This window comes from Saccoglossus kowalevskii, chromosome 7, assembly GCF_978046115.1.
Source record: "Saccoglossus kowalevskii chromosome 7, keSacKowa6.1, whole genome shotgun sequence".
In the NCBI taxonomy this organism is placed as follows: domain Eukaryota; kingdom Metazoa; phylum Hemichordata; class Enteropneusta; family Harrimaniidae; genus Saccoglossus; species Saccoglossus kowalevskii.
In genome coordinates, this window is record NC_140647.1 from 25,838,791 (window position 1) to 25,982,969 (window position 144,179).

At 36.4% G+C, this 144,179-nt stretch overlaps 5 protein-coding genes and 2 long non-coding RNA genes across 8 annotated transcripts; 3 read left to right on the forward strand and 4 right to left on the reverse strand.

Moving 5' to 3' along the window:
* Positions 1-355: 355 nt before the first annotated feature.
* LOC146740885 (uncharacterized) lies at positions 356-5,661 on the reverse strand. Its single transcript, XM_085501880.1, has 3 exons — positions 5,406-5,661; positions 4,853-5,032; positions 356-3,402 (listed from the first exon to the last, which is right to left on the reverse strand). The coding sequence occupies exons 1-3, from the start codon at positions 5,659-5,661 to the stop codon at positions 1,784-1,786; spliced, it is 2,055 nt and encodes a 684-aa protein (XP_085358006.1). The 3' UTR covers positions 356-1,783.
* A 2-nt stretch (positions 5,662-5,663) lies between these two features.
* Positions 5,664-7,290, reverse strand: LOC102800733 (uncharacterized). Its single transcript, XR_013419043.2, has 3 exons — positions 7,021-7,290; positions 6,343-6,423; positions 5,664-5,720 (listed from the first exon to the last, which is right to left on the reverse strand). It is a non-coding gene; the product is annotated as an uncharacterized LOC102800733 (long non-coding RNA).
* Positions 7,291-11,644: 4,354 nt separating this feature from the next.
* On the reverse strand, positions 11,645-18,249 carry LOC146740886 (uncharacterized). The gene is made up of 2 exons (XR_014930005.1): positions 18,163-18,249; positions 11,645-11,791 (listed from the first exon to the last, which is right to left on the reverse strand). It is a non-coding gene; the product is annotated as an uncharacterized LOC146740886 (long non-coding RNA).
* Positions 18,250-18,278: 29 nt separating this feature from the next.
* Positions 18,279-30,206, forward strand: LOC102800505 (dnaJ homolog subfamily C member 1-like). Of its 2 annotated transcripts, none has more exons than XM_085501717.1 (9): positions 18,279-18,419; positions 21,179-21,280; positions 21,387-21,433; positions 21,850-22,021; positions 24,850-25,269; positions 26,931-27,050; positions 28,752-28,818; positions 29,314-29,672; positions 30,105-30,206. In XM_085501717.1, exons 1-9 carry the CDS (start codon positions 18,279-18,281, stop codon positions 30,174-30,176), a joined length of 1,500 nt encoding a protein of 499 aa, XP_085357843.1. In that variant the 3' UTR covers positions 30,177-30,206. The 2 variants fall into 2 exon arrangements, with proteins under 2 accessions (XP_085357843.1, XP_085357844.1); XM_085501718.1 differs by having other exon boundaries at positions 26,934-27,050.
* Positions 30,207-36,181: 5,975 nt separating this feature from the next.
* Positions 36,182-44,794, forward strand: LOC144344700 (E3 ubiquitin-protein ligase Midline-1-like). The gene is made up of 8 exons (XM_085501719.1): positions 36,182-36,426; positions 38,337-38,597; positions 41,029-41,124; positions 41,385-41,615; positions 41,757-41,779; positions 41,920-42,041; positions 42,698-42,806; positions 43,268-44,794. The coding sequence occupies exons 1-8, from the start codon at positions 36,259-36,261 to the stop codon at positions 43,869-43,871; spliced, it is 1,614 nt and encodes a 537-aa protein (XP_085357845.1). The 5' UTR covers positions 36,182-36,258; the 3' UTR covers positions 43,872-44,794.
* A 7,563-nt stretch (positions 44,795-52,357) lies between these two features.
* On the reverse strand, positions 52,358-93,405 carry LOC102810265 (protein AF-10-like). The gene is made up of 14 exons (XM_085501377.1): positions 93,140-93,405; positions 81,605-81,684; positions 80,068-80,122; positions 78,518-78,627; positions 77,756-77,859; positions 74,263-74,407; positions 70,186-71,539; positions 67,945-68,050; positions 66,962-67,053; positions 66,095-66,327; positions 61,815-62,392; positions 60,579-60,717; positions 53,719-53,919; positions 52,358-52,690 (listed from the first exon to the last, which is right to left on the reverse strand). Exons 1-14 carry the CDS (start codon positions 93,249-93,251, stop codon positions 52,637-52,639), a joined length of 3,363 nt encoding a protein of 1,120 aa, XP_085357503.1. The 5' UTR covers positions 93,252-93,405; the 3' UTR covers positions 52,358-52,636.
* A 16,947-nt stretch (positions 93,406-110,352) lies between these two features.
* On the forward strand, positions 110,353-113,915 carry LOC144343741 (uncharacterized). Its single transcript, XM_078006154.2, has 2 exons — positions 110,353-110,581; positions 110,921-113,915. Exon 2 carries the CDS (start codon positions 110,972-110,974, stop codon positions 113,360-113,362), a length of 2,391 nt encoding a protein of 796 aa, XP_077862280.2. The 5' UTR covers positions 110,353-110,581; positions 110,921-110,971; the 3' UTR covers positions 113,363-113,915.
* Positions 113,916-144,179: the final 30,264 nt, after the last annotated feature.

The window sequence follows — 144,179 nt, forward strand, 5'->3', positions numbered from 1 at the left end:
TATAAATAAACCAAAAAAATAAATACAGAGTTGGCATACAAAATTTAGGCTTGAGTTACCAGAAACACCCTATTTTTTGGTTTATATTTTTTGACATTATTTCCTTTTGTGCTAACTACATAGAAGGAAATAAATGAAATCAAACATTACTTTATTGGTAGAATGAGTATAATTAATTTGCATAGTAATAAATAATTTTTGGTTTATTTATATCAAAGTTATTGGAAACAAACAATTTTTCATTTGGCCTTGTTGTCTAGCAATGTTCTCATAAGATACCATTTTCCATGACAGTTCAGAAAATATTAATTATAGAAAATACTGAATACAGGATTCAAGTCAATAATAGTCCACATTTAAGATAGTAGTGAATGAAATGAGATAATGTTATATTTATTTATAAACTTCCAGTCATATGTAAGATACAAAAATGAAGCAGTTGTAAATTTCAGATGGTAACATGGTAAATGTCAATAAGTTTGATGTGCACTTTTTTTTGTCATTATTGTAACAGAATATCTTGGGGGTCACTATGCCAATTTCCTATTTAATTGACAGTTTTGGGGGCTTTGCCTTATTACTTAAGGCAATTCCCATTTGTATACAGTGTTGATGGTTATACTTTTGTTTATGCATTTTACTATTCTGATACGTTTTTTGGGGGGCTCATCATGTTTTCGCATTTCTCTGTTAGTTATTCGTTGCTTTAGTGCAGCTTAGGTGGGATTTGGTGAGCCCCCCCCCCCTATTGGCAATAAATATATTTTTTCATTGTACTACAGTGTCTGCGTCATAAATAAAACTATATAGAAGAGATTGTTAAATTTTACAATGTATCAAGCTTACAATATTTGAAAAATAATTGTTATATATTGGTATACAGATACATAAACTTTCTGTGACATGCAGAAGCGCAATAATCTATGTACCAAGTATAGACTGTAAGATTTAAGATTTAAACTTTCGAAAGGATGCATTGTCTCTGTAACAAACTAAATATAGTAATTATATAATCACATTATAAGTAAAGGTAACAAAGTTTTTTTGACATATAGAATGACCACCACTTGGCCAAATTCAAACCAAATACTAAAAAAACAATATACATGTACCTGTCTTAGTAAGCCCATGAGTGTTACTAATATTCCATATTTTAAACAGAATTAGTTTGTGCAAATACTGATCTGCACACAAAAAATTGGGGTATTTAGACCCGTTTTCAGATAAAATATGACCACCAATCTACCATTTTGAATCTAACTGGAAAAGTAAATGAGAGCACATGTATACTGGTTTTAATAACCAAGTTTGAAAATAAATTTATCCATGAACCTCGGGAAAAAAATGGACAAAACTTAATCCATAAGCCTTCATGCTCAAATTGTCAGGAAATTGATTAAACCAAAGATATACTGGCTTTGTATGCACCAGTAATCTAATTTAAATTAAATCATGAAACAATACAAAGTTTCACTGAAATCTATACAGGAATGTCTGAGAAATGATTATGACATGAAACAATAAGAGCAAATTGACCAGTGGGGTTGACTACATCAACCATTATGTCTTTTTTGTGTCATAAAATATGATCAAGCGTCACAAATACTTTATTGCGTACAAAGTAGACTAATTAACCATATTATCCAAATTAAATTTTGTTTAACTAATTTTTCAAGAAATCAATGAGTTTATGTATTTTCAGTATTTTTATGTATTATTGTCAAAAAGGTTTTAGTATGGCCAACCTTGAAACTAAAATTTCCTTTATTATGTGCCATTGCGTTCAGTGTTCTTCTTTCTCATCATCAACATTGAGTAACGATTTACAATATTCTTTGTCTTGAAATGCAATTAAACCTTCTGATTTCTCCCGAAGCAATTTGATTTCATCTGGTTTGTATTTCAATTTTAGAGTTTTCAAAGAGATACCTTCCAGGAGTTGTACTAGAGGTTTTTGTTCATTTAAGATAGCATAATACAGTGGACGATGACAGTCTTTATCACAAGCATTGGTATCACAGTTATGTTCGATTAATTTCTCAGCAACCTCTAATTTGCCATGTGTTGCCGCAAAGTGTAGAGGGGTCCAGTGATTCACATCAACGGCATGAATATCTGCATCCAATCGTATCAGCTCTGCTGTGATTTCAACATGGCCCGCTCTAGATGCAAGATGAAGTGGTACAATATCAGAAAAATTACTTCCTTTCAGCTGTTGAGAATCACATGTAATGCAATCTCTGACATCAACAGGTGGATCCTCCCCCCAACCGGATTTAACCATGATACCATAATCCCCAACATCCAAGGAGCTGCCCTGTGTGTTTTTCATAAAAAGAGGAAACTTTGACCTGTCAATGTGCACATAATGCCAAGCAGGTTGCCCACGATCTGTGCCTCGCACCAGGTACACGTAATCTGAAGTGCAAAGTTCTGCTTGGGAACTGACTAGTTTTTTGACTGCATTAGGTCCTAGGGTTTTATATATATGCTCTACCAGCATCACAAAAATCTTCAGGTTTCCTTTCAGTGCAGAATGATGCAATATACTGTAATTATTTTGATATGTTCTCATGACATCAGCTCCTTGAGACAGCAGCATACCCACACAATCAATTTCATTACAGGATACAGCATAATGCAGTGGCGTGACTCCTGTTTTAGATGTGCTATTGATATCAGCTTTGTTCTCAAGAAGAAACCTGATAATATCCGGGTTTGATCCGACAATAGCTCTATGCAGAGTTGTATGCTCATATTTAGTGTTCTTGACATTGATATCAGGAAAATGACCCTCGCTGACCAAATAGTGAACCATTACATAATGTCCCCATTCTGCAGCTCGATGCAAACACATACCGCCATGATCCCCACATCGTAGAGACACATTAGCTCCAAGTTCTATCAGAAGTTTAACAGCATCTAGTCTTCCTGCACCGCAAGCCATATATAGAGGCGTTATTTCCAACTGCTCAGCTATAGTATTCACATCAGCACCATTTTTATGCAATTCTCTGATTCTGACCAGGTCACCATTTCTAGCTGCTCGATGGATCTCGCTAAAACCACATTCTACTTTGTAAACGTCTTTCAACTCTTTGAGAAAGCTGACATGGTTTAATTTGCTTGCGATATCAGCTGCAGTCAGTTTATAATGAACACTTTCCCTGTCTGACACTTGTTTGTAAATGATTTGTGAAAAATCTGTAAATGCATACAGAAGAATACAGACAAATGATCTATTGTGAATTGCAGCATAGTGTAGTAAAGTCATACCATTATGCATGGTACGAAGATTAGCAGTTTTTGCTAAATTGGTGAGAATGTTTTCACTGACACCAGTTTTCAAACAATCAAACAATTTCTCTTCCACTGTACCAGAAACTATGTGTAAACATTCATCTGAAAAAGAAACAAACTTACAAGTTACCAAATATTCCATAAAAGTGTTCAACTTTTTCCTGATTTGATCCCAACTGTAGGTCACAGACTACAAGATATTTGTCACTCTTGGTTGAAGTACAGTACCCACCTATATTTTAATTATTTTGGGGGGATATGTCTACACATTTGTTTTTTTATTATAATTTTAAAAATATTCAATCAGTCTATTGAATCATGCTTGTGATAATTTACAAATTTATAGTTTGTGATTACATGTTGATTTAGAGAGATAACGAGTTCAACAATGAACATTAATAGACACTAAGCTATAGAATTTGATCACCGATTTCACTACATTTTGTCTTTGTGTATGACACATTGCTATTTAATGTTCATAGAAGCTGGTTTTGTCCTATATCTAAGAAGTAATATACATCTCAATACATCATACTTTTGACAATTTAGTAAAATATTCTGATGATAAATATATAATTATTCAGCCCCACATCTTATTCAATTCAAAAAATCCAGTCAACTGGTAAAATTGAAATCAATGATATAAAACTTAAATAATCTTATAGTTGCAGCATGAATCATAATTTACAAATTAATCTGTTCTTATTTCAGACTATTTTATTTGGGGAAATTATTTTCCCAAAGCATGCTTCTTACTGCCACTGCCATATTGTACTGAACAGCAAAATTTACATTGTTACAGGATTAGAACAAGTTGGATCCAATTAACCTACCTTAACTGGAGACATCAAACTAACAGTGAAAGATATAAATAGACTATCATTCATTTAATCCATAATTTCTATACAATAAATTGCAAACCTAACGAAACAAAATGTATGTACTGAAACAGTCTGAAATGTCAGAACACAGTCTGTGTCTCTTAAAAAAGGTTTCATGTAACTTAGCAGACAAGGTTGCTGTTTTAACAGTACAGCGGTGACAGTAAATGTCAAGTCATGTTGGTATGGTGAAAATTTATTTTAGTGACCTGGTAAACAGAAAATTATGATAGACTCGCATCGGATACATAATTTTATTTTTTTAGATATAAGGGTATTTACAATGTTCCTGATTAGAATATTAAAATGTATATCAAAAATGTAGGGAAATCAGTTGAGCCCAATTTTTCTTCGTTGTGCTTGTCACAATGTAATGCAATATTGGATTAAAATTCAACAAATTGTTTTGAAGTTATAAAGAAAAATAACTTTGGACAAAAAAGGCTAAAATTTAGTATTTTGTAAAGATTCCCAACATGTGAGCATGATATGCAAAATATACTACCACCAAACTTGAAGCGCATATAAACCAAAAAATTGCATTGACTGTATACTTAATCATTGAAATTACTTATTTTCACCATAGCATGAACCTATAATCAGGACCAAAATATTTTGTGAGACAGATTCTGACAATAAAAGAGGGGATACCATCTGGTGGCAGTTCTTACCAGCTGATTCACTGAGAACAAGTTGTGCCAACTCCTCGCCCAAATCACTGGTTTCTGTGGATACATCATCTAATGTAATAGTGTTACTGCTAACATTTACAGTGTCACCATCGCTCTCATCAATGTCTACAAAAAAAATGGTTGCATGTGAATAACATAAATAAATCACATAATGTATTACTGTATATTTCATATACAAGTCACATATCTTAGTAATGTGCCTGTATTTAATACTGCATAAATTTTGTTGATTTGTGCATGTACAAGTTTTCAAAGGTGGAAACTTTATTACTAATAATAGTATGGGTATAGCAATAACATATAGGCAGTGTATTCATCTATTCAGGACTTACTGAAGAAAAATACGCTAGTTTGATAAATTTCTCTTGTACAACACTGTCCTGCAGGACATACCCTTATTGGGTAATGCATTACTCTCTACAAAGTAAAAATCAGCAACTGGATGTCAACCAGACACAATGTGAGTAATGCACACCCAACAACAAGGGACATAGTGTAAAAATTAATATGTAACTGAATGCAACATGAATACCTGAAAATTTGTCATGACATTGAATGTCAAAGTCCATTTCATGTGGTATGACTTGAATACCATCATAGCTTATCATGCAATGCTTAGCCAGATGAGCAGGTAACGTTCCATTTTTACAGTCTTCTAAGAGTCGACTCGCAGCATGTATATCATCCACACTTATAGAGTAAATATCACATTGCACATCAATTACTTTATAAAAGTGCTCTTCTTTCTCGTCCACATAAATTGGTTTGTTTGCCTTCTTCCATCTCATAATTTCATGTCTGATGACCTTCTTGTCGTCAACGTTAGTATGATTTATTGTCAGTCTCACTGTATTATATGAAAAATACATATCGTATTGTGTGTCTAATATGATCAAAATGAATGGAAATGTTTAACTTCATTATTTCATTAAATTATTAGTTTAATTCTGAATACCGGGAGAGACAAACTGTAAACACACCATGTTCAATACAAGTCCAAAGTGTAAAATACATTGTTTGAACCCAAATTTCAGGTGTGCACTATGGTGGGATATAAATCATATTTTTGTATGAATCCCTTTTTGTTCAGTCTCAACAAAAATGATATTACTTGTCAAATATGAGTGCATACATTTCTGCAAGTTATCTGTTATTTCTTAACCTTTTCACCACCAGTTCCCCCTTTTCATCACAAATTCACAAAAAAGTCCTGTTTATAGTCTGCACTTTCCTTCAGAAAATTTAGACAAAAAGAGCCAAATTTTTTGAGTAAAAACTGAAATTTAACTCAAATTTTGTCAGTTGGCTCCAAAATTAGGGTTCATTTCCAGAAATTTTATAGAATATAAAAAAAATTTGCAGAAAAATTTGGTGGTGAAAAAGTTAAAAGGACATGATCACAGCATGAAATATCACTACATATGAAACCCAATTTAGAATATAAAAAAATATATATAATAATAAAATACCTGTGTTAGGAATTCTTTGTCTGTTGTATTTACAATCTTGGCTTGTCCACCTATTTTCTTGACTTTTATCATCCATTGACACTGGTGGAAAAAAAAGGTTTACAGTTTAGTCATTTTTAAATGTATCAGTGAAAAAAGCACACAACCAGCACCCATATTCTTGCTTATATTTGAAATTACAAATTTTCAGCAACTTCATGCGTCCACCTATTTCCTTGACTTTTCTAATTCATTGACACTGGCGGAAATAAGGTTTACAGGTTAGTCATTTTAAAAATGTTACAGTGAAAATTACACATGATAGATACTGGTACTCCTACTTATATTCGAAATTACAAATTTTCAAGAACTTTATGTGGTGAACCATAGACTCTATGGGCAAACTGAACTGAAAGGAGAGTTATTTTTTCTAACTAATAACTGACTCATGGGCACACTGTTAAACTGTATGATTGACTACACTGCAGTATTCTAGTGAACAGCCACGACTTCCCTGCCAGAAACAACGGAAAATACTGAGCGAGAAATTAGTATATGCACAAATAAATTTGTTTAATAAATTAATCTTTTATAAATTAAAGCAATAGTACGCAGAGATGGCTAATAAAAAAAACATTTAAATTACAATAACAGGTCGAAGGCCAACACAAAAATGTCGGTGCATGACGAAAAGTTTACCTTCAATGGGACCTGTTGCAGCCCGAGTTGCAATCTATGCACAGTATGCGGAATTAATAATAATACTTCCAGCTGGAAGTCTCGCACCATTTGACAAATAACCTTGAGTTCAGGCACACACATTGTCACCTCTCACACTGTTCCATTTGTGTGACTTCCTCGGGGAGTACATTGCATTGCAATAATTCATGTCACGCACGCAGTCGGGCATTCCCCAACCTCGCTTTCGTACGAAGTTGCCATCCACGTTCTTGCGCTCCCTGGAAATGACGTAAATAATCCATGGGTTGGTGCGAGTGCGCATGCGTACCGTTAGGGGGGGGGTCATCAGAATGACCTCAGAAGTTGTCATTAGAATCTCACGACAGCGTTTTTGGACGAAAAATCGGTTTTGCGTTGGTTATTTATTTTAGTCTGTTTCTGGCGCAACCTGAAAAGGGGAGTAAAGTTTCATATTTCCGGTTTCCGTCCGTGATATCTCTAACATTTTCTCAGAAATTCTACAGCAGATATCGATGAAACTTGGCAGGTTGATGAACGGGTCTCTGTTGAATACTAGTATGCACATAGCATACTTGGACAAAAAAAATATTATTTCAAAGCATCAATTCGGTTTTAGGAAAAACTGCAGGGCCACAGACAATCTCTTTATATTAAAAACAATTGTACAAAAATATCTCTATAATAATAGCCATTCAAAAGATATCACAACCCCAAGTCTAATAAAATCTATGCTTGCTTCATAGATTTTTAGAAAGGCGTTTGACAGTGTGTGGCATAATGGTCTCTATTTCAAACTTCATAAAAATGGCCCCATTGACAGTTTTATCAGAAAACAACGACTTATAAGTATTAAAACCGGGTAACAATCTCTGATACTAGTAACACATTATTAAACTCTGATAACACATTATTAAGAGAAGCCTACTACCTAAATAAGAATGTAAAAAGTAAATGGTTAACAAGTGATATGCAAGATATTGATGTTGTCACCATTGTAAACTCAAGTGAAATATAAGAAAAATTTGGACTTTATTCATAAAAAAATAAACAAATCATTTGAGAACCAATGGATTTTAGACATGCATAATGATATTAATAGAAAACAAACCTTAGCTAAAAACAAACTAAGAACATACAGACTTTTTAAACAAGATTTAAAAATTGAAAATAAAAAATTACCTAATTAATATGCAGAACCATGGTCTTAGAAGGTTAATTGCAAAATTCAGGACAAGCAACCATGACCTTAACATAGAGAAAGGCAGACATAATAATGTGCCACTGGATAAAAGCACATGTGATATGTGCAGCCAACATATAATTGAGGATGAGCAACATTTTGTAATGAAATGTCCAGCTTACAGTCATCATAGGGACAAATTATTTCTGACTGCACAAAATAAAGTTCCAAATTTTGATAAAGAAAATAGTCAGAATTTATTTTGATTATTATACTCTAGCACCAGCCTTAACTGCCTTCTTAAAAAACAGCTATGGAACAAAACAGCAACTATCAGTGTATTAGGCTACATTTTGTGTTCATTCTATATTCTGTATTCACCAGTGGCTGCAAATTGTCTTTATTGTTTATTCATATTTGTTTTTGATTTGTTTTATATTTTCAGAAAATTTTTTTTTTTCCTTTTTAGATTATAGTTATTTAATTTCTTTCTGTAAGACCCTTTTTATCCTTCTCTAAATATTTTATGCATCTGATAAAATATCCATAATTTTTTTCCAGATCTGAAAATCCTAAGTACCGTAGGTCTTTTTCACGATTTTCATCATAAATTACCTCTTGTTATTAAAGGTACATCAAGGTTTACTCAGATCTATGAATGCAGGTTTTTGAGCATGTATGAGACATACCAGTAGTTTGGTTGCACTTGTGTATTCTGAGATTTCGGACACGAGTCAATGGAAGTTTTCAGTTATCAGTACAATACTGCATCTTTATGAGGAGTTGTACCCACATAGAGTACATATTAATTCAATTGTTTGCAGATGTTCCATGTATTATTTTAACATGAGTATTTTATAATTAAATGACGGAGACTCCGACATTCATGTCTTATTTTTCAGTAAAACTGTCAAAATATTTTGAAAGTATAGGAATCGCCACTAGTGTCCATGTCAGTAAACTGTAGAGTATTTTCGTAATTGTCGATTGGAAAATATGTGTGCAAATTTTGTCTCCTCCCTTGTCATATATTATATATAGTGTAGGCTGATCAGCCGGAAACAAGTATTAGTGATTTTCGGGTGTCAGAGCTTTGATACTTCAATTTAATGAAATATGCTTGCTTGCTTGCTTTACATTACCAAACTGTATTAATTACATAATTTCCATTATTGTGAGCAAGGGTAAGGCCCTGTACCGGGACATAGTCACCCCGTCCCCTAGACGTTCATGTATTGACGCGAGTAAATCGTCAGGGCCCTGTGTTAGCCAGAGGTACATTTTTTCACTATGATAGTGGCAAGACATGTTTTATTGTTGTACTGTAAACCATGAACATTGACATTTGTCTGAAATACATGTTGTAAACTCTTTATGCTGTCGTCGCCCCCCTCCCCCCGTACATTTCTTGTATATTATCAAGTTTGCCCATTTTATTTTGAATAAAGGTAATACAAGTCGATTGATTGTTTTGTGAAGCTTGACGAAATATAATTTTGAAAATCATGTTATTTTTGGACAATTTCGATGTCATGGTGGAAAACGTCTTCCTACCTTATTATTGTTATTATAGGAGTGGTAGGCGAATATACCGGCAACTTAATAAGTATACCGACCCTATTATAGGTCCTTTTTATTATCCAAGAAACGTTCCAAGCGCATGTGGTGCAGTCGTAATGTTATTGGTCTGGAGCCTACTATCCCGAGCCCCGAACTGAAGAGTTTAGTTTAGAGAATTCAGTGCATGAATCTTGCCTAAATTAAAGTTCGGGGTATTATGTAACAACATTGTTTACACACGTTTGAAGCATATTTTTTTCAAATCCTTCATGCATTACCAGTACGTAATAACATCTTTTCTGTGCATGAATATTGCCTAAATTGGGGTTTTACATAATAACAGTGATTACACACGTTTGAAGTGTAATCTTTTCCAAATCTTTTGTGCATTACCAGTACGTAATAACATCTTTTCTGAATATAGCTTTATACGCATATAAACACGTACGCGTATAAAGACATATTTATCACTTACCAACTTTGGCGTGTTCAAATAACTTGTCTTTGCGGGTGTACTATGATAAACTGATCAAAGCCAGGAAACCTAGTACAAATACTACCAGTAACAATTTATTGCAAAATATGGTAATATATTGAGCATTTTGTGAAAAAAATGAGGAACAAGTAACATCAACACATTAAAAACAATGGGATAAAAGAACAGAGACTATAGGTATAGGGGACATGTAATTCCATCATATGAAGCCATAGTCAATATAATTTTTATCATTCAAATACAACAATCGTGGAAATCCAAGCAATGTTTTTATGGCAATAATTACCTTGCTATTTCTCTGTACGTAGCACTGCAGCCATTTAATATTTAAAAATGTTGGTTCGTATTACAAATAGAATCAGAATTATGCTAAATAACACCTCTGTATTAGTTTCATAAATGGCCATGTTCTTTTGTTTGTATTCAGATTCAAAAAAATGAATATCAATTGTATAAGTAAGTCACAAACATTATTCATTATGGAAACACGAGACAAAACACAAGTTCAAAATTATTGAATATATCATAATAACATTTCATTTGATAACGCTATAATTACGTTTTCAATCAGCATGCAGCAGCTGTGTACTGCTACGAGTAGACGATCTTGAAGTTGAGTGAACTTGAGAAATATCGTCGTCTGTGTGGGAATTCAACTCGCTTATCTTACCGTCAGAATCATGGTCTAACAGAGATACAACATAATCGTTGCTAAAAAAACACACCTTCCTGTCACTTGGTTCTAGCTCAGCCATTGTTTCAATCTATAAATATTTGCATATATTCTCCCATGCATATATTATATATATAAATTAGCAAGGTTGTCGGGTGAGTAACTATTTCTGCTGTTTATGTTTTATAAATCAAAGTATGCAAGTAAATATTATTACCAAAGTACCCCACACTATGTCTACCGGTAGTATGTATTCAGGAAATTTTGTGGCAACTCTTGTTGTGATTCTAGTTTCGATGTTCAGAATCATGATATACACTTTAACAGCAGATGGATTTTAATTATGCAAATGAGATCAGTCTTTGTTGTTGCTAGTACCTAAATATGGATAGGATGAAAACAAAAATCAACAGGTGGGTTGGGGCGGGCCAGGGGGAGATGATTGACAGCTTTGACCTTTCAGAAGATATGTAACCCGATATCCTCGTGATAGAAGCAATACACTACCGGTAATTGCTGCAATTTGTCCACATACATATGTAGGTTGATGCTAACACTCAGCAAATGTGCATGAATATTTGCATACATAATGAGCTCATTAACTATGCTAAGTATAGCAGCAGGACATGTTTGTGTTGGAAAAACAAGTAATGTCACATCACTTTACACTGCTATATCGAATAGTACCAAAGTCAATACAATACAAACAATGTCTTTTCATTGATTGATTTATTCCAAGCAATTACGTAAATAAAAATACACAAAAATAGCCAAATTTGAGACAGATCTATCCATTTCAACCATTCATTGTAACTTCTATACACACCAACAGAAGGCACTTCTTTGGACATCCAGAAACCTAGAAGCAAAAAAAGATGTTCTTTTTAAATCTGTAAAAAGTGAAAAAATGTCTACCTTCTCAATGTTTTTCCCCCTTTAAATAGAGAAAGGACTATCATTTTATCTGCAATATAACAGTGAATTCTATAAAAGTAACAAAGTGAACATTTCAAACTCCCTTGAAATATCACACTTAGAAAAATGATGTGTTTAGTAGTTAAGAGACTTGAACGTTGTTTCACCACCTTTAACATATTGCTACCAAACAAGGTATTTCAGTATACAATAGCTTAACAAATCTGAAACCCTCAAAAAAGCAAAATGCAGGTCATGTTCTTTTAGATCTTGTCTGTTAATATAATCAATGATAACAGACATTTATATGGCTGCACACCATATTATTTTGGGTGTTTTCGCTTGAAAAAGTCAAAATTTTTATGTGATTAATAAATTTAATCTAACTTTTTAGGCTAAATAAAACTACTAGTATTTCACATAAACTACTTTGTAATAGAGACTCAACATGGAAATTACAATTGTGTTTTTTTAATGGCAGTGAACAGTCAGACAAAACTCTTTCATTTCTTAAATAGCAACAGGGCCATTTTTTAAGGAGCCAAACACTTGTATATTCCCTTAAAACCAGCATTTTGTAAATCAATGTGGCTTTTCATACAAAGAAAAAATTGGGTTACTTTGAACCGTATCTGGCTTTGATACTAATCAAAAATAAATCATAAACTAGAATTACTGATTGTTAATTTTGAATTTTTTTTACTGAAAAATTTTAACTTACAAAAACTGTATTTGCTTTATTATTTTATTTATTTATTTGCACATCACCGATAGAATAGAAGCGCACATGATACCTGAATTGCATTGAAAGAATGCTAAATCATTAAATTATTATCACTTTGTACCACTTAACATTTCATGGCTTTACTCTTACAGGTGATTGTGGGAGACTATTTGGAGTTTTGTTACATATGAAGCTATTATTCAATATGGACTGCAAATGTTGTGATTAGATAAATTGGTTGACATGACATCACAAGACATTTTCAATGTTTAGTATATGGACAGATGAACACACAGAACCAAAGACTAAAGTCCCAGTTTCATTATATTTTTATAGTGAGCTTGTCATTCCCATCTGTAGCAATTCCGTCACACGACACAGCTATTTCACAGAATTGTACAATTATCCATAATAATCATACAATTCATACCCAAATAATAATAATAATACAGTCAAACCTGTCTATAAAGGACAGTCAGTGGACTGAGCCAAACTGTCAGGTGGTCTTTATATAGAGGTGGCTTAATTTATTCATTCAATCATGAATATTATTTAGGGCGAGGATTTTAAGGGAGATCATAAGCAAAACATAAAAACAAACCTACACATTGTACAATGAATAGGTCTTTTTTAATAAAAGTCACTCATTTTCATCTGGATAATTACACAGTTTTACTTTTTTACTACAAATTATATCATGTAAATTCACTGAAACCAAGTGATTCTGCCCATGGATTCATTGGTGTATTTAATGCATAAGAACGATTGTCAACGATCAGCTGCATTGGCGTTTCAGCTCGGTCTTTCACACTCTCGCCATGCAGTCTTATTCCCCAGTCTCTTACACATATTCCATCACAGGCGGTAATCAGTCCCATCGTTAGTATTGTCGATTGTACACTGTGACAAAATGCACAGGCAAAGTTGCCGTGTTTGAAAAAACAAACAAGCATTAAAAATGAAGAAGCATTGGTAATAAACAAAATTTACCAAACTCGTAACGATTGCTCCAACTATTGGTGTTGAATCAGGAAGTCAAACAAATCAGAAATGAAACACGATGATCGTACACGCAATTTTACAGTTATTTGTTGCAAGCACACGACGTGTCAAAACTGCCCAAAAGAAATGAATTTTCCAGATTGCGAATCATTGATATTACCTTTTATAAAAAAAAGAAAATAGAAAATATTTTTCGTTGAGATGACCCCTCAGTAACAATACATTTTGCCCATGCGCTAGCTTCATTAGCATAATTTATAACGATCAACTACAAACAACATGGCGGCCAAAATAGGTCGGATTTTGCAATCCCACGATAAAAACAAAATAAACTAATGTTTTATTATTTGGTAAATAATAAATTTAATAAAACTGGTTCATTTTTCTTTGTTTACGAGACGGGACGAATTTGCTCTTCATGTGCGAGACAGTCCACAGAAGTGCCGCTGGCCGGCTGGGGATCGATAGTATAGTACCGATTGGAAACAAGCTAGTTTTTCATATCAAACTCTGAATGAAACTGTTTTAATTTGTTGTTAAAATCTTTCCAGTCTCCAGACGTTACATTCAGATGATATTCAATTTTTTTTTTTTGACTTTTTCGCAACTTCACAAACCAAGTTGTGATGGACACCCCTGGCTATTAGCCCTAAAGATTGTGTACTCTGTAATCTGAACGTAACATGTGGCAACTTTCCTGTTAGCGATTCGCAAGTAGTCAAATGACGTCATCAGTGAACACTGATAATTGAACCCATTCATGCTAGTACGTCAATCCCATAGAAATGCTGCTATGAAAGACCTTGTTAACTGACTACTTAAAAGTTGAAACATGGCAAGGTGTTGTGTTATGAATGCCGTAACAATTCATTTTATGTTTCTCGAAATCCCAAATAAAAAATCACGTTGTTGGTTGCAAGAAATCGGCAGAAGAACTAATCTGAAAGTGAAGACAGTACAGCGTTCTGGCTATAGTGAACAGAGTGAATAAATATTGTACGAGTTAAAACTAAATGAGAAATATGCTAATATCACGCCAGGAAAAGCGGACGTTTGTCGTCTGCTTCACAGCCTGTTTTATACCCGACATTTAGGGCATTTCGCAGCACATACAAGTTGTTTTTATCGACAGAATTCATTTATAGATCTCAAATTTCATGTACAGAGTGTCAAAAGCCACACCTCTGCTCCCCTTTAATATTGCCCTAAATTTTGACTGACAGTGCATATCTACCCAGTCTTGTTTTTCAACATAACTCCTGTAGTTGGTTGTGGTTAAGAACAATCACTCTGTATCAACTACTTGAGAACCAAGAAGACTGATCAAAGGTTCTAAATTATTGACGTTGCGATAGCGGCCTCTTGTGACGATATCTCCGGATCCTGACTTTCGAAGCAAATGTATACATAGTTTTCGTTGTGCATATTTGATGCAAGTTTTCCGAATTTATTTTAGTCTGACCCTGGAATAGAGGCATGCATAAGTGAATATTAGGGCTTAATTTTGATTTCAGTGTTCTTCATATTTTCCATTTATTCTGAGCAAGTTCATGCACTTTAAAGTAGCAGTCACAACATTCTATATTAGAACATGAGATGTCATTTATATTGTTGGACATCAAATGCTTGTAATAAATCTATTTTTAAAACTCCTACTAATATGTAACACAATTTGGTTAGAACTGTGATATATATTTATCGTCGCATTTGTCTAACGCACTGAGTTTTGAAACTGGGTTTTTTACATGCAAGATCGTACTTTTGACTCGTATGTATACCGAGGCGCCGTATGTGATTGTAAAACGGAAACGTTTGTATTGCATGAACTGGAATTTAAGTGTTTGTATTTCGCAATATTTTATTGAATTTTTATTGAATTTATTTTGTGTTGTGATTCTGATTTATTACAGTTTTACATGAATTAGAATGAACAAAACGATTATTGGCAATCTGCCTGTGAACGATTTTGCTAATATATACATTTCGCCACACACTCATTGGATTTGTCAGTCATTTATGCATTCCTGTACACAATGTGTACCTTTGTTTTATAGTTCATCCATTTTTAGCGCGGAAGTTGCCAACAAATGTCGAAAAACTCGTGAATTTTATGGATTCGAATAAAATAAAGCTAGCGATTGGCAAGACTGGTTAATAATATATCCCCCGATGCTCTTCGATTTTTTTATTTCAAGGTGAGAAATGGATAGTTGAAGTTCCATCGATTTCAAGGCGACTATTCCACTGCGATAACTCTACGCACTGTTGTAGTTTCGAGAGGTAAAAAAATATATAATAAATAGTACTTGTTTCATTATTTGGTTTTACAGCCCGCAAATTACGGAACATGATCCCGGTGAATTGCTATGAATAAATGCTGATTGTGTTGAATGGCGGACGTCGGGACCGTTTGGAGAAACCAACGGGGATCGATATTCCAAACAAATTATTAGGACACGGTCGGTGGACCTTTCAAACAAATGAAATTATTAACGAAAGACGAGATTTTTCTAGATATATACGAACATATATATATACCAAATATATGCAAAATTGACAAATACACAAAGAGGTGTAATATTATGTTTTATTTTAGCCTTTATTTAATATTTTCTTTCACTCAGTACATGCGTGGGACTTCTATTTAGCTTCATGGTCCTTCGGCTTGTCTTCTCCTTGGGGGGAAACAACAATAATTCGAATTTACGGCATCAGTGGACCAAAGCCGTTAAGAACACCAGGAAATATTGGAATGGACCTTCTCCTCATAACGTTATCTGCTGTGCCAATTTTTACGCCCGAATCATTTATCAGTACAATTTCATTTGTTTCGATCTTGCAGTTGTAGGTATTCGCGTCCTACTGGAAATAGAACACGCGATCAATCGGACGCACACAAATTTACATTTTAGAGTGCAGATTTTCTAACATTATTGATACATTGTTCAGGTGGAGTTTAATAAAAATAACATTGTTAAGATTTTCGGTCACGATGTTCAAACTCTGTGCATGTGCCTTAACCGGGTGCCTGAATCGCCATGGTCATTTTGGGGAGGTACACGGTCACCCACATCGCGTACTTTTCTCGCAGGTTCAAACCTGTTTGGGCCACTTTGTCCCTGGCACTCTAAAACAAAATCGTGACATCTCTCGTTGTCATCATATTCCTCGATCTCATAACTCTCGTCAGACGATGATAAGATCGATTCTGTGTCACTTTCCGAGCACTGCATGCGTATAGCGGCCATTGTGAAATGATGACAAGTTCCCCCCGTGACGTCACAAATCACCCTTGCATGCTAATTAGGTTCTCTAGCTGAAGCCTCGTTCTGAGTCGGCCAAGAAATTGGACGTGGACGTTTCCTTATCCAGAACATTATTATTGAGCCGGGGTATTTGAAACTAAAAATTTGCATTCCAGCTCAGCAGCCAATCAGCGACGGCCTAACGTTTAGATGACAATTTTGGTTTCAAATACCCCGGCTTAGTGTTCTATGTTCTTCGCGTAATTAGGTGTTCGTATGCAAGGGATTTTTCCACGCAAAAACGACGAATTAGGCCGAATTTTGTTATCGGTTGGCTTAATATAACCCCAACGGACCGTATTTTTGTGAAAGATTGGTATTTTTGTCCTGATTTGTAGGAATCTGAAAAACGCGTTTCACAACTTGTCTCTTATTTAGTTTTCGCTGCATTCAAGATGGCGGCCCCCATATAGTAAATATCGTATTTATTTTATTATCACGTGTGCGCCAGCTGACTGTGGTTAGGATACATGTTCATGATGGATCAAAGATAGTCGACTGGCAGGCATCTTGTTTTTGTTTTTTTATGCGGTATCTTGGACGTACTCTGTCAGTTTTCATTCAAATTTGGCACATACATGTACTTTATACATGTTAGGATGCATATCCATGACAATTTGTTTCAAAATCTGGTCAAGGATGGCCGATTGACAGCCATCTGACTTTTTGGCCTTACTACTATATTTCCACAATTTATGTACCATTTTCATTCGTATTTGGCACATACATCATACATATCAGTGTGTTTCATAATCAGATCAAAGATGGCTGAATAACGGCTGTTTTTACTTTGGCCATATTACTATGACACGAAACACGTGTTTTGATGTAAATAAACAATCTGTTGTATACGCCACTTGGAACTCAAGTTTCAAGGACACACTCGTGACAACCCCTCCGCTTTAATATGACGAGCACAAAGAGAACTTAACGGGGACTGTGTCATTTTCAATGACTTGTTTTAGTTGAGTATATTACAATTTTGGATCAAGTTGGGGGCAAAATTGTCAAGTTCCAAATCTGGATGAATTTCATTTTTCGTATAAACGCAAACGAGGTCCCAGCTATAAAGTAACACATGTTCATAGGTTAGACCGCCGTCCCTCAACACCGTCCCTGTTGAGGGACGGTGGTTAGACCAAGGTATATTGATTTTTCACCCAAGATTTCACTTTTCCAAAACTTGCTATGTCATTTATTCAAGTATGGTGACTTTCAGGCGATATACCATAGCTTAATAGAACATTCTAAACGCTAGGGTCAAAATTACGAAGCAAAACTTACCGCAAGAACACAACTTCCGGAAAAACGGCTGCTTTTTTTCGGTCACTTTCTTGACCCGGAATAAAAAAGCGCCCCCAGTGTCAGCTGCGGTTACTGAGTCAGGCTCTGGTACTACAATGTTCACAACGATGCCAAAACTTGTGTTGTTTGTGCTTGTACTAGGAATGGCAGATGCATGGGATAGTGAAGAACTGGAGCTGTTTGATCTCGTAGAAGAAATTCAGAAAAATTTCTACGATATGCTGGGTCTTGATTCAGTAAGTAGCAGTACTTCTTAGTTTATTTCTCCCGTCACCATCGACGACACCCGCCGGTAGTAACCGCAGCTGAGACAGGGGGCATCGGTTTAACCTATGAACATTTGACATCGTCCGAATCACACGGTTTCGCTAAAGCCGGTCATTCATAACCGGCCCACGAACCGGTGCGTGATCGTGTTTTTGCTGGTTCCCGGCGTCCTTTGCAAATAGCAAGTCGGACACAGTATGGCAGGTAACTAGTAATCGCCATATTGTTCCACTGGACCGGGATTCCGGCCCAAAGTCACGTGACTGAGTGACATAATTCCAAAACATTCCAAGTTCCGTTCTGCATAAACGTGTCTCTAATACTACAATAAAGTCATGCTCATACATTCTGCCTGTTCAGATTTACATATTTCAGATGTTTCTGGCATTTCTTGCTGTTTCTGTGAAAATTTATAACAAAAGAAACAGTTTTATATTCGCCTAACTTTCGAGAGTGGAAGGAAACTCCTGCTCTCGGGCCACGAGCCTAAGAGCTGATGTCAGGTAACCAATTATCAAATAAAACAAGCAACGAGAAAGTGACAGGCCAATCAGAATGCCAGAACCATTACTATAGTTACCGGCCTCTTGTGGCTTGGTATGCCATGACACGTACGGTACTTGAGGCGAGAACCAGCCAAGATCGTGTTAGGAAAAGCCACACTCCAAACACTGGCGGCACCCTCTTTTCCGTTCCTTTGCTTTGGGTTTTCACCACTGCCACACCGTAATTTGCATATGTTCTATAGAATTCTCTTTGTGTCTCGCAGAAATTTTTTGAAATATTTTTTTTTTTTTCACTCATCATTTAAATCTCGCGATTTTGCAAGGCTAGTGTAAGTAGTTTTGATAAAATAAAACAGACTTTGACTTGCGAAAGCAGAAGGTTTTCTTTAGCCAAACATCACACATGTAAACATGTATGTACTTCCACTTTGAAAAATAAGTCTCATACAAAAGTTACATGTATACACAACTATAAACACTTTTTATTGCTTGATTTCATATTTATGAACATCACCATATTTATTTCGTGAAAAGTCATAAAGGTTATACGCTTAAAATCTTTGTTTGAAAAAAAATGTGGTGAATCACCCCATTTTAATGCAAATTACAGAACATATGCAAATTACGGTGTGGCAGTGGTGAAAACCCGAACAAGAGGAATGGAGGTGAGACTGACAAAACAATCAAAACTGATAACATATCGACTTGCTCGATCCGGTCTTTGTTGCAACACAGTACCTAGAGGGACTGTGGTTGCCTCAAACATTCCCCTCGGATACAGCACTAAGCGATTCTTTTGACGTTCATTTTTATATTCCACCATTTTAATTTTACCTGAATTGTACCAGCTAATATGATGTTTCTATCGTGAGTTCTGATTGAGTGATGCAAATGAGCCGAAGTGAATCTTATAATTGTTTGAGGGTGTGCAATATACAGTAAATCAGGGTGAAATCTGCCAAGGGTTAGTGTTGATGTTTCGGCCGAATAAATGGTCCTTGGCTGGCGAAGATGTACCGTCACCTGAATCGATTATTATTTTGAACATTCCGAACGTGGATGTCACAGTGCACCGACTCGCAACGTAACGTAAATGTTCCCCTGAAATAAAACTGCCATCATCTTAAAACTAACTCGTACCAGCCTCTGAAAAGTTGCACACTACATGTATTCTGTCTAAGCAAGAATAACGAGCATGCAAATTATCTTTGACTATAGCATAATATTTTAATATTTTTTGCGAGTATTTTACTCTGTGAAACACACACATACCTTAATTTCAGGCCATTTTCTCTGAAAAATCATCTTTGTCAACTGAAAATCCATGTTTCTCAGCTGTCTTAAATAGTTCTTCTAGCTGCTCTTGTTTCTACCCACCCACACTCACTCCGCTATCTTTAAAAAACTGTTTAAAATATGCCGCTGACTTCTTCCAGATTGCATGTCTACAGGTGCTCTTTTGACTTTTGTCAAAAGTTGTATTTGATGCAGTTTTGTAATGACTGGGAAGGATGGTTTTGATGCAGTTTCAGCTCAAAAAATGCCGTTTGTTGGCTATCTCGAATTAGATCCTGGAGAAAATGTGCATGCATACAATGTATGTATCCCATAAGGTTTGAAGAATGTGTTTGAACATGATAAACATGGTCTTTTCTGAGATATGGCTCGAAAACAGCATTACTCATAATAAAAATAAAATAGCCACCAATCAGCTATTTTGAATCTTATCTGCAAAACAAAGTGATGTGCATCAAAGTTCCATAATGCCAGATATATATACCAAACCCAAGATCCGAAGTGGCAGAAATTGTTTTTGATGAATTTTTAGCACTAAAATGGTGCATTTTGGCTATCTTTATCCGAATCATAACGTGATTGCATGAGTATACATGCATGAATCCTTAGATGTATTCATGTATATGTGATGGTTTAACATGCCTGTGATACAGGTGTGAAATTAAAGAGATTGGTCCATTTAACACTACATGTATGGTGAAATCAATTATATCCATGACAAACCCCCTCTTTTTATTTGTTCCTTGTAATCTACGTTGTATTTGATGAAGCTTTTCTACATGCAGCCATCCATAATTTCCTAAAACATCATGTCTGAATGTGTTACACAAATGTGTAAACATTTAGCAAATGTAATGTACATCTTTGCTTAACACAAATTGAAATAATGTATAATATCTTTTGTCTCATTTTATTCCCTGACACAGTCTGCTTCCCAATCTGATATAAAAAGAGCATACAGAAAATTGTCATTGCAGTTACATCCAGATAAAAATAAAGAAGAAGATGCTGAGGAGAAGTTCAGACAGGTTTGTTATTTTTTGTCTCCAATGTAAAGTGCCATAAATTATTAAATCTGCATGAAGTGTAGTTATCTGGTCGAGGTAATGATAAATAGTTTCTCCATCATTGCAGCTTGTTGCCGTGTCAGAAGTACTCAAAGATGAAACCCAACGAAAAAGGTAAAATTGTTTGTTTCATCTTTCTTATGATAAATCATTTACTCTCTGAGTTTAATACATGCAATGTCATACATTCTATTCCTGTGACTCTAAGCAATATCTATATTGGACAGAACTCACTGTTACTCCTCAGTTTGGGAAAAACAAACAAATCCCAAACCTGACTGCCAGAGCGCAGACTCATCCCTAATGATTCAATAAATGCCCACCAATTGTGAACATTGTTTGCCAGAACTCAGATGCAATTCTTACTGTTTTTGATGTATAATAATAAGTTATGTACTCAATAAAGTTTTATACATGTAAATTGTTTATATCTGTGAATTACTGGATTCAGAATTACATGATACAGTATATACCTTGAACTTGTCCCATGAGATGTCTGTTGTTACATCTGACTTTTATTCCACCTACAGATATGATGAAATCTTGGTGCATGGTCTACCTGACTGGAGACAGCCAGTGTTTTACTATAGACGAGTTCGTAAAATGGGTCTAGTTGAATTGATAGCATTTTTACTGGTGATTTTAACCATTGGGCAGTATTTAGTGGCCTGGTCTATATATTTGGAAAAGAAGCTTGTATTGGTACGTATCAATATTTGGCATTATTCAGTGCTGTGCATGTCTTAGTATTCAATATGGTTATTTGCATATAAAAATAGATATTCAAAATACATATTAAAACCTGTGTATTAAAAGTAAATGCTTGTTTCATATCCCTCATTCATTGATTTATTTTAATATACTGTAGAATACTTTATTTTCGCTAGGAATTTATTTTCGCTATTTTCACTGAAGGAATGATTCAGTGAAAATCAAATCCATTGAATATACCTTTTTAGTCCCCGTTCGGACGCAGTCCGAAAACGGGGACTTATGTTTTGCCCTGTGTGCGTCCGTGCGTCCGTGCGTCCGTGATCACCTGTATCTTGAACATGCATGGACCGATTAAGTTCAAACTTCACTCATACATCACACCTTATATGGGACATATGCACATGCATTTTTTTCATGATCCGATTAACGATAGCCGAATAGCGGCCATTTTAAGGCCGAAAATGCATCAAAATCGCACATTTTCACCATTCCGGACCCGGATCTCAGTTATGCATGGACGGATTTTGTTCAAATTTGGTACATACATTAAACATAATAGGACCTTGATGCACGTCATTTTTTTTTTTGGATCGGGTTCGAAATGGCCGACTGGCGGCCATTTTGTTTTAAAGAATTCAGTTCTGGATCCGTATCCGAGACATGTCTGGATTGATCAAGTTCAAACTTCACACACACAAGGTACATCATGTCACAAATATGTATGTGCATTTGTTTCATGATCTCATTAACGATAGCCGAATAGTGGCCATTTTAAGGCCGAAAATGCATCAAAATCGCACATTTTCACCATTCCGGACCCGGATCTCAGTTATGCATGGACGGATTTTGTTCAAATTTGGTACATACATTAAACATAATAGGACCTTGATGCACGTCATTTTTTTTTTTGGATCGGGTTCGAAATGGCCGACTGGCGGCCATTTTGTTTTAAAGAATTCAGTTCTGGATCCGTATCTGAGACATGCTTGGATTGATCGAGTTCAAACTTCACACACACAAGGTACATCATGTCACAAATATGTATGTGCATTTGTTTCATGATCTCATTAACGATAGCCAAATGGCGGTCGCTTTAAGGCCGAAAATGCATTGAAATCGCACATTTTCACCATTCCGGACCCGGATCTCAGTTATGCATGGACGGATTTCATTCAAATTTGGTACATACATTAAACATAATAGGACCTTGATGCACGTCATTTTTTTTTCGGATCAAGTTCGAAATAGCCGACTGGCGGCCATTTTGTTTTAAAGAATTCAGTTCAGGATCCGTATCCGAGACATGTCTGGATTGATCAAGTTCAAACTTCACACACACAAGGTACATCATGTCACAAATATGTATGTGCATTTGTTTCATGATCTCATTAACGATAGCCAAATGGGGGCCGCTTTAAGGCCGAAAATGCATTGAAATCGCACATTTTCACCATTCCGGACCCGTATCTCAGTTATGCATGGATGGATTTTGTTCAAATTTGGTACATACATTAAACATAATAGGACCTTGATGCACGTCTTTTTTTTTTCCGGATCAAATTCGAAATGGCCGACTGGCGGCCATTTTGTTAAAGAATTCAGTTCTGGATCCGTATCCAAGACATGTCTGGATTGATCAAGTTCAAACTTCACACACACATGGTACATCATGTCACAAATAGATATGTGCATTTGTTTCATGATCTGCTTAACAATAGCGGAATGATGGCCATTTTAAGGCCGAAAATGCATCAAAATCACATATTTTCACAATTCCAGAACCGGATCTCAGTCATGCATGGATGGATTTTGTTCAGATTTAGCACAATGTGTTGTACATATGCAGGTGCATTTCGGTCATGATCTGCTTTGAATGTATATGTCACTCAAATATGAACGGAACGGGGACGTGTCATTGACAATGACTTGTTTCCTATATTTTACATTCAACTTGTCAAAAATCAGTGAAAATAAATTCCATACAAAAAGCACCAAAAATGTCTTTTCAGCAAAAATCAATTCCAACTATTAAAAATAAAGTGTTTTACTGTATTTGTTTGTTTAAAAACCTTTTCAAACCAATTTAACATCTTCGCAAACTAACTTTTAGTATCTGGTTTTTAACACGTTTCCCTGTGTTCTCACTAAACAATCATAATGAAACAAATAGTTTCCATGACTAACAAATCTGTAGAAACGTGACATGCTTTAGTACATTGCCTTCTGAAGGCCTCCACTGGTAGCCAAAATGAATGGGATAAAACAATGTCAGCAGTGGATGGGTTTAATCAACTAAAAGGAGTAAGATTCACTCACAGGAATTTGATGATGAGCATAATAAAATGAGCAATAAGGTGAAAATACAGGTGCACACCACCACCTGCCACTAAGTATTGACAGCCAATCAAAAGGATCCTAGATTACACGATTCATCAATGAAATTTATCTGTTATCTTCAGATATCCCCGGGGTGGAGCTACGTCACAAGACGTTCCACGTTGCTATGATGCGCACCAATGTAACGCGTATTTCTATGGACTCTGCGCGCGCTGCTTAGGAACGTGGAAAGCCGAGCGAAGAGCCGGTGTAAATTTGAGAAAACAACAGAAACCCAACTTTGAAGTAATCCTGAACAATCAAATGTATATGCGTTATACACGCAGGGGTAATCTTGTTAGACTGTCTCAACAACCATCCTAAAGTTTTTGGCCTTTGTTTTCACTGTGATGGTTGCCATGCGGTGAATAAGTTTTTTCTGTGTGACTGTGTTCATGACATTGACCTCAAAATTCAAGTAATTTGTTTTTACTTTGTAGGAAGAGATCTTATCACGAAAAAGAAAACCCAAAAAGAAGAAAAAAGACTCCAAACACAGTGACAATGGTGATGATGACTACATGGATGAACAGATGAACGCGATTCCCAAACCTGAAATCAAAAACTTACTTCCTTTCCAAATTTATCGACTTATAATAGCAACTGCCAAGGCAACTCCAGAAAGCATCGTTTTCTTGAAAGATTACATCATTTCACTGAAAAACAGGAATCAAGATCAGATAGAAGAGGAAGATGATAAGTCAGAAGAAGATGAAAAAAGGAGAACGAAGAGAAATACAAAAATTCATTTTGAAAATGTAGAGTACAAAATGCTAGAGAATCTTGAACCAGTGTCATATACTGCCACTAAAAATACAGATGACGTTGAAGAAGTGAGCCATGAGAAACAGATATTAAAGGTGATTTACAAAATACTATTGTTGATGTCGTGCAAATGCTAATGTATAAATATATGAAGTATTTTTAGTACCACTGTTAACAAATATGATTGAGTACTAAATATATGTACCTGTCATTGTTCTCTCGCACTCATCAACATTTTGTGTGATGGACTAGATTGATTGCATTTATGCTTTTTGTGTAGGTAGCTTGCTAGAAGATTTGTTTATTTTATAACCATAATTATATCTGCAGTATCCTCTTTCGTTGAAACTTTTGTAATTTGGGGTTAAAAAAAAAATTTATACCATCACCTAAAACATCTCTGCTAAGAAGATGTAAAAGTTAAAGTTTCTGTGTTGGCAGGCTAACCTGTGAGGGCGCTGTTCATTAGGTAGTACGTGGTTCAGAACATCTTCTACATGTAGTCTGCGGTGTTCCTTCCCTCTAAGCGTTATTTGTACTATTTTTCCCTCAGTGTAATTTGCGATCACAGAAACTTTTCTTTTAATTTCACGTTAATTTGTATTCAAATACACTTGATTTAAACATGATTAGTATTTCTTGTAATTTCATGTGATCAGTGGAATTCTCACTGAATGTCACCATAATGCCCTTAACTCCCTCTTTTCTATCTTTTTAGTCCCCGTTCGGACGAATTCTGAAAACGGGGACTTATAATTCAGTCTCCGTCCGTGCGTCTGTATGTCCGTACGTCCGTCCAGAGTCATATTTCAGAATCCGTTGGACCGATTCCATTCATTCTTTGCATGTGCCTAGTACTTTATGTGGGACATATGCATATGCATTGGTTTAGTGATTCGATTATACATGTTAGGATACATGTCCATGACAATTTCTTTCGCAATTGGATAAAAGATGGCCGACTGGCAGGCATCTTGTTTTTTTTTTTTAAATGTGGTATCTTGGACATGCTTTGTCAGTTTTCATTCAAATTTGGCAAATACTTTATACATGTTAGGATACATGTCCATGACAATTTGTTTTTAAAAATCGGATCAACGATGGCCGATTGACAGCCATCTGACTTTTTTGGCCTTACTACTATATTTCCAAGATTTATGTACCATTTTCATTCGTATTTGGCACATAGATCATACGTGTCACTTTGTTTCATAATCTGATCAAAGATGGCCGAATAACGCCGGTTTTTATTTTTGGTTATATTACTATATCTCTCATGTCACCCATGTATCATTTTCATTGATACTTAGCATGTCATAAATGAATACATGTACATGTGTTGTCAATTCAATTTGCAATTTGATCAAATATGGCAGTCGTCTTGTTTGTTTAAAATGTGATAACTTGGACATGTTTTCACTTATGATCTATATTTTTCTTTGCTATGTCTTAAACCGGAGGGGTTGTCACGCAACACATGTTCGAATTTGATATAAATAAACAATCTGTTGTATACGCCACTTTGGACTCAAGTTTCAAGGACACGCTCGCAACAACCCCTCCACTTTAATATGACAAGCTCAAAGAGAACTTTCACAAATTTAACGGGGACTGTGTCATTTTCAATGACTTGTACTATATTTTATTTAATCCTATGCTATTTTATTTCATCACATTTTTGTTTTTCATTTACAGTGTATCTTAATTTTATAATGAAAATTATGCAGCATTTAGATTCATTATTCTACTGTTTCAGAAGGTTGAATGGTCTGATGATGACATTTCATTATTGGCTAAAACTATGGCAAAGTATCCAGGGGGCACTGTTGCTAGATGGGAGAAGATAGCCGAAGAAGTTGGAAGACCAGTTAATGAGGTAAACATGAAATAATTTATGTATTAATTAATTTATTAATTATTCCAACAACAGAGCAAAATGTGAAATTCTTTGCCTCTCTGCCTATCCTTAGGCATGAAGTTAAAGGGGAACCGCTCAATCCCAGGGATTGCACCAAAGAATCATGGGACACTATTGTTTATGTTGTTTACAATGTTAATCTATCTTTTGTTATCCATTGTTATTTTAATCCAGAAAGTAAATTTGTTGTGAGATTAGGCTTAACTGGAAGGTGCCCCTTTAAGCTTGAATATAATAAAATGTCTATTTCAATAGTCTCAGGAAACTAAAATTCAGCCTTCAATTACACATTTCAGTACAATATTATTTCTTATTCAGGGTCAAGGACTCAACTAGCTCAAATGATCTATTTCCATGACCCACACCAGAATCCTTTGCAGTAGTAAAAAGGAAAAATTAATTGTTATGTATATTTTAATTTTCTGGTGTAAATAAAAATACAAAAATTTAATTAGAATTGTTAGAATGTTTGTGAATGAATGAATTATTTAAGTTTATGTTGAAGGCTGGATGGAAGGTAGTTTTAAAGTGACTTACCGGTGGTCACTCATCATTTTAGAGTTTGTAGACAGTTAACATTTTGATATTTTCTCTATTATATATTTTTTTTAATGTAAAATATCTGTGATCATTTACCCCAACTACTGGATGTGTACAGAACGGTCTTGGTCGGTTTGATGAGTAAGTTATTTTGTTATGGAGTTATGGAACTCCATGTGTGTAGCTTGGCAGTAAATGACTAGTATTGTTTGCTCATGGGTATTAACATGCTGGACATTGTCTTCAATCTGAAATTGGGTCAGTTATTTATCTCTACTAAGTTAACCATTTACTCAGCATTGTATTATCCAGTTAAATGCAAATTTTGGATGAAATTCATAAAAAATTAATAATTTTTCCCGTTTTGCCCATGATAAAAATGTTAAAACATATAGAAAACCAAATATTTGGTCTTTGTATTGTTGTGTGAATTAATCTATCAACGAATCAAATCTTCAGAGACATCTCTCCCTGCACCACATTAGTTTATTGCTGAAAGGTCATGACCCTTGTAGATAACACATGGATCAATATAAACATGTTATTGCTAAAAAGGTGATCGATAACAATTGAGTTTAACCTCATGCAGATCAATACTGTTTGTTGTTTTTGAAGAGTTTTCCATTTTAAATAAACATAAAAATATGGTCATGAACCTTATTTTTAATTGAAGTATGCATTTATTATTCTCTGTTCGGGCAAAGTTAAAAAATGTGGAATTATATATTTACCTATTTACCTGAGTCTCTCTATTCATCTATCTGTCTGTGAGTGTATCACAGAATAAAGTTTAGGGAACGGTTATACTTTGGTTGTAGCTTAGACTGCAGGTAATTGTGTTTGACCACAAGCCTGGGTGATGCAGGGATAGTGGTGTTTGTAGCAAAATGTGCTAAATATTCAAAATAGAAGATTAATGAATAAATTCTGAAGGCGGGCATTAATACTGATATTCAGTGTCAGGAGTTGTCACATGGTACAAACTACCAGGGGTACCGGTATAAGTTTTTTCACCTTGACGAATCACTCAATATGTTTGTTTGTTCTTTCTTTCTTTGTAACATTTTTGGAACTTTCTTTTTTTTTGTTTTCCTACACACATTTGGTTTTGTTATTCAGGTATCAAAGAAAGCTAAAGAAATCAAATCATCAGCGTTTGCAATATGTGTTCAGGCAGGAACTCAAGGTGAGTTGTCTAGTCCAGGGTAGTTGGACACTGTGCTAACTAAAAATGCAAATGTATAATCGCTAACATTCTTTGATATTTTCTGAGTTTAAATTTCCATCAAATACCGGTATATGACAAAGAGCTAATAAAAAAAGGGGGAGAACATGTTTTCATCAAAACAATTAATGAATTTGTGATTACCCCTGACGTTGAACTGTACACTTGCAACCAGTTTGAATTGAAAAGTAATCAAAATACAGGTTCTAAAATTTGTTCAAATATCCCATGTTCCCATGGGAAATGTAAAAAAAAAAGTGAAATGTTGCTTCATGCATCCTGGAACCATCCTTTTTTTTTTTTATGTCAATAAACACTTGTACACGCACATTTCAGACACTTGGCTGTTTCATTACTCTAACAGTGTTTCAGTGAACCAGCTTGACCATTTCAGTGATAATAATGATTATCCCCAAGATACTTCTCGATGTTAAAATTTTTCTTGCTGCATTTTAGGCATAACTGGAGGAGTAAACACTCTAGTCACCAGCAAAACAGGAAAGCAGATTAAAGAAGATGAAATGACAACACGATTGGATGAACTGCAAATAAATCAACAGCCAGTGACCTCTGATCTTAAGTTAAAAGACAATGAAAATATAGGTCCCGTACAGAGAAAACACCGGAAAGTCCCCAAAAGAAATAAATCACATCAGAAGATGGAGGAAGACTGTAAGGCAGCATCAAAAGTTGAAGTCATCAAGACATGGGGACAAGATCATCAAAAAATGTTTGAGATGGCAATAGCAAAATTTGACAAAAACACTCCAGAGAGATGGGAAAAAATTGCTGCAGCTGTGCCAGGAAAAACAAAGGTAAAACATGAACATTTGAATTACATAATTTTCCTGCTCAAATTTTGGGTTGGAAAAATTTTGTACATTTTTATGTATTCTTTTAAATCTTTTTCATTGATGGACGGCATCTCTGATTGGCTACTGATATTGGTTGATATATATATATTTTTTAAAAAGTGAAAAAAAATCCTGTGTTTTTTATTTAGTGTGTGATGAACATATAAATGAAGGTTAAAATTAAAATGTACAAGCCTTGAGTCCATTATATATGTCTTCTAATGCAATTGTAATTCATTCATTGTGAGATGTTTAATTACAATTTGATTGCATTTCAGTAAAAGGCTTGAATATTTGTATATATGCTTTGACCTTTCACAACTGTCAATTGTTCATATTTTTATTTCCTGGTGAAATGTTATAAATTCATTTTTTATTTTTGTTAATTTTTAGGAGGAATGTGTTGCCAGATATAAAGAACTTGTAGAAATGATCAGAAAGAAGAAACAAAGTCAAGCCTCGTAAGACTTGCATATAGCCATCTTTGTACAACCCCCTTCTGAAGGCTCTCCCCCCAAGGGTGTATTAACTGCATGACTTTGCTGGCTTCCCGTCACTCTGTGATTCTGCCAATAGAGAATTTTAAAGGTTGGCAATTGTCAAGGCTGTGTGCATTTAAATTTTGTAAAAAGACAAAATGTAAGCAACGCACAAGACTAAGTATGGAACGCACACTGTCATGACGACCCTGACCTGACACTTTATCTTGGTGCTCAATGGAAGATGTTCAAATTTATGTTGGTATTTGTAAATGTTGATAATAACTTTAGAAAATATATAAATGCTTGTTTGTGCAGCATAGAGATACATCACTGAAATATGCATGCAAATTGATTTCGGGAAATTTATTTGTTTTTCAAGAAGTCATTTAATAGCATGCATCTTGGGATACATAACTACTTCCATCTATTCATTTCACGATCCGATTCAATATGTCTCAATGTCAGCCATTTCTGTCATAAAAATTCATCACAATCTATTATTTTTTCCATTCTGGAATTAAATCTTGGTCGTGAACAAGGACAGGACTTCCTTTAAGCTTAGTACAACCTTGATGCCAGGCATTTTGTTTTTTAGAATCAGATTCAAAATGGATTATATAAAATGTAGTCTGGAAAAAATGTGGGCAAACTTTTACCCAGGAATATGTCATAAATTGCACCTGGCTCGGCTAAAACTTAACCTTGAAAAATAGTGCTTGAATTTTATCCCCAAGCATGATTTGTTTAGTCCCTGTCGGACGATGTGTTGGGTTCTGTCCGTGCGTCCGTTTCTCAGAGATGCATGGACAGATTTTCTTCAAAGCTGGTACGTTTTATTTTTGATTTGGTTGACCTTTGACCAACTGGTGGCCATTTTTGTCTCGAAAAACACCAAAAATCAACATGTCAATCAACCGTTTCTCGGACTCGCTTGACCGATTTCATTCAAACTTGGCATTGACATCAATCATGGTGGGTTACTGATGTGATTCAATTCAAAATGGCGGACTGGTGGCCATTTTTTTTTTTTTCAGATTTGGGTTAAATTTTGTACAAACGCGAGATATAATGAATTAAATGTTGTTTTCTGTTATTTATTCGTTTTCATCAAAATTTAGCCAAATGGCGACCATTATTGTCAAAAACGAATAAAATCACAAAATTCAACATGTCATCAATCATTTCTTTGACATGCTTTGACCGATTTCGCTCAAACTTTGCATTGACATCAACCACAGTGGGTTACTGATGCACGTCATTGTTTTTTCCTGATTCGATTCAAAATGGCGGGCTGGTGGTCATTTTGTTTTTTACGAATGTTCTGCTCATTTTACAGGGATGATTGTACAGATTTGGGTTGAATTTTGTACAAAGGCAAGATATAAAGGGTTAAATGTTGTTAAATAAACATGCCGCTGTCATTTCATTCCCGATATTTGAGTTTTAAAAATAGTGTTTTTGATTTTTCTCAGGAACTAACGGTACATCAGATATCTGAACGTGGCAACTAAATTTTCTAAATACATAATGTCCCAGGGCAAAATATCAAACCCTCATCACAGATTTTTTTTTTCAAGTTTGCGTACCTGACTTTCATTTGAGTGGTCCACCTCAGGAAAGCTACTTCACAAAGTTTGTTAAAGTCAATAATGCAACAGATGCATGTTTTTCTTTTCTAGACTCGCTTCACTGTATTTATTTGCTCCATTTACACTGACTGGTAATGATGGACTTTATGAGTTTCTATCCATCAATATCTGTATAATCAAACTGTACAAATAATGCAAGCTTCATGTAATAATAAAAAGTAATAAGAAAATTTCTTATTTATAAATATTCCAACTATATTTATTGCCAAATATTATATTCATTTCTTTTAATTCTAAACACATTCGTGTAGATGTCATTTCGTATTTCAGTCGTATTTTATTCCTTGCTTTAGGGCTACTACTTTTTAATTCCATAAATAATCCACTTCCATGCCCACCCCCACCCCCTTAGTTCAGGTATTTTAATTCTCAGATGATCCATTCCAATCAAGGACCACATTAAAATTTAATTTTAAAGGCTGGTGGTTGTCGCGTTCAAATTTTGCAAAAACAATGTATGTTACATGCGTTTTATACATTGCTACGAGTCCCATATCAAACAGGACGCGGCGTGACGACCGCTGCCCTTTCAAGATTGTTTGCTATGTAAACGTGTAATCACGATTGTGGTGAGACTGTATATGAATCTTTTCAATATTTTGGTAGGATTTAGAAAGTTTTATTTATTATTCATGTATGTTGCTATGGTGCTAGAAACGTATCCCTTTTTGTTTTTGTCAGACATGATAGTTGTTTCAGTTTTTCTATTTTGCAAATTAAATATTCATGTTCCAGGTTTTTAATGTAATCACATAACAGAGATTTATAAGATATAAAGTGTATGTAACTTGATATGAGATGATGATATCATGGGAAGCAAACTCGCACGATTTACGAACGTTTGAAAGTAATCCCATTCTAACCAATATCATCACAAAATGCATTGGGTGCATGCCTTTATCTTATAATTTCTCAGTTATGCATGTTCCTTACCATAAAAAGCAGTCAGTTTTATTTTTTTGCATTGTTTCCTTCATTTGTTAGCCTGAATGAAAGTTGTCCGTCATAACTGTAATCTGATTACGATAAATATAAAATATAACCACATGAGAACTTTTTCATTACCATATGTGTTATTTTCTTTTTCACATTCTATTCAAATATATTGTATATTTCGTACAAATTATTATTTGAAAAGTGTTATTTTATAAAGTGTGACATTACGTAAATATCCCGTTTTAACAATCACACCCATGTGTGTAATGTGGTAAAAGTCGATAGTCTTCCATAGCAACAGATACAATGCATGCAGAATACATTGTTTATACAAAATTCTCACTGTGCAATGACCATCGGCCTTCAAGTACGAAGTGACCGAGCCCCGGTGTTCAGAACTTTTTGATAATGTCAATGAACGCACTAATCTAGAATGCAGACAATTTTGTTTATTTATTTATTTATTTATTTTATCTTTCTGAAGATGTGTGCAGATTACTCATGTGATGTACATCTTGTGAACATCTGTTTTTTTGTGTTATGGTATGCTTTACCGTGCTGACCTCATTGATTCACAGGACAGGCATACATATCATATACTGTGGAATACTTTATTTTCGCTGAAAAGGCTTTTTGGGCGTTTTGCTTGGAATTTATTTTCACTGATTTTTCATGAGTTTAATGTGAAATATAGGAAAAAAAAGTATATTCGCTGGATTTTATTTTCACGGAATCATCCCTTAAGCGAAAATAGCGAAAATAAATTCCAAGCGAAAATAAAGTATTCTACAGTAGTCCTTGTTTGTTTGTTTGGGATTTCTGCTTAAATAGCCAGCCATGCATTTGTGATTTTATGCATTTCACTACACAAATATGAGGGGTTGCTGTAACCTTGCATTATTTTGTAGTTGAACTTCAACAATATTGACCAAAATTTCAAAACCTGAAACCAATGTTATTTTTTTTTAAATGCTGAATTACTATAACAATTAGAAAAATCAAAATAGTGATATTAACAACTATTAGTATTCTAGCTCATTGTCATACACTGCCAGCTTCAATATATATATAAACATATTTTTAATAATATATACCTAACATTTCTATTTATGGAGGATGTATCTGCTCTATTAGAAGTTCATGTATACTTAAAATTTAGCATTATTAAGTAATTGCAATGTGAGTTTGATATCCCTGTAAATCAACCAATATATATTTGAGATGCTCACCTAATAGACTAAATACTGTATATCCTTTCAAATTTAATGATATGTTGAGTGTACGTGAAAGTACACCCTGTTCCTTATTTTCAAATTTGCTGACAGTAGTAAATCTTTAACTATACATGAATTAGTCACATGGCTTTTACAACAAATATTTATTCTATTTTTAAAATATCTAATTGTCTTGCCAAAACAATACATTAAACCAAACATATCTGAAAACTGATGGCAATTAAGTCTCTTGTTCTCACACAGCTTATGTAGAGAGGTTCAGTGCCTGTCTCACGATGTTATAATTTTAATTGGTCAACTCTCAGCCACAGAGTGACTAATGTGGGACACAGCACTTAAATCTTTCCTACTAAATGAAATTATATATATTTATTAGATATGAAATAAACTCTCCATTGTTTTGTTTATAATGTGTTTATTGTTGTTTTATATGCGTGCACTTTTGCTGCGTTTCTGATAATGATTTTTTCAGGCAACATTTCCCCCACATATTGGCCGACTTTCCAGGCTACTTTTCCCGACAGTCCATACATCTTTTCCTACAGTTCACACATCTTTCCAACAGTCCGTACATCTTTTCCCACAGTCCATACATCTTTTCCGACAGTCCATACATCTTTTCCGACAGTCCATACATCTTTTCCTACAGTCCACACATCTTTCCAACAGTCCGTACATCTTTTCCGACAGTCCGTTCATCTTTTCCGTCAGTCAAAAAATCTTTTCCGACAGTCCGTACATCTTTTCCGACAGACTGTACATCTTTTCCGACAGTCCATACATCTTTTCCGACAGTCCATACATCTTTTCCTACAGTTCACACATCTTTCCAACAGTCCATACATCTTTTCCGACAGTCCGTACATCTTTTCCGACAGTCCGTACATCTTTTCCAACAGTCCGTACATCTTTTCCGACAGTCCATACATCTTTTCCGACAGTCCATACATCTTTTCCTACAGTTCACACATCTTTCCAACAGTCCGTTCATCTTTTCCGACAGTCCGTACATCTTTTCCGACAGTCCGTACATCTTTCTGACAGTCCGTACATCTTTTCCGACAGTTCACACATCTTTCCAACAGTCCGTACATCTTTTCCGACAGTCCGTACATCTTTTCCGACAGTCCATACATCTTTTCCTACAGTTCACACATCTTTCCGACAGTCCGTACATCTTTTCCGACAGTCCGTACATCTTTTCCGACAGTCCGTACATCTTTTCCGACAGTCCGTACATCTTTTCCGACAGGCCATACATCTTTTCAGACAGTCCATGCATCTTTTTCGACAGTCTGTTCATCTTTTCTGACAGTTCATACAACTTTTCCAACTTTCCGTGCAACCTTTCCTTGACAAATTATCCGACTTTCACGGCAACTTTCTAGACTTTCTATTTTTACAGTCAACTTTCCCGACTTTCCTGACATCTTTTATTAGGCCTCCCAAACAACCTGCTACAATCCGTACATCTTACATTTACAGAGACGTTTCTGATATTCCATGCAACTATTCCGACTTTATCCAGACAATATTTCCGACATTTTTGGAATCTTTTTCTACTTTTCCATGCATCGCTTCCGACAATACAAACATCTCTTCCGATTTTCCCTAAATCGTTTTAAGTCACATTATCCGATATTCCAGACAACTCTCGACCTACCGGAAAATATGTTTCATTTCAACTTGTTCTACTGTCCTGGCAAGCTTTCTCGTTTTTTATGCATATAATCACTTTTTTATCACCTTCCGCTCTCCTGCAAATTTTACCGCTTACCTGGCAAATTTTCCATGACAACTTTCCCTTCAACTTTTACAACGCTTTTTGTCTTGCAACGATTCCGATATTCAAACATCTTTTCAAATATTTCCAAAATGTTTATATTCAAAACATCATTTAGAACCTTTCATGGAACTTTCCTTATTTTCATTGACTTTCCAGAAATTTGTTTCGACTTACTAGACAAATTTCTTTGTTGCTGTCATCAAATTCTCGACAGTCGCTGTAAACACGGTCCGGTTGTTAATGAATAACCCGAATTTCGTTCGAGATCGTTCGATAAATTGGCTGTAGATCCGTGACGCCAGGGCAATCAGAGAGCGCTGAGACCTTCAACCGACGAGTCAATACAAAACAATGCACTTGTTTTATCTCAACTGAGACGCAAGCACTCAACAGACGGTACGGTGTAGAATTCTCGCTTACGGATAAATTCTAGAGACATATATTCGAGATGTCTGCAACATGGATCTGTCTGACGCACTGACTTGTCCCGTATGTTTAGACGTATATGAGACGCCCTTGTTCTTACCGTGTTCCCATAATCTGTGCAGACGGTGCGTGGAACCGTTACTTATAAAGATACGTGGTAGAGATCGCTACCAATTTTCATGTCCGGAGTGCCGGCATAAGGTAGGTAATTTAATTCTTCATAGTTTTACGCTCTTTACTACGAATGAACCATGGAAAAAAAAACTAGTGTTTTTGTTTTTTTAGTTCCATAGTTGAACGTAGGTACAATATAGAATAGAATAGAGATCTGTGACCTACATTTGTTTGAACGTCACTGCTCGAGTATTTGTCATTGTGCAGACAAAGTTCTAGATTTCCCATAGGCATTATACACCTTGTGCTGGAGAGCGCTTTACATAAATAAATAACTTCTGTACTTAGAAATACATATAACATATGTATATGTTGAAGGTGTCATACAGAATAATTAATTGTATATGCACGTAGCCTTTACTGGTACTGGAACACAAAATGACAAAAAAAAAAAAAAAAAATACTGAACAACCATAACGCTCCATGTTATTGTCGGTATTGAATTAAATTTGGTCAATTGCCACGAATAATGAAAATAGCAAACATTAGGGCATTAGATGTGCTAGAACTCTTGGTTATAAATATAATTGTTATCAGGCAATCATGAGATTACGGAAAAGACAAATCACAATGACGTCACATATCAAGTCACATGACGTCGTACACCAACATTATCGTTCCAATATGCAAATAAACATATATTTATTATCGAATGATTTCGTACGTAGTCCAAACAAAATGAACGAGGTTCTCGTACAGAGGACGGTTATGTCGTTGTACTCAACAGAAAATAAAATCGTCTCTGAGCTGTGGAAAATGTTGATGTGTTTAATCGCCTTAATCACCACGATATATATATTTACATTTAGTAAAATGTCAAAGAACACAGCCATTGTTCCAGATATCGCCATACCGTTGTTAGATGGACCAATCAGATTAGTTTATTTACTCTATGTAGAAAGGTGACGACAAAACATCAACTATCTGAAGTACTTATTTCATAATTAATTTCCCCTTGAACGCCATATTTTTACCACTAACATTTTAAGGCACATTTTTACACGTTTTTATTTATTTTGTCTATCATTTCTTCGTTAATTTACAAAAATATTAAACGGACATAATGTGTTAATGAGCACAGGTCCGGATTTTTTAGTTGAGGTTTGGATAAACATTTGTGAAAACAATATGGGAACATTTATGCAGATTTATTTTGTGAAAGATGGCAAAAGATTACTTTAGCGTTCTCGGAGGGTTGAAATTATACAATCGATTATAATTGGCCAATAGTAATGTAAGCGGACAGTATAAAGAAGATGATTCGACCCCAACCATAGTCGACGTTATTATATATGCATTTACTTGTCAATACCCCCCCCCCCCCATACTAAATTTTCTAGTACGCACATTCTGGTCAATTATTGAAATATTTCTTTTAGATATCACATACGAAATTCAACAGCAAACGTCAATGTCAACACATTGTGGCTCAATAATGATATCCTATCTGAACTATAACAGCCTATCTCCAATAAATAAATAAATAAAGTTGCTCCGCTCGTGTTTAGTTGACTCCGTATTGCCGGTTCAAGTTGATTACACCGGCCAAGTGATGGACAGAGCGAGTAACCGCTAGGCGACAGAATCACAGGTCGTGATTCTCGGTAGTAATAAGGGCCAGGTGATGTTGTTACTGGTCGCAATTCAGTGCTGCAAACTTTAAAGCAGTTGGCCCGAAAATTTCGAGACGTGGCGTGAGACGTTCTTGGGTGTACTCGGAATACCTGGATTCCATGATACATTGCACTAATGTTCAGTTCACTTGATTGGTCAGCAAAATAATTATTGTATCAATAGTAAGGGATTCCATTGTGATTTTATTTAATAAACACAACGTAGTTGTTTACCAGTTTATCGCTTGTGCTTAATTGTTAAACAAAACAGCAGAACGATAACTTATTTAAAATTTGTGTCATGTCACTGTCATTGCGTTGTAGATGATATTAGCCAGTGTGGACCATTTGAAGTTAAATAGGACTCTACAAGGCATTATTGAACAATATCAGAACAAAGGACTTTGTATAGACATGGATAAGGAATCTAATGAAAGCAGTCTGTGTGACGAACATGGATACGAAAATATGAGGTTTGCCGAGTATTGTAAGGATTGCGAAGAACCCGTATGTTACAAGTGTATGGCATATACACATAAGGATCACAGTATTTGTGGTTTAGAGGAAACATGGAACACTAAGCAGGTATGTTGAATGTATGATTATTACGTCATTGTTTCCAGGTGTTATAAAATGTATGATGTAAAAAAACATATATCATGTTTGGAACATTAGTTTAATGTGTGATATGTGACGTCATTTTTTTCAACGTGCTGTAAAATGTATGACCTTTGCACATGATAAGGATCATATGTGGTTTCAGGAGAAGCGTTGGACATTAATTGAATGTGTGATTTGTGACGTGATTGCTTTAATGTGCTATAAAATGAATGACATATGCACATACTAAAGAACATAATATATGCGGTGTTAGAAGCATAGAACATGAGTTGAATGTGTGATTTGTGACGCCATTGCTTTCATGTGCTATAGAATGTATGGTCTATGCACATACTAAAGAACATAATATTTGTGGTGTTAGAAGCATATAACATTAGTTGAATGTGTGATTTGTGACGCCATTGCTTTCATGTGCTATAGAATGTATGGTCAATGCACATACTAAAGAACATAATATATTTGGTTTTAGAAGCATAGAACATTAGTTGAATGTGTGATTTGTGACGTCATTGCTTTCATGTGCTATAGAATGTATGGTCTATGCACATACTAAAGAACATAATATATGTAGTGTTAGAAGCATAGAACATTAGTTGAATGTCTGATTTGTGACGTCATTGCTTTCATGTGCTATAGAATGTATGGTCTATGCACATACTAAAGAACATAATATATGCGGTGTTAGAAGCATAGAACATTAGTTGAATGTCTGATTTGTGACGTCATTGCTTTCATGTGCTATAGAGTGTATGGTCTATGCACATACTAAAGAACATAATATATGTGCTGTTAGAAGCATAGAACATTAGTTGAATGTCTGATTTGTGACGTCATTGCTTTCACGTGCTATAGAATGTATGTCTATGCACATACTAAAGAACATAATATATGTGGTGTTAGAAACATAGAACATTAGTTGAATGTCTGATTTGTGACGCCATTGCTTTCATGTGCTATAGAATGTATGGTCTATGCACATACTAAAGAACATAATATATGTGGTGTTAGAAGCATAGAACATTAGTTGAATGTCTGATTTGTGACGTCATTGCTTTCATGTGCTATAGAATGTATGGTCTATGCACATACTAAAGAACATAATATATGCGGTGTTAGAAGCATAGAACAATAGTTGAATGTGTGATTTGTGACGTCATTGCTTCCATGTGCTATAGAATGTATGGTCTATGCACATACTAAAACACATAATATAAGCGGTGTTAGAAAGCATAGAACATTAGTTGAATGTCTGATTTGTGACGTCATTGCTTTCATGTGCTATAGAATGTATGGTCTATGCACATACTAAAACACATAATATAAGCGGTGTTAGAAGCATAGAACATTAGTTGAATGTCTGATTTGTGACGTCATTGCTTTCATGTGCTATAGAATGTATGGTCTATGCACATACTAAAACACATAATATAAGCGGTGTTAGAAGCATAGAACATTAGTTGAATGTCTGATTTGTGACGCCATTGCTTTCATGTGCTATAGAATGTATGTCTATGCACATACTAAAGAACATAATATATGTGGTGTTAGAAACATAGAACATTAGTTGAATGTCTGATTTGTGACGCCATTGCTTTCATGTGCTATAGAATGTATGGTCTATGCACATACTAAAGAACATAATATATGTGGTGTTAGAAGCATAGAACATTAGTTGAATGTCTGATTTGTGACGTTATTGCTTTCATGTGCTATAGAATGTATGGTCTATGCACATACTAAAGAACATAATATATGCGGTGTTAGAAGCATAGAACAATAGTTGAATGTGTGATTTGTGACGTCATTGCTTCCATGTGCTATAGAATGTATGATCTATGCACACACTAAAACACATAATATAAGCGGTGTTAGAAAGCATAGAACATTAGTTGAATGTCTGATTTGTGACGTCATTGCTTTCATGTGCTATAGAATGTATGGTCTATGCACATACTAAAACACATAATATAAGCGGTGTTAGAAGCATAGAACATTAGTTGAATGTCTGATTTGTGACGTCATTGCTTTCATGTGCTATAGAATGTATGGTCTATGCACATACTAAAGAACATAATATATGTGGTGTTAGAAGCATAGAACATTAGTTGAATGTCTGGTATGTGACGTCATTGCTTTCATGTGCTATATAATGTATGGTCTATGCACATACTAAAGAACATAATATATGCGGTGTTAGAAGCATAGAACATTAGTTGAATGCGTGATTTATGACGTCATTTTCTTATTTGTTCTTATAAGCGTCTAAACTATGCACATAAGAAACATAATGTATGTAGTTTTAGAAAAAAGAATGGGACATTAGTTGAATGTGTGATTATGACGTCAAAGTATTCTTTATGTTATAAAATAAAAAATGTACTTTTTTTCATATCAGACGTCTTTTCACGCTGACCTAAAAACCTTAGAGTTGGAAAATACGGGTATGGAGGTATTTATCTCTAAATTACGTCATATCTCGCAGGAAGTTAAGGTAAGATATCACATCTATATTGCATTGTGAACGAAGCACGTGATCAATTACTATGCTTACTGACAGCAATCGCGGTTGGACATGTCCAATCGTTGCAGTGATAATAATGATTTTCGGCATACAAATCAAATGGGTAATTAATTCACTACTGAATATATTCGCAATATGCCTCTCAATCCAAAGGAGTTGCAATCCCATTCGCACGTGGATTACTTTCGATGTTCACTGTGTGTATGACTCTTGCGACTCTCTACATGTAGAAAAAAGGAGACGAAATCAAACAAAGAATATCTGCTGAGTGCGACAAGTTGGTCCAAATAATCGAAGAAAAGAAAATATTAATGGTACATGAAATAGACGAAGAACAAGAGGCGAAATTGCTAAGTCTTAAAGAGCAGATCACGGATTGTGAAATGAAATTGAAACAATCAAAGAAGCATGTTGATTTCGCCAAGAGTTCACAGAGCGCTGATTTTGCTACCAAATTAAAGGTATTTCACATAGGTGTGATGCTGACTCTATACGTTGATATAAAGGAAGAAAACTTAGTGTACGAAAAATGAATCGATATATAACTTATGATCGTAAAACAATAATAGATTGCTTATTATTTTTTTATTCTCACGTCGAAGGCTGGACAAGTTATGACTGACAGGTAACTATGACAACTATTGTAGATTTACGTAATTACAAGTTGATACAATAAAATCCTTAAAATTACGACAATAGTATCAATTCATCACCGCAGATACGTCACCTCGTGGCTGAATATTTTTTGATAATTTTTTTCCTAAGAATAAGGAAAGACAAGAAAGAACACCTCACGCTGATGCCGGTGACGGTGGCTGACTTCTCGCCAATCATATTCGATACTTCGACGGAGAGGGCAGTATTATCTGATATGTACTTCATAAAAGGTACCGCAATGCAGAATTGTCACTTTGAGTTGTTTATTTCCGTTTACCATACTCATTAATGAGGAGTTTGAGTGTGGATCATACACTATCAATATACATTTGAATGTACGGTGGAATGTGACGTGGGCCTATATTTGATATATATTTGCTTGGCGACTACGTCAAGCAATCTGCAATGTTATCAAGGCTTGTTCGTAGGCAGTCGTGCAATAAAATTGACAAATTATTGTCCAAATGTACATCTATCACATCACTGTATGGCAAACATATAATTGTTTTGTGAAACGCCGCGAAATCCTGGAAAATTTGTAGTCATTGTGTGATCGTGTGCGTCATCAGGGGATCAACTTTAGTACGAAGAAGTTGCTGACATAATGGGCCAGAATGTCACGTGCACCAAACGGTCTACTGTAAAATGACTAATTTTCACTGGGTTTAAATTTCACTGATTTACCATTTGAGGCATATTCAGTGTGTTTTAAATTCACGGTTTCGTCATTTAGATAATGTGTTCTATGCTCAATTTTACATATACACTGGGTTTTACTTTAGCGCATTTTCCAGTCAGCGAAATAAGCAAAAACCCAGTGAATAATTAAATCTTTACAGTATTTGTTTGCTTAATTGTATTAAATATGTGCACTGTTGTTTTGCAGTAACAAACCCGGGGCCAAGTGATGAAGAAATATGTGAATTATTGAGGTCATATGAACACAAAAATTCATTCTTCCATTCTATATCAGGATCCTTGTCCAGTATCTTCAAATCTAAACACGAATCAGGTAATGTACACACTCAAGACAGAGGGCGTAATGCAGTGGAGGAGAATAGAGGGAAGGAATACTCAGATGTAAATTTATCTGATCAAAATGTATAGTTAGCTGGCGTGACGTTAAGGATATGTCTAGCAGTTCGCTTATGGCGAATAGAAGGTCGTCACATATATCAGTTGAATTACAATGCCCGCGGAGAACTTAAGAAACTACTTCATATCGCAGAGCAGAGCGCCACCAGTGGCATAATGGCATAATGCTTTGAGAACGAGCAGCAATACAAGCAGAAGTAATATAACTAGTACTGTTTTGCCGTTATGAAAATAAATTATTCATGGATCCCTCGAAGCAGTCACCTAATTTCCCATGATTTCCAGAGATGTATTGGTGATGTGTGTGCATAGCCCTCCCAGTTCAACCATTTTAACCACTGAAATGCCTAAAACAGCTAACTTACCGTAACTATGATATTTTTCCAATAGGCACAGAGTTCGAGTTCCATCCCCAAACTGCACACCGCAATCTAAAACTCGTCAATCAAGCACGTACTGTATGTTTTGATAGGAATGGGGCAGAGGAACGCTGCTTGGCAACCCCTTCATCGGAGCGATTCACGAGACATCCGGTCATTTTCGGCAACGTATCCATCAGCTATGGGAAACATTACTGGGAAGTATCGATTGCTCGGAGCCCGTTTTGCCGGATCGGTGTCTCCTACCCGTCATTACCGAGGGACAAGGGACTTGGTGATAACGAACTCTCCTGGTGCTTTGAGAAATACATGGAAACAAGAAACGTAGTCCACGGCTTACGAACCCGTGCTCTGGATATCCCCCCAGGGAACTTCGGCTTACTAGGAGTTTACCTCGACTACAACGCAGGGAAGTTAGCGTTCTTTAATGCGAATACAAAGAAACATCTCTACACATTTCACGATAAGTTTATACAGACGTTGTGTCCAACGTTTGAGGTAAACAAAGGCGAAGTTACTTTATCCACTGGGCTTGAAATACCTGAATTTGTCGCAAAGAATATGAAACTAATTGCCAGTTCTTAGATCGGTTTCTTGGAGAAAACGAAAGTACTGCCCAAATATTTACAAGTTTTAGTACTTGCTCTGACACAAGATTGAAATAAAACTAATTGTCATGGCTTTCACGACTAAATTAGTATTTGAGCGGGATTTGAGTATTATGATTATGTCTGCAGATACAAAAGTTTGTAATTCGATATAGCGCCACCAACGTCTTCAAACATTAATTCACAACGTATATTATTGTTGTTAATCCCGCTTTATTTTCATTGTATGAACAAAAAACAAAAACAAAAATACATTGTATAGATAGAGCACAAGTTATTTACTATTTACTTGAGATTGAATGGTTCATTACAATGATTGAGACAGCGAATGATATGGACATCAGTGTCTTCTAAGAAACGCAATACTGGTGGTGGTTCAAGGCTGGTTGCCATGCAACCATCGTAACCAAGGTTGAATATAAATACATGTAGTTTTTCTACAATCACAACCCACACACTTTACACTGATCAAATGTATTCCAGCTATCAAAGATGTAGTTTATTTTTTCATACACGGAATGCTTTTGATTTTTGCTTAAAGTAACCTTTCGTTCAAATATAAAACGTGAAATAACGTGAACACATTCCGTTTGATTGTTTGCTTGTAAACAATTATGTGCCAGTTGTCATTTACAATTTTGAAAGTCAGTATTTTCAATGCCAAGTTATGATGCACAGGGAAGTATATAGAGACATGGTATTATAGTACACAATATATGGTAATTGTTCCCCTAAGTTACTGATAAATTAATTTGACGTTTTGGGCAATGACCCTACTTCATTGCACAAATACATGCATATGAATAACTTTTATCAGACTACGTTCGTCGTATAGTTTATTATAAAAATATTGGACTATACACTATAGGGTTTTCAATTAAAGTTCAATAATGGTATATAGAGTTAATTGTGTTATTTAGACTTGCAATTACATCACCATGGGAACATTAAATCGCATGTCAGCCCCGTGAACTATTCTTACCCTCAGTGAAGGTAAAGGACAGGAGTGTTCTTAACACTACGATTACGAGTAGCGGTTTCCATGATGTAACTGACGTACTGCTTGAGTTGTGCTCTCCCTAACTTTCGAGTCTGCGAATGAACCCAACCTGCTATTGTATAAATAAATACTCACCAAAATAAATGAATGAATGAATACTAGTATACACTACAGACACTGCACAATTTCCCCTACATATTTATTTAATTGATTTTGGATCATGTGGAATTATTTTCTCATTAGCCACATGTCTTTATAAAAATATGCAGGTTTATTCAGATGGTAATGACGGTATATATATATAATTTTACTACAAAAAATGTGTGACTGGTGTTGTAAACACCATGAACGGTAGTACCGCCAGTGGCTGTGGTATAACCAGATTGTAGAGAGCAGACTATAAAGCGTATAGTGTGCTGATCTGAGCATTTCATTTAATAGGGCGTGTCTATATCGCGCGTTAAAATTTGCATATAACATTAGCGCGTAACAAAGTTGTAATAACAGAAAGAGTGGTAAAAGAAAAGTTATATAACAATTTATTATTTAATAATTTATTAAAATACATAAGTTTGTCCAACTCCCTGTGGTTCATCTAGAGTTTCCCTTAGTTGATGGTGATGAAACCAGTCTATGTGTATACCAAAATGCCAGCAGTAGTTGAACTACCACCACCTTACACATCCTAGAAAACCCCAGCAGTGCAGAGCAGAGACCACACGGAAGTATTTGAAACTGGTACCCTGTTCCTTTTACCCCAATCTTCAACATAGGTTGGCTTGCTGGGGGCATTGGTATGCGTCCTTGAGGTCCAGGTCGTGTTTGAAAAACTGTCCGACAACACGAGCAGTAACCATCTTGAAAGACTTCAGGTCGACTGAGTGATTCATGGATGACACATCTACTTCTTTGTGAAGAAACTAGGGGTTTCACTGGAACTACTAAACTTCAGTTTTTTCTCACTGAAACAGGTGTGTCAGCCATTTTGAACTTGACATGTTAACATGTAAAAACTCTTGCAAACTCTGTTGCCACACAGCTGCCCAACAGCTATAGCGATATACATATGAATGTGCTAACTAAACTAGCTAGCAACTCCCAAATTCCCAGCCTGTATCTTATGTCGGAAAAGTGGGAAACTGAAGATTTTACAGATATTAATCCTAATCCCCTGGTGGGTTATTTTTAATTCCGAGGGTCAACGGGCTGGCAGTAGTAAGACCTACTTTGTCTTAACTTATATCTTAAAATAAATATCTAACAGAAAGAAAATTGTGTTAAAGTTGTTTTCAGTATAAATTTGGTTAATTGCTGCAAATACATTTGTATATAGATTTACCTGTTCAGTTTTTCTCTGTTGTAGCCACCAGTATAGAGCGCCACCTAGTGGCAGCAGATTCTCAGTGTGCTTCAGTATTTTTGTTTTCCCAGCTGTCTTATATTTTTCAATCCTCCCACCACTTCCCCATTTCTTTGTATTTTTATTTTCCCACACCCCTTTTCTGAATTGTAACACTTTTAACAGATTTGTGAATTTAGTCAGTTTCAGTAATTACTTACTGCCCTGTTGTAGTCTGGGGTACTTTTAAGTCTATGTATGTTCAGGCCTAGTTTTGTATTAAAGTACCTCCTTTCTGCCAACAAAATTGTGTGTGTGTGATTCAGTTATCCATTTTTCTATCATATTGTAGCAATTAGTGTGATGCCATAAACGTCGGTCTGATACTAGTGATGCATTCAATAGAGGAAATACAGTACTTTGCTTTGATACTAGTGACGCATTTCAATAGAGGAAATAAAGTACTTTGATCTAATACTAGTGATGCGTTTAAAATACAGTACAGTACTTTGAAATACAGTACTTTGGTATAATACAAGTGATGCATTTGAATAGAGAAAATACAATACTTTGTTCTGACACTAGTGATGCATTTGAATAGAGGATATACAGTACTTTGATCTAATACTAGTGATGCATTTCAATAGAGGAAATACAGTACTTTGCTCTGATACTAGTGACGCATTTCAATAGAGGAAATACAGTACTTTGTTCCTATAGCAGTAATGCATTTCAATAGAGGAAAAACAGTACTTTGCCTTGATACTAGTGATGCATTTCAATAGGGGAAATACAGTACTTTGTTCTGATACTAGTGATGCATTTGAATAGAGGATATACAGTACTTTGATCTAATACTAGTGATGCATTTCAATAGAGGAAATACAGTACTTTGATCTAATACTAGTGATGCATTTCAGTAGAGGAAATACAGTACTTTGCTATAATACCAGTGATGCATTTCAATAGAGGAAATACAGTACTTTTCCCTGATACTAGTGACGCATTTCAATAGAGGAAATACAGTACTTTGTTCCAGTGATGCATTTCAATAGAGGAAATACAGTACTTTGCTCTGATACTAGTGATGCATTTCAATAGAAGAAATAGATTTCAATAGAAGAAATACAGTACTTTGTTTTGATGCTAGTGATGCATCTCAATAGAGGAAATACAGTACTTTGCTCTGATACCAGTGATGCATTTCAATTGAGGAATTACAGTACTTTGTTCTGATACTAGTGATGCATTTGAATAGAGGAAATACAGTACTTTGATCTAATACTAGTGATGCATTTCAATAGAGGAAATACAGTACTTTGTTCCTATAGCAGTAATGCATTTCAATAGAGGAAATACAGTACTTTGTTCTGATACTAGTGATGCATTTGAATAGAGGAAATACAGTACTTTCATCTAATACTAGTGATGCATTCAATAGAGGAAATACAGTACTTTGTTCCTATAGCAGTAATGCATTTCAATAGAGGAAATACAGTACTTTGCTCTGATACTAGTGATGCATTTCAAGAGAGGAAATACAATAATTTGTTCTGATACCAGTGGTACAAGTTAAATGAGATACCTTATTCTGATGTTGCTGGTGCATTTCAAAATATATATCTGTTTAATTCGTTTAAAAGATTCCTCTCATTAGTAAATAGCGCCCTCACTCCACAATATTTAGAATGAGTGGTTGGTCAAAAGTTTGATGAGTCAGGTGCATCTATTGGCTAAGCTTGTTGTACATAGATGCAAATGAGTATAGGAACCATTAATGCTGTAGGGTGTACTGGGAGGGGTGGAGGATTTCATGTTTGTAATGACTGGTTATAATGTGGTGTCTCGTTGTTTTCAAGATGCAGCCTGATATTTGTTGCTTTCTTGGTTGTTCAATTGTGGCTAAAATTTGTGTGGTGGGTGGAAGATGTGTTTATTGAGTCATTGTTTAGACACCCTGCAGCTTGAAATGGTATGGTCCAAATCCAAATTCGATATGGTGGTGTTGAATATCTGTGCGATATGGCAGTGTCATCTAAAAACCACGCATCAAAATGATTTCTGTTTATTTATTTACTGTTGTAGATCCTGAGAACTAGCCATTGAATATGATGTCGGGAATAAATGGTTATCTGAACAAGCTTTATTAATTATTGCTGGCAATATTCCAGTATGAATTGGGAGCAAACTGTGACACCAAATCTAGTCGTTGTATTGTTATGCTTCTAAAATATTTTTTTTTTAAATAAAATAAATTAAATAGAAATATTATGTGTATTTTTGTATGTGGAAACATGGCTTGCCCACTAAAAATATAAAGAAGTGTGGTCTGCAGTTCTTTAATTAATTTTTTTTTGTAAACAATAAAACACTCAGTGCAAGGCTAGTTCACCAACATGTCTATTCTCTTGCTTGAGTGTTAAAGTACATGGTTTAGTGACTACCTCTTATATTTTTAAATTTTAGAATGTTTTTTTATTTGGGAAGGTTCTTCTATAAAAATAGAACAGATATGGTAGTGAGGTATTAAAACAAGCAGTCTCTCGACTGAGATAGCTCCGCTGTTAGCAATGTCTATTTTAATTAAAGAACTTAAGAGATCATTAGAAAATAAACAAATCTGAGAGAGGTCTACCTGAGGTATCTATATGTATATTATCAAACAGCAATCGGACTTGCAGTTTTTAACAAGAAGTCGAAAATATCACTTTTCACCAAAACAAAAATATTCATCAAAATTAGAGAATTGAAGATATCATCACGAAATCTGAAAGAGGTCCACATGTAGTACCTATATGTATAATATCAAAGCAATCGTACATGGTGTTTTCAACAAGTCAAAAATATAACTTTTTACCAAAAATGACAAAAATATTCATCAACATTAGAGAATTAAAGATATCACGAAATGAGCAAATCTACGAGAGGTCTTCCCAAGATACATATACACCAAGTATCAAAGCAATAAGAATTGTAGTTTTCAAGAAGAAGTCGAAATAGCAAAAAGTTGACACGAACGATGGACAATCACTCATATGATAAGCTCCGCTCAAACAAAGTCAACAGCAGAGCTAAAAAAAAAAATGTCATAAACAACATTAAATTTAACTAAAAATGCATTTTATTATTGCTTTTTTGGTATAATTTATAACACCAAGATATGTGATTTTCAATACTTTATACATTTACAAGTCTGGAAGATTGCAAAGTGGAATGCGTACAAACACGATTAATTAGGTGCTGGGAAAAGAATGACAATCTGCATATCATTAAATAAGTTACAGTAGGTCATATGTCACAGGTCATCAAAAAGAGAATGTGAGCATCTGGGTGATGCAGCATTTTTTCACTCAGTGATTCTCTAAATAGGAACTTTCTTTTTCATGGAAGTATATTGGTGTAAACTAATACATTAACACTGATAATGGAGTGCTATAGAGATATAATTATGCCAATTGTACCTGTACGTTAAATTGGTTGCCAGCAGTTTGGTCACAGATGATCAGTTGGCAGCAGTGGATTGGCCGACATCAGTAAATCTGTAGATGTCAACGTCAATCATCAGCAAGCACAGCCTGATAATACCAGTCAATGGCAAACATGCCACTATCATACCGGTAGAGAGCAAACATGGTATGATCATACAGGTCAATAAAGAACATGGCATGGTCATACCAGTCAATAGCAAACATGGTATGATCATACCAGTCAATAGCAAACATGGCATGATCATACCAGTCAATAGTAAACATGGCATGATCATACCAGTCAATAGTAAACATGGCATGATCATACCAGTCAATAGCAAACATGGCATGATCATACCAGTCAATAGCAAACATGGCATGATCATACCAGTCAATAGTAAACATGGCATGATCATACCAGTCAATAGCAAACATGGCATGATCATACCAGTCAATAGCAAACATGGCATGATCATACCAGTCAATAGCAAACATGACATGATCATACCAGTCAATAGCAAACATGACATGATCATACCAGTCAATAGCAAACATGGCATGATCATACCAGTCAATAGTAAACATGGCATGATCATACCAGTCAATAGTAAACATGGCATGATCATACCAGTCAATAGCAAACATGGCATGATCATACCAGTCAATAGTAAACATGGCATGATCATACCAGTCAATAGCAAACATGGCATGATCATACCAGTCAATAGCAAACATGGCATGATCATACCAGTCAATAGCAAACATGACATGATCATACCAGTCAATAGCAAACATGACATGATCATACCAGTCAATAGCAAACATGGCATGATCATACCAGTCAATAGCAAACATGGTATGATCATACCAGTCAATAGTAAACATGGCATGATCATACCAGTCAATAGCAAACATGGCATGATCATACCAGTCAATAGCAAACATGGCATGATCATACCAGTCAATAGTAAACATGACATGATCATACCAGTCAATAGCAAACATGGCATGATCATACCAGTCAATAGCAAACATGGCATGATCATACCAGTCAATAGCAAACATGGCATGATCATACCAGTCAATAGCAAACATGACATGATCATACCAGTCAATAGCAAACATGACATGATCATACCAGTCAATAGCAAACATGGCATGATCATACCAGTCAATAGCAAACATGGTATGATCATACCAGTCAATAGTAAACATGGCATGATCATACCAGTCAATAGCAAACATGGCATGATCATACCAGTCAATAGCAAACATGGCATGATCATACCAGTCAATAGTAAACATGACATGATCATACCAGTCAATAGCAAACATGGCATGATCATACCAGTCAATAGCAAACATGGCATGATCATACCAGTCAATAGCAAACATGGCATGATCATACCAGTCAATAGCAAACATGGCATGATCATACCAGTCAATAGCAAACATGGCATGATCATACCAGTCAATAGCAAACATGGCATGATCATACCAGTCAATAGCAAACATGGCATGATCATACCAGTCAATAGCAAACATGGCATGATCATACCAGTCAATAGCAAACATGGCATGATCATACCAGTCAATAGCAAACATGGCATGATCATACCAGTCAATAGTAAACATGACATGATCATACCAGTCAATAGCAAACATGGCATGATCATACCAGTCAATAGCAAACATGGCATGATCATACCAGTCAATAGCAAACATGGCATGATCATACCAGTCAATAGCAAACATGGCATGATCATACCAGTCAATAGCAAACATGGCATGATCATACCAGTCAATAGCAAACATGGCATGATCATACCAGTCAATAGCAAACATGGCATGATCATACCAGTCAATAGCAAACATGGCATGATCATACCAGTCAATAGCAAACATGGCATGATCATACCAGTCAATAGCAAACATGGCATGATCATACCAGTCAATAGCAAACATGGCATGATCATATTGGCAGTATTGCATGATTATACAGGTAAATAGTAAACAGCCAAGGTTATACTGGTGCATCATAGTGTAACGAAGATCAAAACAAAATCTAGTCAAAGTATGGGCAAATTCATCATGGTCAAAGTTATAAACAATTTGATAGATTTTTTATCACTGAATTACAACATCTCAATAATTATATATGCAAGACCTACCCATATCAAACTTGGCCAAGACATTATCACACTTTAGAGAATATTAAAGTTTGAATGCTCTTTGTAAAGACAAGAAAAAAAATAAGCTTCCAACGGGGAGGAATTATTTGCAGGCATCCCTTTGTTTGGAGAAAAGAAATACTCACCTTTTCATACATGTATGTACAAATCAGTAATAATAATTCATGGCCTTTAGGAAGCCATATTTCATGCAACAGCTTAACCTCGATTTGAAACCCTCTTTTCCCCCAAAACTTTTTGCATTGTGACAAAAAAAATTATACATTTTTGAATAAAAAAACTGTTTTAAATATTATAAATAATAATTAAACATTTGTTATTCTGTTTCAGAAAAATCTACAAAATATTTATTTTAAAAAATAGTTTTGAAATCAAATTCAATACAAATGTTTGAAAAAATCCCCTTTGTTGAAAAAAAAAATATTGTATTTACAGAAAAAATACTCAAGTAAGAATAAGGATGCATTTACGATATTTACAAGTATTTTTTATAAGACAATAAAAATAGAGATATTGGATTAAAATTACAAAGTGCTGATACACAAACACTATTTCACACAAAAGAGACAAAATGTAGTAGTAATTACAAAATTGGAGACACCATTATCAAGTTTTACATGCAGTCTACCGGTTATATATCAAGGTACATTTCAAGAGTTCATGATGAATATTAATTTATTTTGTCATTTTAATAATCAATTGGTTTTCCCACTTATCATTTCAGGTTGTAGTAGAAAACTATTTTTAACTCTTGTCACCATGACTACCACTTCCTTTCTTAGCTCCGCCATGAGATACCTGAAAATTGAGAGGAGCACATTGCTTAATGTTTATGGCGAATCAAAGTTCAGCTATAATCTGCACATCAAATCTTAGCATATCCAACAGGTGAGCATCCTGCAATACACAAATGCACCAATGATGGAGAGGTCATTCATGGCTGTTACCGAAGATTACATGCGGTACTGTAAAATACCTTATTTTGGCTAATAAGTGAAAGTGATTCAGTGAAAATAGAAACCAGAGAATATACCTTTTTTCTTATATTTCATGTTTAGAGTTTTGTAAAAGGCTGCATCTGCACTCATTTTTAATGTTCACATTTTTCTTTAAATGGGGTAAACTTCTTTGAACTGAAAAATCCCTTCTTCGAGTGTAAGCTTTTGCACAAAACGCAACACATTTATTGTTGGCATTTTTAACTGTTATCTCTCATTTACAACAAGCAGAGAAAAAGTGTAGAATAATATGAGGTTATTACGAGGATACCGTATGCACGAAGACAATACAGCGGGAGTATCGACCGAAGCGCAGCGGAGGTTGATGTGGCGGCATACTGCCTGAGTGCATACTTTACGGTATCCTCGTAATAACCTTATAATTATACATCTTTTTCTCCCAATAATACATCATGGGAATGTTGAAAATCAGAACAGAATCAGCGAACTCCTTTGTGTTGAGTTCGGTCATGGCAGTCATGTTTGTTTTTGTTATGAGAAGACGCTTACATGTGTAATCATTCCATATTTGGAATTTGCATTTCCTAGTATAGTAGCATGAAAATACCTTGTAAAATACCGCAAAATTATAGCACGCTGTAACTTATAGTGTTACGGTGACAGATGTATAATAATAAAGGTTATCATTAGAATACCAGAAAAAGTATGGACTCAGGCAGTAAGGAATCGCATAGACCCTGATTGATACGATCACTGTACAGCCTTTGTGCAAAATTTGCGGTCTTCTCATGATAACTCAATATTAATTATCTCATGAATAAACAGCGGCTCTGATTCACACTTATAATCATCGTATTGAAAACCCACCTTACTGGAATCCCCATGTGTTGTACTGTGATCGCCGTTCATATGTAATGTGGGCATATTGTTACGTTGCGGCGGCGAACTCTGCAACTGTGACCCTGAAGCTGCACCTCCACCACCATGTTGTATGATTGCACCATGCGGCATACTTCCACCATGCGTTTGCTGATGCATTAATTGAAACACAAGCTGTTGGTGCTGCTCCTACAAGTAATGAACGCATAATAACATGACTCCCACAGACAGACAGACTAGCAACATTGATCTTTGAATATTTAATTGAAGCTCAACAAACTGTTGATCAATTATGCTATTTAGCAATGATGGTTTACTTTTACATAATTTTTGCTTATCTGTGCAAAGTTTAATTGTCCAGCTTAAGTAGTCAGCAAAAGTTCTTATGACAGTGAAAAATAACTATCAGTCTTGCAATATTGCAAAATTTTAAATCTTTAAAAATTAGGTTAAAATTTGAAATTTAATTTGTTAATACAATGTGGAGTGTAGAGTGGGTGGTAAGTGAATATATAGTGGGCAATCATATCTGGTCAGACCAAACGTTTTTGATAGGCGGTGAAGATATATAGTAATTATAAAGAGATACTGTCAGTATATGACCAGAAATGTTCTACAGTGTTTTACATAGATGAAATACCTTAAAACATGCTTTTTTTAGCTAGCATGTTATTTTAGCGAATTTAGCTAATCTGTAATTTTGCTAATTCAAGATGTCACTAATTTAATATAAAGTATATTCTCACAATGAGATTATTGGCACTTTAGCTAAATTAAGATTCAATTAATTCAAATTCTCTAAAATTGCATGTAGGTATTTAAACATGTTTTAATTTAGATTCACCACTTCACCCTTTATCATCAGTTCCACATGGCAGGACTTTCGCAAAACTTTCCCCATTCACCCATGGCTGGGTTTCCACAAATGGTTTCTCGTGGCTAGGCATCTGCAAACCCTTTGCTAGTTGCTCATGGCTAGGTTTTTGCAAACCCCTCACAAGTTGACTAAAGCAAGTCATTAATGGCAGGGCTTCCACAAACCCTTTGTAAGTCACCTATGGCTGGGCTTTCACAAACCCATGACTGGGCTTTCACGAACATTTTGCCAGTCACCTATGGCTGGGCTTACACAAACCCTTCGCCCGTCACCCATGGCTGGGCTTCCACAAACCCTTCACCCGTCACCCATGGCTGGGCTTCCACAAACCCTTCGCCAGTCACCCATGGTTGGGCTACCACAAACCTTTCGCCATTCACCCGTGTCGGGCTTCCACAAACCCTTTGCCAGTCACCCTTGCCTGGGCTACCACAAACTTTTTCGCCAGTCACCCATGGCTGGGCTTCCACAAACCCTTTACCAGTAACCCATGGCTGGGCTTCAAAGATCTCTTTGTCAGTCACCCATGGCTGGGCTTCCACAAACCTTTCGCCAGTCACCCATGGCTGGGCTACAACAAACCCTTTGCCAGTCACCCATGTTGGGGCTTCCACAAACCCTTTGCCAGTCACCCATGGCTGGGCTACCACAAACACCTCACCCGTCACCCATGGCTGGGCTTCCACAAACCCTTCACCAGCCACCCATGGCTGGGCTTCCACAAACCCTTCACCAGCCACCCATGGCTGGGCTTCCAAAAACCCTTTCGCCAGTCCCCATGGCTGGGCTTCCACAAACCCTTTACCAGTAACCCATGGCTGGGCTAACACACACCTTTCACCAGCCACCCATGACAGGGCTTCCAAAAACCCTTTGCCAGCCACCCATGTCGGGGCTTCCACAAACCCTTCGCCAGTCAACCATGGTTGGGCTACCACAAACCCTTTGCCAGTCACCCATGGCTGAGCTACCACAAACCCTTCGCCAGTCACCCATGGTTGGGCTACCACAAACCTTTCGCCATTCACCCGTGTCGGGCTTCCACAAACCCTTTGCCAGTCACCCTTGCCTGGGCTACCACAAACTTTTTCGCCAGTCACCCATGGCTGGGCTTCCACAAACCCTTCGCCAGCCACCAATGTCAGGGCTTCCAAAAATCCTTTGCCAGTCACCCATGGCTGGACTACCACAAACCCTTCGCCAGTCACCCATGGCTGGGCTAACACAAACTCTTCGACAGTTACCCATGGCTGGGCTTCCACAAACCCTTTGCTTGTCACCCATGGCTGGGCTTCCAAAAATCCTTTGCCAGTTACCCATGGCTGGGCTTCCCCAACCCCCTTGCCAGTCACCCATGGCTGAGCTACAACAAACCCTTTGCCAGTCACCCATGTTGGGGCTTCCACAAACCCTTTGCCAGTCACCCATGGCTGGGCTACCACAAACCCCTCGCCCGTCACCCATGGCTGGGCTTCCACAAACCCTTCACCAGTCACCCATGGCTGGGCTTCCAAAAACCCTTTCGCCAGTCCCCATGGCTGGGCTTCCACAAACCATTTACCAGTAACCCATGGCTGGGCTAACACACACCTTTCACCAGCCACCCATGGCAGGGCTTCCAAAAACCCTTTGCCAGCCACCCATGTCGGGGCTTCCAAAAACCCTTCGCCAGTCACCCAGGGCTTCCACAAACCCTTCGCCAGTCAACCATGGTTGGGCTACCACAAATCCTTCGCCAGTCACCCATGGCTGGGCTAACACAAACCCTTCACCAATCACCCATGGCTGAGCTACCACAAACCCTTTGCCAGTCAACCATGGTTGGGCTACCACAAATCCTTTGCCAGTCACCCATGGCTGGGCTAACACAAACCCTTCACCAATCACCCATGGCTGGGCTAACACACACCTTTCACCAGCCACCCATGGCAGGGCTTCCAAAAACCCTTTGCCAGCCACCCATGTCGGGGCTTCCAAAAACCCTTCGCCAGTCACCCAGGGCTTCCACAAACCCTTCGCCAGTCAACCATGATTGGGCTACCACAAATCCTTCGCCAGTCACCCATGGCTGGGCTAACACAAACCCTTCACCAATCACCCATGGCTGAGCTACCACAAACCCTTTGCCAGTCAACCATGGTTGGGCTACCACAAATCCTTTGCCAGTCACCCATGGCTGGGCTAACACAAACCCTTCACCAATCACCCATGGCTGGGCTACCACAAACCCTTCGCCAGCCACCAATGTCAGGGCTTCCAAAAATCCTTTGCCAGTTACCCATGGCTGGACTACCACAAACCCTTCACCAGTCACCCATGGCTGGGCTAACACAAACTCTTTGCCAGTTACCCATGGCTGGGCTTCCACAAACCCTTCGCCTGTCACCCATGGCTGGGCTTCCACAAACCCTTTGCCAGTCACCCATGGCTGGGCTTCCACAAACCCTTCGCTTGTCACCCATGACTGGGCTTCCACAAACTCTTTGCCAGTCACCCATGGCTGGGCTTCCACAAACCCTTCGCTTGTCACCCATGACTGGGCTTCCACAAACCCTTTACCAGTCACCCATGGCTGGGCTACCACAAACCCTTCGCCAGTCACCCATGGCTGGGTTTCCACAAACCTTTTACCAGTAACCCATGGCTGGGCTTTAAAGATCCCTTTGCCAGTCACCCATGGCTGGGCTAACACAAACCCTAAGTGTTCTCACCAGACTTGCGATATGAAATATTTGAAGGTTTTTACTCTGAGACAAATTGTTTCACAACAATGTAAGAAAACTGTCAATATTTATTAGTGGAGAATAAAAAACTTCATTTCTGTCTGTCTTTATTTCCACATAGATTGGTAATTGTCTCATATTTTTAAACTGATAGAACAATTCCACACAACGAATTTAATTTCTAGTGAGAACACTAAATCTGCTATAATTAATATTGGGATAGTTGTTGTTCTATGGTATGAAAGGAAATGGCAGTCTTATTTTGAAGCCTCCCTTAAAGATTGATTAAGATACTTAAATAATATGCACACCAAAGTACGAAAAATCAATTGTTAATATAAAGCTAATGTAAATTTTAAAACAAAACATTCATTATGCAGCATACGTTCAAATGTTGTGTACATTTCATGTATCAAACGCAATAAGGCGCATTAACTGCGTCACTTTAACATAAAACAAAATGTTAGTATCAGCTGTTTATAAAAGCGGTAACACGATGTAAGAAGTTCGCATCACTCCCTTACCTGGTGGTAATACTGAAGAAATGGTGGGGGATTAAAAAAGAAAAAAAAGAAAGAAAAACAAAAGAACAGAAAAGGGGAAATGTTAGGAGTCAAAATTAGAATAATGTTTGAAGCAATCAACAAAATAAATGTATATGAAACAGTTTACAAGCGTTTCTATTGGAGGTGTTACAACGAGCACAAACAGTTTTAGTAGTTAAACCTATTCCTAAATGTTGATATTTCATCTATTCGGAAAGCATGCATCATTAATTGAAACACACATGTGCCAGGGTTTGCATTCAACGACCTCTAGTATTGTCACACTTTAACCTTTTGACCTTTAACCCTTTGTCTCTTTAATCCTTTGAACACCAGTCACATTTTGTCACACTAAAAAAAAAAAATGCCTAGTTTTTTTTTTTTAGAAATTTTGATCAGGAACTGTAGATAACAGAGAATAGTGTCTATTTAGTCCAAAATAAACAGGAAAATTACAGGAAAATACAAAAACAGTGTATAATTTTTTGTAGCAACATTATGGTGTTCAAAGAAATAAACTCTACAAATATATCCCTGAATCCACGTTATTAAAGAAGGCATCTCAGTTTAGACATGTCTCATTTGTGATACAGAGCAACAGAATAATTTTTTCAAAACATCTGCACTTTTTAATTGGGACATAAAATTGCTGATGTAACTCATGATAGTTATCCATATACTATATTTGTCTATTACCATGCCCATCCAAACCCTACCCCCCTGGGAGTGTTTTCGGCAGGTGGCCAGAAACGCTTTCCATTTAATTATGAGTCAAGAAACAATCTAGTGCAGATCAAAGTTTTCAGAAAAGTGCCGTTTTCTAATTCAGAAGTAATTTTTGGAACATTGCAATCTTTCCTGGCACCTAAATTACAGTATATTTCGAAGTTCCCAACTTTCTAGTTGTTGTACCAATATGACAGAGAATTTCAACTGTACGTATTAACGGTTTTGTAAAGTATGGCAGGGTTTACTCGATATTCCAGGAACATCAGGTTCCAAAGGACGAACATTTCGTTTAAGTTCTACAAGTTTGCAGTTTGGGCATTACGGCATTTATGCATGCTTCTGGTGGAATTTACAAAGTTCCTACAAACTTTCTTCAAACTAAGATTATTCAAGATGTTGCGCCTTGATCATTCCAAAACAACCCCACTCACAGTGTGCCCGTACACGTTCAAACCTTAAAATGGTCACGCAAATGAGCAGCCATTAGAAATTCAAAAGTCAGGAATTGGTTAATAACGGACTATAACCTATAGGTTCAAAGGACACAGTTTCAGGTAAACCTGTATATAAAAACATAAAAAGGTGGATATTCTATTACGTTGAGAGTTGCAAAAAGACCGAAAACATTTGCCTACAATGGAAATAAGTTGAATTTTACTTACATTTCACAACAAGCCAACAAATTGATTTATTTGTACGCTAATTCTAATCACAACTAAGTAATACTGGTAATCAACGCTTGTAACAACTTGAAAACAAGTTATTCGTCTGTTAAATAACGCGACAGGATTACACTACTATACTAAAGCAATGCGTTCTTGTTTTGTTTTACTTAAGAATTATTCAACTATGCTTTTCATGGCCAACAAAATTAAAATCAATTATTACATTAAAATTATTTTGTGTTAGGCCAGACTTTTATTATCCCTTGTTTCGCAAACCCGCCGAATGAACAGAAGCCGAAAATGTAATAAAAATAAAATTTTATTTCAGCTTAATTTCTCACGCCCGCCGACTTGTAAGTGCAAAAATTGCTAAAAAAACTTATTTTTATCTTCATTTTTTTTTCGCCCACCACATAACAAACCCAAGTTGCATTTTCATGGGAGTATCATGATCAAAGTACCGAAGTCTTGCGCAGATGAGAAACAAGGTTATACATGGAATAAAATTTTATTTCATTTTTTTCTCTCCGATCAATGATCTCACTTACAGTTCTTTCGCCCTCCTCAAAAAAATTGCCTTATAAAAACTTGAGAAACAAAGAATAAAAAAAGTCTGGCCTTATCATGAATATATTTTTGATATCTTTACAATCGTAGGTGACCACACTGGTTGTAAAAACACTCCTAACACCACCGCAAAAATATGACCATTCCCCCAAAAGGTCGCCAAGGGCATTGCATCAGACAAATATGGTAAACTAATTTATTACTTGGGTATTCTATTAATAAACATGAATAAACAAGTTTTACAGAGTACCATAACTAAAACAAAAATGAGTGAGGCAGGACAACTTTAGAAATTATTATGAATAGCAAAGTATTGCGGTTTTGTGTGTGAATGTTTGTTTTGAGTCTGCGACTTATTTAGCAGTGAGTGAATGTGTGTGTGCGAGTTAGTGAATAGTGAGTGAGTAGTGAGTTAGTGAGCAGTGAGTTAGTGGCAAGTAAGTGCGAGTAAATAACAGCCGTAGTTTAATTTTTACTTTTTTATTTAAGTTAAGGGAAGAGGTTAGGTGGGTATAATGCATACTCCACTTAACCCAAAACCTGATGACAAAACCTATATTTCTTAAAAATTGCTTCTATAATAGATTTAAATTTACCATTAATAATACGCACACATACACACCAGTGAGTAAGAGTGATTAAAAGTAAAGCCATATGTAAGCAAGCCAGTGTATGAATGAAAACAGGTGTACACGTGATTGAGAGAGAGCTGATCAGCTTATCGTACCACTCAATATCTTACCGGTGTAAGCTGTTGTTGCTGTAAAAGAGAGTTTAGGTGCTGTTGTTGCATCATCATCTGTTGTCTCTGATGTTCTCTCATGTGATGTTGCTGTTCTTTGGTTGCTTGGCGGTCCCCATATGGATGAGACTCTGAAGGGCTGTAAAATATTAACCAAGGTTTTCGTTTTTTTAAATAGAATAAAAGAACTGTCTATATATACAACTTTCTAGTGCTGCTCGACCAATCAGAATCCTTAATTGCAGGACTTTATACACACATTAAATGTCCTGTTTTCAAGTTTGACTTTTCTCAAGCTAAATCTTTGTTCTAACATTTGTTTCAGAACTTTGATATAGATCACATGACATCAAAGATGAAACACTGTCTGAGTCATACTATGCTCAGCAGAAACCACAAAGGCTGGGTTGAACTCTGAGCTCACACAACGAAGGCTTAGACAGACATGCTGCACATAGAGCTATCTGAAACGCGATGTCATTTATTGTCTTTCTGGGTATATGATATTTGAATATTCATAACTATGCAGATCAGGGGGTCAACCTGATACAATTTCAAGAAGACGACGACGACAACATATTCAGAAAAGTTGTCACTCATATGTACATGTACACTGATTGCGTAATAATGCTTTCCATTTGAAAATAGCAACAAGGTTTCCATTCTCCATGATGAATTTCGAGCAGACTTGTTGACAGGAATCACTATAATTCCTTCTGGAATTAAAGTTCCCTATGACAAAATGTTGTGGCCTCATTATTTTATATTGGATCAGACTTCATATCCCAGGAAAGTCAAAATACACAAGCTTTATATCTTACACAACAATAAATAGTGCTCAATAATTTTAAGTATATTATGCAAGTTATTTTGTATACAGTGCTGTTGTTTATTTGGCTTCGTTGATAAATCACTTCATATTTTTTTCTATAATATGATGCAATTATTTTTTGTACTTGTTTAGCCTTGTAAAACAAAATCAAAAGCATGTGTTTTCATGCACATTTTATTAACTGGATTTCTTTTGAGAATTTAAATCACTGACTTCAAACATTGCGTAAAATACAAGACTACAAATTCATTTGTTTGGGGAAGATTGTAATATGTAAATTATAGGCAAATTAATATGCTGATTTATGTAAATTACGCCCCCCATGATGCATTTTTGATTGTGGATAACAACTTCCTCACCAAGAAGAAATATGCACTTCTCGTAAAGGAAATAGAAATACCCACCTTTCCTGTTGGTGAGTCGCCATTCTTCCTTCAGCAAACTGCTGGCCATGTATTGATGCAGCTGAAGGAACCCCTGGTTGTAAATTGGAAGGGTGTCCTATGGGAGGCTGCATAGAAGGATGTGAATGAGGTGGTCCTTGATGGCTCTTTTGGTGTTGCTGAGGAGAGACCTGAGATGGATGATGTCGTTGTTGTTGTTGCTGCTGCTGCTGCTGCTGTTGCTGCTGCTGCTGATGTTGCTGGTGATGATGTTGTTGTTGTTGTTGTTGCTGCTGCTGTTGCTGTTGTTGATGATGTTGCTGCTGCTGCTGCTGCTGCTGCTGCTGCTGAGATGGTGCAACTTGTTGGTGAGGATGAGGTTGTTGTTGATGGTGGTGAACTGGAAGAGTTGGTGGTTGATGGGAATGGTGATGAGGATATAAAGGAGAAGTTGGAATCTGTCCTGGTTGTAGCTGTGATGGCCCATGTACGGAAGGCGTCAGCTGCGATGCTGGACTGTTAGAATGCGCACTGCTTCCAGGACTTCTTGATTGGTTCAGTGCTGCGTTCAGAGAACTGGCAGGATTGGGATTTGGCTCCTATACAAGGTAAAAAGAATGAAATATACAATACACCGAAAACGAGACGTCATTTTAAAAACAGACTACCGCACACACACCCAAGACAACTGCACTATGGTCATTAGAAGCACATCTCCAATAGGGTAGACCCTGTTTTGATTGTGGAAGTATTTTAATAACACCAGGCTAATCTTGACATATAAATTATGTAAGGGCATTCACCTAAATTTCTATTGTCGGCAAAATTTATTTTTTAAAATCAGCCATTTTAGAGTATTAAAATTTACATTTGGGAATTATTATATTGTACTGTTTATCGATGAAGTTATTTATTGTATTAATTGTTAATCCTACTATGCATTGCTATTTGATTTCTGCTTTGAATGAGTGCTACAAACCTACAAAGTATGTAATATTTCATTGTTCGAAATTCACTCAGACCCAGTTGCAGCATGAATAAAAAAGTCATGCGTCCTAAAAATTTGAACAGAAGGAGCCTAATGGCTATACAGGAAACGACTCTTTTGACCAAAGACACATTTCCATTATTTAAGAAAGCACATATATATACAACTACAGTGTTCTCCACGAGGGGTTTTAGCAGGGCGCAGTGCCCTGCATAGGTAGTCATGCGCCCTGCATCGGTCAACAAGCGCCCTGCATTCACATTTCCCGCCCCGATCAAATACATTGTATTGTTAGTTGAGTATTCAGTGTTCTCCACGAGGAGTTTAAGAGGGGCGAAGCGCCCCTCTTTAATTTATTTGCGCCCCTCTTCAATTTGTAGCGCCCCTCTATTTATCTTCAGCACCCTCCTTTGTTTTCGGTGACAGGCTGTTTCACAGTCCCGGAAGATGTCCCGACGACGTTATTGAGAGACCTCTTATTAATTGACAGGCGATAAAACAAAGAACTAAGAGACAGATAGTGGCATAGGTGACAACTAGGGGTCTGGGGAAAAACTGGCTGAATAAATAAACAAAAAACAATGAATGGATGGGTGAGGCACGGTTACTAAAAAAGACGGTTAGGAAACGAACCATGTTCTTTTCATTGGATGCGTGTCGCGGGTAAACATTTGAAAGAAAAGACGTACTAATCTGTGATAAATCATTAACATAAAATGTAGACAGGAAATCACGCAAATATGACGTCATTTTTCCCAGAGTTCATTGCAATCAACAACTGCACGCCATTTTATTGTGTCTCTGTCGATACTTTCAGTAATACTAAAGTGTATGTTGTTCCAGTGAATCCTGACAAAACTGTCGCTCGGTTTAAACTCAATACAAATTTGCCTGTCTTGTTTGGCATTTTCTTTTCTAAAGAACAAGATCAGCAGAAAACTGAACTAAAAAAACCAACAAAACATGATCAGAAAAAGGACGTCAAAGAAACCATACAAGTGTTTATATTTCAGCCATGCGAAAGTTTTAATGAGGAGCCATGATACCACATTCATTTTGTTGGAAATAAACAAAAATATGCGATAATATAACTGAAATAACCCAAAATGCATGTAAGCAGACCAAATATGCAACAACAGGCAGTTCCAATGAAATTAAGAATGGTTAAAAAGGGTTTGAAAAACTGATTTGGCGAAGAGACTGCTAGAAAGTTGTATCAACAGTTCAATGTGTTCAAAAATTGTAGCGTGGACTAAAACTTTATTTAACGGCACGCTAAATATTGCAACATGAAAAATTACCAAAAAAATTAAACAAGGACAGACAAAAACAATTAAACAGGCGTTTTATGAAACTGGCGGGAAATATTGAATACATTTTCAACGATTTCTACGGCGTCTACAAAAAAAGTGTTACGACTTTTAACAAAATGGCTGATACAGTGACGCGAAAGCAAAACGATAAAATTTACTCTAAGCCCCCAAATCGCACACAACCTTCATAAGTACGCACAGTAGTATACTAAAAATTCATTTGGTAGTATTTTTTATAATATAATGTATTTTAAAATAGTGACTTAGGGGTTAGAAATTTCATTACTTTTTCTTCCGGGACCCAAGCTTACTTTCATGACAACAGTGAAAACGATAAATGACGATTCTCGATTCTGAATGTTATCACAGTCACAAAGAGTACTCATCCAAAATGTACGTGTAGTTCTTCGTAGAGTTTGTGCACTAAACAAGGATATTCTATCGAAAACGAGCTTAAAATTTCAAATTCGCGGAACATCAAGTGATCGACACAAAAATGAAACAAAATGGTGGGCCTTGAAATTTCGAGCAATAGACGGCGTACACAGAGCGACACGCATCCTTGAGGAATTAGGCAGATTCACACCTTTTAACAATAGCGTTTCCTAACCGTCTTTTTTAGTAACCGTGTGTGAAGTGATTGTCACAAGCATTGCGTTAATCATGCAATGGGATAGTCAAAACAAGTTTTCTCATCATTCCTGAATTAGCTTAGATACTTAAGAACAGGAGAACCAGCAACAATTTATTGGTCCAATTGCTTGTTACTTGCCTTTTATTGGCGAAAAGTAAAAAGAATCATCAAATAAATCACCAAAACAAAACGTATGGTAAACACTGAAACAACATAGATGTCACGGTATCTGATTTGACGTTTGTCCTCAGTACCCACAGTGCAATCAACATAATGATAATTTATTTACAGTCATCGGATTCGATTTTTTCTTTTTCTTTTAAATGGTAATTTTGTTATGTGAAAATATTCTTCTTCTTATTACTTGGGGTTTTCAACTATTACAATATCTCAGTGCATTTATAAAACCTATAAAAATGTAAATATTTGAAAGAAATTTAAAAGAAATAAATGAAAGGCTAATTTTTCACAACTTGTTCCATTACACTTTTACAAAGAATAAAATTGATATTCTTCATTTGTCAAAGTTGATATTTTTTTACACATCAAGTGGTTTAACTTATCAAAATAATTCAAGAACATTAATATAGTACATGTACACAGTATTTAATTGATGTAAATATAAAAGTGCTAAGAATTTCCTTTGAAATGTTTGATTAGTATGCTAATTATATGCAAATTAAATATGCTAATTATATGCAAATTGGCGCCCTCTTTAAATTTTATTTGTGGAGAACACTGCACTAAGAACTAATTGGAACCAATTAGAATTCTTCCACAGGTTTTTATGTAATTTTTAAGTATGATAATTTGTGAGTTTAAAATCTGTTTTAGCAACATAATTACAGAAATATTATAAAATAAAACAGGAAATCACTTTTATTATGATGTCAGAATATATCCTAAAATACTAACAACTTCATATTTTAGTTGACTTCCACAGCTGAAGTAAACATAAACAGTAAGTCATGAACACGGTTAGAAATGGTTACAAAATGTTCAGAACATTGAAGACAGATTGTAGATTTATTCAAAGCCTCTCAAATTAAGCTAAAGACATTCAGTGAGTTTGGATGCTTGATTTGTTCTGGAAGGTTACTGTAAAATACTTTATTTTAGCTGGAACTAATTTTCGCTGAATACGCTTTTTGGGTGTTTTGTCTACAGGATAAGAGCCCCTAGTACTCTCAGAATAAAATTTCTTATTTTATGATTTGATCTTATTCTGGGTTCAATATTTCACATATATGAACATGTGAATACAGCTTTGAAGAGAACGAAATTGGCTTAAGTTCTTTTTAATACATTTAAGACCTGTCAATTCTGGGATTAGAGAGGGGTTGTTTGGTTGAGACAGGTTTCTTACCTGAGCTTGCGGCGGGTCAGACGGAATCATGTTATTCAACCGTGGACTTCGACCAGCACCCTGTGGATTAGGGCCATTGTCAGTGGCAGTTGCACTTGAATTTGCTAGTGGTACAGATAGTCTTGCATTGACAGCCAGTAAATGATCTCGTCTGGCAACAAGGTTCTTAATGTGGTCTTCCAATCTTTGGTTTTCAGCCCGGAGTTGGTGTAAGCAAGATAGTAATGATGAAACTAAACACAAAATACGTACTGTATTAGAAATGCATCTAGTTATCATACACTGGATCATTCAAATATGACTTGTTATTACCACACACACACACACCTCTGTTATATTTGTGTAAACGCATGCACTAACAGAGCAGAGTGGTAAGGTACAATGTTAAACAAAAACAGCTTAAACATAAAGACCGCAACACTTCGTTTGGGTCCTACTAATTAACGCGCGGACATGCGTGGACTCTCCGAAACACGCACAGGAACAAATAGAGGGAAATAAGTAATGTGTGGGGCAGCATTTGTCGTTGTCATCCCTACGAATTGAATGGTATTGTCCTATTGTTGAACACCAACTAGCATTAGTAAACAAAATGGCAGAGTCCACTTGCCAAAATGCCCGGGCATCAATCATAAAAACTGTGGATAGCTGCTAGAATTCACGACTTTTCAAATTTTGAGCATAAATGAACACTATACAGTACCAGGATTGCTGTCGCTGCCCTGCGCGTTACTTATTCCACCCTGCTCATTCCTGTGTGTGTCCGGACAGTTCCACAGTGCATTAATTAGTAGGACTGCTTTGTACAGAAAACACTGTTAACAGTCTATTGGTAGAAATTTTGGTACACGTATCCAAAGTACTTACTGTCAAAATGTGCCCCTTGTTGCATGAGAAACTCTGATCCTTGTTCCCACTGTCTTTCTAAAAGTTCTTCCATGGTGGCCGGAAATGGAGGTCTATGATAAATGAAAAAAGACGCAATTAGTCATAAACTGGGACTAATAAGGAAAGAGTTCAATTTTTGCTCCTGGGAATATTCGCACTTTGATTTCACCACATGGTGATGTTCTTTTTCTTTCACAAAAATTAAGTTTTATTTTGTGAAGCAGAGGTCTAACATTTGATATTTACAATGTCTGCGAAATATTCTACATGTAGCCAAAATTAATGGGGAAAATGGCGCCGGTGATATGTTAAAGCAACAGGAAACTTGTTTTTTATGTTAGACGCATACAAAAAAAAAATACTGCCATCACAGGTCGGATGATTATTACTGTTCTATGTTGCATCACTTTATAGGATTCAACACATCACATGTAATGTATTTATTTTGTGAGGATGAGATGTATTTTTCATCCAGTTTATAAATTTATAGCATTACATATATTGAAATCAACACACAATGGCGATAAGAATGCCCACTAAGTCTATTCACTGTCTATTCTGAGAAGCGTGTACATATACACCTGTGATTTACATTTGATGACGAAATACACACAAATTTGTTTCTTTCTCTTTTTAAACTGTGTAAAGGAACATTTCCAGACACTGAAGTCACTGCTGTCTCTTCTGAATTTTTTTTACATATTTAGTGCCAATTGCAGGTGTGAGTGCATTCAATTCCCCAAAATCGATAATACAACATGTTTGGAAGGCGGGGCAGACTATACTCTGATTTTTACTGCTGAATAACCAGGTCACACAAAGAGCCAAACAAAACCCAGAATTACCCTGACATTAGGTCATCACTGAAATAAATTTTAGAGCTAAAATTTAAAAGATAAGAACTAAGTTAACATAATTTCAAGTCAAATGTAAAATGTTTCATTGGTTCAAATTAAACTTACATAAAACTTTGGTCCATATCGTTACTTTGGCTGTTACTAGATTGAGGTCTTTGCGGTCCAATTAACAGTCCATTAGATGAAGTGGCAGTCAAAGTCTCTCTGGTATCTGAAGGAAAATAAATAAATAAATGTATGTACATGCAGAGAGAGACGGAGAAAATCGTATTGGCAAAAGTACAGAACCTAGTCCAAACGAAACACTAGACTATCAAGATGGCAGTTCAGTTTACCTGATTCTGGTTGATTTTGTTAAATATGATTTACTGGTTATATAGTAAAATTTCTATTTGATTAAATATAGTATACCTAAAAAAAAGACAAAAGATTGGAGTTCTAAAATTAGATCTTAACCTGCTTTTTCATTCTGCTGCTATTGGGTGTAAACTGTAGGTAATTTTAATTTCATGTGCAGTTATTGCGACTCTATGCCTCTAAGAATTCAAGAGACGGTGCCAGATTGGCCAGAAGCTAAACAAAGTATATTATTTATTTATTATCGACATTTATTAATTTTTTTCAATCCACTGGTCTAATATATATACATATAGACTAGCATTAATATATACATTTTTAAGTTACAATGAGAATATCACAAAGTATGCACAAAGGCAAATACAATCCAGTTTTCTGATTGGTTAATAACTGATTTTACTTTTCAGGCCAATGGAGGTAGTTTTCGGTCAACTCACGCATAGAAAAAACATATCATCTAGTGTTTGTGTGAGCCAACAATGAAACCAATAAATTTGTTCTATCTCATTATAATCATGACAACAGAAAAATAATTATCATGCAAATTAGGTAATTAATATGCATGGTTCTACCAAAACCTAATAAAATCTGCGCATTGGCCCAGAGCATATATGCACCAAGTTTCATCAAAAATCAATGTATGGTTCTTGAGATATCAGTGGAACAGACGGACACACACACACACACACACACACACACACACACACACACACACACATACATACAGACATTCTAACTGCAAAGACTCCCATTGTGTGCTTCGCACAACAAGCAAGTTCAATATTTATGTGTGAAATGCAATATGCTCATGTTTGTTATTATTTGAAACTTTCTCCATACTTTTAATTACCAACAAAATTGAAGTAAATGAACAATACTGTAAAATACTTTATTTCAGCTAGAATTAATTTTCTCTGAAAAGGCTATTTGGGTCTTTTGTATGGAATTTATTTTCACTGATTTCTGATGAGTTGAATGTAAAATATAGGAAAAAAGGCATACAGATTTTATTTTCACTGAATCATTCCTTCAGCAAAAATAGCAAAAATTAATTACAAGTGAAAATAAAGTATTCTACAGTACCATGTGGAAATTCTATGTACCAACAATTTTTGTCGTTGGACTGTAAATTTTTCAACTGTTCATGACGCCTATTTTAGAATCAAATCAAGGTATTTTTTTACTAGTACATGATGCCTAATTTAAAATATTTACAATATTTTACTTGGATGAAAAGTAATTAAATTAAATTAAAAATACACCCAACACTTCTCAAACTAATAAATTTCAACTGAAATAAACATACAAGTAAAATGAAATCAAACATTGTTTCAACAATACATGTGATAGCAAAACTACATTGTTGATTGACAATCATGCAGAATGAGAACACAGAATAATGACGCAGCTAGGGAGCAGAATAATTATTTTGGCAAATGTGTCGGTGCATTCTGGTGGCACAGTAATAACCATATTATTTATTATACATGTTTTACACACATGTACTTGTACTGATAATTCATACAAGGTCAACATGAATAACACAGACAATTCCCGAGCTGAAAGTAGTATCAAACTAACATAAAACAATCAAATATATTCATTAATAATTGCTAACAATTGGAATATTGTATTTTATGTCCTTTCCATGATATTTTCATCGGTTGATTTTAAATCTTTACTTGTTTAAGGTTGATAAAACAGGCTGGTAATAGAAGCTATTAATAGCATGGTAACATATGCAATCCCTCCAATAGTAATATTTATTTTTTTATATAAATTTCACTTAAAACATTATTACTAGGACAATAAAATAAATAAATAATTAAGAATTAGCTTCATACAAAATTTTGGAGTGTGGAGAATATTTTGGAAGTGAAAACACAGCAGTTTTAACAATTTAGTTCCTAGCACAAAATTAAATGATTTTGTTTTAAAATTACGTGGAATGAAATGAACATGAAACGACACAATAAATAGACAACTTGCCTTGATTTGTTTGGTTATCAGAGATATTCTCTGGCTGTAATGCTGGCATGGTGGGGTTTGACGAGGTCAGCTGGCTCTCATAGGGCTGTTGCTGACTTAAGCTGCTAGCGAGACTCCCTGATAAGCTGTCGCTGGTCCGGAACAAACTAGATAATCCAAACGGGGAAGAGGAACTTTGGGAAAAGCTGAGATTAGGGGTGTTTGGAAGCGAATCCTGAGGTAACAGATTTGGGGGGAACTGCCCCGATTGATGACTACTACTGAGGTCAGTCATATCAGAGCTCATAGTGTTCAATGAAGTACTAGGCGATGATAGGCTTGATTTTCGGGATTTTTTGGTCGGAGATGGTTGCGAAGATTCTTGAATTAAATCCTTAACAGTTTTTGATGTTTTTGGTCGACCAGGATGTCCTGCTTTGTTTTTTTTCACACGGTGTCTTTTTTTATCGTGTTTGTCAGGTGACTTGACTATTGTAATCGGGGGAACTGTGGGTTCTTTATTTTTAGTTTGCCCATTGGCCAGTTCACCCCCGTGAGTACTTGAGGTATATTTCATCATAAACTCCTCATACGAAGTCTCATATGTTTTTGTTGGCGTCACAACTGTTGCTTCAGCTGGTACAGATTCGGGTGTTTCCATGGCAGCAAGAGGTGGCGTGGATGTAGCGGCCACAGGTGGCAAATCTCTCTGTTCTATGGTTTCCGTGGTAACACTAGGTAATCTCGACGGCGTCGGTTCTCGTGACGGTTCTTTTGAGGATTTGCTCTGCGATTTTGTCTTGGACTTTGTAGAAGAGCCGTCGTCACTTGGCGTGGCTCGATGTTCCAATGCATTAGCATTAATTTCAGATAGACCTAAACTAGGTAAATCAGGCTGACTGATATGGCTCATGGTAGAGCAAGGACTATCAGATCGTCCACTGGTGCTGGCAGTTTCAGAGGACACCAACCCCTTGCTAGATTTACGTCCTCTCTGTCCTGAATGTTTCTTTGATTTCTGCGGAGCCCCAGCAGACTCTGAAGGCATACCTTGCGGAGGCGTGTCATCCAGTGGCTTGTTAGATGTAAATTCAATTTCAGTGAAATTTGCACTAGTGAACTTTGCCGTGGTTTCTTCCATGCTTTTCAAAGAGCTTGTCGAGGAGTATGATGCAGTGTCACCTTCAAGTGAGTCAGTTTTTGTCTTCTCATACTCAGTATGAGTGGTGACAGTACTAGCTTCAGTAGTTGCACTATGCTTTCTTTTTTGCTTATACTTTTCTGGTTTCTTTTCCGCACATTTCTCTTTCTCTGGAGTTGTTGTGTAGTGATGCTTGAAGGCCGGAATTGCCTTTATGATTTCTTTTTCCTTTTTCTACAAAAAAAAAACAAAACACAAAATAAAATAACTGATAACATGGCACCAATATAATATTAACCTGATATAATTTCTGTTAATTAAAATTCAAGAAAAATTAAATTTCATAGCAGTGAATTTTTATTTATACCTTTATGACTCATTGCATCTAATCTCCCACTCGCTCCGTTTTATTCACCACTCATTTTCTGCTAGCTTTTTATGACCGTGGTTTGTAATCGAGTGGAAAATTTCTGGTTTGTTCCCAACCTTGCTTGCTTAACCTGTGTTTACACACGACTAAAACATGGTCTGAGGTTTACACTGATTTTCAGTTATGCCTTTTCTGAATTTGAGGAATGGTGAATAACATGCCTGAAGTTCCAGTTTGTTCTTTTTATTATTTCCTAATATTTATATGCACCCAATCTGCCAGACAGACCCCACAAATGTCTGGTTTGCAAAGTACATCAGTGGTAATGCTTGATTTCCCTTTTCTCACTGTTGACTAGTCACGATGTGTTCACAACTTGTATAATATTATTTTTTTTTATGGTGAATAAGAACATGACAAGTCATTGTCAATGACACGTCCCCGTTCCGTTCATATTTGAGTGACATATACATTCAAAGCAGATCATGACCGAAATGCACCTGCATACGTACAAAACATTGTGCTAAATCTGAAAAAAATCCATCCATGCATGACTGAGATCCGGTTCTGGAATTGTGAAAATACGTGATTTTGATGCATTTTCGGCCTTAAAATGGTCATCATTCCGCTATTGTTAAGCAGATCATGAAACAAATGCACATATCTATTTGTGACATGATGTACCATGTGTGTGTGAAGTTTGAACTTGATCAATCCAGACATGTCTTGGATACGGATCCAGAACTGAATTCTTTAACAAAATGGCCGCCAGTCGGCTATTTCGAACTTGATCCGAAAAAAAAAATGACGTGCATCAAGGTCCTATTATGTTTAATGTATGTACCAAATTTGAATGAAATTCGTCCATGCATAACTGAGATCCGGGTCCGGAATGGTGAAAATGTGCGATTTCAATGCATTTTCGGCCTTAAAGTGGCCGCAATTTGGCTATCGTTAATGAGATCATGAAACAAATGCACATACATATTTGTGACATGATGTACCTTGTGTGTGTGAAGTTTGAACTCGATCAATCCAAGCATGTCTCAGATACGGATCCAGAACTGAATTCTTTAAAACAAAATGGCCGCCAGTCGGCCATTTCGAACCCGATCCAAAAAAAAAAATGACGTGCATCAAGGTCCTATTATGTTTAATGTATGTACCAAATTTGAACAAAATCCGTCCATGCATAACTGAGATCCGGGTCCGGAATGGTGAAAATGTGCGATTTTGATGCATTTTCGGCCTTAAAATGGCCGCTATTCGGCTATCGTTAATCGGATCATGAAAAAAATGCATGTGCATATGTCCCATATAATGTGTGATGTATGAGTGAAGTTTGAACTTAATCGGTCCATGCATGTTCGAGATACAGGTGATCACGGACGCACGGACGGACGGACGCACACAGGGCAAAACATAAGTCCCCGTTTTTGGACTGCGTCCGAACGGGGACTAAAAATATTCCACAAACCAAAGCCTGACTTTATAATAATATTAACTTTGACCATACTGTCATTCAACAAGATAAACTGAGACAAAACAAACTAGAAGACGTGCACATTGGAAGCCGAAAATACAGTGTCACAGTGAAACTTGGTCGCCTTGAAATCAACGCATGGGTCAAATTCAATTTTACATTTCTTGCCTTCCAAAGAGATTATTAACCATTCTTACCAATCACTCTACATTTTTATTCAAACCTGTAAAGTTTTTCTACATTATTTGACAACTTCAGCGTTAAAATGGTTAAAAAATGGGTACTATGGATAATATGGCTAAATATGGCATTGTGACTCAAGTTATTGTCTATTCAGCTGACTTTCAGCCAATCACTGACGCTGTAACAAACCAAATTTGATGCACATCAAAAGGTTATCCAATCATGTGTGTCAATTCACATAGTAGTTAAGTTTTGGTACTTTAACAGGGTTTGAAGTTATTTCCTTGAGAGCAATAGCCTTGGTATATTTTAACAAGAACTAGCATAGGATTACCCCTAGTTGAGATATCTAATTATTATTAAAAAGTGACGACCCTGCATGTATTTGAAAATGCTCAACACACATGCACACAAAGTACTGTTGAATACTTTATTTTAGCTGGAATTAATGTTTGCTGAAAAAGACATTTTGATCGTTTTGTGTGAAGTTTATTTTCACTGATTTCTGACGAGTTGAATTTAATGTTTCTCTCATTTTGTCTACAGTCACACTTGTAACAGTCCCAGTCTTTAAAAAAGGAAAATATATTTTCATGATATATCATAAATAACGATATATTTGTATGTGTTGGATTGCAATGTACAATGTATCACTAGAAAATTAGGATTCATTGATTCAATTGGAAATTGATCACTACATACGAATAAGTAAAACTGCTTGATAATGCAGAGCATTCAAATATTAGAGCAGGAACCTACAATAAAGACAGTGAATCTGATCACACAACCAATATTTTCACTATCATGTTTTGAAATGTTCTGGATAACTGCACAAACGTTCATTTCAAGCACTGAAAATCATGTGATTTCTGGTTGCAACAGTAAGATTGTAATTGCAAGAAAATGTCACAGCTTACTCACCTGTATGTGCTTGTAAGTAGCGGTGTCTGTGTGTCTTTGAATGTTTCGTACTAATTTGTTATAATGATATTCACAGTAGCCGCAGTACTTTACGTTGTCACTGAATTGTCCTGCCTCCTCACAAAGCAATCCTTGCATCTGTGCACTGCAAGAAAAAAAAAAAGATAGATCAAATAGCAAGGAGACTTTGTTCAAAAAAGCAACAACAAAAACTGTGTAACATGTTGTTATGGAAAGAATTATACTTGATCTGACAGGACAACATTTTGGTGACAATATTTACACGTTTTTTTTGAAATTTTTTCCTGAAATCACAATTTGACACAAAATATTTAGACTTTCATAATTCCTTAATTGATTTGACAAATACAAACAAATTAAGAAGCCAGTCAGAAAGAGAGTAGTTGAAAAAAGATTTTTAGTAGTTGCTATGCTATGACGGTTCAATTCATTGATTTTGTAATAGATAGGGCTGAATTTAAGACCAGTATTTGGTAAGTCCTAAAAATGAAGCTGATTCACCTACAATAGTACCAGCGACATAAGAAATGTTGAACCAGTTTACTACTAACTTTATATATCATATGTACCAGCCTGCCATTTCAAAACTGACTGGTTTTTGCTAAAATTCCAATCACAAACCTAAATAAAAGCATCCCTTGCAAAATGTTATTTTTAAAATAAAGAGGATTACATTCCCGGGTACCTCGTGCCTTGATACCCCCCCCCCCCGGCAACATTTCCAAGAAATAAAGGTAACTGCTGTTCTCTTCTGAAATTTTTTTTTTCTGTATACATGTGCCAAACTGAATACCCTGTGTTTTAAAAGCAGAACAGACTTAAACTGATTTATACTGCCCAGTAATCAGTGGTCTCCAAGAATCGAACACAAAACCTTCTTGAAGTGAGGCGAAGACGGTAACCACTGTACCATCCAGTTTTGGTTTTAGTAGTTTTTAACCATTTTCACGATACTCAAGTTATGTGAAATGATTGCCTGTCATAAATACTCATTTATCATACTCATTTTTCAAACATTTCGCCTAAATTAGGATCTAATGTAGGTTTTTTGAAGTCACTGCATCACTCAAGAGTGCAATGTTTATCGTTTAAAGTGAATAGGTAAACTCTTGTTTCAACAATGAGCTGTTATCTTCATAAAACGTTTCTTCCACTTCCAGTTTATCTTTCAAAAACTACTAATATCTTGATTCATTGGAAAGTCATGCCAAAAGATCATACAACAACATTGGTAAATCCCCTCAGTGTTATGTTCACCATTCAGTGAAGTCACAGAACCCTCATTAACATATTTAAATGAGCTGTGGTAATTTGAACACATTGGGACAATCCAGTATTCTGATTGGTTAATAAATCAATTTGACCTATCAGGTCAAAGAACCCAGTTTCATGGTTCTGAGCAATAATTTATGCTAATTTATTCATAAACAAATCGTCGTGTGTACACGAGTGTCTTCATCGACTAGCATCGTCCAAATTAACTTGAGGATCAGCCGCTACGCATCCGGGTCACTAATCACTCATGGGTGTGTTTACTAAGTAGAACAGCATTCGACCCTGCATTTCACGTGAATATTGGTCTGTACGTTTTGGGGTAACGAAAGTATATTCTAAACAAAGTTTCAACAAGCAGCCTATAGGCTGAGATAGCTCCGCTGTTAGCAATGCACATTTCAATTAAAGAACTGAATGCATCATTAGAAAATGAACAATATGTATAGTATCAAAGCAATCGGACTTGCGGTTTTTAACAAGAAGTCGAAAATATCACTTTCTACCAAAAATGACAAAAATATTCACCAAAATTAGAGAATTGAAGATATCATCATGAAATGAACAAATCTGAGAAAGGTCTACATGTAGTATCTAAATATGTAATATCAAAGCAATTGAACTTTTGGTTTTTAATAACAAGAAGTCGAAAATAACATTTTTTACCAAAAACTACAAAAATATTCACCAAAATTAGAGAATTGAAGATATCATCACAAAATGAATAAATCTGAGAGAGGTCCACATATAGTACCTGTATATGTAATATCAAAGCAATCTGACTTGCGTTTTTTAACAAGAAGTCGAAAATATCACTTTTTACCAAAAATGACAAAAATATTCACCAAAATTAGAGAATTGAAGATATCACGAAATGAACAAATCTGAGAAAGGTCTACATGTAGTATCTATATATGTAATATCAAAGCAATTGAACTTTTGGTTTTTAACAAGAAGTCGAAAATATCACTTTTTACCAAAAATGACAAAAATATTCACCAAAATTAGAGAATTGAAGATATCAACATGAAATGAACAAACCTAAGAGAGGTCTACCCAAGGTACATATACACCAAGTATCAAAGCATTCAGGCTTGTAGTTTTCAAGAAGAAGTCGAAAAAGTAAAACATTGACACGGACGACGACGGACAATCACTCATATGATAAGCTCCGCTCGACAAAGTCGACAGCGGAGCTAAAAAAAAACTAACACAACCGCATTGTGTAGCAGCAAATGTTCATGGTTGCTCAATCCAGTCATGCTGCGTTTCATAATTGTTGATTATTACTCAGTAGTGATTGTAATAACGTACAAAAAAATAAATTCTTTGAATTGTTATGAAATGCAAATAAAATTCAACTTAGTTTCATCATAAGCAATTGATTCCGGTTGCATATAAACACTCGATGTAGGGTATCCGCCATGTTCTTTTGTCTTGCAGAGTTGACCTAATAGGTTAAATTGCTAATTAACCAATCAAAAACTTGATGATGCCAACGTGTTCAAATTACCTTAGCTCATTTAAATATGTTAATGTTATTGAAAGCAACATGGAAAAGATTTGCCGATGTTGTAGTATGTTTCTTTGGCTTGGATTTTGATGGAAAAACAGCATGATTTTTTTTTCAAATCAAAGAATAGTTTTCAAAAGATAAACTGAGCATTAAAAGAATAATTTAACATTATTTACAGTGATAACGACTCATTGTCGAAACAAGCTTACCCATTCATGCTAATCACAATAAACAAGTACTTGAATAACAACTTAAATAGACCATTTTAGGTGTCAGGAATGAAATGTTCGAAAAATGACGCCAAAATATTTAAAAAACAACTTTAAAAACTGACATTTCAAAAGTGGAGGTACATTATAATCGGATAAACGACTTGTAAAATGCTGTAAAATTGGAGGGGGGCTTATACTCGAGCAGAGGTTCATACTCGGACAACTACGGTAAGTTGAATTTTACTTGCATTTAAAACAATACAACAAATAATCATGTAATTTATTTTAGACCAAACTTTTCGTTACTAAGAAAATTAAAACCAATGCATATTACATTAAAATCAAAGTTTTTTTTGTTACCATAATTTTTTTGTTTGACTGATTTTTCAACAACTATTTTAGAATCAAGTTTCACTTATTCCTGATGCCGAATTCGGAGTATTTATGATACATCTATTTTCACAATACTCACCACGTTACATGAAATGATTGCCTACATCCATTTTTATTGCACGTCATACAAGCGCCAGTACGCGCCTTGCTTTCTCGATGCTGGTGCTCACAGATATAACACATCTGAAAACAGTTGAAATCAAATTATTATTTTCAAGAAATAGCATCATTCACAAAAAATCATTTAAATGATTGAGCATACAATAAATGCAATGTAAGATTGTAATAAGTTCACAGTGGGAGTGAGTATGGTAAATGTAAGATTGCAATAAGTTCACAGTGGGAGTGAGTATGGTAAATGTAAGATTGTAATGAGTTCACAGTGGGAGTGAGTATAGTAAATGTAAGATTGTAATGAGTTCACAGTGGGAGTGAGTATGGTAAATGTAAGATTGTAATAAGTTCACAGTGGGAGTGAGTATGGTAAATGTAAGATTGTAATGAGTTCACAGTGGGAGTGAGTATAGTAAATGTAAGATTGTAATATGTTCACAGTGGGAGTGAGTATGGTAAATGTAAGATTGTAATATGTTCACAGTGGGAGTATGGTAAATGTAAGATTGTAATAAGTTCACAGTGGGAGTGAGTATGGTTAATGTAAGATTGTAATATGTTCACAGTGGGAGTGAGTATGGTGAATGTAAGATTGTAATATGTTCACAGTGGGAGTGAGTATGGTAAATGTAAGATTGCAATAAGTTCACAGTGGGAGTGAGTATGGTAAATGTAAGATTGTAACAAGTTCATAGTGGGAGCAAGTACGGTAAACACAAGATCTTACCTTATTATATCTATCATGTGGCACCATAGATAACAATATTGGTTCCATTGTCGTCACGTTACCAAATCGAACTTCTGGAATATACAAAGCACAGACAACATGTGCCCAGCCTAGAAAACAAGATAACATTACATAGTACAATTATATAGGCTACATATTTAATGTATGCGGTTGAGGAATAGCATGTACCCAGATATAGTAAATTCAGGAAACATTCATATGAAAAAAAAATTGAATTACAAATAATTTTGAGTAACCATCGTCACTTCAAAAGAAAAAAAAATTCTAAATAGGAGATGAGGGCGCTATATAGGTTTGGAACATTACAAGATCAGGCACACTATATTTGAGGTAGCAAAACAATATGGATGAGAGTACTAATCTAAAAAATTGTTGTCTTGTAACCCTGTTCATAAAGCTTTACATGCGGTAATGATTTGCTCATGTCAGCGTCACTTGAAATAGCATACTAAATCCATTAACAACTCATTGTTATGGTAATTTTGTGTCCTCATAAGTCATTAGAAGTGATGACCTACTTTGTCAGACGTCTATATTCTGGCCCTGACACTACGACATCCAGTATTATCGCTATCATATTCGTCCTAGCATTTAATATGTCATTACAAGGTTGCGGCAAGGACGTTGGGCAAAAGTGTTAGATCAGCGATTCCATCTGCTTCAAAAAGATTTGTGGAATAATGTAGTAATTCCACTAAAAGACTGTAAAATAGTTGGGATATGACACAGCGCATTCCACACCGCGTACCAGACATCTCGCACCCGAATTTTATTTTAATATGGTATTCGTAGAGGATGGTTGAAACAAAATAACCAAATCCTCATTATTTTAGTGTAAAATGGTGCCAGTTTTGAAAAAATCTTTATAATATACAGAAATAAACTAAATTTTCCATGTACATAAAAAAAAAATGCTTGAGCCTATTTTCAAGTGTTCATACCCTGACATCGCGATACAAACACTGTATCAAAATCGGAGATATCTGTGAAAGTAGTTTTTAACAACGTAGCTGCAGTACTTGCAACGGAATATCATCAATTTCTGGATTTTACAGCAAATATTTATATTAAGCCTAGGTTAGTGGATTCTGATTGTTTTGACTGAAATGTAATTAATTACTTATTATAGCCAAGAAAAAAAAAAATATTTAAGTACATTTTGTATTATTTTTTTTCTAGCATTTTACTATTAAACCCAAACTCTTTTGCCCACTTCCTTTGGTTGCAAACCTTGATATATTAATACTTTCTTTAAGTATTGAACAAATTAAAACTGAAGACATGACATGATTTTTCCAAACTAAATGTATATTAATTATTCACTAGGTGCTCCAAAGATGTTAATATGTAAAATAACAACAAAACTATAGAATCGTTTTTATTGCCAACTTTGTGAACTTAAAACCCAATTAATATGCTCAAAACATCAAAATAGTGAAATTGAATGGCAGTGAAAATGAATAGTTTTACAGTACCAGTGTAGTTCAAGATATGAAGGGCAATCATTTTATGACTCTAATATAATTTACCTCCATTGTCCGTCCTCTTTAATGCTCCTTCACGATGAGGACACAGCTCACACCTCTGTAAGATAACAAGTCTAAGAACTTAATATTTGTCAAATAGAGCATGAAGTGAATATTATAACATGTAGTACTGCTCATGTGGCATTGTACAACAAAACACCTGACTCCTATCAATAGAATAGTCTGCTGTATTCTTTCTATTAATAGTACATTGCGCTTACATAAACAGAGGCATGAGTGTGGTCATAGCAAGTCATGTTTTAATGATTCACCATACAAATGCATTACAAACGTGTTATCTTTGAGGATGCATTACCAATAGAGCAAATAGGGTAATCATAATAATTTTCAATACAATGAGGTAAGTATTAATAGCAATATACCTATGCATTTTCATTGTAAAATTATCATATTTACTACCGTACTCATCCGACTCGGTGCCCATGCTAGAATGTTCACATTCGGCTAAATCCCCATCCCTTCCAAAATTAGACTGTCTAGTCATAAAACCTGGTCTTTGAGCATTGTTTGACTTCGCTGAATACAGCATGGATATCGCCCGCAGTTAATATTGTACGAATGCGTAGACCACAGTAACTATACAATGACAATTACCCGATCTTTAAAACAAGCAGCCTGTCGGCTGAGATAGCTCCACTGTTAGCAATGCACAAGTTTAATCAAAGAACTGAAGATATCATTAGAAAATGAACAATATGTATAGTATTAAAGCGATCAGACTTGCTGTTTTCAACAAGAATTTGAAAACATCACTTTTTACCAAAATGACAAAAATATTCATCAAAATTAGATAATTGAATATATCATCACGAAATGAAAAAATCTGAGAGAGGTCCACCTGTAGTACATGTACCTATATGTATAAGATCAAACCAATCAGACTTGTAGTTCAACAAGAAGTGGAAAATATAACTTTTTACCAAAAATTACAAAAATATTTATTAAAATTGAAGATATCATTACGAAAAGAACAAATATAAGAGAGGTCTACCCAAGGTACATATACACCAAGTATCAAAGCATTCAGGATTGTAGTTTTCAAGAAGAAGTTGAAAAAGTAAAAAGTTGACACGGATGACGACGACGGACAATCACTCATACATGTATGATAAGCTCCACTCGAAAACTATACTAAACTGTTTTTGTGTCAGAATTATGTCAGTACAACACTGCATTCTGATTGGTTTAATAGCAGATAAGGATGAATCTAATCTCTTGGTCATCCATTTTCAAAAAAATGACCTTAAGCAGAGAGGAAAAACGCAATGGCCTTTGATATCATCGTGAAGTTCAAGTGAAGGATCTACTAGTATGCCAACAGTAACAGCTGTCTTGAGTGCTTTTGTTCTTGCTTTCATCTTGATTATATTTAATTAAAAGTTGTGATTAAAACATAATTAGTATCATAATTATCTAACAGTACAAATCATGAAGAATTATGGGCAATTTGTTTGCATCACAACATTGCTAATAACGGCTATAACCAATCGGATCTAGATGTAAATAACATATTACTCACCACTCGGGCGGCTCTTTCTTGCGATTCACATTTCCTACAAAACCAGGGTCCAGTGGGGACTGTCACGATACCATAACATGCTACAAATATAATGAGATACAAGTGTTTGTCTAGTTGCTTGTATTACACCATTGATTCAGTATATTGCGAACAGTGGACTTGACTTCAACGTCTCTTCCATAGTTACATAATACACAGCAGAATAAATTTATTTGATGTCTGAATGTAGTTTTGGAACACATGTATTAACAATTCGCCTGCTGAATACCTTTCACGGATAGACTAGATAAATAGGTCAAGCAGCCTTTGATTGATATAGCTCTGTAGTATTGTTAGATACTGCACATTACCTCCACAAACAAGGACTATGGATACTGGTAGTCCAGGTATGAAGACCACGATTTTACTGTTAAGTATTATAGATTGATTATAACATTCTATTTGAGGGGGGGAGGGTTACATTTTCAACAGGTAACTATTCACTACCCCAGGCGCTGGAGGTTGTAATGTTCCGCCTGCCCGGTAGGATAAAGCTACACAAACAACACTCCAGTCTGACTGCTATTCCACCCACTCACTAATTAAACTTTGAACGTTAGTCAATCACACTCTACTCTTGATGTAGCTGTTAATAAACAACTGAATATATTATAAACTAACCATATATGGGAGATGGCGGGTAAAATCATGTTGGTGTTTTTATCCCAGTTTCTCCAGCGCTGTCGTCGATCGTAAGTAGTTGAGTCCATTTGAGAGTTATTTTTGTCGGCGATTGTGTCGCACGGTTTTCTACAACAATCTGGATTTAGTTCATCGACAAACTTGTTCAAAGTTTCTCTTGTCAGACTAGAGTTATTTTATGGACCAGCGTAATTAATCGCGTGCATTGGATATTATTTTGCTTTTATCATTATTAATTTGCTCTTCACAAAATCACGGTTTCGGCGGACTGTCAGCGATTTTGTCAAAGGAAATTGATAAGATGTTGCAAAACAAATCGCGCCTCTTCTCTGCTATGGCGACACCGGAAAAAACGTTCTCCTCTTGCTCCATGTTCGCTGAAACACCAAAGAAAGTCTTAAAATTTGCGGTCAATGATCACTGCTGACTTTGCTCATGCACTCTAAGGTCGCATGGCCAGTTAAAATCTTGCATTTAATTAATTAAATGTTCACGTTTTGAACAGTTATACACAACAGTCTAAACAGAGACACACGCCGACACCGAGAACTGAAATGACGCCAGTCAGGTGATTTTGTTTACGACATTTGCTATAAATAGAGTACCGTAGGTGTTTGATTGACACTCGTGTCACCCAATCAGTGCTACATCTATTTTATGAATGGCGCACTCAGTTCCGATAGCAGTCAGACTGGAGTGTTGTTTGTGTACCGGTAGCATTATCCTACCGGGTGGGCGGAACATTACAAACTCCAGCGCCTGGGGTAACTGGTCACTAGCCGAGGTTGTACAAGGTTATACAGTGACCAAGAAGGAAAATTTGTATTCGCTTATACACTGTCTCAACATTTTTCAGAAGAAGTCACAAATATCATTGTTTTCTAAAAATAACAAATATTGTTACGAAACAAACAAATCCTAGAGGACCACTCAAGTTACATATATATAGAAAGCATCAAAGCAATGGGACTTGCAGTTTTCAAAAAAAAATCAAAAATGTAAAAAGTCGATGCAGACACAGGGAAAACGGACAATCAGTAATATTAGCCACATTCAACTTTATCAACAGTGGCGCTAAAAAAAAAAAACGCCAACAGCGGGCAATGTCATTGTATATGAACTAATTTTGGGTTTTGTATTTTTCTAAAATAGAACTGTTGTTTTTAATTAAAAGATAACTGCCACATCGCAGGAAAAATGACACAACCTTTGGTCACCATGTGTTTGAATTCAGTGGCATACTTGAGAATCAGCCTAGACATGTTTGTTCAATAGTTACATGTAACAAGATAATATGGAAGACCAAATAAGTTGCCAGTCAGCCTACCAGTTTGTATTTGTCCCAAAATGTGTCAGAAATTACACAGGAGACATTAAAACTAAATAATGAGCACTAGTAACATAACATATACGATCTTCATACATATACTAATTTACGTTTGAACTGACCAAGGCATCACGTTCTAGCTGACCTTACTTTACTGATATATTTATTTTAATATTTAATTTTTTCTATTTAGAAGGATGATAATGGATACAGTGCACGCAATTTACAACAAAAATGAAAACCAGTCATGCCTAGAAAATCCAATAATTGGGAAGGTTTCAAATAATGGCTAAAAGGGATTTATTGACCAAAATAAAGCTGAATTGGTCATCATGGTTTATTTGATTGAAATTGTGAATATTTTTCTTCCTTCCATAAATAGAATGTTTCTTATGCTGGGCATTATAAAAAGATAATCTGTTTGACATAATTTTCTGAAACCAAACGGTTCATTTGTGAAAATGTTTATGATAAGCTGCCAGCGTATTATTTAAAATACTAATGAATCACTTTTCTTGAGATGACGTGGTTCGATATCGAACAAGATTTATGAATTTGAACCATTAAATCTGTGTTTCATATTCACTCCTCTATTGCTCACCAAAATTATCACTCTTCAAATCCATACATGTAGATCCCAATCTCACTCATGTTACTGTGTTGAATTTTTAGTTACCAGGTCATTGCCAATAAACAAAGCCTGGGTCCTGGAAATCAATGAGTTTCATATACTAGGACTCCAGGATAAATTGAAAAACAATGACACCTAGTGTTGAATAAATTTACAAAAAACCATGAAAGGTTTTGTATTTTCATTTAAAAAAATAAACAAGCAGCATGTCAGCTGAGATAGCTCCGCTGTTAGCAATGGACATTTCAATTAAAGAATTGAAGATATCATTAGACAAGAGTTGGCAGAGCCATCTCGATGCTGGGAAAATAAGAGTTTTAAAGGTGTGTTTTGGAGCAATGGATTGGCGAACAGACAGAAAAGCAATTTCAAAGACTTTGACTTTGTTTTAATGAAAACTTGAAGTATAGATGAGGGTACGTATTATTTATTTATTTTGAAAACTCAATTTTTAACTGAAAGAATTAAACTAAATTAAATAATCATGTAATGACTACTGTTCAACTCCAGACTAGTCATTTAATTGTACTTAGCGTATGTTGCTATGACAATCAACCAATTCAAGAAAAAACAGTCGACAATGAATATATAAAATGCATGGTCACAGCCAAATCGCTGTTTAATTGAAATAAAAAAAACTAAAAAAAAACACATAGAACTCTAAGACAGAAAGAGAAACACGAGCGATGTAGTAACAGGCATTACAGCAACCATGTTTGTTTCACCTCAATCAATACAGTATTACCCACGATGCACTATTCCCATAAGCGTGGGTATGTGGAAATTCGTAGTCACACATACTGCGGTCAAGAACAAGGTAAGAAATTACGTGACGAAACCATCCCGATTTGCCGTCGACAAACTACACCGCTATAGGAAATTGGCAATAGGAAATTCGAAGGAAGCTAACACAGTTGATGTATAACAGAGGAAGTAAATGAAAATCACTTTTCAGTCCTCGTTGAGGCACAAACGTATTTAAATGAGAGACGATGGCAACTTCACGTTGTGGCAGATTTAATACACACTACGACAGTTCGACTAAAGTTTACAAACACCACGGTCAGTCACACAAAGTCCCCCAAATTCAAAAGGGATTTTTAAATGCACCGGGGAACACGAGACGAACAATTGTGCATACTTAGATGACGACTCCATACTAAACGCAGCGTGAAAATGACAATTTAAACTTTCCGGGGCAGATTGACATAATACTACAGTTCAATAACATGGCCAGTCACATAAAATCCATCAAAAGGGAGCTGCAAGTCGTATAATGCCAAAACAGTACCATGATTTCACAACATTCGAAATACGTTCGCTTTTATTGATGTCTACTGTTCAACAGTTTAATGTCTTCCCGTTTGCAAGAACACAAAGCCTAAACTATCAGAAATTCGTAACACATAATTTGAGTAATGGTATAACAAAATAACTCATCATTTGTAAATTCAATCCACCGAAAAAGTATAAAGAACATTTTTATAAACAATTTTTAAGTATATAAATAACACTTTGAAAAAAAACAAGATTTATAAACATAAATCTATTTAAATACATTCTCACTACAAATTACACAATACTTATTATCTAATGGAGTTTCTTCACAGCACAAACTATTGGAATCATTCACACGTGTGAGTACTTCGGTGACACATTTTATAGCTACACCCAAAATAGTCCATCCTTTATTACGTAACTGTGACCACATGACATCATTCTGTTAACATCCACACATTTTCATAAAATCTCCATGCACTTTTTGACCTTTCATAAGTAAAATACACTACAATTTACTCCAGAAAAACAATTTTCTTGGTACACTCCTACATTCTTGCATACTACTGAGGGATTCAGACACATTCCAAGCTGAACAATTTTCTTGGACTAACAACAAAGCTGGTAAATCCTTTCCCAGCAAAAATGAACAATATGTATAGTACCAAAGCAATCACACTTGCTGTTTTTTAACAAAAATTCGAAGAAAAATCACTTTTTACCAAAATGACAAAAATATCCATCAAAATTAGATACCGGGTAATTAAGATATCATCACGAAATGAACAAATCTGAGAAGGGTCCACATGTAGTACCTATATATACAATACCGAAGCAATTGGACTTGCGGTTTTCAACAAGAAGTCGAAAATATCATTTTTCACTAAAAATAACAAAAATATTCATCAAAATTAGAAAATTAAATATTCATCATCAAATGAACAAATTTGAGAAGACCATCTGTAGTACCCATATATATATATATATACATGTAATATCAGAGCAATCAATTTTTAACAAGAAGTCCAAATGAATAATATCAAAGCAATCAGACTTGTGGTTTTTAACAAGAAGTTGAAAATATAACTTTTTACCAAAAATGACAAAGAAATATTCTTCAAAATTAGAAAATTGAAGATCACAAAATGAAAATCTGAGAGATGTCCACATATAGTACCTATATATGTAATATCAAAGCAATTGGACTTGCAGTTTATAACAAGAAGAGGAAAATATCATTTTTTACCAACGGACGACAAAAAAAGGCATTTGCAGTGTTTCAGGTGTTTTGAAAAGACAAAGGTCAAAAACCCACCAATCAAAACAAAATGCACCTTGCCTTGTGCAGACAACTTGTTGGTAATGCATTGTATGACATTAAATGCTCAAATAAATATATACAGGTAAGTCTTTCAAGACGAAAAAACAACAGTGTTTTATTTTTTCTTAAATGGGCATTCCATCAAATGAAGAAAAAATATATGTGGTACTGATAACCATACTCTATCTAAAATTTATTGCTTATTCTGAACGTTTTCCAGCCAAACATAAAACAAGCAGCCTCTCGGCTGAGATAGCTCCGCTGTTAGCAATGCACTTTTCAATTAAAGAACAGAAGATATCATTAGAAAATGAACAATATGCATAGTATCAATGCTATGGGACTTGCTGTTTTTAACAAGAATTCAAAAATATCATTTTTCACCATAAATGATTGTGGTTTTCAACAAGAAGAAAATATCACTTTTTACCAAAAATGACAAAAATATTCACCAAAATTACTGTAGATAATTAAAGATATTACAAAATGAACAAATCTGTGAGAGGTCCACATGTAGTACCTATATATGTAATAATATCAAAGCAATTGGACTTGCGGTTTTTAACAAGAAGTCAAAAATATCACTTTTTACCAAAAATGACAAAAATATTCACCAAAATTAGAGAATTAAAGATATCATTACAAAATGAACAAATCAGAGAGAGGTCCACATGTAGTACATATATATGTAATATCAAAGCAATTGGACTTGCGGTTTTTAACAAGAAGTCAAAAATATCACTTTTTACCAAAAATGACAAAAATATTCACCAAAATTAGAGAATTAAAGATATCATTACAAAATGAACAAATCAGAGAGAGGTCCACATGTAGTACATATATATGTAATATCAAAGCAATTGGACTTGTGGTTTTTAACAAGAAGCCAAAAATATCACTTTTTACTAAAAATGACAACAAGCAGCCTCTCGGCTGAGATAGCTTCGCTGTTTGCAATGCACATTTCAATTATAGAACAGAAGATATCATTAGAAAATGAACAATATGCATAGTATCAATGCAATGGGACTTGCTGTTTTCAACAAAAATTCAAAAATATCATTTTTCACCATAAATGATTGTGATTTTTAACAAGAAAATATCACTTTTTACCAAAAATGACAAAAATATTCACCAAAATTACTGTAGATAATTAAAGATATTACAAAATGAACAAATCTGAGAGAGGTCCACATGTAGTACCTATATATGTAATAATATCAAAGCAATTGGACTTGCGGTTTTTAACAAGAAGTCAAAAATATCACTTTTTACCAAAAATGACAAAAATATTCACCAAAATTAGAGAATTAAAGATATCATTACAAAATGAACAAATCAGAGAGAGGTCCACATGTAGTACCTATATATGTAATATCAAAGCAATTGGACTTGCGGTTTTTAACAAAAGTTGAAAATATCACTTTTTACCAAAAATTACAAAAATATTCACCCAAATTAGAGAATTGAAGATATCATTACAAAATGAACAAATCTGAGAGAGGTTCACATGTAGTACCTATATATGTAATATCAAAGCAATTGGACTAGCGGTTTTTAACAAGAAGTCGAAAATATCACTTTTTACCAAAAATGACAAAAATATTCACCAAAATTAGAGAATTAAAGATATCATTACAAAATGAACAAATCTGAGAGAGGTCCACATGTAGTACCTATATATGTAATATCAAAGCAATTGGACTTGCGGTTTTTAACAAGAAGTCAAAAATATCACTTTTTACCAAAAATGACAAAAATATTCACCAAAATTAGAGAATTAAAGATATCATTACAAAATGAACAAATCAGAGAGAGGTCCACATGTAGTACATATATATGTAATATCAAAGCAATTGGACTTGCGGTTTTTAACAAGAAGTCAAAAATATCACTTTTTACCAAAAATGACAAAAATATTCACCAAAATTAGAGAATTAAAGATATCATTACAAAATGAACAAATCAGAGAGAGGTCCACATGTAGTACATATATATGTAATATCAAAGCAATTGGACTTGTGGTTTTTAACAAGAAGCCAAAAATATCACTTTTTACTAAAAATGACAACAAGCAGCCTCTCGGCTGAGATAGCTTCGCTGTTTGCAATGCACATTTCAATTATAGAACAGAAGATATCATTAGAAAATGAACAATATGCATAGTATCAATGCAATGGGACTTGCTGTTTTCAACAAAAATTCAAAAATATCATTTTTCACCATAAATGATTGTGATTTTTAACAAGAAAATATCACTTTTTACCAAAAATGACAAAAATATTCACCAAAATTACTGTAGATAATTAAAGATATTACAAAATGAACAAATCTGAGAGAGGTCCACATGTAGTACCTATATATGTAATAATATCAAAGCAATTGGACTTGCGGTTTTTAACAAGAAGTCAAAAATATCACTTTTTACCAAAAATGACAAAAATATTCACCAAAATTAGAGAATTAAAGATATCATTACAAAATGAACAAATCAGAGAGAGGTCCACATGTAGTACCTATATATGTAATATCAAAGCAATTGGACTTGCGGTTTTTAACAAAAGTTGAAAATATCACTTTTTACCAAAAATTACAAAAATATTCACCCAAATTAGAGAATTGAAGATATCATTACAAAATGAACAAATCTGAGAGAGGTTCACATGTAGTACCTATATATGTAATATCAAAGCAATTGGACTAGCGGTTTTTAACAAGAAGTCGAAAATATCACTTTTTACCAAAAATGACAAAAATATTCACCAAAATTAGAGAATTAAAGATATCATTACAAAATGAACAAATCTGAGAGAGGTCCACATGTAGTACCTATATATGTAATATCAAAGCAATTGGACTTGCGGTTTTTAACAAGAAGTCAAAAATATCACTGTTTACTAAAAATGACAAAAATATTCACCAAAATTAGAGAATTGAAGATATGATCATGAAATGAACAAATCTGAGAGAGGTCTACCCAAGGTACATACACACTAAGTATCAAAGCATTCAGGCTCGTACTTTTCAAGAAGAAGTCGAACAAGTAAAACATTGACACGGACGCCGGACAATCACTCATATGATAAGCTCCGCTCGACAAAGTCGACAGCGGAGCTTAAAATGGTGCAAAATCAGACAAAATTTCAATGACAAGTGAATGAAACTGAATATATTATTCATGAAATAAACATTATTTGACACAATCCCACAACCATCAGAGAATGTCGAGAGTAGTGCATCTCTTTTTTTTACCGATCATAAGATAATTACACATTTATTCATTTATCATCTAAACACATTATAACCATATATGATCGTTCATTTTGAATACACGTATCATTAATGATGACTAATTTACATACGAATAAATTATGCTCATTATTAAAGAAACATTTATCACAAACAATAACTTCAATCATTTTTGTAGAAAACTCTTTAAAAGGTCCGGGGAAAACTATTGTGTTCAATGTTCGTGTGAACATGCCTGGATTACCTACATGTGGGTGGATGTAACAATTGCACATTTTGTCTTCACTGGGAAAGGTGGTGACTTTTAATTTACATAACTGGCACAAAAATAGCATTTTCATGTAACAAACATAACATTTGAGGTGAAAATTGTGTAGCATTGACAATTTTCTGGGGTTCACGAAACAGCGTGTCAGAAACTTTCGCGAAATTTATCCTTAATCAATGCTATACAATTATTGAAAGGATCAAACGCCACCATTGCCGATTGGATATCAACAATGAAAAACAAGTGTGGTACGAGTTCCACATTAATATTATGTTGCACTTGAATGCATCTTTTCTAGTGTGATAATTACTACATACTTTTTGTTTCTTGACAACTTAATTAAATAAATGATTTCAGCTTGAAACTTGAATGAACATCAGTACTGTAAAATCTGTATTAGAAGCTGCGGCTTCTATTAAAATGGTACAATACAACACAGGGGTGCGGTTTCTATTAGAGCATCTACACATATGAGAAATGGTGAATGGTGTGGGCTGTGGCTTCTATTAGGGATGCGGCTTCTAATACAGATTTTACGGTACTAACACAAACCTACAATCTGGCTTTAGTCAGTTTTTATACAACTCTGAAACTTGATGTTTTTGCAGTACTGTTGAAACAAATGAAATATCAACTCAATTAATGTCCTGGGCTTCATTTATAACCCTAGAAAATTACGACACAAATCTTTTGATTTGGAATGACTTGTGATTTTATTGTGAAATTTCAAACTCATTTGCCAGATTTTGAAAGTTTCCTATAAACAATGTAAAATATACTTAGTACCTATATTCAACAGGAAGGCATAAAACTTTGAATGAATTCTACTACAGTCAAGCTACTATAAAACACAAGGGAGGAAACAATCACGTTTTATTGAACATCAAAATGACTTACACTATGAAATGAAAATGACACAATTTCTATTGTAAGGTATCACAGCACTTCAAAGCAAAATTAATAGTTCCTTTCATCTTTATTTGATTGACATCTTTAATCAGGATTATGATCTGATCAACACTCAGTAGTGGGTTTTGTGAGAACTTAAATTATGAAGGTTGATTTTGCTAAAAATTATGGCAAATGATCATTTACAACTTCTGTGTTATCTGTATTCAGTAGTTATCAGAGTAGCAGGACCTGAGAATACCTTTGCAGTTTTATGGCTTTCTCGTTACAGAAAAAAATTATTTGCATAGTCAGAATAATTAATACATATAATATGTATAATCGACATGGATTTTCTTAAGACTATATTATATGCCTGATCCAGTATTGTGATGTGGTTGTGGTGATGGCGGGGTTTTGTGGAAAGGAAAGCAGGGCAAAATCTACTCTATGTAATAAGACATTGTATGACACAGTTACTGTTGACTCAACCCAAAATGCCATGTTATCGAGTGTCCATGCTTTTATTTTATATCAGGCCTAGACAAAATATTTATGTCAATTTCAGACTATAAAAATAATGTATGCATATAGTATAATATCATACTTTTGTTTTCTTCAACTATCTGAAACCTCATTTTAAGTAAAACCACGCAATGTAAAACGTTCTTTGTTGCCATTTCGTAATTTATCTCTCATTAAATTGTTACTACAAACAAAGAAAAGATGTATAATATTTAAGCTTGTCCCAAGAATACTGCAAAGTATACACTCTGGAAGTATGGAAACACACAGACATCTACCATGCATTGGCCAATACAATTACTGTACTGTCTTTGTGCATATATATATTTTGTGGTATTCTTGTAATAATCTCATATGATTAACATAATAAGGATATGCAACTCTTATACATATGTACGGTATTATGCAATCTCAAAGGAAGTGAAGTCTAACGCTCAGTGGACATTTAAAAGGGACCCAACTCTGTGTGCAACGAACGTTCAAACGTATTTCTAACCAATAGTGTCACAGAACGCAGTGTATGTTTATAAATGTTTGATGCTTAAATTGTAACAAGAAAAACGTAAGTATTATACACTTTGTGATTAACAGGAAACTAGCAAAAACTATCCAAGAGGAATACAAACCACTTATTTCACCGACTCAATAATTTGCGATAGAATTTCTAGAAATGTTGCATTTGTCCAGGCATTTTGTAATTATCTCCCTATTCATGTCACTTCTTCAATTTGCGCAAATTTGCACATATCACATCCTTTAATACACCTATCTTATAAATCTCTAATTGTACAAATTACTGTTATTTTATCTAAATGATACAAAAGTCTATGTGTTTGTAGAGGGACTATGGCTTAGTGGTTTGTGTTACTTGTACAGATACAAACACCTGACAGTTAACGCCTTGGAAATAAACATAAGTGATATGTAAACATACAGTAGCCCACGTGAGTCCGGTGAAGATCATGATAGTACACAGGGCAACCTCGCCAACAAAAGACATATATCGAACTAATTCGGATAATTGATGTATGATCAAATGTTAATCAAATTATTGTGTATTATCAATTATTATTTTAATATTGTGAATGAACGTTTCGGTGTAATGAGTCGATCGCCTTCAGCAGTTATGACGTTTTGACATACATATACTCGGTTAAAGTTACAAGGCGCCCTTTTAAAAAACACCAACACGCGAATCGCCGTTTAGTGCCTTGCCGAAATACAGAAAGGTCGATTATATCGTCAAATTGGGATATCGAATATACAAACAGTAATTTATCACGAATAGAACGACAATCAGACTGCCGTCGACAGGGGACGACCGACGGTTTTGTAATCGACCAGACACACACCACTCACTACTGTACCTTGATGGACAGCAACATTACAACCATGGCCATCGCAATAAACTAGCGGGTTTTCTGTCCATCCACGCTCGTCAGAACACACGCAACAACCGCCTATCATCTCTTTGGCCATTATGTTCAATTCGTGTGAATCACCGATCGCCCAGGATCCTGCAGGAAAAGCACATTTTGCCGCTGAAATTGACAAATGAATTCAAGTAAATTTAAACTGGTTCCCTTTTTTTGTCTCAAACACAAGGTCATTGAGCATGCGCCGTTCGTGTCGAACAATGGGATTGTGGGATTGATTAGAGTTACTTACCACAAAACCCACACTCACACTCTTTCTTTCTTTCTTTCTTTCTTTCTTTCTTTCTTTCTTTCTTTCTTTCTTTCTTTCTTTCTTTCTTTCTTTCTTTCTTTCTTTCTTTCTTTCTTTCTTTCTTTCTTTCTTTCTTTCTTTCTTTCTTTCTTTCTCTCTCTCTCTATTTATTTATTTATTTATTTATTTATTTATTTATTTATTTATTTATTTATTTATTTATTTATTTATTTATTTATTTATTTATTTATTTATTTATTTATTTATTTATTTACAGTTGAACAGACAGACTGAGCATGTTTTGGACTAACTGTGAGAACACAGCATATACCGTTTAGTACGTTCAGTACTATATAGGAATGCAATCGAGAAGTGCGGGAAATGCGGGCTAAAATGACTTGTCATGCAGACACTAAATGAAAGCCCCATGGCTTTATGTACACTCTGTCGAGTATTTTGAGTACGTTTGAAATTAGACCTATATAGTAAATGGTACACTCGTAGCCGAACATTTTATGTGAACTGTTTGCGCCCAGGATGTCAATATTTGTCGGAAAAAAAACAAAGTTTTGTTACCCGTTAATTAATTCTCTAAAAAAATGTATTTTTGAAGGATACACTTATATCGCTGTATGTAGTGAGTTCCTTTCTTATGTGACCTTTCTTACGAAATGTTCTATAGTGTTTTAAAGACACCATAGAGGTAAAAACTAATTTAAATTAAAACAAATCGCCCTCTTCATGAGAAAAAAAGAATTTCTTCTAATAATCCTACTTTATTTTATTGAAGAAAAAAAAACACATTAGTTTACTTACATACAAATGTCGTGTTCACCTTCACACCGACGTAGGAGAAAAAAAACAAAAAAAAAATACAAACACGAAACGACATGGTACATATTGTAAACGGTAGTAAGTAGCAGTTCTTGTCATTTAATTAATATAACCCGACGTTTTGAATGTTTCATATCTCATTGGAAGTCTTAGCAGTGTCAGCACGGCATAACTATTGCGCAATATTTTCACAGGCATAAAAATAGAATTGAACACGTTAATGTCGGCATAGAATGTAACGTGAATTGGATAAAAACAAAAAAAAAATAAAAAAAATAATAGAATTATAATGAGCAACGTTTATCGGTTCATATACTGACAATGGATAGAGGTAACATCTAGGTATCTTAATTATTTATAATTTTATGTTTATGTTTTTACGTTTAAACTCAATTGTTATACGTATCTTAAAAATTTAACATCCTAGTCACACCAGTTTTAAACTTAGATTGAAACTTTGCAGTACCTAATAAAATAACTCACGTTTGAAGAAGATCGTTTGAATCAGTGTATACGCAGGAAAAAAACAAATTTAAGCACTATTTTCAACAATATAATATGATCAAACTTGGTCAAAACAATCTTCCTCAAACACCTTTTCACAATCTTCGAGAGATAAGGTAAAACTTTCTAAAAAAAACAACTGTTCATTTACTGCTACACGTTTCATTCAAGTTATCAAATAGTAAAATATATCTGTCCCACATTAGTAGTGATGTGAAATATAAGTGAGTTATAGTAATAAAGTGATCTGATATTTTCATAGCATTATGAATTAGAAGAAGAAATACTGAACGTAGATCGTTTTGTTAGTGGTCCAAATCAACTAAGTGGTTAGTCATTATGACAAAATAATTCAGGAACATTAATGTAGTACTTGTACACAGTTTTTTAGGTTGATGTAAATATAAATGTGCTAAGAATTTTCTTTGAAATGTGGTATTGTTATGCTAATTATATGCAAATTAGATATGATAATTATATGCAAATTAGTGCCCTTCTTTAAGTTATATTTGTGGAGAACACTGGTCATAACAAAACTCAAATAGTTTCACCGGTAACAACGTCACTGCTATAGATTGCACGTTATAACATTTTTATCTAAAATTTAATTATTCCTGGAATATGTCTTCTATTTCGTTGTACTAATTTGGACTTTTCCGTTACGACATAACAGTATCAATCCGTTCATGAGAAATGTTAGTTTCAACGTGAACAAACTTGGAAACAATGCGATTTTTTTTTGCTTTTTATTTTGTCACCTACCATCAGATGGGCGCAGTCTACGATGACGAGCGCCATCATTCAGAGATCATTGTTCAGCCAGGACAGGCTTGATTTACGTCCATATTATACAATTATAACCCAGATGTTTCGGTGCACTGTCATTATTTTTAGCATTTAAAAAAAAGTCGAATATTAAAGTGCACATAAGTGCGTAAACTGAGTACAACTCTGAAATTCGAACGCTGTTTGATCCCATCCACTGAAAAATCGCACACCTAGAAATAAAGCGCCCTCATTATTTGACCAACTAATCTCACCAATTTTAATGTACGGGGCAGAAATCTGGGCTTGTGATTTATTAAAAGATGACAATGATCTTGAATACACCTGTAATCAATTTTATCGTTTCATACTTGGTGTAAGTAAAACTACATCAGTAATCGGTATTAAAGGAGAACTTGGCAGAACACCAATAAAAATAAAGGCGTCAACATTGGCAACTAAATATTGGTTCAGGCTAAATACCCTACCTGATAACCATATACTTAAATGTGCTCTCGATGAAGCAGTTAAGAATAATTCTAGTTGGATAAAACATATTGAAAATATAATGGGCCACAATGACTTTGAAACAATAAAATTAAACCATAAAGTAAATAACATTGATCAAATCTCAAATGTTGTTAAAATAAAACTCACAAAAGATTATGAAAAATTATGGAAAGAAAGCTTAAATTCTCCTCACAGTAAAAATGGTAAACATGGCAATAAAATGAGAACATATAAATTGTTTAAATCGTTTTTGAAAATAGAAACTTACCTGACCGAAATAACAAACTTCAGCCTTCGGAGAATTGTGAGTAAATTTAGGCTTAGTGATCATGATTTAGAAATTGAAAGAGGCAGACAACAACGACCAAAAATTCCTGTGGATGAGCGATTTTGTAAAAAATGTAATACAAATTCAGTTGAGGACGAACAACATTTTATCCTAGATTGTGAATTTCTCAATAAAGAAAGAGGGGAGCTGTTTCAGGAAATAGGAATTAAAAATAAACTAAAGAAAACAGATAATTTCATTAAAATAATGACGTGCTTCATACCCCTGGCAAAGTTTCTAAATAAGGCAAAACAGAAATCAGGTATATGATAGCTATCACCTCTACATTGGGAGAATCCTGTAACTATCCTTAATTTGTTTTTCCTATTAAGCTTTTAACATCTTTTATTTTTAATTTTATCTTATAGTCTAGCTACTGTATTTTTTCTTATGATTTGTATTTTATTTACCATACTGCGCCCTCTGATGGCATAGTAGTGTAATAAAGTTATTATTGTTAAAATGTTAGTCTTACTCACACCACTGGTAGTCCGTTCAATGACACAGTGGCGTCTTTTTGTACCCTGCTATCTTATAAACTTTTCAATATGCAAATAAAAAAACAACTGATATATTGAATGAGTTAGATTCCTAATGAAAATCGCTACACTGAGCTGATCAGGACCCATCCCGATTCCTAACAAGTACTTCACGTTTTTCCGATCCATGGGGGCCTTGGGTGTACAATCACGGTCTCTGGAGGACATCCTAGCGCTTCCCAAATATGCCTTTATAAAATAACCAGGGTCAATGGTCAATAGTCAAGGCCAATTTTTAATGATTAGCAATGAGTATTTAATGAGCCCTTGAACTTGTGCGTTTTACTGCCGTTTTACTACCTTCACACTGTGACTGACCTTCTGTCCGTGGGTATGAGAATTTCAGCCCACTGACTAAATCATTCTATTTTCGTTACTGAGAGTTTAAAATAAACACTTTTTTTTTCATAATGTCACACGACTTTTAGTATTTGACATTGTTTTAGCAATGGGAGCCTGGTATTTATTCGAGTGCGTTTCATTGTATCGTTGTATTAACTTTTGCGTCGGACTCGTCATTGATTACCGTCGAATATAGAATTTCAATTATGGAAGTTCGGTGACCTTACTTACTTCCGCGTTCAATTTACGTTTCAACTTTCTCTACCAATCGACCCCCTCCCCTCCAAAAAAACGAGCTAGCCTTTCGGAGAGTCGTGGGGACTCTGGTTGTTGCTATTAAAACGTTGACATTTTGTTTGGCAATGTTGTTTATGACAATTTAAAGGGCGATGATCGTCGCGCCACGCATGCGCGATTTATGGGTCTCATATTAACAAAGATGGCGACTTTGACTGTAGCGCAGACCAACGGGTACACGCTGAGACGTTGCCAAGCTTTAATTAGGTAATTGGGAGCTCTCGAAGTAGTCACCGGCGGAATTAGTGAGTGCAAGTCCCACCCAGGTCAAAACCCGTACTCGTGATTTCATTAGAAGAACGCATTGGATTGTAACACACATCATTACACGTCATGACCATGTCAGCAAATCAGATTCGCGCATTACAGACCTGCTGACCTACTAGTATTCGTATGTCCATCTCCATCCGGGTACCTTCCTCCTGAATTTACCTGATAACTTGTCAAGGGAACACATACGCGGCAATATTCATGAACTGATTAGTTTGCGTTCACTATTTGACTATCTTATTGGAGAGAAAACTAAGATTTCGCGTGATTTATAGTCGCGCTTTTCCAGCTTGTCGTGCGTTTCGCCAGCGCGCTTAGCTCGGCGCTTTGGGACATTCGATTTGCGATTGCGTAGTTCGTCTACCTAAAAAATGTGAGAGTCGAGGACTTTGCCTTGTGACGCCATGGTTTTGATTTATTTTGTTACGTAGTTTGTGTGTTTTGACAGTATATCGACATATTATGTACATTGAGAATGGTGGCGTAAACCTATACTGAAGCAGTTTGCATCTCCGGTCGGTGAAGCTCGTTTCAGTATTCTAATGCGAACTGAACATAGTGTAGCGCATAGCTGCACCCATGATGGCGCCGGATGCTTTAGCTTTATCAAAACAACCACGACAGAAAAAGGCATCCATGATAAAACGCTTTCAACTTGTATATTTGTGTTCATACATGCATTCAGCTCTACGAGCGTGACCAGGAAGATTGTCATGATTGTGTGCCACAATTTCTGTTTCTGATTAGCTCGGTATAATAATACAAAAGTCCACCTCAACCGCGGTCTGGGTTGGCAATGAGTTTTTCGAGTCGCTAAAACTGTACACCACCTCTGTTGGTGTGAACATTTGTGTAAAGTCGCACATACGCGACACGGCGACCAACGCCCTCCAATCTTCCATTGTTGTTAAGTGTATGGTAATCGATCTCTTAAAAATTGCAAGTTTGTTACATTTTTCTTGTTCACAGTTGTGCTTGAAAAAGTTTATATTTAAAGGGGCACTTCCAGTTAAGCCTAATCTCACAACAGATTTACTTTCTGAATTAAAATTACAATGGATAACAAAAGATAGATTAATTTTGTAAACAACATAAACAATAGTGTCCCGTGATTCTTTGGTGCAATCCCTGGGATTTAACACACACCAAAAACGACACGAGTGGCTTTAAGTTATTGCCACCGTAAACATCGCAATTAGAATCACGTGATATAACAAACTTATAAAGGAAACCGGGCATCTAAAGTTCCCGGAAATTTTATTATACTATTATACATTTGCAGCTATTAGTGATACATAAATTATTTACATTCGATAATTTGTTTATGACGAGGTGCACCTGACTAGTATGTTTATAATTGCAACACATACAAATCATGACTCAGAAAAACGTAAAAATATAGCGCTAGGCATTACTATTATTTTCCTTCAAACGCAATATTTAACGAAATATTGAAATTGATTTTTCTATCATATTCATGATGCACATGTTCGTATTTAAAGTGAACAACTAGTCGCGCTCGATACGGGTCCCGTGTGACATATACAACACGTGTATTTTTTTAGACGAAATTCGAACGCGTTGCCCGGCGCTTATAAGACGCAGGGTTACAAGTGAAGTGACGAATAACATATTGCTATTTTTACGTCTGTATCCGTATGAATCTAGTAGAAGAGAGTTCAAATTAACACATAAAATTGTATCACAGAAGCAGCACGGCATGCCAGTCACGTGATTAACTTATTTGCACCATACTCACTAAATATGAAGCATAAACATTGTTTCTGTATGTGACACATAACTTGAACATCGTATCACATGCCATAGCAACGGTCGTCACGACCACAGCATCACGATGACGATATGAAATAGAGCAGCAGCCCAGCGCCAACATCCATGTTTATTTCTGAATACAGTCACGTGGTGTTTGGGTATGCTACGTCTATCGATATGCCAGTTCCTGAATTATTCGATTTGTTACAACAAAAATAACTGCACTTTGTGTTTAAAAAAATAACGAGAGTGCAGGAGGAGTATTGTAGAGTTAAGATAAATGAGACAGGTTTAGAACTGGGTGACACGGCACGAACGTCGTAAATTCACGTTGAATAGCGAGGGTGGTACGTGTAGATAATGATGGTTTTACCTATCTTTTAACGATCGCTATGTTATCATTAATTTACCGTGATTAAATACAACAGTGATCGACGACGGGGCACGTGAGTATAATCATTCTCCATACGCAAAAGATGAACACTTATATAGTCGAGTAAAACTGGTCGGAGAGAAACGGGACGGGCCACAACACATAGAAACGATTAGAGTACTAGGTTACAAAGTTATTTAGAAAATCAATTTGTTTATATATTTCACGGTAAATTGTATTTGTCGAAAAAAGGAAATAATGACATTATAGATATGGTGTAACTCTAAATACAGCTACTCCATTACGATTAACTACAATCATGTAAAGCCAGTATTTGTCTTAATACAATTTCTAGCGTGCTGTCGGCGAATTAGCATCATAAAAACGAAGTCTTGATACATAACCGTTCCGTGTTTTTTTTATGGTTCTGAGGTCGAGAATTCACTTCGAACTTAGTTTTAAGATGGACGCTGGTGATGATTTACAGTCGCACTGCGAAAAAAAGATTCCAGAGATCGGATCCTATACGCCAGGACAAGTACGACAGATTTACGCGTTACGCTGATATCGAACAATGAAATGCAGACTAGGTCGTCGGGATTGGTTCGGACAGCTGTGATAGGACAAAGAATATTAGCGTATTTGGTACTATACTCATTTCTGAATTAGCGGCCGGAAGACAGTAAAAATTTCGCTGAATGCCCGTACAAAATAATAAACCAACTTTTTGCATTGCATTTACGATTTACGGTGATCACATCTCTTATTGCTAACCGTAACTCATACCACGTAATATGTGATGCGGACAAGCGATGGAAATTAACAATATAATTTTCTTAAGATATAGCAAATTTCAGGAGATATTTGAAGTTACGAGTTTTCCTCATCATTCTTTGGCAATCCCGCGACTATCTGTCACGCGCAGCTTCTCGGTTTCAAGTGACGATGTACCGTGTCACTTAGATAATAAGGAATATGCATTTTTCATGTAGTTGGATGGATGGAATTCAAAAAGCTACAAAATGCAAAACCTACCCGAGCCATTTAGTTCTTACAGATACAATTGTGTAGTATATTGAGTGAATAACTCGTGAAAATGAACTGCGTTCAGATAATGATAGTAATTGCGATTAATACATGTCCAGTGTTTATTTTTCTAGAAGAAATTAAAAGTAGAATTTATCAACAACAATGACGAAAAATTATTAGAGAATTATTTTTAAAACCAATGATCTTTATCATAGTATACCCAAAGTGTCCCCAAATGTACCCATAATGGGTATCCATTGGGAACTAAGACAATTTATTTGTTAAATTATGTACTAGTATTTGATCTGAGGATGGTTGCCGTCATGCAATATCCACACGATGTGATGTGACGACCACCACTTTTTATCAATTTATTAGAAGGTAACTTATCATCAAATGATGATCAAATAGACAGGTGAACACTGAATGGTACCGTAAATGCAGTGGAATCCGAACTAAAAACAGTAATCAAACTCAAATTATATACTATTATATACTGTCATCGAAACACCACAAGTTACAGCGTGCCGTAATTTTGCGATATTTTACGGGGTATTTTCATCCTACCATATTAGAAAATGCGAATTCAAAATATGGAACGATTACGCGCGTAAAACATGGCTGCCACCAAGGTTTGACATGACCCCCATTCAATGAAGTTCGCTCAATCTGTTCTAAACTTTTTGTATTTCGGCATTCCCTATATGTATCCTTGGGGGAAAAGATGTATAATAATAAGGTTATTACGAGGATACCGACAATATACACTAAAACAGTACGCGGTCGCATCGACCTCCGCTGCGCGTTGGTCAGTGTCTTCGTAATAACCTCATAGTACACTGAAATAAAATTAGTGTATGTGCACAAGATAAAAACAAAAATCTAAACACTATATACTTCGAAATGACCGTAGAAATATGGTATGAATAAATTAAACATGACATGCGTGTACAATTAAACACATTTCGAATATGCAACCACTTTTTAAACAGAATTGAAACAAGTAGATGTACTAAACCCATAACGCTAACTGATAAACTGGTTTGTGAATTATAATGAAGATGAATTTCGCTTCTATATATACTGTTCCATTTGCAACTACGGTTATAACAAGAATATCAACATGTATATCTGATTTTATGATAAAAATTAATTTATTTTGGAAATAAAAAAAACAATACAATTAGTGAAAACGCAAAAAAAAAAATGGCATTCCCACAAGGCAGCATCCAAATGTTGCACACAATAGCACGTGTGAACTTTATCTTCAATATTTTCCACGCACCCTACAATAACCCATCCACACCACTAAATTCATCTTAGCATTGCGGCATTTTGCGATTACCGCAAACACTGCGCTCAGTATAGTAAAACTGGAAGGTTCCATTTCTATAAAGGGGTGTTATCATCTGAGAGAACCCTTTATGTGCCAGCGAATGGACTGCCGTGGGTGCAAATCACCCCCCTCCCCCAATAATTTACCAACGTACTGCCGTATGATTAGTTCATTAGTTCGTGTATATCGAAAAGATACCATCAGCATATAAGTAGTCTATTTGATACTATATTAGGAGTAGCTTAAATGATATCATACCATGCGAATAAAAAAAAGAAGAAGATATCATTAAAACGAGTAGTCTAAATGATAAACTAAACTTTGCTATATCGGTAACCTGCATATCATTACCAGAATCCATACATGAGCACGTACTTCGAATAGTCTCAATACAACGAGGTAGGTAAGAGTACCTTTACCTGGATCACCTAAATGGAACCCTTATACGGGGCAAGTAAATTAAATGAGATCACCTCACTGGTTACAAGTAAAACCTCATTAGGCAAGTAAGACATGACAGTGAGTAATTGATTCACGTAATGTATACGTTTACAGGCATGGAAACCCGATTCCAGTTGATACCCAAGGACAAACGGACTTTTATCCAGCATTTATGAACAAGAACGTCTCAGACCCACCCTGCATTGCTGTATTTTTAAATATACATGCCGTGTCGTTGTCTCTTTATGGGAATACACTTTCTAAGAATGCACAACACGTTTGACAATTATAAACAGATATTTTGATTTAAGGCATCTAGTTATATTTTTTGCTTTGAAATGTACCTGTGGCTACATGCATTAGTTTTGTAAAATGATAACGTTTTTTACTGACAGTAAAACCACCAGAGATGTATGAAGCTTACTTAAACGCATGAGAAAAAAAAAATCCCCCCAGTGTGTGTTTTCAGAAATACTATAATATCATAACATATAAAAAAGGGAGATGGTGATGATGATATGTATGGTGTATCGTGATATGCGGCGATACACACGTCATGGTGCAAAGGGAACACCGTGTTCAATTTGTGTTACATAGCAACAGTGTTAGTTTTCTTGAGATCGCGCGAGACCTGGAAAAAAATCGCAGATTATGGTTGACGTGGGTATAACTCGTTGCACAGTAAATATGCGGGCTTCTGTTTAAGTGCGTAGTATTGAGTATTGAGATTATAGTAATGTTCAACCCAAATTGGAGTGAAACGACAAAAGCCCCCGCTACAATGTGAAAAAAAAACTGAATGGCTTTTGGAAAGAGTAATTAAGTCGTTCACCCCAAAATGAAGAGTAAGCTTATTTAGAGCGCGAAGACAATATATTCCAGCCTATGGATTGGGGGTTGTTCAAAAAAGGCGTCCGGCTCGGGGCTGTACAGTGTTCCCATTGCTATGTGTCAATACGACAGTTGTGAGCTGCAGCTACGTCACGGTATGAAGCCGTCATATCTATTACGTTCAATCAACCCCACAGACGAGGTTGCAGAGAACACGAGCAGGTCAGAGCGACACATCAGTAATTCGTATCAACAGAACTGTTGCTTCAATGCAATGCAGAGAGTGTGTTAGGGCGCAATGGCATCGTCCTATGTCTGTTTGTGTCAGTGTATAGGAGTTCCCGGCATAAAACGATCTGGACTCAATATTTATTTAACAAGTACCCCCGTTATATCACCATGGTAACACTGTAACCCTAATCATTTGGCCAAGTCATCCGGTTGACGTGAATAATGCGATTTGGGAATCTGTTGAATGCTTCGTTTTCTCTACCCCCATCTTTGATGTTCCCGACAAAATGAAACCTCGCGGTTTAAAAATTATTTTCAGAGATGCATTTTAATCAACGTCTCTACACAGTCAACTTGCTTATTGGATTTCTTCGGCGTGAGTTAAATACGACAGAGGTAGCATGAGGTACTTGGAACAGCTTTATGTAAAATATGCTTTAGGGAATATATATATAGGACAGTCAAGATGGCGCTGTTATTAATCGTGCGTTACGTTGCAATTAGTATTCCTTTGCAATTGGTGACGTCATACATCGAATCACTAAAATAACACAGACACCAAGACTGTCAGAAACTTTGCAATGGTGACAGTGACCGGCAGGGGCGTGGTGGTTGTCAACAAACAATTCGCCACATTTTAATCGCGCAAAGTACTGTTTCACCCGTTGCGTCTTCTTGAACGCCGATGGGGGAAATATGGTTGAAGTATTGAGCCGAAACAGAGAATTGGAGAAATAATAAAGAGTAAAATACCTAACACCACGAAGTTTGCTATCGTCTAGTCTTTTCGCTTCACATAGTTATATACTAAATACGCCCAACACCTCCCGTAATTATCGAATATGCACTAATTATGCGCCCTGGTCTTGTTGGCGGAGCGGTGCTTTACATCACTCAGCCATCCCCGAAATGACACTGACGGAGGTGAAAACGAATTCAGGACCAGATTTCCATCGATCAGCGCCTGATGGTTTCACTATGGGTTGCGATATTTAGCGACAACATTGCCTTATTATGATCAACTAGGCGGTGCGCTTTCATCTGACACGCCGAGAATAAATTGTGGAACTATGGAAAAGGGAAAGCGACCTATTAATAATATAAGCTTTGTTGAAAACCTCTTTCGGTCGGCCTAAAGATCGAATCGTGCCCAACACATACTACTGCAGACGTAGAAGTGTTCATTCTTCGTCACAGCTTAACAATTTGACAAATCTCTCTTTGCAATTTCAGCTTTTACTATGGACTAAGGCAGTAATACAGGTAAAAAACAAGTAAACAAATGTATGTAAGTTGGTATAAATTCTCGATTCGCGACTGGCCCCGTTAGAACTAGAACTAGAATCAATACATACATGTATATGTGGAATTCGATAATGTTTCTTATTATTTCGCGGTCGGGGTCAACTTTGAACTCATTTGGCCCTGATGTCTTTCAGATAATCCAGTGAAGGATATCGACCCTCACTTATATCAAGTTGAAAGTCCACATTACTGACACAACCACCAACTTCGTGCAGCCCATTCTATTCTGTCCTACGGTCATCGGTGCGGTTTTATACCTCCGCCGTCGCGTGTTAGTTGGCAGTACGGAGAACCCGCGGACGTAGATTGAGCTTAAAACTATTTTATATAGCAATGATAGAAAACGTTATTTGTTTCATATAATGATTCGAGTATAATCCCACGACATCAGTCGCGTGAATTGTTTTGTAAAATACGATATTAATTGTTTTCCGCTTTTTTGTTTATAATAGACAGGGGACAGGGATTATGTACTACTTTCAGCCTGCGACGTCAATTCTAACTCACTGACTGCGGGCCCAAACGACGTGGTGAGAATGAAACTAGGTGGATTTCTTCTGTGGGGCGGGGATTCCACTGGCTTCGATCGTGCCTTCGTCCTTCAAGTATACATCACGCGTTTAGAGAGCTGGGTTTCTTTTATCAAGTGATCCCCACCCCGTCTCTACATGGTGTATAAACACTAAAAGAAATGCAGAAAAACACTCGCACTATCATGAAGATGGGCGATAGAATCACATTTCTCATTTTTTTCGTGTATAATATACTACACACCGCTTATTTCCGCTCCAAATTAGCGTTTTGAATCGAACCGTATTCCAGACTGTACAAATACAGTTTATTTCAAGAAGAAACAACGCAACAATACCAAAAGCGGTTGGTCATGTTCGACGTCGTCGTTATTTGTCATATATCATATATGTTTTACAAAATGATATTTATAACATTTACATATAGACAAATAATAATAATATTTCTATGTAAGCATTGACGTACTAGACTAAATGTTTTGAGACAAAAACGACTCTGATAAGAGAAATAACGAAGCATAAGACATTTACTTTTATAATTTGATTTTATACATGTACCTGATTTGTTTGATTGTTCACTTGATTTAAATTGAAACTAAAATATTTTTTGAACAAGTTAAGCTATTTAATCTTCTTTGAAATTTTTAAAAATTGTTTCTTTCTCGTCTCAGTGTATAATCCCTTGCTGTGAAAAAAACATTACGTCTTCTTGTTTGTGTACAGTACAGCCAATATGCCAATACATGAACACCTGTTCTCAACAAACTTCTATCCCAGTTCAACCGTTCCACATGGCATATTCCATGGAGCTAAATACTGAATCAGAAATGGGCCCGAAACATGACCTGTCGAATTGCACTGTTCATCCTCTCTTTAAGTTCGCATAGTTCAGTTATAGAAGCGGTTGATTTTCAAAACGTTAGTACTCATGAAATATTAACACCATATTTTCAGAAATACTAGTACTACTGCTGCCTACAGCATACTTCATTTTTGGGACACGTGGGTAAATTGACATTCCAAACACAACCAATTATTTCCAGAAAAGCAGTACGAATGCCGGAACGTATTTAGCCGTGTATTCAACTCAATAAAAAGCAAACCCATGGTGCGAGAATTGCATTGAGGCTACAGTTTGGGATCGATGCTGTTATTTATAAATATTATATGTTTGCTAGTAATATTCTTCAAAACCAGTTTAGCGACGCGATTGAAGTACATGTATACGTCTTTAGCGATGTTGAACTTCGAAACATTGTCGACCCCAAAATACATTTTCCAAAACGTGAGAAATGCCACACTGTGCGTGCACTGTTGACAGCGTTAATATGGCAGGAATATCTCACCTTCATATTATGTTTTAGGAAGGTGTCAACTTCCGATTCCGCATTTAGTCGCGATGGACCGTGGTTATTAGTTTCTAATGGTGTTTACTTGTAATTGCATGTAGACTCATCTACAGAATTAGACAACGGAGAACGTGTTTTATTCATTGTTTTATTCATATCCACGGGTCTATACCTACCCTTACGAGTCGAGTATTCATTAAGAGCTTCACTTTAGTTTTAATTGTTTTCTAATTATTCGCACATGTGCAAGTATTTTTTTTTTTCATTGGAAATCCCGCATTTTGTGGTCTTCGTGGAATTGCTTTCTCGGCCATGGACTAGAAGCCCTACAGCGGTATCGCTAAGTGTGCATATGTGCATGTTCAGAACATGGAAATATATTATGAGTTCATTTTACATCAGCATTGAACCAGCCCGCGGTTGCATTTGACGCCGTTTTTAAACGCGGTCAAAAAACGTGACACGCCACGGAGGATGTCCGCCATATTGCAATAAGCCATGTCCGTTTCATTTCTGCCCATGCAGTCAACGTGCATACGTCACTATTCGAGAATGATTTTATACATGGTGGTTCCATTTTTCAAAACGTACGGATCAAGGAAAACCGTAATGCTACATGGTATCTACATGAATATGTATTGAATGCACGCGTTTTCCTTTCTTTGTTTCTTTTTTTTTTCAATCCGAATATGGCCTCGTGTCTCTGTAAACTTAATTACATCATTGGAGTTACGCCGTACTAGACGCATACCACGAATTATGAAACGCCGAGTGCTAGTGTTGTCGCTTCCCGGTCAATGTGCTGCTAGTGTACAGGTCGAATATTCACAGCTCAATCGGCATAGTGTTACCTAGTGTTGAATGTTTCCCTTGAACCACGATATGCCCGTGGTGGTCAGGAGAGACCACGAGTGAAATAGAAATCCGAAACGTCACCTAAAATGTGTGTGTGTGTGTGTGTGTGTCTTTTAATTTCATACTGGGTATTTTAAGTACGGCGCACAATGCTGTTGTACACTTATAGTCCATTCACACAGTCTACCAAAACATGCCAAAGATTAAAAACAGTGTTATGTATCTGTCGGTATGCCGGTCTTTGTCGCCAATTTTCCTCATTATTTTCCTTTTATACGTCGACACGCAAATGGGCAATAAATCTTCTGAAACTAAAATATTTCTGATCGGGCGCTTTGGAATATTTTGAACTTTGAATGCAGTAGAACACACTTTTGTTTGACCACGCTGTATAATATAACAACTACATCAATTAATTAAGCTATTTTAAGAGCAAATCTTCGAAAACCAGAAAAAGTGAACATGTGCCATTAAAAAATGTACTGGGTGTAAGTCGGTTAAAAAAACTTGGGATATGACGAATTCTTCGCCTGGTACTAATCCGAATAAACTGCGAGGTTCCATTTTGAAATTCATCTACAAAACAATACAGCTAAATAAAAATAAATGTCGTTGATGTGACTCCTTTTCGGGCTCGGCGATGAACATTACTGATACATCAACAGACGTTGAATACCAATATAAGTATTTATATTCTGACGTATTTACGGAAGATGACACTAACCAGTCCATAACATTCACACTAAATCGAATAATTGAAAAACAGAAACTGAATATACCAGTTACATAGACGAGTGAGTATATTGCAATTAATAAAATCATTATAGTTTCCTTAATATTAATATTGAGTCAAAAGCTTTAGACTATAAATGCAGCCGTTTCTATGCCTTGCGTATACAAATCAGGACAAAAAAAAACCTATCGTGTCATTCCCGACATCACCATCTAAGCTAAAATTGGGGACTCGATATGGTGGTTGTGTTTTTTACGAAAACGTGGGACAACATGAGAGTGTTGAGATCTTTTAGAAACACGGGTGACTGGTGAAGGCGACAACGCTTTTGCGTGAAACGTGAGCTGGACTGCCTTTCGTGTGCAGCGTGTCTGCAAACCACCGAGTACAGATAACACACTCGTCATGTTAGTGGCAGCCATCTTGAATTATCTCGGCGAATTATTGAACGCACGATCTCACGGGCGCGTTGTCCTACCATCTATCGTTTACATGTTCTGTTTTTATGTTGGTGATGTGTTGACCTCATTAATCAAGCCCATTGCACCAACTCATTAAAACCTTTACACCAAGCTCAAAGCCCGCACATTTAATATATTCGCAGCTTTGTTTTGTAAATGACGCCGATTTTTGCTCAAGTTTAAGCTCGATGTACACACTGCAACTTGCAGGCACGTTCGATGTTTTCTAAACTCGTAGAGCCTTATTTTGAAGAGAAATCGTATCCATGTTTAGCGGTAATCTTATTTAGTTTTACTTTTTTGAAAAAAAATGAACGAAGGTGACCGCGTGTGCTCGACGGAGATCGACACCAGGAACATCGCATTCGCCTGCACACGCCGCGACAGTCATGATTTTCTGCTAGACCGTCGGCATAAGAATTGCTTGTAGCACCGCGATTCACCAAAGCGAAAAAAAAAAAAAAAAATATAAAAAAAAAAAAAAAAAATTCTGATTTCTGATTCACTCTTAATAACACTTCGCTAATAATTCTTTTGAGTTGATACGAAACGCTAAGCTGTTGCTCTGCATCGTGTTCAAACTAGGGTTGATCACGGTTAGTAATCGCCCACACCATGAACCATGCAAACACGGATCAGACACCAAGTTTTCTTCTATTGTTTTGTATTTATACGATCTTATAGTATTTTTGCCAGTGAAATATAGATGACACACAGCTATGAGAGTTGCGTTACTGTGATAGACGACCCATAAAACGCTTGTACAGGGGTTTCTCCGTGGCGTCGGACGAATACCGTGATGATTACTGAATTTTGACAAAAAAAGAAGAGAAACACTTTCGACCAGTAAAGTAATGTAGCTGATGACATACACTGAATCAAATTAAAACGTAATCAGAACTAAATAAATGAATAACTAAATAATACTGCTTGATTTTTTTATTATCTTATAAAAAAACGAACGATGGGAATAGAATTAGTAGAAATGACAAACTTGTATGCACCATGTCTAATTTGTCATTGCTTGTTAACGATACGACGGAATCGGGATTGCATAACTTCTCATACGTGATTATAATTAATTAATCTATTTTAGAAGAAACACTCTAATCGTCGGTTGCAGACTAGTACAAATCCAAACGTCAAACTTCCATCAAACCGGCTCATTAATTAGAGGTCGAATGCGCGCGAAAATTTTCCACCAATCAGCGTGCGTATTCGAAGGGTAAAATATATCCCTTTATTGTCACACTCCCAACGCATAGCTACCTGCCCCATTTGAAAACTGGGTTGTGCAAGACGCACTTCGACACTGAGCGAATACTCCACCAACGATTTGATTCTCTCTCAATTCAGGGAGGTTTTGTATCCACAAAGGGTCGCCGGAAGAAAGTTAGCGATGAGTTGGTTAGTGACACGTACATGGTGACTGTTTTTGCCGGTAATACGTGGGGACTTGACGCGAGCTCCATCATTGAATCGCAACGTTGATAGGACATTCAATGGTTTGTTTCTCTCATTTAAACTTCTTCGTACGTTTTGTGAATTCTGAGATAATGTATTGCCGACTACAGTCGATTGTATTCGAATGTCAGTAACAAGACCAACACTGCTTTAAACTTGTAATATACTGTAAAAAAAAATACACTTATTAAAAATAAAATATAATCTCGGTATATAATTTGTAAGAAACACCACGTTAAAATACACGTGTACACAATACTATATAAACACTATTAGCGACCATAAACTTCTATATACCGTAATTCATGTAAAACAACATTAGCTTGAACACAAGCATTTTTTAATAAATGTATTTTTTTCCCCACTTTTATATATTTCAGGAAGCTCACTCAACCGAATTTCCATATTATTCCTGGCATCGAAAACCGAACATGTTCCAGGTCGAACGGACTGCGGCGAAACAGTCAACGGAACTCGAAGATGGTAGCGTTGGCTACCAAGAGATTGGAGGCGTTAGTCTGGGTTATATAGTTAGACACGGTGAACCTATGGTTGCATTGGCTGAAGTTTTTACCCACCTCTTAGACGACATACACGATATCCCCCGAACGACAGTTCATAAGCGTATTTCCCATTTAAATATTCAGAAATACCTTAGCACGGTGGACGAATTACGTAAACTGAAGGCCCTTGACGCTTTACCAAGCCACACGGCCATGTGTACTCTAATACGACGACGAGACGCCGAGCGCCTTTATCTTTCTTGTAGGAACGAACCCACCCTAAGGAGTAAAAAGAAAAAAAACAGCAGTATGGCAAAAATTAAGCCCAAAAGAACAACATTAACGCATTCCCTGTGCAGTCAAAATTTGCAGTATGTACTGGACATACACAAGTCATCCTGGGCGAGGAATTCGCTATCTTATTGTGATTCTAAAGCTAGTGGTGAAACGAGTTCGAGCTGTCGAGTTCAGAATTCTTGGGTGATCAAACCGTCTAAATTAACCGCTTTCTCTAGCTTGTCAGGCCCGGCCTTCCCTACAAACGGACATCACCAAGAAGCCCCGTCATTCGAGAGATTGAGAAACGGTGGAAACGAGTTTCCTGCGCCTATGTTCGGCACCGAAATGGTAAGCTCTGAGAGCGAGAAACAAGTTACTACCGTACACAATAGTGTGACGGCCATTACAGGCACTGAGCCTAATAGCATGGAGTTGACAAACAACGGTGCTAGTGTGAGATCTGTAGCCACGAATACACTGTCTAACATGGCAACAAAGACGGTTGCAACGTCGCTCGGCAGCCAGCCACTAAACCCCAAATTCGTGTTTTTTAAAAGTGGTGCAAAATCTACGAAGACGGAAGAGGTTAGGTTTGTAAACGGATTTCAGTACGGCAACGGAATACAACTGAAAAACAGGGATGACATCGGGAGCGAGGAGAGTGACTCTGATATATCGACTTTAGAAATAGACTCGAACATTTCAAGTATTTCTACTCTGGCGAGTTCCAATAGTGACTCAAGTTCATATTGTAGTTTATATTGCAGCGACTCGTCGCCAGAATCGTCCGATACTGATTCAGAGACGTCGTGTTCATCGTCGTGTAGTGATTCGGACACAAGCGTGAAACTAAGCAGATACCGCACGCTGTCTCCACCACAACAGTTCTTACAAAAGGGGAATTCAAAGGTCACAAATTACGACACCAGTAATTCAAGCCTGCTCGACACGCAGCAAAAATCTGCGGTTTTATTCAAAATCCCAGAGAGGGATAAAAACTGTATAAAGAATAAAGTCAAGTCGAATCATTGTTTGAATATCGGCATAAACCAAGGGCTCGGGAAACGCTCGCCAAAATCTGCAATTTCACCTACAACAAATTCATTAATTTTGAAGAAGCGAGAACAAAAGTGGACAGTGGAGACGTGTAGCGTAGCCAAGACAGAAGCTTTAACAGAAATTTGCACCGCTCCGCTGAAAAACACGTCTAGCAATCTAACATCGCATATAGATTTGAGCCCCAGACGTCGAAAGAGAATTAGCGGCGAAAAGACGAAAGCAGAACGATTAAAGCTTTCTCAGTCGAAACTAAATAAACAATCTGAGCCAACACAGAATGTCTGCTGCGAGCGCGATACATCAAATGTGAATACCAGGAAACGTAAAAAAATCAAGAAGAAAGGGGCGACAAAGTTTAACGGTGAAATATCGTCAACAGCTAGCTTAAAACATTGTAAAAAGGAAATCCCCCCAAGAAAAAAAAAGAAACTTGGCATAGTGCCAAGCTCGAAGCAGACATCGGTGCAGGTCTTCTCCGGGAAAAGCAGGAAGAAAAAAAAGTGTAATGCCGATGAGAGAAGAGATACGTTATCAGAACGACAGTTTGAAGACACTTCTGACTTCAATGATAATGTCATTAAGCATGGACGTAAGGATAAAGGTACATATGCTAAGGAAGATGGGCGTCACAAAATCAAAATATCAAGCAAAAAGCAATTTGTAAGAAGAGAACCGACAAGGAAAGACAAAACGACAATTCGTGGAGATTATGATCCCGCAGACGTTTGTACGCCGAAAAAAAGGAAAGTGACCTCGATGACCCCGGGCAGAAATCCTTTTAAATTTTTAGTCAATTTCCCTGTGGTTCCGTCGTTAGTTGTCAGAAACGGGGACTTACACCCGGCAGTGACGATGAAAGTGGATTCTAAGCATCCCCCATCCAAAGGACACCCAATTTGGAAATGGAGGCTAGGAGGGGTGCCTTTACCACGCCCAGCGACACCACATGGGAAGTGTGTGGGACGCCATGTCCTGGACTAGCCCGGCGACCGGAGACTAATCGAATACATGTATTGAATATTGTACCTGCGTAATTACCTCGAACTTGAGACAGAATATAGTTACGTCATTACAGTATTCCTTTTGGTGAAATGACACAAACACTTGCAATATCAGCTTTGTTGCATGTAATTTACTCCACGATTTATGTCGAAAAAGAATGTATATATCATTTGAACTTGAATGAACTATTCTGATATTTTCGTATTTTGTGCAGTGAGTGTGGGTCATCGCATAATGGGTCATTGTCGCGGTAACTGGTGCTAGACAGAAGAATAAATTAGGGATACCATCATGATAGTGCAATCGTCATGTGAAATCAAAATGGGATATGGAATCTGCTATATTTATGTATAATAATCCGTTCTGTGAATGTGAATCAGTTCTGTTTGCCAAGCGTGACCGAAGCTTAAGCTTTTATGTATTTTTATTCTAGAAAAGTGTACACATTTGATTGTAGAATCTTGCTATGACGTTGGGAAATGTATTTATTTGTGTCTTTGTCTATGGGACATTAAAATAATGACTTGACGTATCTTTGGTACGGTTATTTCAATACTACGGACAGAGACTGAGTCCGCAGTGTGCGCGGGCGAATAATGACGTTTGTTCAAAAATCGCTAAATGATAATGAAGACAAAAAACATATCGAGGCTAAGCTGCAGTCGGAAAAATGTCATAATAACAATAACAACAACGACAAAAACATATACAACGTCAGATACACTTGACGATCACATTGTTTTCGTATATCGCCAATAAGCGAGTACCGACAATATACAAATTATTAAATTCGTTATAATACCGTAAAAATCCGAGTCATAAAAATGCAAAAAACAAACGACGCAATGTGTATTATGAAGAAATATATGCTCTGAAACGGCACGAAAACAACCGTTTTCTTGAGTCGGCATGGCAAACAATAGCACAGCAAATCAAAGACACGTGTGTGAGTATTTGTGGGTGTATTCCATCACGGTGATCGGACAGTTCAACATCATCGTTGGGAATGTGTTACTAGAGAGAAAGACAGAGAGAAAAATAACAGGGTTGGGTGCGGTGAAAGAAAGAGAGAGAGAGGGAATATATAGAGAGAAAGAGCGGCCATCACAGTATCTGTAACACCGCTTAAACGTGAGGGGAATTGCAAACGAGTACTACTGCAACTCACTATCGTGTTTTACACTGTGAACTATATAGACAACAGTTCATCGGCATTCTTTCTTTAGCAATTACCTAGAAATGTAAACAGTGTCGGAAGACAGTCTCACTGTGCTTGGCAGAGAACATACTAGTATTCAGTCGAAATGGAATACCGGCAAATGTTTCATCAGTGCTTTGATTTAGATTATTTCACAATTGGTGCGGTGTGAGGTTGACTAGAAAGCAATTTAACCACACTGTGTTACAAAAATCATCCGGAAATGCTCGTAAAAGAAATGGCGAGTGTGTGTAAGTTTATACTAGAGCGGGAATGAGTATCCCTGTAGTACAGTATGTTGAGATTCAGGAGATACAAAGACCATGTGATAGAACCAAGCGTGTTTTCGTGTAGTATATTGCGTTGACAAAATGGAGGCATTATAAACGACACGAATAGTTCGAGGCTGTTGGATAACAGTCTGACCCGAGTACAGAACCACAGACGACAACAGCTCAGTCGATGGTTAAAATCGGAAAATAACACAAACATAGGGGAAATGAGAAGAATATATCACGACCAGTGCAGTAAAGCATCCACGAGTCTTGTATAACTCACACCGACGACTTGAAATGGGCTATACGAATAAGACCGGGATTTAAATGCATTGGCAGGGGTCGTACATGGCTTCATTTGTTCTTACAACGCGCGCGCAAACCTAGCCGACCTAAAATGACGTTACGTTACATTCACAGGAACTAAATAATAGTGAAACACGTAATGTGATAACGATATCGCAAGGACATGCTAAAATAGTGACTTTATACCAACTAGCTACATGTAGGGTCAAACAAGGTCGCGTACGTCAAACAAAAATGTGCTTCTCTTTTGAAAATAATTCAACATACGAAATCGCACCCACCAAGCAAGTTTTGTTGTCGTCGTATGTATATGTCCACATATTTTCGTACTTACCGTTCAAACATTATAATCTTGTACTCACCAAAAATGGTTCACATTTTCATGAAAACAAATGCTATCCAAGTTAATAAATATCATTGAATGTATCGGAATAATAACTACCCAAATGTTGTATTTTACGATATATGTTCATATTCGGAATTGCGATAGTTACACAACAACTTCAATCCCCGATGACAGTCCATGGCATTACGGGCTCGATGAGCTTTCGTCTCAATTGAATGAAAGTAAGATAAAAACAACTTCGCGTCGGAATATAAGCAAAAACGATAACACGCGAGTGACGCGAAATAATGCTGATATCAAAAACTTTACCTGTTATGCTATGATGCGCCGTATGGCGACAGAGGCTCACTTTGTTGCTAGTATAGTAAATAAAATAGTATATGTCAATAATTATTTCTGTTTTCCGCACTTGCTGACACCCGTATATTTCCACGTATTGAAGAATAGTCACGTAAATATTGACTTGAAACGCGCATGCATGCGTCAATTTCCTTCATTTTGTTCTTGTTAAATAGTTGTTGAATTGAATTGTGTTTACGCCTCCGTGCGAGTATATTCCCGAACTAACTCCAAAGTACAACAACAAGATATGAAATATGTTTAAAAACTAATTCATAAAAAATACTAGCCATATCAGTGTGCTAAATCATTATGTCGAAATTATAAAATCGCGCGAGAATCGGCGGTGTCAGATTTATATCATATATATGTATTTGATGTTTCGTTTCAAGTGTATGTTACGTGCACCGACGTCACTGAACACAACACGTTCAGTTCCGATTATTGTTGGCCGGACACGATGACTGGGAACTGGGTACGTACTGTAAAAAATGTTGAAATAGACACATGCAATGACTCAATGTATGAATTAACAGAATCTTAATTCAGTTAAAGTGTCAACAATCTCATTGAAAGAATATACTTTCTGTTAAATTAGCGACATTTTGAATTAGCGAAATTACAGATTAGCTAAATTGGCATGTTAGCTAAAAAGACACAGTACTATCAAAGACACAAAGTTCCACAGTACCATCCAACACTGAGCAGCGGAGATTGAAATGACAAGTCTATCTTACTGGATACTAGTACATCGTTACGATATCAGGTAGGTACGTATTCGCATCCGAACATGCAACTTTTTTTGTAATATTTTATCAAATGCCCACCGTGTATCTATATAAGACACCACGCGTTCAAAGTGTACACTTATTAATCACCTCGATACCGTTAATGATCCCTTAAGAAGAATGGAAGCTAGTAGCATACAAAATACTTTTCAACTAGATTTCAAACCGTTTAGTTTATAACAAAATCTAATTTTACCATGTTCTGCAAAATCATCAATGATTAGAAAAAAACAACAGTTTTCAAAAATATATTTGAGCAATCTTTGATTTGAGTAATGAACAGTTAGCGATACAACTCAACTAAGCAATGGCACAACTCAATTTCCACACATACGAAAACTTGCACTTATTCCGACAATTACTAGTTATGTTTTACCATGTTTAGTCATTTCAGGCTGGGAATCGGTTAGGTGCCAAACGTCAATCTTACGGAAAACATATAAGCAAGTCGTCAGAAATACCACACTGGAAATATCATAAAAACGTGGCAAAAACGTCGCCACTTAGTGTTAATACTGCTAATGGCGTTAAGCAGTAGGTTTTAAAGGGTTCAACACATGGCGCCGACAAACCACTATTTTGCATTCTACTGGATTCATAAATATGAAAAGTATAATGAATATATTTCAACGGCTTTGATCATTTTAGATATATTCAACGTAAAGTAGGGCGGACTGAATACTTATGGTATTTACCGACACGCTGACGGGTTAGGTTTGGACAAATCTCCAATTCTTTGATAAAGCTTGTCGTTTTTCAGGAATTTGTATTGTCTGCGCGAAAGAGATTGTGGTTATAATTGATGTATACAATCAGGTTGTTTTCCTCTGTTTATCTAAAGCACAAATTAATTGTTCGGATTCGTCATGTCCCTTTCACAACAACGTGGATTCGACGATCATGATTGGTGTCAATGAACTCTGGCACACAAGGGTCTTTACGCACGACCACTCTGTTCACAACATATAGTTTATAGACCAAACGTGCCGTGTTTCGTCTCTAGACATTTTATTCTAGTGACATGTTTGTCGATATTATGCTAGCTTATCGGTTTCAGGGTCTACCAGCGGTAATGCCCGGACTTTACAGCGCGGCACTAAAGGGGTTACCGTGGTACTCGCCATACAACAAGGTTGTTGTTATCGCTCGATCTGTGGGTTCGTTTGCTGTAGTGTTCTTATGCAAAGGTCATACATTGGCGGGCACATTTCTTGTGAAGCCCGTCTCCAACAGTTCAAGATAGTTTTCTGTGTTGTCCAGATGAAATTACAAGCCGACAGTATTGCTAAACCGAGGGATAAAGGCATACGAGCCGGTATTTGCTAGAAATTGGGAACATTGAGCTGTTTTCGCCTTGGGGCAGAGGTCAGTATACAGCACTGCTTCGACTGACAAATAAACAACTCGTAAAGTGGCCTGGATATTGATAATGGCGATCTGTTAAAATCTGTGCGATCTATGTTAAAAGCACATTCATCGGTCATGAATATACTGTAATCAATTCTCTTTATATGTACTAAATTTATACACGTATTTTTCACTGTTTGTATTTTTATTATTATTACACCCAGGTATTTACTGGTGTTGTGTATGTAACAGTGACCTATATTTTTTTACCGCAACCGCTATATAGAGTGTCTCTTTCTGTCGTTGTGTCAAAACAAAGTCAAAACTTCTGGCTAAAATAGCCGATAAGCAAGTAAGAGTGTGGAAACTTTTATAAACGTTGCTGCTATTTATGTGGGCCCATTTATGGGGGTACTAGTCCCGGTCACTCGCCTCTCTATTGCCGCGCATTGGTCTAAAATGACCAGGATATCGCAAATTATGGTCGATTTCTCGGAGACTAGTAGGAAAGGGTATGCGGTGAACGCAATGGCCTGTAACAATACTGAATTTCCATCATGAGATAGTTTAGTAGTTACCTCTCCGAATAAACAAATAGCTCCCCAAGTTAAAACCTCGTTGCCTTCCGGAGACCCATTCACGCCGGCCCCATGCCGTCGTTGTGCTCTAAAACAACAGTTCCTCGATTAGAAATTATATTCACATTCACATTGGGTTTCTCTGCTATATTCACAGTCAGGTAATTTGTTGTGTAAAATGGGAAATAGAACATACATGACATAGGACGCATGGCTTAAATTACGCACCAATCCGAAGCCTGCAGCATTTTAGTATAGCACGGATTATTACAAGATGGCGGACGGCGTTCTACTAGTACCAATACTATTCTCGAAAACAGCGCTTCTGAAATTCATATCCATTCGTCTCCAATCTGAAATATTGTTTTGAAATTAGACATTGTGCTATAATGAAGCAGGGTCATATTTTTACGTACTGCTTCTGCGCCCAACTCGTCTGTTTCAAACCAGACAACATACTCTCGTCGACCCGTTCCACAATCACCCACTAATTAACACACGCTTTGACAATAGGGTGTGAAGTGGTCAGCATCATTGCTTTCTAGAGACTAGGTAATTACTCGATATCAGCCAGTAGAAAACGTTAAACTTTGGACGTAGCATGTTGTCAATTCATCATTTTTTAGTCGTGTGTTCAAATCTATAAACACGACTTTTGTATCGCTGGTACGTGTAGACGACGTGTATGGTGATGCATTGTCAAGTTAACACTGCAATGCCGGCAGTGTCAGCATTCTCTGATTCCGTTCCACAATGTTCAGCTCCGACATGACATTCCCGCTGTTACGTTTTTTTCTTTCTACCATTACCAAGAAAACCAATGTTTTCGTGAGCGCTGACAACTAGCATCGACATACCATTTTGATGTACCATAATACGACAGTAAATACTAAGTATACGTTTTGTTTTGTTTTTACGTATTTCTTAATTCTGACACACCTTTTGAAAATGTCTACGGTTTCGAGTATTCACATACTAGTAAATGGTAAAGCAAACTAGTTAATGTTTTCGTGAAACAATAACTGGTGTGTATTTCGTCAATGCCTTTGTCATTTCGGCAATTATCTATGTAAATGGACGCATTATGCTGGGCCATTCGAAGAATGTATTCCCTTGGGGGAGGTTTGATGACTTGGGATCAATTGGCAGTTCCTCTAGTAGGGATACACCACAAAACGCATGCTCAACCTTTGACTTGTCGATTTTCGCATGCGCGTTGAAGAAGGGTCAGCATTTTATATATTTATGATATTCTGAGTGCACCATGTAATTTTGGCGATTACAGCTGGCATTTCCACCATGTCACCTTATAAGAACATTTAAAAATAAATACTGCCATTACATCGAAGACGATCAGCCATGTTTTATGTTAGAAGGGAGCGAGTTGTTTCCAGTACCGGCGCATTTCACAATTAACAATTGATACAAAAAAAAATAAATAATAAAAACCGGGTGATCTTGACTTCTTTTTTTTGGGTGTTTTTATATGCACTGGTGTACATATGTAAGTGGTATTTGATGTGTAGCACAAGCCATGCTTGTATACTCATTGTTGTTTACCTTCAAATGCAATACATTTACGTGGGAAAACCATTCATTTTAATCTGTATTGGCATAAGTAAGTAGTTCGATAGGAATACTAGTAACTTCCCGATGAAAATAAATGACCTGTGTATGAATCTGACGTTCTACCCGGCGTATTCTACCCCAATGCTGCGATATAAACGTGTTCGCATTTACATTACTCATCGCACAATATATACAATGTCTGGATCTCAGACAACCGCTAATGTTTTTTTTTTCTTGAATCGATTCAAATATGTCAAAGTTTCTTCTACAGTTTTACGGGTCCGATTTAAATTTTTTGAAACAAGGGACGCCAATGTACCGTGATGACACCAGAACGTTTAGTACATTTTGACGATTGATTCGGAACTCCGTATGTACTGCAGTCATTGGCAGACTGCTTCTCAAATACGCGAATTATATTGGAGACACCTTAGGTTGCCTGTGCTATCGGAACAATTATATGCCTAACGTCGAATTCACGAAGTCCGGTAACACTGTTTCGACAGATAGATTCAAGCAGTAGTATTCCACCGTTGTCGTATCCAACCCGATCTGACGGGTTTAACAACGATTGTTCCCTCGCTAGTCCCCGAGTTCACCGTGATATTTAGAAACACGCACTGTATTGGCTTTGTAAGTCAACAAGAAATCATTACATACAGGTATGCGGCAAGTTAGATTGCCTGAAACCAACCAATTGACCACTCTCCCAATTTCATTAATTCTTATTACTGTATTTCGAAGGAATATTGAACTTGTGGCCACAGGCATTAAGGGAAGTCAAGTGTCAATGAGCTTAGAATTAACTTCATCATATATGGAAACAAACGGTTGAAAACAAAATCTGAGTGCAATTAAAAACTAAATAATTGTTCCGATGTATAGAATTTTTACATCATAATTTACAAAACTGGCACCCAACTGAAATGAGGCATTTGTTTATTGCAAACATTGTTTTTTTTAGAAATACCACGCATCATGATTATACATAAGGGCATAGACTGTGCAGAGAGTGAGACCCCAAAGCACCGCCGAACAGAGCGAGATAGCGAACAAGGACACGTGGCGAAATACACACACTGCACACTGGTAACAAAACCCGTGCATCCTTACTGCGATCGATGTCTTATTCCAAATATTTTGTTTACTCCATAGTTTGGGGTCTTCTGAAACAATAACTTTGTTATCTTTGTTATACAAAATTGCTGTAAATCGGGGACACGCTACATTGTAAGCGTCTCGAATTACAGCGACGGAAATTATTGTATTCGTCAACCCCTTTGAAAACTGGCATATACACTGCTATTCGTTTTGCATAGAAAGAACATCCAGTGGCCCGCCAGTATCACATGACCATTTTACTCCATCAAAGTTATGATTCTTGATGTAGAGTCCACTATAGTAATTACAAAACCTAATTTACCAGAATTGATGTCAACCTCAGCTAAAAACCCAACTAGTGTGCTATTGTGTTAGTCATCGTAAAAAAGTTATACTCTTACCCAATATTCATCACTGGCGGTGTTGCACTAACTTTAAAACTTGTTTATTACCGGGCGTTCACTCGAACAATTATTCAATCATTATTCAACTATCTTGATTATCTTTGTTCCCACAAATATTTTCATTTCCCAAGTTTCCATTTCACATAACAAACCACACAGCAATACAAATGGCTTTTAATCAGGATATTTTTATTTTGTTTTCAACATTTGTATTTTGCGAGAAAAGAAATTATATTCTTATTCTTACCAAGGCAAGAAGATTCAATGATGAATAGACGACAATCTGTTGAAAAAAAAAAAAATAGATACAAGAAAGTGTGTTCTTGGCTAGCGCGGAAAATAATCACCACTGCAGCAGTTTTAAACTTGAAGGATCTTTTTATAATTTTCATGAAATTCACTGAAATGTAAATTCAAATTTGTAAAAAAGATTAACTTATTTTTATCTCAAGATTTGACTTGACCACTTTTTTGTTTATATATATATATATAAATGAATAAAGGAATGTAATCAATAAATCATTGGAATTTCACATCATTGTCTGCATGTTTGCATTTTATAACCAGGCAACACGATGTTGATGTATTTAAGATGGAAGACAAAATTAAAATTCACACAGAAGTTAATCATTGTGCAGTATATTGTACTCTTGTATAACAAGTTTGGAGTCACCAGCTTATTTATTGAGAACACGATTTTTATAATTTAGTAAATGGATACATTATGCTGATATCTCAAACTATTATCCGGTGAAATAGGGTCAATGAACATATGATATATCATGTCGTGACTGACATGGGTATTTTTCCAGAATTATTTCAAAAATCTGTTGTTTTTTTCAAGTGATAAAAATGCTAATTCCTTTAATTTTGTGGTAAAATTGGAATAGTATTTAGCAATCTCCCACTCAACCATTTCGCATTGCCATACAGTATACGACCAGTATCAAAACATATATCAGTAGGCCTGTACCTTAAAAAATCAAATCCGTTATATAGACACTTAGACTTACCTTAACCGTGTGCTCGCCAATTGAGTCCGTACGCTGTATATACTAAGAACTTGTAACAGTGCGAGAGGGCAATGTGTACACGAAGAATGAATGGGCAACCTCTCACACGTCACGGTACATGCACCGGCGACACCCCCACTCTGCAGTAGGCGAGTTTCTTTCTCATCTTTTCCCCATTGCTGAAATGATATGTATACATGTATTAGCAAGCTTTTGAAAATAATATATGCTGATATGGAGACATTATTAATAGGCTAAAATATCACATCACAAATATAATGAGTGCATGTGTGATATGCCCAAATTTCACACATCCTTGGATTTGGATTCAATAATAAGTGAAAACAGTTTTAATCTATTAATCGATCGATCGAACATATTAAATAAGATCTAATTAACATTAACACAGAAGGGAAATTAATTGGTTATCTATGTATTTCTAATACGAGATTGTTTTGTTCGCCACGCATGCGCATTGTGAGACAAACAATACATGAATAATTAAACAAGCTAGTGGACCAATCAACTACGATTTTCTAAATGCAAACCGCACAAGAATAGTTTTATTTTGACCACCAAATGTCTCCCGTATGATGTTTAATTTATATTCAATTGTCCCTAAATTCAATGTTTTCAATTTAAAACGTTATATAGTTAATAAGATCTAAATTTGACAAAAACTCAAACAAACAAAAACGAAAATACACACACCACGATAATTTAACTATACTTTCTTTTTAAAGGCAGATTATGTATTATAATTTTACTCGGCCTCAAATCTGACGCCTCAAGTAACCGCAATTACGGTATATTTTAAAAAGATTTCTGTTTTAAAAATATTATATAATTTGTTATTTTCTCCGTTTCCTCTGCGATGATGAGCAATAAGCCGAAACCGCTCTAATCACGTGGTCAGGATATTGGGTATTTTATTGCAGTTTTCAAATTTGTCGTTGTAAACCGCTTTTAGTCTTTCCTATAGAGGAGAAAAGACACAGTGGTGTGAAACCCTCTTATTTATGCTTTGCACTATGCGAAGATAATGCGTATGTTGATTCTTGTTAAAGGTCTCCCATGTTACTATGATTCATGCGCTTGCCGTGTTTCTCGTAACGAGTCGAACAAGATGATTGCTTCTTTGTTTAAAGGGCGATGATCGTGTCGACGCTTCCTGTTCGACATGGGACTCATACATAACGCGTGTTTACATGACCGTCACCCTTTAACGACAAACGCGTGATTTCTTTTTACCCCACGAATATCGAACATGTTATCACCCCCGTTCAAGGTTTGTTTTTTTCCCAGGGAAATTTACCGAAGGGATATGGCGTTCAGTAATGTTGACTGTATCAATATTGCCATCTTCGTGGTCTTTCTTTTTTCGGTCAAGTGCAATGGAGATCGTGAAAATCAAGTGCTGTAAGTTGTCTGACCATGGTCAATAAAGCGACGAGAAACGAAACATAGGATGACGCAAATACAATGTAACGTAAGGAGCAGTTTTTAACACGCGTAAAACAATCTACAAGATTTAACATCGTAACTGAGAACACTATATATATTAGGAAAGCATTTTGCATGATTATCAGAGTGTCAAATCACTCCAAAACATGCATTGGCAGATATCAATCTTATAAGTGGCCCTGTTGTCATGGAAATCGATTTCCTGACGGATGGGTGTTGATAATATGATATAGTGTTTTTCGTCTCAAACTCGGTACAGAATACTTTGGGCACGCAGTTTTTATTCGCCTTCAAGCTACATCGTAGTGCATGTGTGTTAATACCCAGAGCTTGCCCGAATTAAATCGACTCAAAAATTAGGTTATCGCATAGTATACTGTGGAATACTTTATTTTCGCTTGGAATTTATTTTCGCTATTTTCGCTGAAAGGATGATTCCGTGAAAATAAATTCCAGCGAATATACTTTTTTCCCTATATTTCACATTCAACTCGTCAAAAAATAGTGAAAATAAATTCCATATAAAACACCCAAAATGCCTTTTCAGCGAAAATTAATTCCAGCTAAAATAAAGTATTTCACAGTAGTAGGGTAGCTGTCATTTTTCGGTGCGCACTAAGCGTAGCTATCCCTTTTCGGCCTCAACGCTCTATCGGGTCACGATCGAAGAGAGCGCATCACGGCTGAGCCACCGTGACCGGTTGACATCAGTCCGGTCAGATTTTAAAATTATACTCGCCGATCGCCAATTTCAAAACTATTCACAATTCATTTTCTGCGATGGAAATTTAAATTTATTTTTCTTGTCAATGACATGGTGTATCGGACACATCTTTACTATGTGACCTATGACATCACACAATTCAAGTCATGGAGCAGGAACACCGAGAGAAAAAACACCCGTCGCTTATTAGTTCATGTGAGCATGATTGGATCTTCCGGGCTTGCGGACGCGCAGCACTGTAATTTCAATTTAGGCCTAATGCTGTGAATGACGTAGAATGGTCTTGTTACGGGACTACGTTACACACGTCAAGGTCGAATTTTTACAAACTAACTTTATCCGACCCCTTTACACCATTGGTGTTCTACGCCTTTGTTATGTATATGCAATGAACCAGCAACCCCAGTCAATACAAGCGCCTTCCATGTATGCCGAATCACAAGGACTGTGACCAAATTAAGCGGTGTGATCAGCTATGACGTAGCCCGGTATTCCAATCACTCAGTTCAAGCGACTACCCCTCCCAACGTGGGGACTAACCTGGCATAACATACACCTTGTAACCATGACCGTGAAACTCCCATCGGGCTGGTTAAAACATTTACGCGCACGTCTCAACACGGCATACTTAGAGAGTACGTACGTCACGGCTTAGAACTGTATCACAAAAGTAATTACGTACAACTGCTTACAAAATTGTTGCGATAACCTAATTTACATATTTGCATGTATTTTTAATAATTAATAAAGCCGGATACAATAAATCAGATAAATGTAATGCTAATAGAACATATTTTGGTGCTTTACCGATCTACTTCGTTTTACTAAACATCAAACCACTGGTCACAGAAGATTTCATCACCATTTCAACTTGAAAAAATAATGTAGCAACTTCACTAGTATCGACAATATTAAATTGAATTATAATTTAGTGTATATCTTCACAAGTTCTTTTAATTCTGCCATCAACAATTTATCTTTATATAGGAGTTGGACTGGTTAAATTTAACCAAAATGTAGGAGAGGACTAGAAACGGTAAACCGAGAACATGGTAAAACAAAATTGTAAATAAGATAGTCCATACCATGGCAAACGTGAACTCATTGGGCAAATCAACATAGAACCATAAACGACATCTTACAAACACGTACCCTACACTTGACATGCATGTGGCCAGTGCACATTTCACCCTCTGTATCACGACCTCAAACAGGGTATAAATTACGTGCAAGTCAAAAAAGACACGAACAGTATATTCACTGGATGAATGTTATTATTCCGGCGAAAATATAAGGCAAATGAAAAATAAAATATTCCACAGTGTATTATTTTAAGATTTAGTCGATAACAAACAAAAGACAATGAAGATTGCGGAACCTGTCCTGAAATACGACAAGGGGCAGTGCGTATCATTTTATCTCGTTTTTCTTTTTCTATTTCCTGTATAAGGCAACACATATCAGCGGTGACGACGGTAGAATTACTAAGTGTCTGAGCTTCAAACTTATTTTTATCCCATGGTGATATCTGGAAAAAATATTGTTTACAAATAAGTCAACAACTGCGCGGTTGTGTCAAACTGTTCCACATCTATAATGTAATTTGCTTTTCAACTTCATAACGTTTTCGAGACAAATATTTCTGAGAGACATTTTGCACATTTTTACGGGTTTTCTTTATAATTTCCGTGTTAAATTTGGACAAAATGGACATAATTTCTCATCGCCTTACATGCATTGATCAAAAACAATCTGAAGGCTTATTTTGTGAGAGGTGATAAAAGTCGCCCGAAGGATTAACATACATGCTTGTCGATCTATACACGTCTTATGGTTGTCCCTTTTTGTCTCTGATTTAATTTAAAGCGCGGTGGTCGTCGCGCAGCGCAGCGCGTGTTCATGTTCATGTAAATAAACAATGTATTTTACACGCGTTGTATACGTCACTATGAGTCCCACATCGAACAGGACGCGGTAAGACGACTGCCACCCTTTAAGCTCGACTTTAATATGTGAGTGAGCACGCGAATTGAAAGCGCCACCCTGCCTCATATGATGTAACAGTTTTGACGGAAATAATTCAGTATCAGCTAGTATGGCACCGTGTTCATCTATAGATCATAGCAGGGCCACATAGCGTCTTGTCGAGACAAAGTCTCAGCCAAGATTGTCTCGTTTTAATTTACTACAGAGACAACACGTTTAGGGATCGAGCATTTTAAAGTGTGGAGGTTTGATAGAAATTGCAAGCTATACACGGGAAAAAAAACATGCAAGGTGTTGCATGGAAAAATGTTGGCACGTTCAATAAAAATAAAAATTTACAAATAAGACACTATGAAAACAAATTTACAGCCTCCCACATGATTTCAAATGCACCCTAGTGGCCGCCATGATTGTCGACAAATTGTCGTTTCTTTTCAAGGTTGAGTGTAAATTCGGAAAAAAAATCAAAGAAGCAAAGAAAAGTAAATACTAATTGTCCCCAGAGTTTCCAATGATCCCGCTTGGTCAATTACCAACTTCTCAGTTCTAACTGCTCAGCACATATTTACATTTGCCCACCGCTTTGCACAACTAGTCCACTAGTCCAAATTGCCACCCACCCTTAATATAAATTAACAACCCTTAGTACCAACTCCCAGTACCAGTTCCTCCCATTCAGCACCCGTTGCCAATCCCCAGTACCAATTACTCACCTTCAGTACCAGTTGCCCCCTTCAGTACCAATTACTCACTTTCTGTACCAGTTGCCCACCTTCAGTACCAATTGCCCACCTTCAGTACCAATTACCCACCTTCACTACCAATTGCCCACCCGTTATTACTAATTGTCGACCTTCAGTGCCAATTACTCTCTCAGTACAAATTGCCCACCTTCAGTACCAATTACGCACCTTCAATACGATTGCCCACCCGTTATTACTAATTGTCGACCTTCAGTGCCAATTACTCTCTCAGGACCAGTTGCCCACCTTCAGTACCAATTACCCACCTTCAATACCAATTGCCCACCTTCAGTACCAATTGCCCACCTTCAATACCAATTACTCACCTTCAGTACCAATTACCCACATTCACTACCAATTGCCCACCCGTTACTACTAATTGTCGACCTTCAGTGCCAATTACTCTCTCAGTACGAGTTACCCACCTTCAGTACCAATTACACACCTCCAGTGCCAATAGCCCACCACTTATTACCAATTGCCCACATTCAGTACCAATTACTCACTCTCAGTACAGTTGCCCACCTTCAGTACCAATTACTCACCTTCAGTACCAATTACCCACCCTCACTACCAATTGCCCACCCGTTATTACTAATTGTCGACCTTCAGTGCCAATTACTCACTTTCTGTACAAGTTGTTCACCTTCAGTACCAATTACTCACTCTCAGTACCAGTTGCCCACCTTCAGTACCAATTACTCACCTTCAGTACCAATTACCCACCCTCACTACCAATTGCCCACCCGTTATTACTAATTGTCGACCTTCAGTGCCAATTACTCTCTCAGTACCAATTGCCCACCTTCAGTACCAATTACCTACATTCACTACCAATTGCCCACCCGTTATTACTAATTGTCGACCTTCAGTGCCAATTACTCACTCTCAGTACCAGTTGCCCACCTTCAGTACCATTTACTCACCTTCAGTACCAATTACCCACCCTCACTACCAATTGCCCACCCGTTATTACTAATTGTCGACCTTCAGTGCCAATTACTCTCTCAGTACCAATTGCCCACCTTCAGTACCAATTACCCACATTCACTACCAATTGCGCACCCGTTATTACTAATTGTCGACCTTCAGTGCCAATTACTCACTCTCAGTACCAGTTGCCCACCTTCAGTACCAATTACTCACCTTCAGTACCAATTACCCACCCTCACTACCAATTGCCCACCCGTTATTACTAATTGTCGACCTTCAGTGCCAATTACTCTCTCAGTACCAGTTGCCCACATTCAGTACCAATTACCCACATTCACTACCAATTGCCCACTCGTTATTACTAATTGTCGACCTTCAGTGCCAATTACTCTCTCAGTACCAGTTACCCACCTTCAGTACCAATTACACACCTCCAGTGCCAATAGCCCACCACTTATTACCAATTGCCCACATTCAGTACCAATTACTCACTCTCAGTACAGTTGCCCACCTTCAGTACCAATTACTCACATTCAGTACCAATTACCCACATTCACTACCAATTGTCCACCCGTTATTACTAATTGTCGACCTTCAGTGCCAATTATTCACCTCCAGTACCAATTGCTCATATTCAGTACCAATTGATCACCTTCAGGTCCAATTAATCACTCTCAGTACCAGTTGCCCACCTTCAGTACCAATTACCCACCTTCAGTACCAACTACTCACCTCCAGTACCAATTACTCACCTTCAGTGCCAATTGTCCAACTTGTATTTTTCATTTGTCCCCTTTCAGTATTATTACTAATTTCTCATCTGTCAGTACCAATTGGCCACCCCTGAGTACCTGTTGCCCACCTGCAGTACCAAGTGTCCATCTTTCAGTCTAAATTCCCCCTTGTAGTAAGTTTTCCATCACAAGTACCAGTTGCCTACCTCTGTTGTTATCACTCTGAGTACTTGTTGTGTGCCATCAGTGCCATTTGCCCAACAGCCAACAATTTCAGTACCAAAACCAAGCTCACTTCTCTCACTGCAAACTGCTTTACTAATTACACACATTACCGATTCCCCAACATCTGTTACTAATTTCTGATCACCAATTGTTCATCCCTCAATAACAAATGCTGGCCCATTAGTACCAAATTCCCATCCCTAGTTACCAATTCGCACTTCGAGTATCATTTACCCACCCTGAAAATCAATTGCCCACCCTCAGTACCAAATACCCACACCACGGTACTAATTGCGCACCCATAAGTACTTATCCCCTGTTACCAATTCAGCCAATTCCCAGTCTAAGTACTAAATACCCACCTAAGTAACTATTGCCCACCAATATCCCACCACTGATGGAGGTAATTACACAGATATACCGTACCATATATACCCCGGAAGATGACAAGAATTTGGCACCCCGCCACACTGTGTCAACGGTTCAGACGCGGTAGATCTTCCCAAGACTCGCTGTCCTTGTGACGGTGCATATTAAACAGATACTACTTTGTAAAGTAACAGCATAGTAGGATTTTCTGAATAGTATGTGACAAAACTTTCTTCTTTAATTGTCTACGTTGCTCTGTCGTCTTCGCTTTAATTCACGTGAAACTGATATATGGAGCGATCCGTAATGCGACAGATTTACGAGAGTTCCCCTAAATTGTGTCTGTAAACAACAAAACAACAAAACAAAAACATTTACACGAAAACTGGGTGGCGTATATTGAGAATGGCAGATGAGCAGAACGGACACACGTCTCATTGTTAAATATTCAAGCTTGTGTATTTATTAGGCACGAAACAACAACACAAGTCCAAGTTGGACGTTTCTGACAGATTTACGAGGGATAATGTAATTTACGTGGCAAGACATCATTGAACTGTTGTCAAAGGGACCCAGTGATAAATCAGATGGACACCGTGCCAGTCGGCTCTCGGTGCCAGTGATCACTATTTGTCAGCAGACGTGCCTGTCAGCCAAGAATGACCAACACGTGTGGGCTGTTGACATTGAGGGCGCTGTTAACTGAGTAAAATCCGCCAGTGGAACTTGTACTTCGGCGGCGGATTTATTTATTTGAGATACCAACAGATTTCCCCAATTACTGGCACTCATAAAATACAAAAAATATTTACAAAAATAATATAAAATAAAAGGAAAGACCCAAAGCTCAACTTACGGCTTTTAAAACAGATGTCTGAGGGGTTATACGGAGCGAAGATTTTTTTGAGGGAGCATGAAAAGGAATGTTGGAAATAGTGTAAGGAGAATCAAAAATATTATTAAGGCATTTATACAAAAAAAAGGAGTCAAGGAAATTTCTACGATTCTGAGTGACAATAAATTATAACGAAGGCATAATTCATGATACTGTGATGATCCAAATGGGCGAGAAGTAAGATAACATAAGTGTTTGACAAATTTTGTTGGACCCGCTCAACTTTACCAACCAGATATTTTTCATGTGGTGACCAGATTTGAGTACAGTATTCAAGACGATTTGTAATTAGCGAAATATACAAACTGCATAGACATGTAATACTTGTAAATTGTCAACATGTGCGCTTTATTAGTCCTAGTATTTTGTATGCTTTTGATACAATAGCGCCAACATGAGCGGACCAACTAAGGTTATCCATCAATATGACACCAAGGTCTTTAACTTGAGTGACACGTTCAATAGGCAAACCTTATAATTGTGATAGAGAGTCGAGCGTTTCTTAGTGAACGAGATAACGTTACACTTCTGGGGATTTAGCTTCAGAAACCAATCCTTACACCAATCATGGAGCCTATTTAAATCAGTATGGAGGGTGAAACAGTCTGTAACATTTACGATAGATATATAAAGTTTTGTATCATCGGCATAGGTTGAGCAGTATGATGAACTTATGTGATCGGGGAGATCGTTCACTTACATAATAAACAGTACTGGTCCCAAAATGGAACCCTGTGGCACTTCAGACGTAATACCCGCCCATGCAGATTGCGCGCCCCCAATAACAACACGCTGGCAAAAACAATACAACATTTTGTGTGTCCAGGGAAGTCATGTGTTGCAAGTTGTGTCATCGATTTGGCAAATTAGATAACTTGATATATAATAATAAATTATTCAAACAAATCGAAAACTTTGTGGTTTTAGTCTCAGAAATTAGATATTCGTTGCCTGAGAATCAAATTGGAAATGGGAGATAATTAACATTCTACGGTAGATGGCGCTAGCCATTTGATTGCAAACTTGAACGGTGTATTACTGGCATGTAAGCTATGGCTTGCATTGAACTCAATATCTATGTTCTACAAGAAATAAAAAAAGTATAAATTTATGAATGAGATTACTAGCACAGAGGGCGCTATTAAACTTCACACACGTCAGAGGTTTGGGGGAGGTATGTACAAACCAGAACACTGTATTCGATTCAAATCTTTGTGAACTAACGAAGTGGTTATATTTGATTTTATTAAATTGTGTACACCGTACAAAACACTTTAATGAAGAAGTTACCGTTAGTGTTCGCTATGTGCCGTTCACAATTACAGAATTTTACCACAGTCGATCTATCGCTAAAATATTTGTATTTAGTTGATAGGTGCCATTCTTGTAGTATTATAACGCTTTTACCATGAGTAGGCTTATACCTTAGCCAGATGTACCATCAGTTTTGTTCATCCTGGTGTGGAATCCAATGGAACTTTTACTATTTACCTATTTACCTTGACTGTTATAAGGCTGATACATCTGTCTCATCGATTGTTATTGAATGTATTCGGTGGACTGAAGACTAATTGCGTTCGCTGAAAGGACGCCACCAACGGCGACTTTTCACGTTCTTTCGTATGGAAACAAATAATATTTTAATAATAATGAGTGCCTCTAATTTGGAAAACTCGTTGGTATCTCAAATAAATAAATAAATAAATATTTCCCGGGGTTGACAGTTACATAACACAATAAACTAGACATACGAATTATAGAAGAGTGCAACATATAATGATATACAATTTTATACAATAGTCTTGATGTGCATCACAGTGCTACGGAGCGATTTGCATTTTAGCGTTAGATTTGTGAGAAAGCTCGAGATTTGTTAGAACGCTTGCGATTTGTGAAAAACCATTGGGTCTATGAAAAGAAAGTCTGAGATTTGTGAGAAAACCTGGAATTCGTGAGAAATCCTGAGAGTTGTGAGAACGCATGAGATTTGTGAAAACACCTGGGTCTATCCGTAAACTGTTGGCCATTTTAGCATCAGTGTTATTACATTAGGATCACAATAAAGATATTACCGGGAGTAAAATTAAGGTAAGGTGGTTATTTGTGGCTTCTTTGCAACACTCCCACCAATCCTGGTTTCCCCATAACTCTGGGTTTATGTGTCCAGTCATTAGCCGACTTCTGAGATTGTTTGGATGAGCGCGCCAGCAACGTCAATCCACTTCTATTATTTTCTATTATTTTGTATACTGATGGCGCCCGCATTGTCAGCTGATATTCCGACCACGCAACATATAATACAATCTTTGAGGTACAGAACTCCGTTTTTCGCAATTTTTTAAATTGTATTTTTTTACATATACGAATATATACACCTAGAACTTAACGCGAATTGTGACGTCTGTGTTTCCGACAGTATTATCTCAGCCTGGGTCTCCAAAACAGTCTTTGCCGGGACTCCTGAGTTGAATTGATGTCGCGGGCCGTCTGGAAATACAGGCCCGATTTTTTTTTACTCAATTGGAATGTTGGTGAGAGTTCTCGGTAGACACTTGAAAATTAAACCCCAAAAGATTTACATTAGGGCTAAAAAGTATCCGAATTTTCCCAACAATAGCAAGAAGTCGATGCACACCGTATACATTATTGAAGAACCCCCCCGGATTACAAAACACGCGAGACAGTGGCGGATCTAGAGGGGGGTTCTTGCCCCCCCCGTTGAAAAATGTATTCAGTTTGTTTTTGTATTATATAAAAAAATCATTAACTTATTCTGGCGATTTTAAAGTTTGGACCCCCCACCCCGTAAAAAAATCCTGTATCCGCCCCTGCGAGGTAACACGCCACCTGGGGATCAATGTACATGTATAAACTACTTCATGAATTTCTACTCTGTAATTGTAGTCAAACACGGTGAAGCGAAATTCTAGATTTACTCAATAACATCAGCCAAATTCTACATTTTATTTTTCTTTCGTTAACTCCCTGAACATATTTGATCGTATACCGATTGATACATACTCGTGACGATTTTCAGGGAGTTAAAGGGTCGATGACATTAACAACTGCCGACACGGTCTCCTAATAACAACGGCCGACACGGTCACCTAATAACAACGGCCGACACGATCTCCTAATAACAACGGCCGACACGGTTTCCTTCACGTTAACATTGCGGAGATCAATGTAAAACACGTCGTCAACACAGGTGGGTATTTGTTAGATCAGCTGGTCCTTTCGCGTTGCTCAATTACTGAAGTCAGCTTGTTTTTCATACTTCTCATTATGCGAGTTAGTTCCCCTAGGCTAACGCTTTAATATCTTATTCCGAAAGACTGGAATTCACAAAAATAATGTTGCGAGTTACTGTACGGGGTGAGTCAGATCAATGTTTCACAAAAAAAAGTCACATATTCGTAATATTTAATGAGTTTTCGTTTCAGAATACCGATAAAAGTATCTTACAGGAGTGTAATGTTAACTAGGCATGTTCCGTCCGTAGTACCCTCGGCTCTGCATGCCGCTTTGAGCTTTCTAAATTGGCAATTTCCTTCGACTTTGTGTATGCCGCCCTCAACGGCATTTGACTAAAATAGATGTCCTGTCATTGAGGGCGTGATCATCTGAATACGCTTCTGGAAACTTTCACAGATTGCGTACAATATCGATTTAACGTACGATGTACAACCGTTTCTCGACCCTCAACATTGCAGACAATTTGCCATTTCCAATCCCAAATACCGTTATGTTATGTCTACAAATAGAATTTTAGAATTCTTGAGATGTCCATCATGTACCTGAACATTAATAGTACTATTTGTTTCTGTCTAGCGGATCAGACACGTTTAAAATCTCTCATTTAATTTAGACTCGTTACGCACTAGACAACCGAATATAAATTGTCTAGTTTTTAAAGAAATGTTTTTCTTTTTTCCAGTTCTGTATTTATATGCGCTCAAATAAGTAGATATTTATCACAGTGGAGATAAAAACAACTACACAGATATTACATGTTTCATTCAGACGTAACGTCAATATAGCAAAATCTTTACGCCTGGTGATGCTTGCCGCCATGACTACTGCGGTCGATATGCCAGAAAGGAACGTCCCTGCAGTCACCTGTTGTCCCCACACACCACTCATACACAATTGAACTTAAATAAAGGTTATGTTCAATGGCTCGAGAATTGAATTATTCCGAAGTAAGCTAAGCAATAAATGAACAAAGGAACGTAGCTTTGTGTCGTTTATATATTTACATTTAAGTCCGAGTCCCTGGCGGATATATATCTCCCGGAGTTTACTGCGTTCGGGATTTGTGTGTATGTGTGTCTCTACTCACGGTCGTAACGCAACGCCAAGCATGCGAGTCGTTCACATCGGAGGAGGAGGAGGGAGGTCGCTTTGATAGAGCTTTGTTAATTAGATCTTGGTTGAAGGTCAAGTTCACAATTTACGAGCTGCAACTGTGTAATATGAAACTGATATCATTGGAAACGAATTCAAGCGTGACAGCACCAAATACTTAATATGTGCAACACTGAACAGCACCATTGTCCACCGGAGTATATAAATGATGGTAATAGTTTTGAGTCCCTTATTAAATGTATATGTAAGTTTTATGAATATAGCCCCCCCCCCCGTAATTTGGCCTGTAGATCGTTTTGTTCTCAAATTTGTGACTATGTAGATTTGTTTATGCAAATCTACAGCTCCAACTGTTTCTAGTGGCCGGCCCACAAGGGGACGAAATGTGTTAGTGGCGCCCTGGAGCGTTATTTCATAAACACGTGCAATATGAAACATAATCCTTTGAAACTAGACACAACAAATATAGAAAAACAATTACCAATTTGTAAACTTGAAACCCGGCGACGGACGCCACAGCTAAATCTAGATTTACTCAGTGGTGTGAGACGCGTCTCTAAGTAGCAGCTCAAGTTCAACAACAATGCCGGATCCACACAATATACAGACGTGCAGGACACTATGCCCAGCCTAATTCGGCTTGTGTTTGAGCACCCGAAATATAATAGTCCATCGCATGCGTCAAGCTCACCGCTACATGTTATTTATTGAACATGCGTAACTAAAATCGGGCTGTACCGCCATTGTGTAACAGGCACAATGAGGAACGTCCAGGTCAATGTAGAGAATGTATTTAATTGAGAGCCCGGAATATTACAAATACTTACAAAGAACTTGTAAGACCCAAGTGCAACTGTTTTATTAATTGGCAGTCTTTGTATTCTCTTGTTCGGCAGCTGTGAACACAATGTTGAAACGATATGATTTGTATTTCCAAAAAGCCTAGAAAAATATCTCCCCGTGCGTTGGCATCAACAGAACATTGCCAATACTTTATTTTACTTCAATCTAAGGACAGGCTCGGACTTTTGTCCACCACACAATAGTGTTCCCGTGTTGTATAACACTTGTCGTATTTGGCATTTAATTAATGTGTCATTAATGTATACAGGTTGCTATTAGTCCCTTTCTAATATTGTTTTTCAACGTGGTGAATTGCCACAATATTTTGTCATACGCATGCTCTTAGGTTCAAGTTATCTGTGACGAGGTGTGCTAAGGGTTGAGCTAGTATTTATGACGGGGTGTGTAAAGGTGTTGGCCATTATTTATGATGGAGTGTGCTAAGGGTTGGGTCATTGTTTATCACGGGGTGTGCTAGGGGTTGGGTCATTATTTATAATGGGGTGTGCTAAGGGTTGGACCATTGTTTATAACGGGGTGTGCTAGGGGTTAGGTCATTATTTATAATGGGGTGTGCTAAGGGTTGGGCCATTGTTTATCACGGGGTGTGCTAGGGATTGGGTCATTATTTATAATGGGGTGTGCTAAGGGTTGGACCATTGTTTATAACGGGGTGTGCTAAGGGTTGGGTCATTGTTTATCACGGGGTGTGCTAAGGGCTGTGTCATTATTTATGATGGGTGTGCTAAGGGTTGGGCCATTCTTTTTCACGGGTGTGCTAGAAGTTGGGTCATTTTTGTGTTGGGGTGTGTTAAGGGTTGGGCCATTATTAATGATGGAGTGTGCTAAAGGTTGAATCATTATTCATGAGGGGGTTAAATAATGATTTAATAAAGAATGTCAAGTTTGAAGATGATGAGATAAAATTTGTTAGACATATTGTACCCACAAAAATAATACAATTTTAAGTTACATTTTCATCAATATCTTGAAAGATATACATAGGAGACATCCCTTAATACAACTTGAGCGAGATCCCAAACTAGTTGATAAAATAACCATGTTTGAAAACGATGACATATGATTAACAGTTTGTATTTGGTTGAATTAACAATTAACCTTTTTTTTTGTTAATAACTTTGAACAAAATCTGTCAAGGAATGTTTGATAAATGGTTAATGATACAGAACAATAAAACAAACATGGCTGCCAGCTGGATATTTTGAATCAAATCACAATACAAAACCTGTTTGATGTTCATACAAAGTACTAGTATTGAAAAAGGGCCTAAGCTTGCCTGAGAACATATTTGTAGCATATACAAATATTGTGTACGCAATAATAACCACCAGTCTGTTACTTTACATCAACAACCCCATCAACTGAAGAGAATTCATGTCTTGACTCTGTACCAAATTATTCTATTTACAGTGGCCAACAAACCAACAAAACATGGGGTTTTATATTCATCATATACATCGGACAATTTCTAACAAAAATCACTTGGCCAGCTTTACTATACAATGGGAAGCGCTGCATGCCCGCATTGATCACGACCATAAACGCTTGTTGTGTTTCGTTCTGATTTTCACACAGTTTTTCAAATGAAGGTACAGTATAATCAATATTTCCCAATTATGCACTTGTTGACTGTTTGATTCCATGTCAATATTGTTCATGTTTTAAATGCAAACGGTAAACCAGAAGCAAAAATGTGATTCCGTGTGGTATAGCCTTTTCTGCTTTACTACTACTACTACATATGAAAATTAAACCATTTTTTAGAATATGCAAAATGCATACTGTCTAGATTTTCACCATAAAATAATGTTGTTTAACATTGTAAAAAAAGTTTTTATTTCTACACGAATGCTTCACTTGTTATTTGTGTGTATACACATTCTCATAATTGGTATAAATAAATTCAATTGTCACATACCCCCTCGTTGTCGCAATATCAGATATACGTTGTGCCTACTACAACGTTACATTATTGTGTACATGTTACGTGTAATATAGCGTTGTAATAATACAGATATGTAATACACACACTACAACGTTACAGTATTATGTACAGGTTACGTGTAATATAGCGTTGTCATAATACAGATATACAATACATACAATACAACGTTACAGTATTGTGTACATGTTACGTGTAATATAGCGTTGTAATAATACAGATATACAATATGACAACTAAAACATTACAGTATTATGTGCGGGTTACGTGTAATATAACATTGTAGTAATGTAGATATACATTATGTCTAACTTAGCGTTACTGTATCGTTTACGGGTTGCGTAAGATATAGCGTCATAGCAATACAGATATATGCATTACGTCTACTATAACGTTACAGTACCGTGTACACGTTACGTGTAATATAGTATTGTAGTAATACAGATATACATTGCGTCTATTATAACGTTACAGTACCGTGTACACGTTACGTGTAATATAGTATTGTAGTAATACAGATATACATTGCGTCTATTATAACGTTACAGTGCTGTATACACGTTACGTTTAATATGGTATTGTAGTAAGGCAAATATCGATTATGTCGACCATAACGTTACAGTATTGTTTACGGGTTATATGTAATACAGTGCTGTCACTGTATCGTTTACGGGTTGCGTATAATACAGCGTCATAGCAATACAGATATATGCATTACGTCTACTATAACGTTACAGTATTGTGTACAGGTCACGTGTAATATAGGATTGCAGTAATACAGGTATACATTATGTCTACCATAACGGTACTGTATTATGTAAGAGTTACGTGTAGTAATACAGATAATCATTATATCCACTGTCACGTTACTCTATTGCGTACGATTGGTGTGTAGTATGACGTTACAGTAATACGTTTATCGTATATCTCAAACGTTACAGATATAATTACGGACAGTGTATTCCAGTAACCCACATATCAAGTGTGATTACATTATGAGTATTACGTTACACTGTAAGAAAGGGGATTGCCATTCTTTCTCCCAGGCAACGTATTGTGGTGGGGGTCGTTTTTATTGTTTTACTAATCTGAAATAATAAGAAAATTATATTTTGCGATAGTTAGGTTTATTTCGACCTGGATCAATAGTATATTGAGTGGTAGTGTAAAATTCACACTTTTCTATCACATGACCAATTGGGTGATTACGGAAAGTGTCCAAAAATCATCGTTACAGTAAGATGGCCCGACTCTACCATGTAGTTCTATTCAGGGTTTTTGTGGCGTCGCCCCAAACTTTCGAGTAGAGTCGCCTAGGTCTTATTCTTCTCCAAACAAGCATTTTTCATGAACTAGTCAAGTTAAAGTTTTGCTGAAGTCTGCAGAACAATAATGAGGGGATTGAGGGGGGGGGGTCTCGAAAAACCGAAAAACGACTCAAATCGATATTGAATATATAGAGATTCTAAGAAGTAGCATTGTTTAACGCGGATTACACAGTACGATCTAGCTATCGCGTAGAATTCACTATCGATGACTTGGAAAACACTAATTAAAACACTAAAACTAAATACTAAACAACTAAATAACTATCTTGAAAGAATGAACGAAACTTGGGTAAAACGCCTAGGATGTTGGCGAAGTGTGTGTGTGTGTGTGAGTGTGTGTGTGTGAATATCGGCACGGGACGTACCTGGCGTACTCGTCAACGTGGGGGTAAACACTACATTATACATATATTACTCGTTTAGGGACCGCAGCAGATGTGTAGCGTTGGCAATCGAGTTACACACACACAGAACGCATAGACGAGATATTTGATGATATGCCCCACGCGAACGAGTTATGAAGGACAACCGCGTCTCGTCTCGTCGTGTTTCCGTCGTACCCACTCCATCATCACCTTAACCCCATCAATCCATGCACTTAACGCCGTCACTGCTTGACATGCGTGCAAACTCTGTTTATTGGACAGAGTTACATGTAATCCGACTCACCGAGTAAGTCCTACTTACAGAACACGTGCGCAGTTAGTGTTTTTCAAATTGATACTAAATCGACATCAAAGCTTTTCTTTGAGAGGATTCGTGGGGGAAACAGCTTAATAAAACAGGGGGGTTATGCAGACGGTGTGTGGAAAGCTTTCACTTCTGAATGGGACGTTGTCGATGTTGATATGACAAAACAAGCATTGGTGGCCTCACAAAAGGTGTTATTCCAATACGGGCACACGCTGGTATTTGCATGTTTGCTGAGCAGGGTGAACATGAAAGCTAGAAAGTTGTCTGTGTAAACTCGCATTTAAAACCATTGGCAAATATAGATTTTGTGCTGTGTTCTAGAAAGAAAAATCGGATGTCTTTGTGATCATGGTAAATTGCACCCACTTTACTTACTTCTTCGTTGGTCCCGTTTACACCCGTCTAAACGCGCACAGTAAACGCGGTGTGCGACTATTTAATTTAGGCGTAAGGTACAGGTGATGGACGACCGAGGGATATGGCAGAGGAATATTGATATATTAGTATCGCCTCCCTTGATACATGCGTGTTTGTGTCCAAGGAGTATGACTCACATAGACACGTGCATGCTGGGTCACGACACGCGCAATTGGTAAACTCAGACGATTTCCACTTCAAGATCAACATGCTCGCTTTGAGCATGGCCATAGCAGAGTTGAGAATGAAATAGGTTTAAGTTCGAATATTACCGATTTCCGTAAATAGAATCTCCAGAATAGTTTTCGCTTGCTCACATGTGATATTTAGAACACACAGGTTGTGAAATTTAGAGCTCACAGGTTGTGATATTCATAGCTCACCGATTGTGATATTTAGAGCTCACATGTTGTGATATTCATAGCTCACATGTTGTGATATTTAGAGCTCACATGGTTGTGATATTCATAGCTCACAGGTTGTGATATTTAGAACTCACAGATTGTGATATTTAGAGTTCACATGTTGTGATATTCATAGCTCACAGGTTGTGATATTCAGAGCTCACAGGTTGTAATATTTAGAACTCACAGGTTGTGATATTTAGAGCTCACAGGTTGTGATATTCATAGCTCACAGGTTGTGATATTCATAGCTCACAGGTTGTAATATTTAGAACTCACAGGTTGTGATATTTAGAGCTCACAGGTTGTGATATTCATAGCTCACAGGTTGTGATATTCAGAGCTCACAGGTTGTGATATTCGTAGCTCACAGGTTGTGATATTCAGAGCTCACAGGTTGTGATATTCATAGCTCACAGGTTGTGATATTTAGAGCTCACAGGTTGTAATATTTAGAGCTCACAGGTTGTGAAATTTAGAGCTCACAGGTTGTGATATTCATAGCTCACAGGTTGTAATATTTAGAACTCACAGGTTGTGATATTCATAGCTCACAGGTTGTGATATTTAGAGCTCACAGGTTGTGATATTTAGAGCTCACAGGTTGTGATATTCATAGCTCACAGGTTGTAATATTTAGAACTCACAGGTTGTGATATTTAGAGCTCACAGGTTGTGATATTCATAGCTCACAGGTTGTGATATTCAGAGCTCACATGTTGTGATATTCATAGCTCACAGGTTGTGATATTCATAGCTCACAGGTTGTGATATTCATAGCTCACAGGTTGTGATATTTAGAGCTCACAGGTTGTAATATTTAGAGCTCACACGTTGTGAAATTTAGAGCTCACAGGTTGTGATATTCATAGCTCACAGGTTGTAATATTTAGAACTCACAGGTTGTGATATTTAGAGCTCACAGGTTGTGATATTCATAGGTCACAGGTTGTGATATTCAGAGCTCACAGGTTGTGATATTCATAGCTCACAGGTTGTAATATTTAGAACTCACAGGTTGTGATATTTAAAGCTCACAGGTTGTGATATTCATAGCTCACAGGTTGTAATATTTAGAACTCACAGGTTGTGATATTTAGAGCTCACAGGTTGTGATATTCATAGCTCACAGGTTGTGATATTCAGAGCTCACAGGTTGTGATATTCATAGCTCACAGGTTGTAATATTTAGAACTCACAGGTTGTGATATTTAGAGCTCACAGGTTGTGATATTCTGAGCTCACATGTTGTGATATTCATAGCTCACAGGTTGTAATATTTAGAACTCACAGGTTGTGATATTTAGAGCTCACAGGTTGTGATATTCATAGCTCACAGGTTGTGATATTCAGAGCTCACAGGTTGTAATATTTAGAGCTCACATGTTGTGATATTTAGAGCTCACAGGTTGTGATATTTAGAGCTCACAGGTTGTGATATTTAGAGTTCACAGGTTGTGATATTTATAGCTCACAGGTTGTGATATTTAGAGTTAACAGGTTGTGATATTTAGAGCTCACATGTGATATTCGAAGCTCACAGGTTGTAAAGGTTGTGATATTTAGAGCTCACAGGTTGTGATATTCATAGCTCACAGGTTGTAATATTTAGAACTCACAGGTTGTGATATTTAGAGCTCACAGGTTGTGATATTCATAGGTCACAGGTTGTGATATTCAGAGCTCACAGGTTGTGATATTCATAGCTCACAGGTTGTAATATTTAGAACTCACAGGTTGTGATATTTAAAGCTCACAGGTTGTGATATTCATAGCTCACAGGTTGTAATATTTAGAACTCACAGATTGTGATATTTAGAGCTCACAGGTTGTGATATTCATAGCTCACAGGTTGTGATATTCAGAGCTCACAGGTTGTGATATTCATAGCTCACAGGTTGTAATATTTAGAACTCACAGGTTGTGATATTTAGAGCTCACAGGTTGTGATATTCTGAGCTCACATGTTGTGATATTCATAGCTCACAGGTTGTAATATTTAGAACTCACAGGTTGTGATATTTAGAGCTCACAGGTTGTGATATTCATAGCTCACAGGTTGTGATATTCAGAGCTCACAGGTTGTAATATTTAGAGCTCACATGTTGTGATATTTAGAGCTCACAGGTTGTGATATTTAGAGCTCACAGGTTGTGATATTTAGAGTTCACAGGTTGTGATATTTATAGCTCACAGGTTGTGATATTTAGAGTTAACAGGTTGTGATATTTAGAGCTCACATGTGATATTCGAAGCTCACAGGTTGTAAAGGTTGTGATATTTAGAGCTCATAGGTTGTGATATTTAGAGTTCACAGGTTGTGATATTTATAGCTCACAGGTTGTGATATTTAGAGTTAACAGGTTGTGATATTTAGAGCTCACATGTTGTGATATTCGAAGCTCACAGGTTGTGAAGGTTGTGATATTCATAGCTCACAGGTTGTGATATTCAGTGCTCACATGTTGTGATATTTAGAGCTAACAGGTTGTGATATTTAGAGCTCACAGATTGTGATATTTAGAGTTCACAGGTTGTGATATTTAGAGCTCACAGGTTGTGATATTTAAAGCTCACAGGTTGTGATATTTATAGCTCACAGGTTGTGATATTTAGAGCTCGCAGGTTGTGATATTCAAAGCTCACATGTTGTGATATTCAAAGCTCACAGGTTGTGATATTCAGAGCTCATAGGTTGTGATATTTAAAGCTCACATGTTGTGATATTCAGAGTTCACAGGTTGTGATATTCATAGCTCACAGGTTGTGATATTTAGAGCACACATGTTGTGATATTTAGAGCTCACAGGTTGTGATATTCATAGCTCACAGGTTGTGATATTCATAGCTCACAGGTTGTAATATTTAGAACTCACAGGTTGTGATATTTAGAGCTCACAGGTTGTGATATTCATAGCTCACAGGTTGTGATATTCAGAGCTCACAGGTTGTGATATTCATAGCTCACAGGTTGTGATATTCAGAGCTCACAGGTTGTGATATTCATAGCTCACAGGTTGTGATATTTAGAGCTCACAGGTTGTAATATTTAGAGCTCACACGTTGTGAAATTTAGAGCTCACAGGTTGTGATATTCATAGCTCACAGGTTGTAATATTTAGAACTCACAGGTTGTGATATTTAGAGCTCACAGGTTGTGATATTCATAGGTCACAGGTTGTGATATTCAGAGCTCACAGGTTGTGATATTCATAGCTCACAGGTTGTAATATTTAGAACTCACAGGTTGTGATATTTAGAGCTCACAGGTTGTGATATTCATAGCTCACAGGTTGTAATATTTAGAACTTACAGGTTGTGATATTTAAAGCTCACAGGTTGTGATATTCATAGCTCGCAGGTTGTGATATTCATAGCTCACAGGTTGTAATATTTAGAACTCACAGGTTGTGATATTTAGAGCTCACAGGTTGTGATATTCA

Excerpts from the sequence above, each read along its gene's own strand:
- LOC146740885 (XM_085501880.1), bottom strand. The coding sequence starts at position 5,661 with ATGAGATGGAAGAAGGCAAACAAACCAATTTATGTGGACGAGAAAGAA. Across the intron at positions 5,033-5,405 it reads ATGTCATGACAAATTTTCAG|TAATACATTATGTGATTTAT; the intron begins GTATTCATGTTG and ends TGAAATATACAG. Across the intron at positions 3,403-4,852 it reads TGTTCTCAGTGAATCAGCTG|ATGAATGTTTACACATAGTT; the intron begins GTAAGAACTGCC and ends TTTCTTTTTCAG.
- LOC102800505 (XM_085501717.1), top strand. The coding sequence starts at position 18,279 with ATGTTCACAACGATGCCAAAACTTGTGTTGTTTGTGCTTGTACTAGGA. Across the intron at positions 18,420-21,178 it reads ATATGCTGGGTCTTGATTCA|TCTGCTTCCCAATCTGATAT; the intron begins GTAAGTAGCAGT and ends TCCCTGACACAG. Across the intron at positions 25,270-26,930 it reads ATGAGAAACAGATATTAAAG|AAGGTTGAATGGTCTGATGA; the intron begins GTGATTTACAAA and ends CTACTGTTTCAG.
- LOC144344700 (XM_085501719.1), top strand. The coding sequence starts at position 36,259 with ATGGATCTGTCTGACGCACTGACTTGTCCCGTATGTTTAGACGTATAT. Across the intron at positions 36,427-38,336 it reads GTCCGGAGTGCCGGCATAAG|ATGATATTAGCCAGTGTGGA; the intron begins GTAGGTAATTTA and ends ATTGCGTTGTAG. Across the intron at positions 41,616-41,756 it reads ATTTTGCTACCAAATTAAAG|GCTGGACAAGTTATGACTGA; the intron begins GTATTTCACATA and ends CTCACGTCGAAG.
- LOC102810265 (XM_085501377.1), bottom strand. The coding sequence starts at position 93,251 with ATGGCCAAAGAGATGATAGGCGGTTGTTGCGTGTGTTCTGACGAGCGT. Across the intron at positions 67,054-67,944 it reads GATATGGACCAAAGTTTTAT|ACCTCCATTTCCGGCCACCA; the intron begins GTAAGTTTAATT and ends CATTTATCATAG. Across the intron at positions 60,718-61,814 it reads GCGACTCACCAACAGGAAAG|CCCTTCAGAGTCTCATCCAT; the intron begins GTGGGTATTTCT and ends AATATTTTACAG.
- LOC144343741 (XM_078006154.2), top strand. The coding sequence starts at position 110,972 with ATGTTCCAGGTCGAACGGACTGCGGCGAAACAGTCAACGGAACTCGAA.